Source organism: Zingiber officinale, chromosome 8B, assembly GCF_018446385.1.
Source record: "Zingiber officinale cultivar Zhangliang chromosome 8B, Zo_v1.1, whole genome shotgun sequence".
In the NCBI taxonomy this organism is placed as follows: domain Eukaryota; kingdom Viridiplantae; phylum Streptophyta; class Magnoliopsida; order Zingiberales; family Zingiberaceae; genus Zingiber; species Zingiber officinale.
Genome location: NC_056001.1, coordinates 41,467,519 through 41,609,172, shown reverse-complemented (window position 1 = coordinate 41,609,172; position 141,654 = coordinate 41,467,519). Strand labels below are relative to the sequence as shown.

General features: G+C 41.0%; 10 protein-coding genes across 16 annotated transcripts; 3 read left to right on the top strand and 7 right to left on the bottom strand.

Moving 5' to 3' along the window:
- The first annotated feature begins 21,356 nt into the window (after window positions 1–21,356).
- On the top strand, window positions 21,357–24,645 carry LOC122015009. The gene is made up of 3 exons (XM_042571614.1): window positions 21,357–21,967; window positions 22,964–23,151; window positions 24,049–24,645. The coding sequence occupies exons 1-3, from the start codon at window positions 21,406–21,408 to the stop codon at window positions 24,499–24,501; spliced, it is 1,203 nt and encodes a 400-aa protein (XP_042427548.1). The 5' UTR covers window positions 21,357–21,405; the 3' UTR covers window positions 24,502–24,645.
- A 411-nt stretch (window positions 24,646–25,056) lies between these two features.
- On the bottom strand, window positions 25,057–29,313 carry LOC122015011 (ribosomal RNA small subunit methyltransferase E-like). 4 transcript variants are annotated; one of them, XM_042571616.1, is made up of 8 exons: window positions 29,089–29,313; window positions 28,867–28,940; window positions 28,315–28,457; window positions 28,186–28,232; window positions 27,989–28,097; window positions 27,766–27,827; window positions 26,412–26,526; window positions 25,057–25,311 (listed from the first exon to the last, which is right to left on the bottom strand). In XM_042571616.1, exons 1-8 carry the CDS (start codon window positions 29,251–29,253, stop codon window positions 25,157–25,159), a joined length of 870 nt encoding a protein of 289 aa, XP_042427550.1. In that variant the 5' UTR covers window positions 29,254–29,313; the 3' UTR covers window positions 25,057–25,156. The 4 variants fall into 4 exon arrangements, with proteins under 4 accessions (XP_042427550.1, XP_042427551.1, XP_042427552.1 ...); XM_042571617.1 differs by having other exon boundaries at window positions 25,057–25,302; XM_042571618.1 differs by lacking the exon at window positions 25,057–25,311 and adding an exon at window positions 25,749–26,333.
- Window positions 29,314–35,374: 6,061 nt separating this feature from the next.
- LOC122015587 (CRAL-TRIO domain-containing protein C23B6.04c-like) lies at window positions 35,375–37,167 on the bottom strand. Its single transcript, XM_042572561.1, has 6 exons — window positions 37,016–37,167; window positions 36,698–36,775; window positions 36,446–36,622; window positions 36,264–36,362; window positions 35,926–36,171; window positions 35,375–35,842 (listed from the first exon to the last, which is right to left on the bottom strand). Exons 2-6 carry the CDS (start codon window positions 36,761–36,763, stop codon window positions 35,603–35,605), a joined length of 828 nt encoding a protein of 275 aa, XP_042428495.1. The 5' UTR covers window positions 36,764–36,775; window positions 37,016–37,167; the 3' UTR covers window positions 35,375–35,602.
- Window positions 37,168–42,201: 5,034 nt separating this feature from the next.
- Window positions 42,202–43,881, bottom strand: LOC122017980 (phosphatidylinositol transfer protein 3-like). Of its 2 annotated transcripts, XM_042575711.1 has the most exons (6): window positions 43,677–43,881; window positions 43,370–43,447; window positions 43,114–43,290; window positions 42,932–43,030; window positions 42,595–42,840; window positions 42,202–42,519 (listed from the first exon to the last, which is right to left on the bottom strand). In XM_042575711.1, the coding sequence occupies exons 2-6, from the start codon at window positions 43,433–43,435 to the stop codon at window positions 42,280–42,282; spliced, it is 828 nt and encodes a 275-aa protein (XP_042431645.1). In that variant the 5' UTR covers window positions 43,436–43,447; window positions 43,677–43,881; the 3' UTR covers window positions 42,202–42,279. The 2 variants fall into 2 exon arrangements, with proteins under 2 accessions (XP_042431645.1, XP_042431647.1); XM_042575713.1 differs by lacking the exon at window positions 43,677–43,881 and having other exon boundaries at window positions 43,370–43,670.
- An 8,110-nt stretch (window positions 43,882–51,991) lies between these two features.
- Window positions 51,992–56,011, top strand: LOC122017920 (glycine-rich RNA-binding protein 4, mitochondrial-like). The gene is made up of 5 exons (XM_042575641.1): window positions 51,992–52,063; window positions 53,594–53,714; window positions 53,805–53,873; window positions 53,954–54,060; window positions 55,430–56,011. Exons 2-5 carry the CDS (start codon window positions 53,609–53,611, stop codon window positions 55,826–55,828), a joined length of 681 nt encoding a protein of 226 aa, XP_042431575.1. The 5' UTR covers window positions 51,992–52,063; window positions 53,594–53,608; the 3' UTR covers window positions 55,829–56,011.
- A 611-nt stretch (window positions 56,012–56,622) lies between these two features.
- Window positions 56,623–79,323, bottom strand: LOC122017919 (histone deacetylase 5-like). Its single transcript, XM_042575639.1, has 13 exons — window positions 79,091–79,323; window positions 78,322–78,523; window positions 78,044–78,190; window positions 77,850–77,962; window positions 75,537–75,748; window positions 73,628–73,692; window positions 73,290–73,457; window positions 73,114–73,206; window positions 70,443–70,784; window positions 57,534–57,727; window positions 57,295–57,442; window positions 57,142–57,206; window positions 56,623–56,986 (listed from the first exon to the last, which is right to left on the bottom strand). The coding sequence occupies exons 1-13, from the start codon at window positions 79,249–79,251 to the stop codon at window positions 56,821–56,823; spliced, it is 2,076 nt and encodes a 691-aa protein (XP_042431573.1). The 5' UTR covers window positions 79,252–79,323; the 3' UTR covers window positions 56,623–56,820.
- Window positions 79,324–96,786: 17,463 nt separating this feature from the next.
- Window positions 96,787–99,641, bottom strand: LOC122017120 (PLASMODESMATA CALLOSE-BINDING PROTEIN 3-like). Its single transcript, XM_042574630.1, has 4 exons — window positions 99,459–99,641; window positions 99,128–99,367; window positions 99,011–99,044; window positions 96,787–97,361 (listed from the first exon to the last, which is right to left on the bottom strand). The coding sequence occupies exons 1-4, from the start codon at window positions 99,508–99,510 to the stop codon at window positions 97,118–97,120; spliced, it is 570 nt and encodes a 189-aa protein (XP_042430564.1). The 5' UTR covers window positions 99,511–99,641; the 3' UTR covers window positions 96,787–97,117.
- Window positions 99,642–99,955: 314 nt separating this feature from the next.
- On the bottom strand, window positions 99,956–103,830 carry LOC122017143 (BTB/POZ domain-containing protein NPY4-like). Of its 2 annotated transcripts, XM_042574676.1 has the most exons (5): window positions 103,417–103,830; window positions 103,120–103,341; window positions 102,008–102,077; window positions 100,698–101,813; window positions 99,956–100,619 (listed from the first exon to the last, which is right to left on the bottom strand). In XM_042574676.1, exons 2-5 carry the CDS (start codon window positions 103,179–103,181, stop codon window positions 100,176–100,178), a joined length of 1,692 nt encoding a protein of 563 aa, XP_042430610.1. In that variant the 5' UTR covers window positions 103,182–103,341; window positions 103,417–103,830; the 3' UTR covers window positions 99,956–100,175. The 2 variants fall into 2 exon arrangements, with proteins under 2 accessions (XP_042430610.1, XP_042430609.1); XM_042574675.1 differs by having other exon boundaries at window positions 103,120–103,830.
- A 4,292-nt stretch (window positions 103,831–108,122) lies between these two features.
- LOC122017144 lies at window positions 108,123–110,175 on the top strand. Of its 2 annotated transcripts, none has more exons than XM_042574678.1 (6): window positions 108,123–108,281; window positions 108,352–108,433; window positions 108,522–108,594; window positions 108,678–108,743; window positions 109,746–109,813; window positions 109,903–110,175. In XM_042574678.1, the coding sequence occupies exons 2-5, from the start codon at window positions 108,402–108,404 to the stop codon at window positions 109,797–109,799; spliced, it is 225 nt and encodes a 74-aa protein (XP_042430612.1). In that variant the 5' UTR covers window positions 108,123–108,281; window positions 108,352–108,401; the 3' UTR covers window positions 109,800–109,813; window positions 109,903–110,175. The 2 variants fall into 2 exon arrangements, with proteins under 2 accessions (XP_042430612.1, XP_042430611.1); XM_042574677.1 differs by having other exon boundaries at window positions 108,342–108,433.
- A 1,497-nt stretch (window positions 110,176–111,672) lies between these two features.
- Window positions 111,673–116,974, bottom strand: LOC122014277 (calcium-transporting ATPase 10, plasma membrane-type-like). The gene is made up of 7 exons (XM_042570465.1): window positions 116,529–116,974; window positions 115,250–115,304; window positions 113,168–115,119; window positions 112,943–113,101; window positions 112,655–112,826; window positions 112,275–112,573; window positions 111,673–112,174 (listed from the first exon to the last, which is right to left on the bottom strand). The coding sequence occupies exons 1-7, from the start codon at window positions 116,706–116,708 to the stop codon at window positions 111,935–111,937; spliced, it is 3,057 nt and encodes a 1,018-aa protein (XP_042426399.1). The 5' UTR covers window positions 116,709–116,974; the 3' UTR covers window positions 111,673–111,934.
- Between the last annotated feature and the right edge of the window lie 24,680 nt (window positions 116,975–141,654).

The following is a 141,654-nucleotide window of genomic DNA, read 5'->3' as shown; positions in this document are numbered from 1 at the left end:
CTGCGATTTCGCACGATAAGCCCTGGATCGATCAGCCGATCAATCAGCCGATCGATCCAGACAATTTCCCGAGAGCACAGAGGCGCTCTGGATTGATTAGCCGATCGATCCAAAGCCTCCCCGATCGATTGGGAGCAATCCAATCGATCGGGATCCGACCGTTAGCGCAGATAAAGGTCGTTGGCGTGCGTCTTCTTCGGCAGCTCTTCACCTATTGATCTCAGATCCTCGACAGCAACTCCATAGCTCTCTCTAAGCTCCAAATCGCCAGTTCTTGAAGGTTCTTGGAGGTTCTTCCAAGTCAAGAGGCGGATCAAAAGCAAGAAGAAGAAATCTAGGGTTAGGGTTTCTTGTATTCATTGTAAGCTTTGCTTATACTTTTGTTCCATTTCCTTTCTTTTTGTATTGAGAGTCTTGTAGGGCTTCTCCGCCTTCGGTAGTTACCAAAAAGGAGTGTTTATTAGTGGAGGTGTGTGTGTGTGTGCGTGGATCCTTGGACTAGTCACCTCTTGTGAGGTGGATACCAAGTAAAATCCATTTGTTAGCATTGTTGTAGTTGTTTCTTATATTTCCGCTGCACATCTTCGAAGAAACAAGCAACGCCGACCACTAGCACGCGACGAGCTATTCACCCCCCTCTAGCTACATTTTCGGTCCCAACAAGTGGTATCAGAGCGAGGCCGCTCTTCACCGGAATCATGGTCGGAAGGGGCAAACATAACAAGAAGAGCTAGAGGGTGAAGAAGTTGGAGCAAAATTATCAAAGTCAAAGAATTTAAGAAGCTCAACTTCAAGATGCAATTCCAAGATGGACTTAGATTTGACACAAGGGTGGCTCCACCGTACACATCTACAAGCTTCGATCTTTGGAAATCAAGGATCGAAAACTTCTTAATGGTGGAGATAGAGCAATGGTTTGCTCTTATGGAAGGCTTCGAAGCTCCAATGAATTCAAAGGGCAAAGTTCTCAAGAGGAGCAAATGGAGCCCGGAGCAAGTCCAAAGGTGCGAAGCAAATGACAAGGTAACCAAATTATTGGCTAATTTATTGCCTAGCACAATTCTATGCAAAATTGGACAATATGAAGATGCCAAAGAGCTTTGGAGCAAGTTGGCTAAGCTCCATGAAGAACCCTCCACTGTACCGATTCAAGAGGAATCCAAAGAGGGCGACTCATTGGAGCAAGACCAAGAGGAGGACTCCAAAGTTGAGAGATGCTCAACTTCCGAAGAAGAAGTCCAAGAAGAAGCTTCATCTTCGAGGGAATGCAATGAAGGGAACAAGGAGGGAGCATACTCCTTTTTCCATGTACAAGATGATGAAGCCTCCACCTCTAGGATTGAGGGGGAGCAATTTTTGGTGACACCGGATCAAGAAGAAGGAGAAGTCTCCACATCCGGGTCAAGAAGAGAAGAGGATGAAGAAGCTTCTACCTCCGGATCAAAAGGAGAAGATGACATCCCTACACATGAAGGTATAAACATTTCAATTAAAAATAAAAATCATATTATATGTTTTGAGTGTAGGGAGAATGGGCACTACAAGAGCAAGTGTCCCAACTTGGCCAAGAAGAAGGGCCAAGTGGCACCCAAGGGCAAGGAGAAGCCCAAGGAGACCATCCCCACAACGAAGAAGAGCAAGGAGCACATTGTGTGCTTCTTGTGTCAAAAAAGAGGGCATTATCGAAGTCAATGCCCTAAGGGGAAGAAGGTGGTCAAGGCTCAAGGAAGAAGCTCAATTCAAGGGGGAGCCTCCAAGGTAAAAAGAAAGGTAACTTTTATTGAGTCTACCCCTTTAAATTATGGTAAAAAGCATGCTAGTTCTAACTTATATCATTTCAATGCTATTTACCATGAAAATAGGAGGCATGATAGCATTAAGGAAAAATACATGTCTCTCTATGCTAAAACTACTACACCTAGGGCTAGGAATGTAGATAAAAATCTAGGCAAGAACACTAAGGACAATAACTATAAGCCTAAAAATAAAAATTCTCATGGACTTAATAATAAATCAAAAACTAAGGACTTATGGAAAGAAAATCAAGTCTTGAGGTCAAGACTTGATAAAATGGAAAAGACCCTGAAAAGGATAGAAAATATCCTAAAAGGGAAAACTGAGCAAAACCTAGGTCTAGGAGTACAACAAGGAATGGCCATAGAGGTTTGGGATACAAACCTAAAACTAAAAAGCATGTACCTACTTACCATAGAGTTCCATATAGTTATGGAACAAACCCTAAGTCTAGAGGTCAAGCCAAGGATACAAGGGAAGTTATCCCTAGAAGTATCTTTGCAACAACAAATGTGACTAAGACTTCTAAGAAGTCAAAGAAAGTCACTAAAAAGGTATCTAGGGAAGTTATCCCTAGTGAATACCTAGAGCATCCAAGGAGTACCAATAGGTTTTGGGTTCCTAGGAGCATTTTCTCTACCCCATAAATGGGTTAGAGAGTGTCAACTCTAAGAAGAATGGTAGTTAACCCAACTTTAAAGAAATTGGCACTCAAGGAGCATTTTCAAGGTTATTATTAACCTTTGAAAATGAAATGGATTTATCATTTACTCTTTGGAAGAGTAAAATGTGCCTAATTCCGGATATATTGATTTTAATCTTGATTGGCACAATTTGGGAAAACATAAGAAATACCAAGTTGGGATTTTTGGTATTTTTCTTAGTAATTTAAGGCAAATCTAAGCCTTAAGTTAAAGTGCTACTCTTGTGGAAGAACGAAATATGCCAACATTTGAGGAATAAGCTTAATTTCAATTGGCATAAGTTAATCAAGAGAACTAGAAATGTCAATTTAGGTTTTGACACTTTCTTGGAGCGTTTAAAGGGCAATATAGGTTTAATTTTTAATTTAGCTAAGGTTTAAGGACACTTAGATAGGTAATCTAGGTATTTTATCTATGCTAACTTGTCATGATTTACTTGCCCATCAAATGCCATGACCTCATATTTATTTATTTGTGTTTGCACTCATGCCTTATTATGAAAAACACAAAAATATCATATCATGACATATATACATCATGTAGTCATAGGAAATTTTCTTTTGAAAATTATTTCTTTTGATGTATGTCATAACATTATCATGCATTATGTTTATTTCCTTGAAATTAAGGACAAATGACATTTATCAACAGGTAGTATCAACAAGTGACATCCTAGGTGGATGTTCAATATTCACAAAATGCCTAGATAGATATGCATGATCCCTAGATTAGGGCAAAACCAAATTTTACATCTCACAATGATCAATAAGATGACTTGTATGTGTTTTGTGCACAGTAGATACAAGTGAGATGTTAGGATGATGAACAAAACTCAACATGCTGATTTAGTGCATTTCCTTGAGTTTTAAGTTCATCAAAACACATAGTTATGTGTTTTCCCATCATTGGGAAAGCTAATGTACAAGTCATGTGCATTAAGCCCAAGGAACATGCTGGGAGATTGGTTTTGAAAATCATTTTAAAATGCTTTTGGAAAACCTTGGTGAAGGCTATCTTTTGATAGTAATTACCATTGAATAGTTAGACACAAACTTGAAGAAAACACTAAAGCTTTTGTAAGTTTTCAAGTTTGTGTCAATCTTTGAAAATATGATGTATTTTCATAGAAAATTATTTTTCCATGATAAAGTATACCCTAAATAATGTCTACACGAATTTCTATGATTTTTAGAATTTTGTAGAATTTTCTAGGGGTTTCTGAAGTTGACTGAAATGAAATTTCAGCAACTATCAGACCTCAATCGATCACCCGATCGATTGAAGGGTCTCAATCGATCGGGCGATCGATTGAGGGCAAGCTTCTCACGAACAAAAGCTTCCTGGATCGATCCACCGATCGATCCAGCCCTCCTGAATCGATCAGTGGATCAATTCAAGCTGATTCAATCGATTGGGACTCAACTCCAATCGATTAAGGAAGCTGATTTTAGCTAGGAAAGCCTGATTTCAGCATTCCAAACCAAGTTTAGTCTAGGAAACCATTCCTAACCCCTCAAAATACATGTGTATACATGAAAAGGGTGTTTTCAGGTTGAAAACAAGGATGGATTGGTTAAAGGAGACTAAATTGAAGTTTAGGTTGAGGTTTGGTTTCAATATTGAATTTTTGAACCTCAAAACTTCTAAATTTGGGTTTCCTAAAGGTTTAGGGATTCCAAGTCATTGTTTGTGCAATGACAGAAGGTACGACCATGTCTTTATGGGGAGTTACTCTTTAAAGACATGAAAACTATATTTTTTCATGAACCTTGGAAGGTGGTTAACCTTCTTTTAAGAACATGCTCAAGGTTGAGCGTTTGAACTTTATTGGGGAGTGGATATCCTCATTGTTCAAGTGGTTCAAGTTGGTATATGCTCATGGATGAGCATTCAATACAAATGAAGGGTATGGGACCTTCATTTGGGTTATTTGACCTTATTAATGCTCAAGGGCGAGCATTGATGATAATGAAGGGTATGAGACCTTCATTATCATGTTGATCACAACGAGTAAAGTTGTGAACAACGATGAGCAACTCTTCAGGGGGAGAGTTTTCAATAAGTGAATTTGTTGATGTGTGCCAATAGGGGGAGAATGTAGGGTTTAAGTTAGGCCTTCATTATCTAAGAGAGAGTCTGCCTTCTTAGAGGGAGAATGTAGGTTGTAACTTACGCCCTCATTACCTAGTGGCATGAGAAAGAAGTTTGAGGCTATGGGACTAGCCTAACTTAAAGGTATTGTCAAACATCAAAAAGGAAGAGATTGTTGGAGCAATATCCCTTAGGTCAAGGTTGACCTAGTTGACCAAGCTTGAGTCTTGGTCATGGTTTCGATGTTTGACAATACATGCAGACAACACATGAACAATGCAGGTGTAGTTGTTCATGTGGGGAGATTGTTGGTGTAATTCTCCACTGATCAGGGCTTGATCAGTTTGGTTGTAGAAGAGTCAAGTAGGTCAAGGTTGACCGGATACTTGACTGGAAAAGTCCTAACTGGAATGTTAGGCAATTGGAAATTCTAATGAGTGAAGCCAGGTGAAAGTCCTAGTGAGTGAAGCTAGGCAGTTGGAAATCCTGGTGAGTGAAGCTAGGTGGAAGTCCTAGTGAGTGAAGCTAGGCAGTGAGAAAATCCTGGTGAGTAAAGTCAGGTGAAAGTCCTAGTGAGTGAAGCTAGGCAATTGGAAATCCTGGTGAGTGAAGCCAGGTGGAAGTCCTAGTGAGTGAAGCTAGGCAGAGGAAAATCCTGGTGAGTGAAGCCAAGTGAAAATCCTAGTGAGTAAAGCTAGGTGAAAGACCTAGTGAGTAAAGCTAGGTGAAATACCTGGTGAGTGAAGCCAGGCAGAAGAGAAGTCCTAGTGAGTGAAGCTAGGCAGAAGGGAAGTCCTAGTGAGTGAAGCCAGGCACGAGAAAATCCAGATGGGTCAAGGTTGACCAGACATCTGGTGAAAGTCCAAGTAGGTCAAAGGGATTGACCGGATACTTGGCAAAAAGAGAAAAGTCTAAGTGGGTCAAAGGGATTGACCGGACACTTGGTGAGCGAGTTCTAGCAGGTTAAGGGTGACGGGATGCTAAGCACGATAAACCAACAGGTCATGGTTGACCAGATGTTGGTTTAGGAGGCTTTAGACTTGATTTTAGGGAGAAATCATGAGTTGGATCGATCAGTCGATAGATTGGCTCATGCCCAATCGATCGGTCGATCGATTGGGCGAGTCTTCGCGACAACCTCCTCCCAATCGATCAGTGGATCGATTGGGACAAGTGCGCGATCGCACAGAACAGCGCTGGATCGATCGGTCGATCGATCCAGATCCCCCAATCGATCAGTGGATCGATTGGGAGCTGCGATTTCGCACGATAAGCCCTGGATCGATCAGCCGATCGATCCAAGCAATTTCCCGAGAGCACAGAGGCACTCTGGATCGATCATCCAATTGATCCAAAGCCTCCCCGATCGATTGGGAGCAATCCAATCGATCGGGATCCGACCGTTGGCGCAGATAAAGGCCGTTGGCGTGCGTCTTCTTCGGCAGCTCTTCACCGATTGATCTCAGATCCTCGACAGCAACTCCACAGCTCTCTCTAAGCTCCAGAGCGCCAGTTCTTGAAGGTTCTTGGAGGTTCTTCCAAGTCAAGAGGCGGATCAAAAGCAAGAAGAAGAAATCTAGGGTTAGGGTTTCTTGTATTCATTGTAAGATTTGCTTATACTTTTGTTCCCTTTCCTTTCTTTCTGTATTGAGAGTCTTGTAGGGCTTCTCCGCCTTCGGTAGTTACCAAAAAGGAGTGTTTATTAGTGGAGGTGTGTGTGTGTGTGTGCGTGGATCCTTGGACTAGTCACCTCTTGTGAGGTGGATACCAAGTAAAATCCATTTGTTAGCGTTATTGTAGTTGTTTCTTGTATTTCCGCTGCACATCTTCGAAGAAACAAGCAACGTCGACCACTAGCACGCGACGAGCTATTCCCCCCCCCCCCCCCCCCTCTAGCTACATTTTCGGTCCCAACAGCAGCCATAGAAGCTGAATGGCTCAGTAACCTCATGATGGACTTAGATGTGATTCCTGGTTTGCCCAAAATTATTTTGTGCAGTAGCAAACTCGAAGGAACCACAAGCCCATAAGGCAAGTAAACACAATAGAGCGCAAGTATCACCCAATATGAGACATCGTATAACGAGGAGAAGTTGTTGCTGCCTAGATTGCATCAGATAATAACCTGAGAGATCCTTTCACTAAGGTCCTTAAGGCAAGATCTTTTAATGGGCATGTTGAAGGGATGGGAACCAGATGTATGACAGGATATATGGCAGCATAGTCTTTTAGTATAAGTGGGAGATTATTGAACTATATACTAAAAGACTAACTTTTTTGTATAAACATTTACTTAGAAATAAGAATCATATTGGTCAAATATCTGCATTTATAAGTTAAGTGTAATTGTTCGATTAATTAATATTGTAGATAACATGGTGAATGGTGCCACACACAGAAGATCATGTTATCAATTCCTTATAAATTATAAACAGTAGCTCACGACTGAGATGGAAAGGAACAAACCATTGGAATAGTCGTAGTGTAATTAGCTATTAGTTTATCTTGACTGATAAATTACACTAGTACACTCTGAGTGTATTGAGCAGGACCATTTAAGGTAAGTTCTTTTTATACTGACTTAATAAAAGAACAAGACCTTAGTTATTATGGAAGTGTGTGCTCTTAATCCTAATATAATAACAAGCACATATATTTAGTATTTATTTCTTTGACTTATCAAAGGGTGAAATTTAGCTCGATAAATCAATAGACTCGATAAGTTGGGAAATGATATTACTTATAGTGTGTATTGTTGATTATAGAAGGAAATTGTGTCCTAGTAATCAGGTTGATAATGTCCCCAAGAGGAGCTCATAAGGATTTTCATGTTGAACCCTGTAGGTGGACTTAGTCTGACATGACGATAAGGTTGAGTTGTACTACTCTTGGACTAAGACATTAATTAAAATGAGTTGTCAGTAACTCAATTAATTAGTGGACATCCGAAATCTTAAACACAGGGAGACTAACATACTCATATAAGAAGGAGCCCAAAATGTAATTTAGGATTGGTGCGGTAGTTCAATAATAATTCTTTAGTGGTATGAATTATTATTGATGAAATTAAGTTGGGTGTTCGGGGCGAACACGGGAAGGTTAATTTCATTGGGAGACCAAAACCAATTCCTCCTCTCGGTCCCTATCGTAGCCTCTTATTTATAGAGAATTATACCCACCTTCCTACCCACTCTTTGGTGGTCGGCCAAGCTAGCTCGGAGCCTAAGCTAGGGCCGGCTAAGATCAAAAGATTGAGCCAAGTAGGGGGCCGGCCAATGCTTGGAGCCTAAGCATGGTGTGGCCGACCCTAAGTAAATTAAAAGGATTTTTATTTTAAAATTTTTCTTATGTGGATTCCATGGTTTTAAAAGAGAGTTTAAAATTTAAATCTTTCCTTTTATAACTTTCTACAAAAGATTTGATATCTTTTCTTATTTGTAGATTGAAAGGAAGATTTTAATTTTAATAAAACTTTCCTTTTTTGTAACCATGTTCATTATTAAAAAAGAGAGTTTTAAAATTAAATATTTCCTTTTATAAGTTTCTACAAAAGATTAAGAAAAGATATCTTTCCTTATTTGTTGATTGAAAGGAGATTTTAATTTTAAAGATAACTTTCCTTTTTGGAAATCATCCACATGTTTAAAAGAAATATTTTAATTTATAAAATTTCCTTTTATAACCAACCATGAAGGGAAAAATTATTAGAGAAATTTTAATTTTAAAATTTCAGGAAACAAATAAGGAAGTTTTAATCTTGTGTTTAAAACTTGCCTAATTTAGAGCTCTTAAGGTGGCCAACCATGATAGAGGTTAAAAGGAATTTTTATTAAATTTTCCTTATTAACCAATGGCAAGGAAAATAAAGGGAATTTTAATTATAATTAAATTTCCTTATTTTTCAAGACCAAGGATTATAAAAGAGGGGGTAGGGGTGCCTTCATGAGGGATAACTCTATTCTATTTTTTCCTTCCTCTCTTCCTGGGTGGTGGTCGGCCCTAGAGCTTTTTCTCCTCTTCTCTTCTTCTTTAGTGGCCGGTTTCATCCCTCTCTTGGATCTCTTGTTGGTGGCCGGTTCTAATTAGGAGAAGGAGAGAAAGGAGGTTTTGTTTCTTGCATCCCTTGGAGCTTGGTGGTGGTGGCCGAACCTCTACATCCTTGGAGGAGTCTTGGTGGCCGAAACTTGGTGAGGAAGAAGAAGGGCTTGGGTGGTTCTCATCTTGGTAGATCGCTGCCCACACAACGTCCGAGATAAGAAGAGGAATACGGTAGAAGATCAAGAGGTTGTTGCATACAAAGAAAGGTATAACTAGTAATTGTTTTCCGCATCATGCTAATTTTTCTTTGTATGAATTCCAAACACAAGAGGCATATGATTCTAAATTTTCGGATTAGATATTCGAAGTTGTTTTTTTTTTTGTTTTGTTTTTCGATCTTGTGATTCGATTGTTCCTTTTGGTTAAACCTAGAGTTATATAAGGAAATTAAATATTAAATTTCTTTAAAAGGCTTTGTCTAGGAAGTGATGGTTGCTCTCATATCCAAGAAGGCCTAGTGCCTCACCATGTTTAACTTGGAAGCCAATTTTAGAAATTAATATTTAATTAAATTTATAACATAGGTGGATTTGGGTCAATAATGTTAAGCATCGTTTGTGATCCAAGTCTAAACCATTAAGAACAGATAAATTAAATTTGGAATCAATAATGTTAAGTTCCGTTTGCGATTCCGAATTTAATTTCTAAAGAACACAATAGGTTATTAGGAAAGGTTCGACACTTGTACAAAATTTTTGTATAGTGGAACCGGTACGATCTTCCTAGGACCAACCAACACTTTTCTCGTTTGTTCATCCCTTTATCACCGTTCGGTGTTTTTTCTTTAATTCGACGTGTATCTAGTTCACGTGTCGATGTGCAAGCTTAGGTAGAACTATGAGTTAGACTCCTGAAGTGTGGCTTCGTGACCTTCCGATCAGCAACAGGCTATCCATTAATATAACCAATCGATCAATTTCGGATTGCTAAACGGCCACCTACCATTGTTTTCGACATGCAAGTCTCAGGTTTAAGGTCGTCACTCAACCGTTGGTGAAAACTGGGGTTTAAGGTCGCTGCTTGACTGCTGAGGATGATAGGAGTTTAAGGTCACCGCTCGACCATTGATGACGACAAGAGTTTAAGGTCGTCGCTTGACCGTTGATGACGACAAGAGTTTAAGGTCGTCGCTCGATCGCTGACAAAGACAAGGGTTTAAGGTTGTCACTCAACCGCTAACGAAGACAAGGGTTTAAGGTTGTCGCTCGACCGTTGACGAAGATAAGGGTTTAAGGTCGCCACTCGACCACTGATGAAAGCAAGGGTTTAAGGTCGCCGCTCGACTTTCAACTTGACTGATCAACTCAAAAGTCTGGAAAACTTTGGTTTTTACTCATGTCAGTCCTACATCTAGAAGACATATATACAAGTACATCTATATTTGCTCACGCACCTCTCACCCGACCCTATAGGGTTGGAGATAATTCGCACTCCATGGCCACTCGAGCCATCTTCTATCTTCATCCTCCAAGTAGTAGGCCCCCGAGCGGAGTTTCTGTATGACCTTGTAAGGTTCCACCCATGGCACCTTGAGCTTGGTGACATCCCCGACCGGCTTCATTCTCTTCCATACCAGATTGCTGACCTGGAAAGACTTCGAGATCAACCTTCGGTTGTAGTTCTGCCTTATCTACTGTCGATACGCCATTAGCCGAATGACAGCTATATCCCGTACTTTATCCACCAAGTCGAGTTCTATTAACCTTCATTCGACATTGCCCTTGTCGTAGAGTTACACCCGATCGGATTCTACCCCAACCTCCACAGGGATCACCGCTTCTCCTTTATACACCAGCTGGAATGGTATTACGCCAGTCACCTCCTTTAGAGTCGTGTGAAGTGCCCATAAGACACTCAAGAGCTCGTCAACCCAGCTGCCCCCGGCATGGTCGAGTCGAGCTCGTAAGCCTCTGAGGATCTCTCGATTTGTGACTTCCGCCTGGCCGTTGCTTTGGGAGTAGGCCACTGAGGTGAAGGCTTGCTGGATGCATGTCATAGCCTTCGTATCACTCCCTGAGCTTCTGACCCACGAACTGCCTCCCATTATCTGAGAAGAGTCGGTGAGGGATGCCAAACCAACACAAGATGTTATACTAGATGAATTTGATGACCATGTGTTCACTTATCTTTGCCAGTGGCTCAGCCTCCACCCACTTTGAGAAGTAGTCCACCGCGATGAGCAAGAACCTCTGCTGACCAGTTGCCATGGGAAACGGCCCTATGATGTCCATTCCCCATTAGTCGAGCGGGCAAGACGTCGTAGATATCTTCATCTCCTTAGTTGGTCGGTATGGGATATTGTGATACCTTTGGCAGGACAAGTATGTGGCTACTGTCCGAGCAGCATCCTCTTGGAGAGTTGGCCAAAAATATCTGGCCAAGAGAATCTTTCGAGCCAGCAAATGACCACTCAGATGGCTTTTGCAAGAGCCAAGATGTACTTCTTGGAGTATATACTTCATGTCCTCTGGCCCCACACATTTGAGCAACGACCTTGAGAAAGATCTCTTATAAAGCCGCTCTCCGATCTGGGTGAATCACTTGGCCCTCTTCTTTAATAGTCGTGTTGCGTCCTGGTCGACCGGCGTGCTACCCAATCGGAGAAATTCAATTAGCGGCGTTCTCCAATCACTCGAGAAGACCACTCCCTCCATCTGGTCGATGTGTGCCACCAACAAAACTTGTTTGATCGGTTGGCTGATCATGGTCGATGATAATGAACTAGCTAACTTAGCCAGTTTGTCCATTGCTTAATTGTCTGATCGGGGGATCTTCTGGACAGTGACCTCTTGAAAATTTGCCTTCAGCCTCTCAAAGGCTTTTGCATAAGACTTGAGTCGGGAGCTACTAATCTCGAACGTCTTTGATAGTTGTTGGGCATCCAACTGAGAGTTCGAGTGAACAAGGACTTCTGTGGCTCTGACATGTCGTGCTGCCTATAAGCCAGTTATCAAGGTTTCATACTCAGCTTCGTTATTAGTAGCCCGATAATCCAGTCGAACAAAAAGTTATATCCAGTCTTCTCATGGTGAGATGAGCAGAATGTCGATCTCGCTACCCTGTCGAGTGGATGAACCATCGACATATACTCTCCAAGTTGCTGCTGACTCGGCATTCTGGACCTCTGTGATGAAATTAGCTAAGGTCTGAGCTTTGATCGTCATTCGAGGTTGATATTGAATATCAAACTCACTTAGCTCGGTTGTCAATTTAATTAGTCGTCCGGACGCCTCTGGATTTAGGAGGACTCTTCCCAGGGCACTGTTGGCCATCACGATGATCGGATGAGCAAGGAAGTACGGGCAGAGTCTCCGAGCGGCCAACACCAGCGCATAAGCCAATTTTTCAAGATAGGTGTAGCGGGACTCTGCATCTTTCAATATATGGTGACTTAGAAAATACATGGGTTGTTGTTTAGGGTCGTTCTGCTTAACTAATGCTGAGTCGACCGCATACTTGATGACCGACAAATAGATCTAGAGCGGCTCCCCAACGCTTGGCTTAGCTAACACAAACAAGGAGTTAAGATACTCCTTGAGCTCTTCCAAAGCTCGGTTGCACTCTGCGTCCCACTGGAATTTTATCGCTCGGCGCAGCACCTTGAAAAACAGCAGGCTCCGATCGGAAGACTTGAATATGAATCTGGACAGTGCGGTAATCCATTCGGTCAGCCGTTGGACCTCCTTCAAGCTACGAGGCAAGAGCATGTCTTGTAGCGCCTTCGGTTTACTCAGATTTGCCTCGATACCCCGTTCAATGACGATATATCCGAGGAAGTGTCCACTCTTAGCGTCGAACAGATACTTACTCAGGTTCAGCTTCATCCCGTATGTCCTCAAGGTTCGGCATGTTTCCTAGATATCTGCACATAAATCAGCAGCTCAGCCTGACTTTATTAATATATCGTCGACGTATACCTCCAAGTTGCAACTGATCTGCTTTCGAAACACCTTGTTCATAAGCCTCTGGTAGGTGGCGCCGGCGTTCTTCAGTCCGAATGGCATGATATTGTAGCATAGCGTTCCATCGGTCGTGATAAAGCTAACATTTTCCTGATCTTTTTTGGAAAGCGTCACTTGGTGGTAGCCTTGATACGCGTCGAGCATGTAAATCAGCTAGCAGCCCGCTGTAGAGTCTACCATCTGGTCTATCTAAGGCAGCAAATAGAAATTCTTCGGGCACACCTTATTCAAGTCACGAAAATCGATGCAGACCCACCATTTGTTGCCGAGCTTGGAGAGCAAAACCACATTAACGAGCCAACTCGGGAATTTGACTTCCCATATATGATCGACCTCCAGCAGTTTCTCTATCTCCGTCCGGATGATCAAGTTTTTCTCTACACTAAAGTCCCTTTTCTTTTGCTTCACCGGTCGGGCGTTCGGTCGGACATGAAGCTCGTGCTGCGCCACACTCGGTGAGATTCCGGGGAGCTTGTGGATTAACTAAGCAAACACATCATGATTCCGCCTAAGGCAGACAGACATCTCTGCCTTTTTCTTGTTCTCCAAATCGGCGGCAATGAAGGTGGTCGCTTCCGGCTGGTTCAGGTGGATCTGGACCTCCTCCTTTTCGTCATAAACTAGCACAGGAGGCTTCTGTTGGAACCCCAAGGTTGTTTTGGTGTGATCAACAAGTTAAGTTAGGTCCTGTGTGTTTTTAACCTTTTGTCTAAGTGTGCATGAGCTTAGGAGCACGGGTAGTCGAGTGGAAGATGCAGCTAGCGAGAAGAATGACACGCGGTGCGTCCGAGGGATGAGGCGCTGTGGAAGAGTACACCGGCAGACGAGAAGGAAGCGTGCGGTGGTTTCGAGGGACGAGAAGCCGGAGTGGAAGACTACTCGAGGAGCAAGAGACACAGCTAGCGAGAAGGTCAGCACGGGGTACGACCGAGGGACAAAAACTGCGGATGAGTATGCTGGCGGATGAGAAGGAAGCACGTGGCGATTCCGAGGGACAAGAAGCCGAAGCAGAAGCCTGCTCGAGAAGACCAGAAGTTGGGTTCGGGTGAGCTCTATTCCGAATGGCAAAGATCACCCAAGCGAGCAAAAGACTCGGTATGAGGTGAACGGAGCCGGAGCAAAAGACCCGGGCTGAAAAAAGTCAACGGGTTGACTTTTCCAATCGGGCGCCCGAAACTGTCCGAGGCACCCGGACCCCTCCGGGGTGTCCGGAACCCTTTCGAGCGCTCAGAGTTGACTTTTTGACCAGATCGCATCAATCGCGATCAAAACGTTGGGAGATAAAGTTTTATCCCCCAGGGCGTCCCGACCAAGGCTATAAATACAGCCTTGGTCTAAAAGCTTTTAAACAACTCAAGGAATTCATTTCCAACACTTGTACTCTTCAATTCTAGATTAGCTTCTCTGTTTGTGCACTTCATTGTTGTAAGAGGCTTCTCCGCCTGAAGGAGTATTTTAGTACTACACTTTCCTTGGATTAACAACCTCCCCGGTTGTAACCAAGTAAATATCCGTGTGCCCCTTCTTTCTGTTCTATTTTAATTTATTACTTCTCTATTTTATGCAATTGTTCTGTTTAAAGTTTGAGAATGGTTTTTGTTTTTATTTTTGCAGGCTATTCAACCCCCCTTCTAGCCGGTTGCTGCGGTCCAACAAGTGGTATCAGAGCTGAGGCGCTTCAGGAGGACTAACCGCCGAACGAAGCAACGAGATGACCGGAGCTAACATCTACCCACCAACTTTCGAGGGGGAGTTCGCTTTTTGGAAGCGACGAATGCAGGTTTATTTTAAAACTGATTTTAGTATTTTATTAATTATGAAATATGGTTATGAGGCACCAAAGACAATAAATGGAGAAGATCTCAAGAAATATCTCTCGAACGAGAAGCAACGTAACGAGTCTATGGCAAATGCTCTGGCTGAATTTCATCTTCTAAGCGTAATACCAGATGAAAATCTCAATAGAATCGGAGAATACAAAAGCGCAAAAGAACTTTGGGAAAAGTTCTTGAAGATCTATGATGAAACAGCTGAAGTCGAACCCAACTCCTCGATGGACACCAAGTCACCATCAGAACAGTCCGAGTACGAGGAAACTACCGAGACAGCCGAATTCCATCCCAAGGACATAGAAAACTCATCCCAGATGAGCATCAATGGAGGGGGAGAATCTTCAGAAAAAAGTAATTCAACAGGGGGAGAATCAACAGCCGACAAGGTAAGTCAGGTATGGTTTCCACCGCCCGACCAGTTGATTTATCCAATCAAAACGTTGCCGCAAGAATTTTGTAAATTAGAAATTATTTTTCGAAAGAATGTTGCGAAATAAAACCTAAAAAAAATTATTAACTAATAGTGAGTTAAATGAAACTCAAGCAATAGATTGTCAACTAAAGAATCTTGACAAACTAATAATAGCAAATAACATGATACAATTTTTTGTATGTTTAATATTGTTTGCTTCAAATCTGAAAAATTATGATTTCAGAAATTATGATAAACTAAAATGAAAATTTAAATATCATAATGATATCAAAGAAATGGCAATAACTTGAGAACAAATTTTGTTTAAAGTAAAAAAAAATTACTTTTTGTCAAAGTTGAAAGTTTTTCTGAAATTGAAAATTTCTGCAAAGTTGCCTAAGTCAGATTGTTTTCATTTCTCTTACTTAAAGCTTTACTTAGTTTTTTTTTTTTTTTGGGAATGCTTCTGTGAAAATTATTGCAAAACTTTTAAAATTTTCAAAATTTAAGTTATAACCCTTAGTTTTTTTTTGGAACTCCATTTTTTTATGTGATCAAAGGGGGAGAAGGAAAAGTATAAATCTAGGGGGAGGTAGACCAATTTTTTCTACCTTTTTTCACTTAATTGCAAATTTAGTTAGTTTATATTTATGTCTAATTTTACCCTACCTTAACTTGGGTTGATCACATCAAAAAGGGGGAGATTGTTGGAACCCCAAAGTTGTTGTGGTGTGATCAACAAGTTAAGTTAGGCCCTGTGTGTTTTTAACCTTGTGTCTAAGTGTGCAGGAGCTTATGAGCACAGGTAGTCGAGTGGAAGACGCATCTAGCGAGAAGGACGGCACGCGGTGCATCCAAGGGACGAGGCGGTGCGAAAGAGTACACCGGCAGATGAGAATGAAGTGTGCAGTGGTTCCGAGGGACTAGAAGTCGGAGCAGAAGACTGCTCAAGGAGCAAGAGACGTAGCTAGCGAGAAGGTCGGCACGGGGTGCGACCGAGGGACAAAGACTGCGGATGAGTACGTTGGCGGACGAGAAGGAAGCACGCGACGATCCCGAGGGACAAGAAGCCGGAGCGGAAGCTTGCTCGAGAAGACCGGAAGTTGGGTTCGGGTGAGCCCTATTCCGGATGGCAGAGATCACCCAATAGAGCGGAAGACTCGGTCTGAGGTGAACGGAACCGGAGCAGAAGACCCGGGCTGAAAAAAGTCAATGGGGTTGACTTTTCCAGCCGGGGCGCCCGGAACCCTTTCGGGTGTCCGGAGTTGACTTTTTGACCAGATCGCGTCAATCGCGATCTGAACGTTGGGGGATAAAGTTTTATCCCCCCAGGGCACCCGGAACCCCTTCAGGGTGCCCCGACCAAGGCTATAAATACAGCCTTGGTCCAAAAGCTTTTAAACGACTCAAGGAATTCATTTCCAACACTTGTACGCTTCAATTCTAGATTAGCTTCTCTGTTTGTGCACTTCATTGCTGTAAGAGGCTTTTTCGCCTGAAGGAGTATTTTAGTACTACACTTTCCTTGGATTAACAACCTCCCCGGTTGTAACCAAGTAAATATCATTGTGCCTCTTCTTTCTGTTCTGTTTTAATTTATTGCTTCTCTATTTTATGCAAGTGTTCTGTTGAAAGTTCGAGAAGGGTTTTTGTTTTTATTTTTGCAGGCTATTCAACCCCCCTTCTAGCTGGCCGTCATGGTCCAACAGCTTCTCAATGATGGTGTTCACCTCTAGGCGAGGATTTTTCTGAGCGGTCCTTGCTTCTTATCTAACCATCTCAACGTAGTATCACTGAGTGGCTAATTGGTCACCTTTGACTTCTCCCACCTTGTCGTCCACTGGGAACTTAATCTTCTGGTAGAATGTGAACACTATCGCTCGGAACTCGTTCAGGGTCGGTCGGTCTAATATAACGTTGTAGGCTGATGGTGCGTCTACCACAATGAAGTTTGTGATCCTTGTCCTCTTCAGGGGCTCCTCGTCGAGTGAGATGGCCAACTTGGTCTGGCCAATCGGTAGCACTTCGTTGCCCATGAAACCGTAGAGCGGGGTCGTAATCGGCAGCAGTTTGCTCTAGTCGATTTGTAACTGATCAAATGCCTTCTTGTATATGATGTTCACCGAGCTCCCTGTATCAACAAAAGTTTGATGGATTGTATAATTGACGATTACCGCTTGGATGTTCAGTGCATCATCATAAGGGACCTCCACTCCCTCTAAATCTTTAGGGACGAAGCTGATTTCGGGTCCTTCAGCTCTCTCCTTGCTACAGCCAACAGCGTGGATCTCGAGTTGCCGAGCATGCGACTGCCTTGCTCAGTTAGAATCTCCGTCGGTCGGCCCTCCGGCGATCATTCCTATCTCTCCTCGAGTGGTGTTACTTCAGTTCTCTTCTTCCCGTGCCGACGGTTTGTTCCGCTCGGCAAAGACTCGGGCGGGACTTGGATTGTTCCCACTCTAAGGCCGATGGTGGCGTGGTTTGGCTATTCTTTCTTTCTCCCTTTGGATGGTTGATTGGCGCCTTTGTCACCGATCAAGTGATGGGGATCGACGACGATATCCCCGCGGGGCCTCCCTGCTAGCTGCCAAGTTATAGCAATCCCGGGTGTTGTGCGTTGCTAACTGGTGGAAGGAGCAGAACATCGGCTTCCACATATTGCTTTTGCCTCCTTTGGATGAGCGGTCGTCACATGTTTCACGACATGTGTCCTGGGCTCGTGTGGTGGGGCTCCTGATCGAGGCATCTTGGGGGGTTGATGACTGCTTATCTACCGCCATTCAGACACTCCTGCGGGCTCGGCGGTCGTCTCCTTCTTCCTTGTCGCCCGGGCTTCTTCCACGTTGATGTATTCGTTGTCCTTCTTTTGTAGGTGGCCAAAGTCCTTTAGCGACATCCGAATGAGTGACGGAAAGAACTCTCCTTCGGTGAGCCCTTAGGTGAAAGCGTTCACCAACACGTCCGAGGAGACCGCCGGGATGTCCATCGCCACCTGATTGAAGCACTGGATATAGGCCCTCAATGCCTCTCGAGGCCCCTGCTTCAGTGAGAATAGATTCACACTCGTCTTCTGGTGGCGGCAACTGCTAGCGAAGTGATGCAGAAAGGCCGCTCAAAAGTCTTGGAAGCTGTGGATCGAGCTGCTCGGCAACCGTTTGAACCAACATTGCGCCAATCCATATAGTGTTGTGAGGAAGACTCGGCATTTCACCTCATCCGTGTACTAGTGAAGTGTGGCCACGTTATTGAACTTGGCCAAGTGGTCATCGGGGTAGGTCACTCCATTATATTCCCCGATCGTTAGTGGGGTATAATGCTTCAGTAGAGGGTCATTTAGGATCCCTTCAAAAACTGCTGGTTGATCCGCTCGGGCGAATCATCCTCTCTGGGTGTTTTCCCTTTCCTTTTGTCTCGAGCTAGTGCCTCATCCGAGGATGACCCCCGATCTCTATCCGCTCGGTCCCTCTCTTCTGTTGGAGTCCATAACAGTGCTCGGTGGAATGGGACCAGCGCATTAGGGGCTTCCCTATAGGTGTCGATCAGCCTCTTGTTCGGTTCCTGAGTGGAGAGTTGTTCCACTCGGTCCCCTTGCTCAGCCTAGCGATCGGCCACTGAAGCTGCAGGCTCCTGTGCTTGTCGATCGGCCAGCGCCTGTTGTTGCTTTTGCTCCACTATCTTCGTCGCTTGGGCCTGTATCAGTATGTCAAGATCCTCTTGCGTCAGTGTCACCATTATGAATCGTCTAGCGTCTTCTATCTTCTCATTTGGATGCAGATTACGTTCCCACAAACGGCGCCAAAATGATCCTATCTGAAAGCGTGAAGCTGGAAAGTTGGGGATGTGGCGGCTCTGCTGACTGAATAAAGACCTCGTTCCTCTCTACAAAACAAAACCAAACCAAGGAAGGGGTTCCTGGTGTTGGTCCTCCGATGCTCAAGTTAGAAACAGAAGAAGAGAAAGTGAAAGTACTAAGGACAGAGATGAATCTTGCCTTTCTTCATACCTATCGTACTCTTTTATACCTTTCTTAGTGACCCTTCATATTTACCTGTTTAATTATATTAATTGCCGATAGAAGACATCTTTGTCTTGACTTCTTCGCATTCAATGATAGATGGAGTGTTCTCTTTTGTTTTCTCTTTCCCTTATTAAATATATGTCTTTTTCTCTTTTATTATATCGGTTCATTATTCACTGTCAATGTTATACCCCGAATCAGACGAATGGCTCGCTCAGCCCACTCTCCTGCTGATTGGGCTGACCGGACGTTGTTCATCCAAACGGTCGACCGGACGACGGCTCCTCCGATCAGCTTATGTAGCCCCCTCTCGCTCGAGCGAAGCGGTCGAGCCTCTTTGAGCCCTGACGTTAATAATGTTGACTTTAACTTCCATCATGGCTATTGACTCATGTCCGATAAACTCCTTTTTATCACCGCATCACATATTTTTTTTTTTTTACGTTTTTTTGTTATGTTTTAAAATTTTACGTTTTTTTTACTTTATGTTTTTCTCTTTGTTTTTTATTTTTGGTACTTTACGTTGTGTGCTTTTTTTAAACTTTACGTGTTTTTTTCTTTCTGTTTTGAACTTTATATTTTTTTTTAAGTATATTTTTAACTTTCCTATATGTATATTCAAAAATACAACTTTATTTTCTTAAATAAAATATCATATATTTTCATTTTTATTCAATTTTCATAATTTAAAATAAAACTTTAGTTATAAAAAACTTTATAGATATTTTTAGTTAAATTTCATTTTTTTCTGAAACTTTCTGATTCTGAGTTACTTATCACTTTTACTGACATTTTAGGGTTTATGGAATATGAATCATTATTTAAAAATTAACGATTATCTAAATTAATTAGGATTTTTATTGATAATATAATTAAAATTATCAAGATAACCCGAACTAAACACCATTAATCAACATCTAAAATATCATCCTATTTAATTTTTATTATTAATTCTGAATACTTTTATCATTGCATCAGACTTGTGGTACCTTACTAATAAATTTATCATATTATATGTCATTAGATTTAATAATAAGATTTAAATTTTTTAAAAAAAATGTTGCTAGTTAAAATTACTTTTTTATTAAAAAATCAGCAATTAGTTTTGATGCTTCTGTATCAAAATAATAAAATTTTATTTATTTTCATGTGCGAATTAATTATTTTCGTTGTGCGGGTATTTAAAGTAAGCCCATAGTTAAACTTTGTAGTCCCTACTGCATACTTCGAACTCTATGCGGTTTGTCTGCTGTAAAGAATAAGGGGGCGTTTGGTTCTTTCCTAGGAATAGAAATCAAAATGGGAATCATTGTATTATGGAATGAGAATGGGTATGAGCATGGATATCACTCTTAAAAGTAATGTTTGGTTAGTTGTATATCTTCTATCGGAATAAATCAAAGTTTCCTTTTTTACCCTTAAAGAAAAATAAGAGAAAAAATTAGATGTGAGAGAAAAAAATGAATGTGAGAGAATGATGAGAGAGAAAGTATTATGAGAGAGAAAGTGTGATAAGAAAGAATGAAGAGAGAGAAAGTGTGATGAGAGAAAATGAAAAAAGAGAATGTGATTGGAGAGAGCATGATGAGAGAAAATATGATGTGAGAGAAAGTATGATAGGAGAGGATGAAGAAAGAGAAAATATAGTGAGAAAAAATGAGGAGAGAGTGTGATGAGGGAGATTGAGGAGAGAGAAAGTATGGTGAGAGAAAAAAGAATAGTGAATATGATGGGAGAGACTGAGGAGAGAGAAAGTATGATGAGAGAGAAAGTGTGTTGAGGAAAAAAGGAGTAAGTGTGATAAGAGAGATTGAGGAAAGAGAAAATATGATGAGAGAGAAAGTGTGATGAGAGAAAAGTGTGTTGAGGAAAAAAGGAGGAAGTGTGATAAGAGAGATTGAGGAGAGAGAAAGTATGATGAGAGAGAAAGTGTGATGAGAGAGAAAAGAAGGAAGAGAGTGCGATGGAAGAGATTGAGGAGAGAGAAAGTATGATGAGAAAGAAAGTGTAATGAGAAAAAAAGAGGAAAGAGAGTGTGATAGAAGAGATTAAGGAGAGAGAAAGTGTGTGATAAAATGATGAGAGAGAAACTATGATGAGAAAGAAAATATAATGAGAGAGAATAAGGAGAGATAAGTGATATGAAAGAAAAAATAAATAAATATATTTTGATATTTGATATTAATGGAGAAAATTTTAGTTTTAAGTCAAGGGTATTTTTGGAATAAGAGAATATTTTGATTGATGAAAATAGGGTAATGACTCATTGAATGGGAGGTACATGGGAATGAGTCATTACCCAATTTCAAGGATTCATTCCCTTATTTGTATTCCTATTCTTATAATCCAAATATTAACAATGAGAATCAATGATTCTCATTCCCATTCCCCACTTCTATTATCCTAAATCAAACGCCCCCTAAGATCGCCCTCCTTATCTGTCGTCGCGATCTTGAAACGAACTCGGGACACGACAAGAGTAACGAGCAAACCGATGTCGTGGCTCGCGAGGTCTCTCGCCAACGCGCTGATCCCCGACCGCCACGCCGACGAAGTCGATCCCGCGGAGAGGGCGGACCCCGGCGGCAGCAGAGACGGCAGCGGAGAGGACGACTCTGGCGGCGGCGGCGTCAAGGAAGATTTCTTTGAGCTCACCCAAACCCTGTCCCGGCAGTTCCGCGGCGTCGCTGCGTTTCTCGCTCCTCCTCCCACCTCCTCCTCTGATGCTACCCCATCTGGACGCGATGTACCCGAAGAGTTCTCCGATTTCCCCTCTATCGCAGGACTTCAGAGTGACCTCGCTGAGATCGGAGGGAGATTCAGGTCCGGCATCTCCAGGCTCTCCGGATCCAAGGCAGTCACGGAGATCTCGAAGATCGCGTCCACGTTCATTCCTTTCGGGCCCGGGGACGAAGAGGATGAAGGATTGGAAGGGAAGTACGGGACGGAAGCCGTGGGCGTCACCGAGGAGGTCATGGCCTTCGTCAGGAACATCTCCATGCATCCGGAGACGTGGTTGGATTTCCCATTGTTGCCTGATGATGAAGAATCTGACGGTATTTCTTCTTTCCTGTTAAAATTTGACTTGCTTTCTCTTTGGGTTCTTCGCTTGTCTTGGAAGAAAAGGTGGTAACTTTGAACCAATCATTAGTTCCTTGCAAATGCTTACATTTCCAAAAAAAAAATTGGTTTGTTCATTCCTTTCCTTGGATAAGAGATACCAGAGATCCTATATCGAATATTAGTATCGTTACTCTGTGCCCATTGAATTTCGATAAAAACTTTTCTTCAGGTAATCTTAGAACTGTGAATTCGAGATTACTTCTTTTCCTGATTGATTGATGGAATAATGCATAACGTACTTACTAAGAAGTTTGGAATGTTGTGAAATTTTCAGAAACGTTGAAACTATTACTGAAGCGTTCTCGAGGTCACTAAGATAATGGGTAGTCCTTGGCTCCATTTTCAGGACATCTAAACAAGTTCAATCTTCATTTACTTTTAGCTAGATACTCTTTTACTTTGTGTTCTTAATGCTGTTAAGTAATGAAGGATTGGAGAAACCATTGCCTTAAACCTATTGAGAAAATGAATGTGTCACAGGTTTTAGTATGTTAAAGGATGTAACATAGTCCTAGTGAGGCTCATAAATAACATGGAAGACTCCAATTCCTAAACTCAGGTACTACCTACTTTCATGGGAGTGCGGGATCTTGGTTTCATAGCCCTTGGACAACCTAAAAATTGTCTTCTTTAGTTCAAATTTAATAACTATTATTTATCTTTGTTTTATTTGTCCAATTATTTTTCCCTTTTTATGGATATTAAAGAAATTTTGAGTACAATTTACTTTGTTCGTTAGCTTCACTTACAATTTTGTTGCTCGTATAATACATCATAGACATAGGGCATTAGGGTTCCTATTTGACTTGAGGAATAGAACATAAAGCTTCTCTCCCAGTATCTTTTTTTCTTTGAGATTGCGTAATTGGATTCAGCAAGTTACATTTCTTCCTACTTTAATGGGGTTTCTCCTATCTATCGTCTTTCAGATTTTGACATGTCTGATGCTCAGCAAGAACATGCCTTGACAGTAGAGCGCCTTGCACCGAGATTAGCCGCTTTGAGGCTTGAACTTTGCCCAAGTCATATGAGCGAAGGATGCTTTTGGAAAATCTATTTTGTGCTTTTGCACCCAAGGCTCGATAAGCATGATTCTGAACATCTCTCGACACCTCAGGTTCTTCTCTTCGTAGATGTTCTTTTTGTACTTTCTTCTTCTTACTATCACTGCCCACTCCTCCATTTATAACTTATAAGTAGATCCCTTAAGGTGTTGTATTGTAGGCCAGATTTAAGATTCGTATTAAAGTATATGGTTTGGTATTTAAAAGTGAAGTATATGAAATAAGTCATGTTTTTAGTATTGTTCATAATCTTTTTGAAGTCCACAAGTTTCAGCTACAATCATCATGCAAGGATAAATTACTGAGCCATACTGTAAAATTTTGGAAAGGTGATTCAGAGAAAAATAAGGATGGAACAAAAAAAATATTTCAGAATCTGTTTAGTTTCATGCTTAGAAAATCAAGATATTATTTATTTAATAAGATGGCTAATGAAAAAAAAATAGTGAGAAAACAATGTTTGGAAAAACAATTATGATGGTTTCTATATTATTGATGTGTTGGACTTCAAAAAATTAAAAGAATCTAGTAATTATATCAATATAATAAAGGATATGTATGAAAATGAAGCTGCTAGTGTTAAAGCTGTTAGGAATGTAAAAAATGATTTGCTATAATTATAAAGTTATTTTAAATTTCTATCTTTTACATCACTACTATATGAACTTAATGTTGCTGAAGATTCATTAATAGGATGAAGAGTGGAACGAAATAGAGGAACTTTTAAAGTCGTGTGAATCTTCATGTGCTTGTATATTTAAAAAGTTATAATCTTGATACCCTCAATCCTATTTAATTTGTCCAAGTGTGGGGCAGTTAACAAACAACACAAATAATTTGTTTAATTCTTACATCTGCTCGAGTTAATTAGAAACTCATGCCTAATTGGTTACCTGCCTAATTAGTTAGAAATTTTGCATTTTTAATTTTCATTTTCCTTTTTTGAACAGATCGTCGAAGCCAGAGCCTTGTTATTACAACAGTTGCAGCTTCCAGCAAAAACAGAGAAGCCTGAAGTAGATGTCTCCTACAGGAAAATGGACGACAGTCCACTTCAATCTAAGGAGCAGATTACAGAACAAAAGGATCTTTATGAAATCTCACCTTCCGAAACAAAGGAGGTAGTAACCGCTGTTCTCACAATCGATGTTATGACTGAAAAACTCCCAGTGCAAACAGATGAAGTAGAAATCATTGACAAAACTGTCATTGAAGAAGAACCGCCTCAGCAGACACCAAAGGGTCACAGTGATGCATCACAGGTTTCCGTTGAGCAGTTCAGTGAGGATGAGGAAGGGGACGATTGGTTAATAGAAGAAACAGAAGAAACGGGTGCCTCAAGAAGCACCAACATCCCTTTGGTGAATGATGAGGATGTCTCTTTCAGTGATCTTGAGGATTGATGCTGGTGACCAAAATGCAACACAAGCTTCCAAGAAAGTGACCTGCCCAGGAACATTAAGTTCTGACATTTCCCATTAATTTGTAAATATACATTAACAGTCGATAACAATTTCAGTTAAAAATTGGTTTTCTGAGGTCTCTTATATCCTTTTTGTTCAACCTTCTATGCTTCTTGGTATTAGCAGTTAGATTGGCACAGCTTGATATCATCCGTCAAATCCATAGTTACTGTAATAGGTCATCTCTTACTCTTAATCTGAGTTTAGACAACAATGTTATTTGTAAGTTCATATTACTGATTCTATTCATACTATATAACGCTAGATCTGTCCATGCATTACCACTATATACTTATCCATGACTCAACCAAGGAGATAGTTTAAGTCTCTGACTATCGAAAGCAATACAAGGATCAATTATTGTTCTTCGATATAGTTAATGAGTGTCTTAAAAAGGATACTGGAATGACTTAAAAGTTCCATATTCACCAAGTCCGAATGATAGTTTTTCAGAAATGTACAATTTTGCATAATTCATGTTTTGCGATCATAAGAACAATGAAATGTGCCGGCTAAACCTTGAGACAATAATACCATTCAGTAGATCTAGTTTCATAGACATGGCATTATCTTAATGGAAATTTTTTTCTCAACACTACAAATGTAACTGAATCTTTTGTACATCAGACCACAGCATTAGCGTTGATAGGAGAGCAATAGTCGCTGTCTCAACTCGCAATCTGCATGAGCCAAGCCCGACGGGAGTAGCACCTGCTTCTGCCAGTAGCTTCACTTCATCATCTGTGAAATCTGGAAATAGCTATTAGCAAATCTGTCATTCAATCATAGCGATTAACATATTCGTTATGGTGTCTAGATGATACACAATTTTGTAAATTTGTGTAAACTGGTTTAGCAACAAAGACATCACACAGTTCAAAGGTGATTTTAGATTTATTCTTACAGACATCAAAGAAACGCTAGCAAAGAAAGTACCTGATGAGATAAAGACAAATACTATCCAAATATATAGAAAAACTAAAAGAAGAGAAGTGAGTGTATTCTTAGAAGAAGAAAAAATAAAATAAAACAGTTATTCTAAAAGGCTTCCTGTAGGATCTGATGCAAATAAAAATACAAGGGTTTAAAAATAGGCTGAACTAATAAAACAACCCAATTCGAAGATCTGTAATACAATTTCATTTTACTTTTTACCTTGTTAAGAATACAGTCTATTTAGACTGTCCTAGAGCGACCAGATTATCGTAAAAGTATATTGAAAAAGCATTCCATCACATTGTTATGATAGTCAAATCTAATACAAGCTTTCTAATCTATCATTTAATCTCCTCTTTTGTGAGAACACGAAGGCTTTAGTGAGATTGCAAGTGTTGCACCCAGATTTCTCTAGTAATATACTATGGTATTTGAGCCGAATTTCGTTCCTTGTTTACCCTCCTCACCTTATCACAGTCCATTGTCATTGCACAGATCACCTCCCCCTTTCTTCTGCACGTTGCTTCCCTTGGCTCTTTCGTGAAAAAAATAAAGCAATTCTCTCTGCCCACAAACAACAAACTCCTCTCTTGCAATTGTATCATCCCTCCTCTCTCTCCTCCTATATGCAAGCTCAATTTTGTAATGCCACCTCCCCCGTCTACTTTCACTTCTTCCACCCCAATATGTAGTTGTCTCCTCCCCTGTAAATAGTTGATCGCCCCTTGGAGAAGTTTACGTTCCCAGTCGCTCCACCCTTTGTTCCCTTCCATTCCATACTATCCTTTGCAGTGAATTTATTTCAAGGGAATTGGAAACAGTGGGACTCCGAAGAACATGAAACACATTTAAATGCATCCAGTCAAAATCAGGGGGAAGCTATAACGGTATAGAAAAATGTTAGAACTACTAACCCCCTTCTGGTCCAACAATCAGAATTCCACTCTCTTGGGCTGTTGAATGATATAAGACATTCATAAGGGGAGTTTCTTCTGCTGAAGCAAGAAAGGCAAGCTTTGACTCTGAAACCTAGTGCAAAAAAATAGACAAACACATAAAAATCACAGATGTTGAAACCGAATGAAGAAACCTTTGGTGGAGAAACATGCATCAGTTGAATAGAAACATAGAGCGAGCTTAGCAAAGCATACCTAAACATGTTTAACCTATGATTACCACTGAACTAGGTTCTGGAAACTGATAATAAAATTACAAGATGAGAGTTCATATGGCATCAATCTGACATCACTTTACTGCCTGTATTACACAAGCAAACTCAAAAAAAAAAAATGATATATTTAACAAAACTACAAAGTCAATTGCTCACCTTTAGATGAATTCTTCAAAAAAAGTATTCATAATGAGGAAGATATGGTCTTACAATAAGCTCGATAACCAGGAAAGACCCATATAGTCAACGCCAACCATTGGGAATTAAGGAACATATGTTGTTTCTATTTACCAATACACGAATTCTATCTTGAGAAAACTAAGATCATCTAGGCAATTTTTCCATAAAGAGTTGCATGGATGGTCTTATTGAAAAACAAAAGGAGCTCATTTAGTAATAAAACATTAGACACTTAGCACACAGACTGAAACAAATGCTACAATGTATGGTACTAAAGTCGTCATCCTGTGTTTGTCCCAACTATTTAGGGTCAGTCACATGAACTTTATCCGCGCATTGAGCTTTATAGAAAGCAATCTCACTAGTAATATTCAAATTAACCAAATTATTTTATTTCATTAATTAATGTTTTGTTTGGTCTCCCTCTATCTCTTACACCTTCCACTTTAATAGAATCAACATTTTAACTACACAACCAATTAAAAATCCCTATATCTTGATTGAGAACTATTACTCATGAAACACACTTGTTATAAATAAGAAATAGCATGACAATCGGGTACTTGCAACCAACCAAACAAGTGGCAACCTAGAATAATTTGATCTGACAAACTATCAACATATTATTTTGCCAATCAATTGATATATCACCGAACTGAAATATTCTATTCATTGCTTAGTTTCTTCAGAAATAATATGATATTGTATAGGCCTAGGGCTCTCTAGATTTCTCCTGGAATCTAGTGTGTAATTAATCATTGATCGTGTCCAAAGCCATCTAAGTTAACTCCAATCAGAACCTAATACTTCGGGTATGAAGCAATTGGTATAACTAAGAGAATATAAGCATGAGGTACTCAGATAGGAGAATTACAACACAGGAGATCACATAGTTATGAATGACCAAAAGAACTTACAAGTGACAAAAGTTTTTGAAGCTTCAATGGAGGATTTAAAGTCATTTGGTGTAGTCTCTGACCTATGCACAAAAAAATAATGAGAATGCAATATAGGTATAGAAAAAACTACTAAGGTATTCTCTATGGAGTTCTAAGAAATTAATGCACTTAATTGGCATGTAAAGATATATAAAATGGCAAAGTTACTACAATCCTGTAAAAGAAGCCAAAAAATGATTACATTGCTTGGCAGCAGCTACTACAACACGCTCCAAACGTTCTACCCGATTTTCTGCAATGGTATGTGACCTCTCCGTTAAAATGGGGGTCACACTACTAGCTCCCAGTTCCTTAAGAGAACATGCAAAAGGAAATGAACCAATTATTCATGTGATACACATAGGAAGCTGAAATTATCCACAAATAGAGGTGGCATACAGTGCACTTCTCAACAAGCCAATCTGCACGACCACCTTTCAAGGTCCCTGAAACAATGGAGCTCGACACAAGTCCAAATAATAGAGATTATAGTATGGTTGTTTGAAAAGTAGGGATAGAAGGACTCACCAAAAGCAGCATATACATGCCATTGAATACCTTGCGGAGGAACAACTTGAGGCTCTTCTACAGCCATGATATCTAAACCAGCTCGACTGACACTCTGTATACAACCTTCAACTAAACCACCTTTCCCATCAAAAAGCTGCACCCTTGAGTGTTATACAGGAAGAAACACTATTGTAACATAAGAACCAAATGCGAGACAGATAAAAAAAGGTTGCTTTTTGAGTATGGAATCAAATGACCATAAACTATATATAACCTTCAAATGCCCACCTTTCTCATGACAAAAAAATAAACAGCACGAGAAAAAACAAAGCTAACTCCATGCATAGTTCCATAAAATGATCAAACAAACAAACAAACAAAAGGGGGAACAAGTGTCTTAGGGTAAAGGAAGGAAGAAGCCACCCCCACAATACGAGTCAAAATAGCAAGTATGAGAGTCAGATCAACAAAGAAGCCATATTTTTTAGTTCTGGTATGGAACTAAAGACCGTTCGGAAAGGCTACGAAGTTTATGCACTGCGCTGCATTTGATCCGAGTCCGCGGCATACCTATCGTTTGGTCCAAGGCGCAGCACCTTAGACATGTGCCAGAACTCGTCACCTTGGATCCGCACAACATTTCCCTGTCAAAAGTCAAAACCCCAGGAAAAAGAAACCCCCATCAAAATAACGATAAGCGAGCACCAGGAGCTCGACAAAATAGCTACAGAAAAAAAAAAAAAAAAAAAAAACAGCGGCATATTGAGAAAATAAGGTCAGAGATTTAGCCGCCTTAGAGGGAAGAAGCAAGGGGGAATGGAAGCGAGGGAGGCCGCCGCGGCTCTGGCTCCCTGCAGCATCAGATGGCACCACGCGGAGGCCGCCCGAGAACCCACGCCGCCATGTCCGGCAGAGGAGGCCGCCGCACAGTGGTAAACGCGGGGACACTCTCGGCATCGCCTCCTCGCCGCTCGATAAGCTGGTTGATCCGAAATGGGCCGAGATTTTTTCAGTACAATTCAGAGTTTTTTTTATTTTATGAATTATTTTAGATTGGGTAAAAAGTATTTATATTTATTTTATTATTTTTCAACTAATCAAATCCTTAATTACAAGGTGGTGTTTGGTTTAGAAGTTTGGGAATGAAGAAATGGATTCATTTTCAAACTTTATATTTGATTGATACGAATGGAATCAAAATTTTAGAATGAAACCAGAAATTTGGGTATGGATGAAACTCATCCCTCCCTTAGGTTTTAATGGAATGAAATAAAAATTAAGTTTTGGACGAAAATACATTTAATATATTTGTTCAATTTTTCTTTCATTTTACTCTCTCTCCTTGTTATCTATCATCATACTTTCTCTCTCCTCATTCTATCATCACATTTTCTCTCTCAATATACTTTCTCTCTACCATTTTCTCTCTGTGTTCTCTCTCATCACACACTATCTCTCATTATTCTCTCTCTTCATTCTCTCCTCATTTTTCATCCTACTTTCTCTCTCTTCATTCTCTCTTACCATACTCTCTCTCCATATTTTATCTAATCTTAATTTCTCTCTCTTCATTCTTTTTTAACACACTCTCTCTCCTCATTCTCTCCCATCACACATTCTCTAGACCCGACCCCGGGCCGGGTCTGGCCCGGACCCGGCCCGGGCCCGTAACCAGGTCAATGGGTCGGTTGCCCGTTGACCCGGTTCGTCGGTCGAACCGGAACCGGCCCGGCAAGTTGCCGGGCCGGTTCCGGTTCATTGGGTGTAAAAACCGGCGGGTTGAACCGGCGGTTCAGCCGCAAATTTTTATTTTTTTTTTTTAAACGGCTTGAACCGCCGGTTAACTGGCGGTTCATAGCCGGCGGTTCGTAGCCGTTGGGAGGGTTTTTTAGGTATTTTTTTCAACGGTTAGGATCATTTGACCGTTTTTTGATCAATGGCTATGATTTAGTGTCCATTACTATCAAAACTCTATAAATAGAGAGCTTATTTCATCATTTTTCACACACATCTTCTCTACTCTTAATCTCATTTTCGTATTCTCTAATCTCTACACGCTTTCGTTTTTAATTTTCAATTACAATGGAAGGAGGCCGCGGAGGTGCATCATCTCGAGCTCAGAAGGGAAAGCAAATAATGAATCCGCGGGAGGAGGACCCCAACATTCAATCTACCGATGATGAGATCGAGCATCTTCCGAATCCGACACGCAAGAAAGTACTGATGCAATTACTTCTAAGGTTCGGGAACTTCCTCCTCTAAAGTCTTCTATTTTTACTAAACATTTTGAGAAGGTCACTCTTCCGTCGGGAGAAATGCATGCAAAATGTAAGCACTGCAATGCTTCCTACAAATTCCAAGCCGGCGGCGGCTATGGGTCGTTGAAACGACATGTAGAAACGAAGCACCCGACGGAATATGGACTCGATCGTTCTCAAACACAATTATCAAGATTTTCTTCAACTAGCGGTAGTACCGATTCCGGTTTATTTTTATATTCGGATAATAAATTAAGAGAATCATTAGCTAAATTTGTTTCCGTAGAACATCTTTCTTTTAGTTTTGGATCTAAATGCACATTTGAAGATTTTTGTAAAGAATCTCTTAATCAATGTGCTAAACGTGTTCCTAGGACTACACTTACTCGTACAATTAAAAAATTAGTAAAACAAGGAAAAAAGAATTTAATTGATGAATTTAGTAAATTAGATAATAAAATTTCTTTATGTTCCGATATTTGGAGTGATCATTGGCAAACACATTCGTATATGGGTGTGGCTTGACATTGGATCGATAACTCTTGGAACCTCCAAAAAAGATTATTAGCTTATAGAGTTTTTGATTAATCACATAATGCTCATAATATCGCACAATTATTATGTTTAATTTTAGAAGAATATGGTTTAACTCATAAAATATTTTCAATATCATTAGATAATGCTAGTTCTAATACCGCTTGTATAGATGATCTAAAATTTGTTTGTCAACTTATTATTGGAGGTTTATTTTTTCATATTCGTTGTGTATGTCATGTTTTAAATTTATGTGTTCAAGATGGTTTAAAAATTTTAGAAAGTTATATTAAACCAATTAGAATTGCAATTTCTTATTTATGGTCTCATCCATCTATAATGAAACAATGGGGTAGGTTTTGTAAAATTAATGGAATGAAACCTAAAAAATTTCCACGTGATGTACCAACACGTTGGAATTCAACATACCAATTATTACAAGATTCATTTCAATATAAAGAATTATTATGTTCATTTTTTGCACAAAACACTAATACTAATATATATTTATTTTCACAACAATGGAATATTTGTAGTAGTATTTGTGAAATTTTAAAAGTATTTAATGATGCAACCGAACAACTTTCCGGTGTTTATTATCCCACTGCTCAATTAGTTTTAGAAAAATTTTCTAATATAGTATTAGCTTTAAATGAACATATTAATAATGAATCTTTATCTCCTTGCATCTTAGCTATGAAAACTAAATGGGAAAAATATTTTTATTTAATTCCTAAAATTTATTTAATTGCATTTGCTTTAGATCCTAGATTTAAATTAGAAGTTTTACAAGAAATGTTAACTTTATATTATGATGCTTTAATTCCAATTAAAGATTCTTCTTCCCCTGATCCAGCTAATATTATATATAATGTTAGAATTTATTTATATGATATTTATAATCAATATTATGCAAAATATGGAACACAAATTAATATTTCTGAAATCCACCAACCTACTAGTAGCAATTTAACACTTACCAAAGTACAACTTTTATTAAAAGAATGAATAAAACATCCACGAGGATCCTTAAGTTCCATACAGGAATTTGAGAATTATTTTACGAATTCTTTTGATTTTACTAATGCAGATAGCGAAAATTTTGATATCTTAAATTAGTTGTCACAAAATGCTCAAAATTTTCCTGTCCTCTCCGTGATCACCAAAGAAATTTTAACTTGTCTAGTGTCAACTGTTGCTGTGTAGCAGACGTTCAGTGCCGACGATAACATATTATATGAACGATGATCAACTTTATCTCTCGACTCATTGGAAGCCCAAGCATTACTGGACGATTGGACCAGAGCGGAGAAAAGAATCCAAGGAATGCAACTTTCAGATGACGAAGTTGAAGATTTTGATACTGAAGGAACAAATACGACAGGAACAGGAAATGGAAGTGAATGAAAATGTAAAAGGATAAAAATGTAAAAGAACTACGTGGGCTTTGATTCCCCTAAAGGGATACGTAGGCAACTTAAATAAGTGCAAGCCCTTTTTTTAATAAATTTTAATTTCTAATTTTTAATGTTTAATGTTTAATTTTTAATTTTTAATTTTTTTTAACATATTAATCTTGAACCGTGACGAACCGTGAACCGGCGGTTCTGAACCGTGAACCGTAACCGTCTTGGGCGGTTAAGGTTAAGGGTCGACCTGCCTGGAACCGTCGAACCGGCGGTTCCGAACCGTCGAACCGTCGGTTCTGAACCGTGGTCAGGTCTAACATTCTCTACCATTTTCTTTGTGTGTTCTCTCTCATCACACACTCTCTCATTATTCTCTCTCTTCATTCTCTCCTCATTTTTCTATCATACTTCTCTCTCCTCAATCTCTCTTATCATACTCCCTCTCCATATTTTATCTAATCATAATTTTCTCTCTTCATTCTCTTTCAATACACTCTCTCTCCTCATTCTCTCTCATCACACATTTACTACCATTTTCTCTCTGTATTATCTCTCATCACACACTCTCTCTCATTATTTTCTCTCTCCTCATTTTTTAATCATACTTCCTCTCTCATCATACTTTCTCTCTCCTCAATCTCTCTTACCATACTCTTTCTTCGTATTTTCTCTCATCATACTTTCTCTCTCTTCATTCCCTTCAATCACACTCTCTCTCCTCATTTTCTCTCATCACACTTTCCCTCTCTTCATTTTTTCCCATCATACTTTCTCTCTCATCACATTTTCTCATCATACTTTCTCTTCTCAATCTCTCATTTTTCTCTCATCAGACTTTCTCGCTCTTCATTTTTTCTCATTATTCTTTCTCTCTCATCATATTTTTTCTCTTCTCAATCTCTCCTATCACGCTCTCTCTCCTCATTTTCTCTCATCACACTTTCTCTCTCATCATATGTTTCTCTCACATTCAACTTTCTCTTCCATCTAATTTTTTTATCTTATTTTCCTCTAAGGGTAAAAAAGGAAATTTTGGTTCATTCCAATTGAAAAGATTCAACTAACCAAACATTATTTTTAAGAATGATACTCAAGCTCATGTTCATTCATATTCCATAATACTATAATACTCATTCTCATTTCGATTTCTAAAAGAGAACCAATAAAAATTAAAAAGAGAACATTAATTATTTACCTTTAAAAAATTAGCCAAGCAAAATTTGAACTTAATTATTTTTACTAATTGAGCTAAAACTTTTTTATACCAAACATGTTTATATCAAATATCTGATACCACCAAATATACGTAACAATGATCCTCAAAGAAAGCCTCCGGATTGCGAACAGCGGTTAGACTTTTTAATAGATTAATTAGACATCTAAAATTTAAATTCTTATAGGGATTTTTTTTCCGTAGAATGATAAATCTAAGAATGTGAATCGCTTAGATAGATCTTCACAAGTATTTTTCAGATTTATTTCTGATGATCATTAGAAAATTTTTGTAAAATCAAATAGATCATCTCTAAAATTAATTGATTTGGAAAATTAAATACTAAATACAGTAGGTATAATACTGAAGAAACTATATAACCAATGAATTATCATGCAGCCAAGTAAATCCAGTCGGGGCATCGCTCTATCTAGGTTATGTTTGTCAATCGACTTTCATTGCCCCATTAGGCACTGACCTCTCCTATCTATACGGCCACAGTGGTTTACTATCTTTGATGTGAAATTGACCTTACTGAGGATGGCTACTTGAAAAGCGTAGTTGGGCTAATTACTAGATAATATCAGGAGTATAATCCAACAGTCATTGTCCTGCTTGTGTGGTTAGACAAGAGGTGGGGCTTGCTAGCTAGTGTGGTCATCCTGCGGCTTACTTAATTTAGCTCCTACTCTGAGGTTATATAAGAGTCTACGAAGGTAGGTAAAGATATAATTTTCTTCTCTTCTCTCGTAATATAATGGTCAAACTTTTCTCTCTTCTTCCTTGAGCTCTTATGTTTTTTCGTGATGACAACACCTCATGTACTAGTCACTAGATCGTTTCAAGAGGACAACTCTTATGTTTTCTCACACACACTCTATGGGGTAAGCGAAGATTTATTAACGGAAGAAGAAGGGAGGGAGAGGGAGAAAAAGGGAGAGAAAGTAAAGTATTTATATTCTCCTTATTTGGGAGGGAGAGAAGGTTCATTAATGTAACATGGGTTATCGTATTAAAATTATAAGTAAAGGTAATAAAAGTTAAATATATAAAGTTCTAAAATTATCCTCACTTTTTTATTAAAAACTTACGCATTCAAGAAACTAATGCATCTTACGTATATTTATTGATTAAGACGTATGCGTTCAAACATTTGCAGCTCATTTGTGAATGTTAGGGTCGGCATTGAAGTCGGCATCGATATCAAAGTTGACGTCGGCATTGAAGTCGACGTCAACGTCAGCATTGACAGAGTGCAAGCATTGGGTGGTGTGAGTCGGGCAGTGCGAATCGAATAGTACGAGCCAAGTAGTGCGAGTATTTTTATCATGACGCAAAGAATATCTAAAATAATAATTTTTAGAATTAATATAATAAAATAAAGATAAAATTAAAACACAAATATTTTTAATTCACCTTACCTATTCTTGCACTTCAAATCAGGATGTAAGAGATTTTTTATTTCAGTAAAAGGTTAAAACTAACTTTTAACTCATTTCCTTCCCAATAAAATTTTAAATTTCTCCTCTTTACCTTCCCTCATCAATTCCCAAACAATGTTTTGTTGCGTGGTCCCGACGGATGCATTTGGATTCGCATGACACATGCAATGAGCGCATCAGAGGACATATCTCCACCTCAGTCTGCCAGTAAAAAGGAGAGGAGGACCCGAGAAAGCTAAGGTATTTAGATATCTCTTTGGATAATTGAAGACAGATCCTGGCTATGCCATTGCTGGGACGGACTCTGGATATGGATGTATTTGAGATTTTTCAATTAGAATTTAGTTCTTACTCTAACGCGACAGCTCATTCGATGGAAAAGAAACAAAACAAGAGAACGACATGAACAAGCAGTGTTCATTGAGCCTCCTTTACCATTAAACTAACAAGTCAAACTGCAGTCGAAGCCTGCTGCTGCAAATCCCAAAATCTGGCCGTCTTCACGTCGTCTTCTTCCATCATCTTGGAGAACGCCTCGTGCTCGTACTCCGCTTTGTTCCTCCCCCCGAACTCCACCGTCAGGACGTCTAGATCGAAGAACTCGCTCATCACTTCCATGCTCTCCCGGTTCTTGGGGTACACGAACTTCACCTTTTGGAAGGTCTTCGGATCCAGGAAGTACTTCACCACCTGCAGCCAACGAAACGGAGCATGCGATCATTCGTTCATTCGTTCATCCATTTAGATGGATCGGCGATCGATCGAGTTCGAACCTTCCAAAAGGCTTCAAAGATTCTCGGGGGATTGTACAAGAAGGCAAAGCCGAGGCGCTCAGGGTAATGGCTCTGGAGAATGTTTGCGATCTCCCTCGCCTGCTTGATCGGCACCGCGTTGCTCAGCGACCACCCCGTGAAGTCGATCAGCCACATCATCTGCTCCTGCTTCTCCGGCAAGTTGATGATGGCGTTCTCCAGGAGGTACACCAGGTGCCTCTGTTGATTCTCCTGCGAGCTCGTGTTCTGCAAACAAACAAACCGATCGAGAAACATGTTAAGAAAAAAATTTTAAAAAAAAAAAAAACATCAGAGAAGCTAACTAGCTAGCCGTTGACCTGCTTGGCTGGTCGCATGACGATGACGGTCCTCCCCTCGCGATCGCGGAAGTCGGCGCGGTAGACTTTGCCCGTTTCGCCTTCCTCTGCGACTTCACGCTGAATTCCGATGAACTAGCTAGTTAGTCAGTAATTGCGGCTAGCTAGCAGGGATAGCGCGCGATGAGAGTCAGCAATCTCACCCATCGGATTTCCTCCGGCTTGTAGTTGGATCTCCACTCGACAGTTTCTTCCAACATCTTCTTGGATTTGCCGACGTCCCATTTACGAGCCACCAGGTATCTTCTCAGGCATTCATCGGTGCAGTATTTCAAACTGCGGCCTTCCAGGGGGCCTATTTCAGCTCTCAGCTCTTCAATCTGCCCAGGGAAAAAAATTCTGATCTCAAACAATTATTCGCAGCATCACAAGGCTAAAGATTTCGAGTAGCTTACTTTTTCCTCTGGGTTCTCGGCGTCATGGTCCTGTTTACCATGAGAATTATGCTTCCTCCGGAACATGATTCTCAAGAACTATTCTCAAGAACATTATCTCATTAGAAAGAAAGAAAGAAAGAAAGAAAATATGAACATAATCCAAAAAAATTCAGTCTAAAACATAAATTGTGCTCGAATCATAAATATATTTAGATCGAGATGTGTTTATCCAATCCATAAACACGGTACTACATGAATCAAGCAAAATACTGCTTTCAGAACAACACGAAAACTGTCGAAAAGAGGAAGAAAGGAAGCAGAGGAAAAGACGCGAACCTTGTTGGCTTGTTGAAACTTCAGAGAGAGATGCAGATGGAAAGAGGAGCGGAGAGGAAGAAATGGAAGAGTCTTCTAGAAGAGAAGACTTTTGAGAAGAAAAAAATGATTCTTCATGTGTAATGCGAACGACTCTCTAGCTGTATCATGCGGCGGTGTGACTCTTCTGTTCTCCTCCTGTGGAACAAAAGAAATACTATTTTGACAAATTAAAAAAAATGAAGAAGAAATAGTTAAAGACTCTAGCTACCTGCCTTGAGCATGATCGCTACTAGAGAATATCGGATGTCAAAATATATCAAGGGAGGAAGGACATTTAGAGACCTTCCATTGGTCGGAGGAAGGTTTCACCTTCAGTGTGTTGTAGACCATTGAAATATTCCCTAACTGATAACAGTTATTTTCTGACAGAAGATTATGATTCTCTGACACTGTTATCACTTAGCATTATCCGTCCTGCATGGGTTCAGCCCCAGATAACTCGGGGTGACTGCTCATATGTGCTAAAAGGATTGAACCTTGATGAAAAGGATGAGCCGTGTCTACCCGGCCGGGGATTATCGGAGACGATGGCCCAGGATCCAACCTTCATGATCTGGCTATTGCAGAGCCGGTTAGGGATTGTCTCACTCCAGAGCTTAGACCCAGGGACCTGTCCTGCCTGTGACCGACTAGGAATTATATAACTAGTGATACGAAGCGGCCCTGGTTCCTATCTTCCCTTGACTGTTGACTGTCACGTCCTCTTAATTATTGACTATCACGTATATCCTCTTGACAAATTGACTGTCATATTCTCTTGACTATTGACTGTCACATCCTCTTGACTTTTGATTTCCTGGCCTTATCAGGCCCTTTCTTTACGCATCGTATCACACGCTACAGCTGAGTTTCGAACTTTAGATCCTTGATTAATTAATGAGAAAAAATTTCCAATAATATACGCAACTAAGTCTTGAAGTCTAGATCTATATTAATATATCTATAATTACTAATAACCCTTTAAATTTTTTTAATTGTAAAAAAAAGATATTAACATAATTTAATTTTAGAATTCACCAAATTAATTAAAAATTAGTTAGTAAAGGGTCTAAATTCTTAATAAAATACTAGGATCGCATGAGCTAAGCCCCTTATACCAGACGGGGAGAGATATGAGGTAAGAACTCTAGGGGTACTTACAAAAAATTGAAGTGGGATAACTGCCCCACCAATGTTATACCGCTCCTGGTTGTTTGTGTAATATAATACATGAATGCGTGCAGATAACAAACTCTCTTTCATGCCCATAAATTAGATAAGCACACACCAAACTCATGTAATAGTGCAATGCTCGAGAATTCCAACGGACTCCCCCTTATATAAAATTAATTTAATATCATACTTGATTTAGCTAAAGAGTTGAAAAAAATATATTTTTTAACATCACGTTCCAAGGTATTTATAGAATCTTTTCTGCTCGCGGTGTTACCCATTCTAAGATATGAGACTAAAGAAAACTCTAGATTTCTAATTGATTAATGAAAAAAAATCTCAATAATACACTACAACTGAATTTCAAACTTTAGATCCTGATTGATTAATGAGAAAAATTCCTAATAATAGGTCGTAGCTAAGTTTCGAACTCTAAATGATTGATTAATGAGAAAAATTCCTAATAATATACTGCAGCTAAGTCTTGAACTCTAGATTTATACATTTATGAAAATTACTAATAAATCTTAAAATTATTTTAAGTGTAAATAAAAGATATTAACATAATTTTATTTAGGGTTCATCAAAATTAGTTAGTAAAGGGGATAAATTTTTAATTATATATATATATATATATATATATATATATATATATATATGTTTAATAAATTGGATGTTTAATAAATTTTTAATTATGCTCTTGAACAAAGTTGTTACTGGGAGCATCATGTTTACGTACCGCCAGGCCGTGAGGGCCCAACCCGTTAAAACCTGGTTAGGTGTCATCCAACTGTCTACCCAGATGGTTTAGATCTAGAATCCTGGTCTGTTGGAACCCGATCGGGAATCAGGTTGCTAACATCATTCCCGACCTGTTGATTGGCACGTCCCCTTGACTTCTGACTGCCATGTCCCCTTGACTTCTGACTGCCACATCTTTATCGGACCCCATTATCATACACCGTATTAATAAGAAAGATTAAAACTTACTTTTTCTTTCTGTAACTCACTTCCTTCCCAATAAAAATTTTAAATTTCTCCTCTTTATTTTTTATCCTTCCCTCTCCTTCCGGCAATTTACCAAAGGGTGCATATAGAGATCTAAATTTACCAAAAGGCGTATGCTATTTTGATATTTATCAAAGAACGTACTTTTTTAAAGTGCATTTCCTATTTTATCCTCCTGACAATTTGACTTTTTCTACCGTTTTTCTTTTCTCCATTGTATTTCTCTCTCTTCTGTCTCTTCTCTTTTTTGTATCGACATGCAGAACTTATGAATAACATTAGTCAATTTTTAATAACATTTTAATACATTTGAAGAAGCAAAAATAAACAATGAATAACATATTTGAACTCCTTACAACATCAGAAATCCATAGGAACTGAAATGAGTGCAATCGGAGTTCTCTAGGTCCATTAGTGGATTTCGGTCAAAACTCACTGATGGACCTAGAGAGCTTCGATTGCACCCATTTCAGTTTCTATGGATTTTTGAAATTACAAGAAGTTCAAATATAGTGTTCATTATTTATTTTGGCTTTTCATAAATGTTAACATGCAAAATGATGATTTGTCAAAAATGCCCACGTTGGGCCTGATATGGAATCATATCAGCCCCAACGTGGATCTGATATCATTCCATATCAGGCCCAACGTGGACCTGATATATTCCAACATGAGTTTTTTTGTCGATTCTTTGATTTTATATATTAATATCTATGAAAAATTAAAATAAATAATGGGCATCATATTTGAACTCCTTGTAACATCAAAAATTCATAGGAACTGAAATGGTGCAATCGAGTTCTCTAGGTCCATCAGTGGATTTTGGTCAAAACCCACTAATGGACCTAGAGAACTCCGATTGCACTCATTTCAGTTCCTATGGATTTCTGATATTGCAAGGAGTTCAAATATGGTGTCCGTTATTTATTTCGACTTTTCATAAATGTTAATATATAAAATCAAAAAATCAACAAAAAAACCCACGTTGGGCCTGATATGATTTCATATCAGGCTCAACGTGGGTCTGATATGAAATGTTTCAAATGTATGTATCCAAGTCGTTCCTGGTAGTACCTCTAAGAGTATAGATATTGGGACACACAATCTTGGGATGAATAGTCGGGTATGAGTGGATTACTATTCGTCAGTTTGAATTTCAATACTATACTAACTAAATTTCTGGTTATGAAGAGTCAATGCAGCCATGATTCAAGATAAGCAAAATGTTACATTCTTAGCTATTATTATATTCTTTGGTGCAGTACAATGTCACATAATGATCTCCTCATACATTAATTGCTTCTGGAAATCTGTAATGTTATGATACAAGAACATTTGTTGTGGATTACCATCCTCAGTGCTATATTTTTAGGACATTTTTACTTTATGATAAAATAATGGCAGAATCTTATGTATTGTATTGAGATAACAAAACTATGATTGTGAATTTAGTTTTAAAAATAAGGGAATAGTGATCAAACTTTTTTACTTTTCTTCCAAGAAATATAGGAAAATTTGAAAAGTATAAATAATATAAAAATGAGTACTTACAAACTATACATTAGTCTGTTATATTTTTATGATAAAATCATTCAGCAGTCTTTTACCTTTCTTGTGTATTAAAACAACTGCTAGTGTTTATCTCAACTATGTATCGTTAAAGGTGCTATTAATCCTCATTGATAGAGAACCTAAATTTTTGTTTATATGTCAGTTGGGTCTGACATGATTTCATATCAGGCCCATGTTGGGCCTGATATGATTCTATATCAGGCCCATGTTGAGCTTTTTTTGCCGATTCTTTGATTTTATATATTAACATTTATAAAACGCCGAAATAAATAATGGGCATCATATTTGAACTCCTTACAACATCAAAAATCCATAGAAACTGAAATGGGTGTAATCAGAGCAATCTAGGTCTATCAGTGGGTTTTGAGCTCACACCCATTTCAGTTTCTATACATTTCTGATGTTGCAAGGAGTTCAAATATGATGTCCATTATTTATTTCGGCTTTTCATAGATGTTAATATATAAAATCAAATAATTGACAAAAAAGTCCATGTTAGACCTGATATGGACTAATATCAGGCCCAACGTGGGCCTGATATATTCCATATCATGCCCAACGTGGGCGTTTTTGACGAATCTTTCATTTTACATGTTAACATATATGAAAAGCCAAAATAAATAATGAACACCATATTTGAACTCCTTACAATTTTAGAAATCCATAGAAACTGAAATGGGTGCAATCGGAACTCTCTAGGTTCATCAGTGAATTTTGACCGAAACCCACTGATCGACCTAGAGAACTCCGATTATATTCATTTTAGTTCCAGTGATTTCTGAAATTACAAGGAGTTCAAATATGCTATTCATTGTTTATTTTTACTTCTCCAAATGTATTAAAATATTATTAAAAAATTAACTAATGTTATTCACGTGTTCTGCATATCAATAAAAGAAAGAGAGGAGAGAGAAATACAATGGAGAAAAGAAAAACGATAGAAAAAATTAAATTATCAAAAAATAAAATGATAAATGTATTTAAAAAAATACGTTATTTAATAAATATAAAAATAGTATAGACTTTTTGATAAATTTAAATCCTTACATGCACTTTTGATAAATTATCGCTCTCCTTCCCTTATCTCTTCCCAAACAGTATGTTGTCGCTGATTTGACCTTCAGAGGGAATGCGTGTTCCCGGACGGATGCATTTGGATTCGCATGACACAAGCAATGAGCGCATCATGGGACGCTTATCCACCTCAGTCTGCCAGTAAAAAGGAGAGGAGAACCCGAGAAAGGTATTTAGATATCTCTTTGGATAATCGAAGATAGATCCTGGCTATGCCATTGCTGGGACGGACTATGAATGTAATCATCTTTGTGCTATTGTAATCTATTAAAATTATTTGAGATTTTTCAATTAGAATTTAGTTCTTACTCTAACGCAACAGCTCATTCGATGAAAAACAAACAAAACAAGAGAAACCACATGAATTAACGAGCAGTGTTCATTGAGCCTCCTTTACCATTAAATTAATTAAGAAGTCAAACTGCAGTCGAAGCCTGCTGCTGCAAATCCCAAAACCTGGCCGTCTTCACGTCGTCTTCTTCCATCATCTTGGAGAACGCCTCGTGCTCGTACTCCGCTTTGTTCCTCCCCCCGAACTCCACCGTCAGGGCGTCTAGATCGAAGAACTCGCTCATCACTTCCATGCTCTCCTGGCTCTTGGGGTACACGAACTTCACCTTCTGGAAGGTCTTCGGATCCAGGAAGTACTTCACCACCTGCAGCCAACGAAACGGAGCATGCGATCATTCGTTCATCCATTTAGATGGATCGGCGATCGATCGAGTTCGAACCTTCCAAAAGGCTTCAAAGATTCTCGGGGGATTGTACAAGAAGGCAAAGCCGAGGCGCTCAGGGTAATGGTTCTGGAGAATGTTTGCGGTCTCCCTCGCCTGCTTGATCGGCACCGCGTTGCTCAGCGACCACCCCGTGAAGTCGATCAGCCATATCATCTGCTCCTGCTTCTCCGGCAAGTTGATGATGGCGTTCTCCAGGAGGTACACCAGGTGCCTCAGTTGATTCTCCTGCGAGTTCGTGTTCTGCAAACAAACAAACCGATCGAGAAACATGTTCAGAAAAATTTAAAAAAAAAAAAAAACCATCAGAGAAGCTAACTAGCTAGCCGTTGACCTGCTTGGCTGGTCGCATGACGATGACGGTCCTCCCCTCGCGATCGCGGAAGTCGGCGCGGTAGACTTTGCCCGTTTCGCCTTCCTCTGCGACTTCACGCTGAATTCCGATGAACTAGCTAGTTAGTCAGTAATTGCGGCTAGCTAGCAGGGATAGCGCGCGATGAGAGTCAGCAATCTCACCCATCGGATTTCCTCCGGCTTGTAGCTGGATCTCCACTCGACAGTTTCTTCCAACATCTTCTTGGATTTACCGACGTCCCATTTCCGAGCCACCAGGTATCTTCTCAGGCATTCATCGGTGCAGTATTTCAAACTGCGGCCTTCCAGGGGGCCTATTTCAGCTCTCAGCTCTTCAATCTGTCCAGGGGGAAAAAAAAAATCTGATCTCAAACAATTATTTGCAGCATCACAAGGCTAAAGATTTCGAGTAGCTTACTTTTTCCTCTTGGTTCTCGGCGTCATGGTCCTGTTTACCATGAGAATTATGCTTCCTCCGGAACATGATTCTCAAGAACTATTCTCAAGAACATTATCTCATTAGAAAGAAAGAAAATATGAACATGATCCAAAAAAACTTAGTCTAAAACATAAATTGTGCTCGAATCATAAATATATTTAGATCGAGATGCGTTTATCCAAATCCATAAACACGGTACTACATGAATCAAGCAAAATACTGCTTTCAGAACAACACGAAAACTGTCGAAAAGAGGAAGAAAGAAAGCAGAGGAAAAGACGCGCACCTTGTTGAAACTTCAGAGAGAGATGCAGATGGAAAGAGGAGCGGAGAGGAAGAAATGGAAGAGCTCGTCTTCTAGAAGAGAAGACTTTTGAGAAAAAAAAAATGATTCTTCATGTGGAATGCGAACGACTCTCTAGCTGTATCCTATGGCGGTATGACTCTTCTGTTCTCCTCCTGTGTGGAACAAAAGAAATACTACTTTGACAAATTAAAAAACAAATGAAGAAGAAACAATTAAAGGCGGAAACTGATGAAATGAATGTTGATGTTACAGAAAAAAGAGAAGGTGGAAGAAACGCAGATGTCATTCTCAAAAATAACTGAAGGGGACCTTAATCATGTCAATTTCTGGTCCATTGATTTTACGAAGCAGGAAGTTGACCTCGATCAGGCAAATTGTAATCCCTACTCACGGATGAGTGAAATTAAAAAAATAATAATAATTTTTATTTTTCGTTGGTTATGCTTCAGATAAATTTTTTTCTCATATTTGGTATAACACAAAAACACTCTTTGTGATCACTTTGCAAATTGTCTTCTCCAATGCTGTTGAATGTCTCCAAAAGCAGAGCAGTGTCTGTCTCTCCAAACTGATAATGGTGGTGGTCTAATGAACTGAATGATTGCTCTTGATCAGTTCTTGGTGAGCTGTTTGCAAACTGCATTCATTAATTATGTGTTTCGGATTTGTGGTTCAGGCTTCTTCAACGTGATCTTTCAGCGTTCTGCCATCCTTCCTGATTAATTTTATAAAATTAATACTTTCTATCAACTAATTAAACAAGATTATTATATGATAATATAATTTATTTTTTGAGTAGGGTAAAGATGCGTCAGATTCGTGTTATAATGTAATATAAAGATGACGCTCTAACAGTAGCTTGGACTCCTCTTTATAAAAAAAAATAATTTAATATTATATTTGATTTTAACTAAAAAGTCAAGTATATTTTCTAATGTCATCAATCCAAGAGAAAATGTCAAAGCTGAGTTTTAAACTCTAGATCCCTGATTAATTAATGAGAAAAATTCTCAATAATGCTGAACCTGTCAGGAATCTGAGTCAAACGAAGGTCGGTGAAGGTAGCGTCGAGGTTGACGGAGAGGTGACTTTGACGTACCCTGTGTATGTGTGTTGGAAAAACGAACTTACACATGGTACTAAGGGTTTATAGTAACGAAGCCGATGGTACTTAGGTCCCGCGTACACTCAGATAAGTACACGAAGCATTAGAGATAAAAAAATCAGGGAAAAAATCCCCTAGACAAGCCCTCCAATGCTTAAGTCAGGTCCTTTTTTCGGAAAAGTAGTGTACGAACGAAGAAAGGAAAAAAGAAATGTTGAAGAGGATGAGCCGTGTCGACCCGGCCGGGGATTATCGGAGACGATGACCCAAGATCCAACCTTCATGATCTGGCTACTGCAGAGCCGACTGGGGATTATCTCACTCTAAAGCTTAGACCCGGGGACCTGCCCTGCCTGTGACCGATTAGGAATTATGTAGGTGGTGATATGAAGCGGCCCTGGTTCCTGTCTTCCCTTGACTGTTAACTGCCACTCCTCTTGAATATTGACTGTCACGTACTCTTGACTATTGATTGCTACGCCCTCTTGACTATTGACTGTCACATCCTCTTGACTTTTGACTTCCTGGCCTTATCGGGCCCTTCCTTTATGCACCATATCACACGCTGCAGTTGAGTCTCGAACTTTAGATCCCTAATTAATTAATGAGAAAAAATTTCCAATAATATATAAGTATTGAAGTCTAGATCCCTATTGATATATATGTGGAAATTACTAATAAACCTTTAAATTATTTTAGTTGTGAAAAAAAAGATATTAACCTAATTTAATTTTAGAATTCACCAAATTAATTAAAAGTTAGTAAAGAATCTAAATTCTTAACAAAATACTAGGATCGCATGAGCTAAGCCTCTTATACCAGATGAGGGAGAGATATAAGGTAAGAACTCTAGGGGTACTTACAAAAAATTGAAGTGGGATAACTGCCCCACCAATGCTATACTGTCCCTGGTTGCTTGTGTAATATAATACATGAATGCGTGCGGATAACGGACTCTCTTTCATGCCCATAAATTAGATAAGGGTGCATCAAACCCATGCAATAGTGCAATGCTCGAGAATTCCAACGGACTCCCTCTTATATAAAATTAATTTAATATCATACTTGATCTTAGATAAAAAGCTGAGAAAAATATATTTTTTAACATCACGATCCAAGGTATTTATAAAATCTTTTATGCTCGTGGTGTTACCCATTCTAAGATATGAGACTAAAGAGAACTCTAGATTTCTAATTGATTAATGGAAAAATTCTCAATAATATACCACAGCTGAATTTCAAACTTTAGATCTCTAATTGATTAATGAGAAAAAATTCTAATAATACACCGTAACTGAGTTTCGATCTCTAGATCACTGATTGATTAATGAGAAAAATTTTCAATAATATACTGCAGCTGAGTCTTGAACTCTAGATCCATACGTTTATGAAAATTACTAATAAATTTTAAAATTATTTTAAGTGTAAAAAGAAAAAATAGATATTAATGTAATTTTATTTTAGGGTTTACTAAAATTAGTTAGTAAAGGGACAAATTCTTAACTATATATATGTTTAATAAAGTTGGTGTTATGGGATTTTGAAATATTAAATTATCTATAATGGAATCTATTCTATATTGTTAATTAAATATCGTTTTAAGCAATCTTCAAGAAAAAGGATTGTTGTTGGTAGGTTGGAAACAATAGAAGAAGGAGAGTCGGTGCCTTGACAGAGAAAAAGGAAAATAGAGTTGATGTTGGAGGAGGAAAAAAAGAGCCGAGTGATCGAGCAGAATGGTCGATCGGGTCGAGAGGCAGGCTAAGTGAAGCAGACAGGTCGGGCTGTCAGAGAGGTCGGTCGGGCGGACAATGACCGACCGGACGCCCAAGGAGCAAAGAGACTGGTCGTGCGAACTAGTGCCAATCGGGCAAACAGATAGACCAAGGAGCAAAGAGACTGGTAGTGCGAACTAGTGCCGATCGGGCAAACAGATAGACCAAGGAGCAAAGAGACTGGTCGGATGAGCTGGTGTCGATCGGGCAAACAGACAGGCAAGGCGAGTGAAGCAGACAGATCGAGCTGTCAGAGAGACTGGTCGAGCGAAGATTCCAAGCGAGCGAGTTAACCGAGGCCTGCGAGAGTCGCAGTTTCCTTGAAACAGATTCGCCCCACCTCCGACTGTGCTTCGAGGCTTACTAGGGTCGTCTGTTTCCCAGGATACCATAGCTGACCGTGAATCCCACCAAGCATTGGTGGTCACGGCGAACTGAGAGGCACCTGATTGCTATCACGGGCACTCTACTGAGCAATCGGGTGCCTCTCAACAGTAAGTTTCACTCATTATCACTCGATCATTTTGATTCTGCATTAATCTCAACTTTAATGCATCTATTTCACAGCAGCAAAATGTTGACTGTTCCACTTGGGCAAATTTTGCACCGACCGGTCCGACATTCGGCGCGCGCAGGTCATGCCCGCACACGAGTCAACATGGTTCAGTGCAATCCGAACCTTGAATTTACACCTCCCTCTGCGCACTCACGTGTGAGAGAGAGTCTCTTCCCATACATTTGTTCACATCCTCAATGCATGTGAATCAATATAAACCAACTAACATGCCATGAAACTCCCAAAGTGAGACTAAAGTTTCATTCACAATAGAGCTTCTATCCTTTTCCACCTCTTCTCCATTCACACATATTCAACAATCCCCCACATGAATGGAGATAGGGTATGTGATAACATTCAGTAGTCGAGTCAAGTATAAGATAGGTAGATTTTATCCTTTGAACATTCTCTTGTAAAGATTTGGTTGCTTACTGGCTGAGGAGCAAAAAGAGAAGCTATTCTATCTAATTCTGGGTAGTTTTTCTAAAAAAGGGAAAAGTTTTTATTAGTTTAAAAAATGAATGGTAAGTGATTGTGTGACAACTTTTTGAATCACTACATTACTTGATGAAAAGGCCGGTCTAAATGTAGGAGAGATTACCTATTAGTCCATAGGGACGTCGAGGTGGCTCTAGTGTTGACGGTGTGGAGACCGTGAGCTAGAGGTAGAACATGGCCGAGCTAACCTGGAGCTGGAATCCACAATAAAAATAGAATTTGAGAGAAGAAAGCGGTAGTCATCATGGCAAGGAAGGGCTCTAACGTAAGTACTCGGACCCTCAAGTCAAAACAATAACCAAGCGAAAAATGGAGAAGAGTAGAATAGTAGTATGGATGTATGCCCGCTTACACGTGAGCATTAGCCATTTTGCATAAGGATTCTCTTTTTATACCGTCTCTCGTAACCTTCATAATAATGAGGCGGCAAAAAATATTTGATGTAAGAATATGTTAGGTAGTGAAGACCGTATTGTTGGTTGCTATTCGGAAAGCCTAGAGGTTCCACTGTACAAAAATTTTGTACAAAGGTCTGAACCTTTTCCTAGTTACCATGTGTTCTTTTAAATTAAATTTTGGATCGCCTGCGGAACTTAACACGTTTGATCCAAAACTTAATCTATTTGTTCTTTTAGGTTTTGACTTGGATCTCCTGCGGAACTTAACACGTTCGACCCAAATCACCTTAAGTTATTAATTCCATTAAATATTAATTTCCATAATTTGTTCCCAGTACTGACGTGGCGAGGCACATGTCCTTCTTGGATATGGGAGCAACCACCACCGACTAGACAAAACCTTTTATAGAAATCTAATATTTAATTTCCTAAAATAACTTTAGGTTAACCGAAAAGAACAATCAAATCACAAGGAAAAATAAAACAAAAGAACACAACTTCGAAAAACATATTCGAAATACTAGAATCGTAAGCCTCTTGTATTTGGTATTATTTCCATAAATAACTAGCATGATGCGGAAAGAAAAATTACTAGTTATACCTTCTAGAAAGACTTCTTGATCTTCTACCGTATTCCTCTTCTAACCTCGGACGTTGTGTGAGCAACGATCTTCCGAGATGAGAAACCACCAAGCACCTTCTTCTCCTCCTAGCTAGGTTCGGCCAACACAAAGAAGCTTCACCAAGGACGAAGAACAAAACACCAACTAAGCTCCAAGGGATACAAGCTTTCTCTCCTTCTTCTTCTTCTTCTCCAAGTAGTATCCGGCCACCACAAAAGCTCCAAGCCAATAGAGAAGGTTCGGCCACCACCAAGAGGAAGAGAGGAAGAGAGGTTGGCCAGCCACAACACCAAGGAAAAGAGAAAGAAAAATAGAATAGAGTCGTTAGCTTTGAAGCCTCCTCTACCCCTCTTTTATAATCCTTGATCCTGGCGAATAAGGAAAATTTAATAAAAATTTTCTTAATTCTTTTTCCATTGAAAAGGAAAAATTATTTAATTAAAAACAATTTTCTTTCTCAATTCTATTTGGCCGGCCACACCAAAGCTACAAACAAGGAGAGTTTTAATTAATTAAAACTTCCTAATTTGTCTCCATAAATTTATAAAATTTCTCCAATAATTTAATCCCTTCATGATTGGTTTATAAAAAAGAAATTTAATAAATTAAAATCTTTCTTTTAAACATGTGGATAAAAAGAAAGTTATCTCTAAAAATTAAAATCTCTTTTAATCTACAAATAAGGAAAGATATCAAATCTTTTCTCAATCTTTTGTAGAAACTAATAAAAGAGAATTATTAATTTTTAAACTTTCTTTTAAATCATGAACATGGTTAAAAAGGAAAGTTTTCTTAAAATTTAAAATCCTCCTTTAATCAACAAATAAGGAAAGATTTCAAATTTTAAACTCTCTTTTAAACATGTAGATGATTTACAAATAAGGAAAGTTTTTATCAAAAATTAAAACTATCCTTTTAAACTACAAATAAGGAAAGAGATTAATTTATTCTCTTAATCTTTTGTAGAAAGCTATAAAAGGAAATTTTTAATTTTTAAACTCTCTTTTAAAATCATGATATCCACATAAGAAATAATTTTAATAAAAATCCTTTTAAATATTCTAGCGGTCGGCCACCTAAGCTTGGGACCCAAGCTTTGGCCGGCCACCTACATGGCTCATCCACTTGGTCTTGGCCGGCCCTAGCTTGGGTTCCAAGCTAGCTTGGCCGGCCCCATTGGATGGGTAAGAAAGTGGGTATGCGGTGGGTATAAATCTCTATATACTAGAGGCTATGATAGGGACCGAGAGAAGGAATTGGTTTTGGTCTCCCGATGAAATTAAGCATCCCGTGTTCGCCCCGAACACACAACTAAATTTCATCAATAATAATTCATTTCACTAAAGAACTATTATTGAACTACCGCACAAATCCCAAATTACATTTTGGGCTCCTTCTTATTATGAGTGTGTTAGTCTCCCTGTGTTTAAGATAACAAATGTCCACTAATTAAGTAAGTTACTGACAACTCACTTAATTAATATCTAGCTCCAAGAGTAGTACCACTCAACTTCATCGTCATGTCGGACTAAGTCCACCTGCAGTGTTTAACATGACAATCCTTATGAGCTCCTCTTGGGGACATTCTCAACCTAGATCACTAGGACACAGTTTCCTTCTATAGTCAACAACACACACTATAAGTGATATCATTTCCCAACTTATCGGGTTTATTGATTCATCGAACTAAATCTCACCCATTGATAAATTAAAGAAATAAATATCAAATATATGTGCTTGTTATTATATTAGGATTAAGAGCACACACTTCCATAATAACTGAGGTCTTTGTCCCTTTATAAAGTCAGTATAAAAGAAACGACCTCTAATGGTCCTACTCAATACACTCTAAGTGTACTAGTGTAATTATATAGTTAAGATAAACTAATACCTAATTACACTACGACCTTCCAATGGTTTGTTCCTTTCCATTATGGTCGTGAGCTACTGTTTATAATTTATAAGGTACTGATAACATGATCCTCTGTGTGTGACACCACACACCATGTTATCTACAATATAAATTAATTGAACAACTACATTTATCATAAATGTAGATATTTGACCAATGTGATTCTTATTTCTAGATAAATGTTTATACCAAAAGCTAGGCTTTTAGTATACACTCTAACACGTATATGTCAGAGCAGCGGAATATTTCCCGATGAGTAACTGTTACTCTTTGACAGGTTGTTATGATTCTATGATAATATTATTTTCTATAAGGAATCAGGCCGACACTTGGGCCGACTGGGAACATACTGAGAGGTGCACTCTTGAGAAATGGGGAGGTAGGCCCTGTAAGTAGCTCGACCGGTTGTAGACTGAGAGTCACGCTCATGAGAAGTGGGGAGCTGAACCCCGTAAGTCCAGCCGACTCTAGGTCTGATCGGGTGTTTTGAGAATCTTATTGGAGAAGTAGGGTGCTGGACTTTGTAAGTCCGATCGACTTTCGAACCGACCAACTGTAGACTAGGAGTCATGGTCATGAGAAGTGAGGAGCTGACCCCTATAGGTCCGACTGGGTTAATGTTGGGGATTCGATATTCGCTCGTGCGAACAAATTGTTGATAGCCCCTGAAAATTCATCCCTTCTTGACTTTGATCATCATATCAGTCGACCTTTTTGACATCGAACCTAACTTTGAGAGTCCCACCTTATTCTCCCCTGAGTCAGTTGTGCCCAAGGGATCGTTACGTTGGGGTGGGAGTGATGGCTTGGTCTTTTCTCCCTCCACCACCGGCTTCGACTGCTCAACAACATTTCTGAGAGACTCCAAAATAGAAGAAGCTCCATTGGGGTTTGCCTCATTGCATTGCAGCAAAAGATGAAATCCTCGCCCCCAGGGCCCCCCACCGATCGGATCCACGGTCAGTGTGAGGGAGGTAAATCGCAGCACCCAAGCTAACATGGGATAGACCGGGTGGGATATAGGGATAGGGGATTTATTCCCCCCGTTGCCACTGAGTTTTGACCCGGCGGCCTCATTGCAGCAACCTCCGCCCCATGCCATCTCGGATATGGATGTTCGCCTGAGTGATTCCGAGCGAAACGTTTCCAATTTTAGTAACGTTCACCGGGAGTGAACGCCAGATGCGGAGGTCGCCGGTGGCGCTGCTGCTGCAAGTAATCAAACGAGAAATTGTCTGAAGCCGCACGATCAAAAGTAAATTAATCTCTGTCGTTAAATCATAATCAAACGGTTGGAATTATATATGGACCTATTGACTTCCGTCGCGCTAGCGCAAGTCATGATCGATTCAACGGCTATCCGTCATCTTTCGCAGATTAATGGACAGGATTTGAGACGACAGCTATAAATAAGTCCCCGTCTGTTTACTCGTTAAACCCTGCCCCCTTCGAAACCAGTAGGGTTTTGGCTGCGCGTAGCTGTCAATCCTCGACGCAAGGTTATCTTCCGATTCTTTTAGTTTTCGGGAACTGATGCATGCAATCAATCGATGAACTGTTTTCCCTGTTCGAATCTTTTTTTAATTTGTCTTTCGTTTTATTAGTGTAATTTGGTTATTGTGATTTGGATCCTCGGGTTGTTACTTTGTCGAGATGTAAAGGTAGATTTTTGAGTCTGTTGGTTGTCACGGTTAGTCTGGTTTGGATGATAGATGTACCATTCGGTTGGGGAATGTAAAGTACAAGTAGGCTGAGGACTTTGTGCTCTCCCGGCAAAACATATTACCTGCATATACTTCGTTGTAGCATTTCATTCTGGGAGTGGCATTCAATCCGCCTGTCTGTATAATTCCTCTATTATATGATGTGTGATTAATCCTGTGCTACTATCTGATCTGATGATGTAGAATTGCCATATATTACTAAAGATTCATCTAAAATAAATCAAGAAATGATAGTAGAGTGACTAAGTTGGGCAGTTTGGATTTTGCATACAAGAAGGAATAGAAGAGAATACATGTCCTTAGAGTTTTGGGATTTTGATAAATACAACAGTATGTATGCAGCGATCTGGTGCTTAGGCACCTGCAAGACAAGGGCAAGAGGCACTAGTCATAGGCCTGATGTCAAGGGCAAGTGATGAATGTACAAGGGAAACCAGAATGCTAAAGCTTGAGGTTGTTACCTCGTCTAGGAGCATATTAACACCATATATAGTTACCATATAGATAAGGGGCGAGCTTGTCATGTGGTGCTAGAGGAATAGCATACTCACCTAAAAAAAATGCATTTTCTTTAATTAGATATTTGTTTTTTACTAACAATGGGAGCTCAATATGAGGGTTGATCAGTGTAAGTTCCACATTTAGTTTATTGAATGTGAGATCCACAGTTCAAAATGCCAAAGGACATTGATGACGCCTGGTTCTTCATTAGTGTCTTCCACTACCTATCCAAGTGTCTCTAACAAACAATCAGTGTTTGCTCATTATTATGACAGAATTGCCTAATCTCTTATGAAAAATGCAGTCTAGATGGGAAGTTTTCACTATGAGATGGTTTGCCAAGGTATTTCCTTTCGAACAATCAATTGTTTGATGGGTTGCCACCTTCTGTTTGTCTAGGAACCTAGCTCATCTCATTGTTGAAGTGACTGAATCAAATCAGATTAGGTTGGGGGGAGGACTAATCCGGATGAGTATTATATCTTATGATGAAACTGACCCTCAGTGTATGATAGTATTTTTCTTTGGTTAATCAAGAGCAAGGTGCAAAACTTGGCATACAAGTTGGTCAGTCATAAATTGATTGGTCCATTTCTAACCCTAGCATGGTTATTCTTGACTTGAACCTTCTTGTTTGCAAGTTGGATTATGTCATGTCTTTCCCCTGCTGTCCCTAGATATGTTCCAGCCATCATTCTTGTTTATAATCAGGATCTTATTTTTCAGTGCTTTTTAAAATAAACTTATGCATGGATATTTGTGTTTAAATGATTAACTCATAATGAACTTTTAACTTCATGTCAGTATTTGGTGTCAAGGATGGCTTTTGCAAATAGAATTGGTAATCTCTTGAAGAAATCTGTAACTTCCAGTTCATTATTTCAAGCAGCAAGGTGGATGTCATCCTCAAAAGTTTTCATTGGAGGTTTGACTCAATATCTCTGAATTCTTCAAAGTTTGTGAACTGTGAATAACCATTGTTTAGCGTCTAACCCATTCTCCTACTTGCTTATAGGACTTTCATATGGCACGGATGATCAAAGTCTGAGAGAAGCATTTACTAGTTTTGGTGAAGTGGTTGAAGGCAAGTGGTTATTTTATCACAATATTAATAATTCAATTTTACATGCTTATGATATAACTCATAGAGATTTTTATTTGCAGCTCGAGTTATCATGGACAGGGAAACTGGACGGTCCAGGGGGTTTGGATTTGTGACATTTACTTCTAGCGAAGAAGCCTCTGCTGCCATTAGTGGCATGGATGGAAAGGTACATATGTGTAATAGTTTGTCTCAGTTATTTTCTAGTTGTTTACCATATGTAACATGAGAATCTTGTGACTTGGCTTCTTTATTGAGAAAGCATTTCTTTGCATTATTCCTTTGCTTATAATCTTATCAGTTATTATCTTTCCACTTTGATTTAATTATAAAATAACTCGATATTTTCATTTTCACTTCCTACTAGTCATCATCTATGAGCATCAGTTGGATTTCTATTCTTTTATGGTCACTGATGACGAACTTGCACTGGAATCTATTAGCTATTGCTCTGGTATTCCAAAATACCCTAGTCTATTTGAATATCATGTGTTTTAGCTTTCTATGTACCAAGTAGTTTTTTACTTATTAAAATTGTTTCTTGGCTTCAGCCTGTAACTTATGTGATTCTTTGTTTATCAGAAAATAAGATCTAAATGTTGGATTCTTTAATAAACTTCCTATCAAACTGAAAAATTAGAGAAATGTTCTTTTGTACCATTGGAATTATTGCCTCCCTACTACTGTATCTGCATTTTCAATTCACCGAAGTTTACTCTTGTGCAATGAACACCACGTCTCAACTTTTGAATTTCTAGAGATACTAGAGGTGATTGTGAAACATGCTGAGTTGACTGTTTCAAAGGGACAAGACCAGAACTGAAAAAGGATTTGATTGGTGAAGTCTATAGGAAACATGTGTCAACCATGTTGAACCGTCATGCTAATATCTTATAAGCACAGCCTTTGTGCCTTTGCCTAGTAAAGTTCCTATTAATTAGCGGTGGTTAAACCTCGTTACTGATGGTCTCCCACTGCCTCTCAAACATGTGGTGTTTCATCGGCTTCTGATACATCAATACATCTGGACTTTTGCCTGCCCTTATTTCATCTGAGTTAGCATCTCCGATGCCTACCCCTGTCAAACTATGTCTAAGAGCAATATTATACACATATCCAGGGAATGCCATTTTGTTCTCAGCAATGGCCAATAATATTGTCATCGACCCTGAAAATGCCCCTAAATTAGACTCCAACTTGCTGCACTGTGTCCATTCATGCTCCCCTTCAAAACAAATCTAGGAATTTCTTTATTCTTCTCAATTGTTTCTATCACTGTATCTTCCCTTTGCTACTCCAATATTACTCCTCTCTTAACTGGTAGAATTCTTGTTTCTCACAACATTTTTTGTTTTATTTTTATTCTTTTCTTACTTGAAAATAAATTCCAAGGAGGTTCTTCCTGTTTACTCAGAAGGAAATAATAGAAAATTTCTATAGGGAAGAGGAAAACTGAGTCCGATATTTTTTTTCTTGGGCACTTGTCTACTTTTTCTGTTTGTATTCTGTTGTCATTTATGAATTTACTTTTTCATCAGGATGTTCATGGCCGGATGGTTAGAGTTAACTATGCTACTGATCGAACGGGTGGATTTCGTGATAATGGTGGTGGTTATGGAGGCGGCTATGGTGGTGGTGGTGGTTTTGGAGGCGGCTATGGTGGTGGTGCTGCTGGAGGTGGTTATGCTGGTGGAGACAGCTACAATGGTGGCGGCTATGGTGGCGGTGCTGCTGGAGGTGGCAGTTATGGTGGCGGTGCTGCTGGAGGTGGCTATGCTGGTGGAGGCAGCTACAATGGTGGCGGTGCAAATCCTTACGGAGGTGGCAATTTTGATGTTACCGGAGGTGAAAACAGATATGGTAGCGACAATGGCGGAGGATTTGGTGGTGCCTCCGATGATGAGCAGCGTAATGACTATGCCAACAGGGCTAATTAGATGAACTTGGTTTCGGATCCTCTAGATATATCAGAGATTAATTAGTAGGGTCTTCCTTATATGACTATCATTGTCGATTATCAAGCGTGGACTATGAACAGCATAAACCTTATTATTCTGGCAGTCAGGTTTAATGCGACTGTAATTGCATGTCTAAAAACGAAAAAAAAATCCCTTTTGTTATGACGAGCTTTTAAATAATTATAATAAAATTATTAAAAGAATTTTAAAATATAATAAAATCAAGGAATAAACTACACGTTTTTGTTCATATTCTGATATATTCTTTGTTTAACTTTCTCACCTTGCTACTTTTTGTGTTGGACCTCCTGTGATTATCTAAAATGTAATTCTCATGAAAAAAAAACTTTTAAAAAAATAAAAAAAAAGGCACCTCAAATTAGAGGCTTAATAAAAAAATAAAAAATAAAAAAAATCCATTCCATTAGTATTGTTGTAGGTATAGGATAGCTATTATAAATAGAAGTTATCAAATAGTTACAATAGGTAAAAGTTAGAACGTTTGTTTTTTATTTTCCATACTATTGCAATAAACACTATTGTAGATCAACGGTTAACATGTTGAAATTATTCTATAACTGTTACAAGGTGAATAATTCATTGATTAAATTGTAAACTCTAAATCTTAAACACATTTTAGCAGCTATAGCTTTAGCAGTTAAAGAGTACTAATAGCTATAAAAATGCTTAAATAAAGAGTATTCTAAGGATAAAACATGTTCTTTTGATTTATTTTTTTTTTTAAAATGGAGGTTCTTTTGCCGATTTGTATATACGCCCGCAGTAACCAATTCTCAGCAAAATAGTAAATAGACAGACTATTTAAGTAGCTAGTTTATCCAGAAGGATGGCGATAGACCATAGTCTACCTTTCAACCAGAATGAGTTGTATGAATTCTAGAAATCAGGCACTTGAGACTATGTTCTTGCTCAATGAAGCAATTCACAAAATGAGACAGGAACTTTAAACCTTATAATCTTCTCGACGCAGCATCATCGACGTATGCAGTGGCCGCCGCCTCGGTGAGTTGCTTCCCTTCCACGAGACCGTTCGCCAACGTGTTCATATAGTCTCTAGAAGGTGCAGATGTCGGAAACTCACCAGACTTGAAACGCTGTATATCTGACGCTGAGCAACTGCATAGAAGAATACAGTGACAAGGTTTCGAAATGGACCTTAAATTATAAGTGCAAGGAAGAACAGCAAATCATATGAATCATTAACGAGTATCCATTTAGAGCAAATCGACAAGGAAAAGAATAAAAATCTGGACCATAGTTAAGTAACATACGTCATTGTTAAGATTGGAACGTTATCCTCCTCCCCCAAATAAAGAACAGTGGAGTACCATCCATCCTGTAGTAGCTCCACAATGGTTAGATTCTCTACCGAAAAATATCATTCACATGACAAGCAACAATTTGAGAAATCTTAGGTGTAGTACCTTAATGGTTTCCAAGCGAGTAGACTTGTTCTTGGCGACATAATTAAGGATGTCTACATCCAACAATGGAGATACCATCCCCTGAATTGCTCCATCTTCTTGGTGCAGACTATTCTCTTGAGCCAATACATCATTAAACTGCTCGAGTCTATTAGGTAAGAAATGTGGAAAACAAGGAAAATATAAGTGGAATGTTAACAACCAAAATATGCAATTTTAGGACAAGGCAAATGACATACGTTATTCTATACATGCACAGGTGAGCTTTTTCGCTCGTGTCCCTTTCAGGATTAAGAAAAGCAACACCTCCCTTTCCCCATGTACGGGTATAAGATCTTCCAAACAATAATCTATGAGGCAAAACTTTCCAGATAATGCTTCTTGGTAAACTCTTATCAAGTGATCCACTGCATGGAACAGTCATACCTTGCACCTGCAAGAGTTAAAATGTTTATGTAGAAGCTCGGTACCCGGCTCAATTTATACATTTGAATATTTCTTTTCTCTAAAAAGAAAAAGAAAACGAGATTCAGCACTAGAGAGCTCGTGTCATTAAGGTTCATCAGCAAAACTTACAATTAATTCATTCATACTTTGGATAAAGTTTGATAATATTATTCACGTCTTTTTAGTTTCAATAGTCACATATTTAAAATATGGTGTATATCTTATAAATTTATACTTTTATATTGTTTATAATATACTCATATTAAGAAAATCATATGTTTCATTTATTAGATTAATGTTTGAACGAAAATGTAAATATAATGTTGAGCTCCATAAAAGGCCTATGTTTGACTTAATGACTTAAGCTCAATAACCAATTTTTTTTTTTTTTTTTTAATGATCTTACGGGTTTACGCTTCTTATAAGTTTTTAGACGTTGGTATCAATAGTACTCAGCAGTAAATCTTAGCACAGTAAATACCAGCAGTAGCACGTAAGAACAGCAGTATAAAGTCGGTAATGTTTATTATTATTATTTTTTTTTTATGTACAAGGTCTAGGGCTTGTTGCTTCCTTACTTCTTTCTAATGTCTTCTAGTGAGTCTAAGATCTACAAGAAGGCTAATGCCGCGGCTATGTAGAAATATGGCTATTTCGTTGCCGTCCTTTCTAAGCCAGCACAAGACTTACCTTAGCCTACTTATCTTTTACCGTTACCGTTCTCCACCATGTTACTTGGAAAAGGACTGAAGCAGATCTTAGAGGTAAGTAAGAAAAGAGGCTAATAATAGGTCAAACTCATCTTAAGAAGTAATATGTGGTAAACTTATGACAAAACTAATGCAGGATAATTTACACATAAATTACATAGAACTAGTGGTAGATAACAGATAATATACAGGGGATAATTTTACAGATAAAATAATTTACATAAATCTTACATACTGCTCTTACATAGATACTAAAAACTTATAGAACTATTGCTGGGAGAACACTTGAGCAGAGGAGAGTGATTGCTTTTATAGACAAAGAAAAGAGAGGTTATTTCAGAGAGAAGGAAAGTTTTCTTACAAGAGAAGGAAAGCATATGGAAAAGAGAGGGTCTACTGGAATGGCAGACAAGTGAGTAGATAAGGGAGGCCTTCGTTTCGGAATGGAAGACAGGTGGCAGAAAAGGACTGGTGGCAGGAAAAAGAGGAGGTCCTGCTTTTAGCTTATATGAATGAAAGACGGGTGGCAGATAAGGTGGATAGCTTTAGGATAGGAGGTACTATTAGTTGAGTGGAGTTACTGTAGAGTGGGTCGATCATGTTATCTATTTTATGTTCTCTTGTGGAATCCAAAGATGGATGAAAGTGCTGAACTTGCTAGCCGTTTGATAATGATGAAATAGAGTAATATGTTGGGTAGTAAAGTTGAACGGAAAGAATCTAGTACCCATTTCTTTTGGCTAGTAAATTTTCTCGGTGAAAGATTCTCCTACCAGAAAATAAGTGTCTAGGTTTTTAATTTTGTCCCAGTCCCAATGTGTTCCTTGGACAGAGGCACGCCAATGTTTGAGTTGATCAGCAAAAGGAGGAGCTTCCCAATCAAAGTCTGAGTAGGATGGGTAGTCTTCTAGTTATGCTTGGTAACCACCAACCTCATTAACGTCAATTTTGGCTAGATGTCGAGTGGGTTCGATTTTGAGTTCCAGCCATTCAGGTGGAGTACTATCAAATGTGCAGACCACAAATGTTTCTTCTTCTAATGCTGTAGAAATAACAGTGCCCAATTTCTTGGGAAAGTCTTTAACTAAATCAGAATCATGGATCCATAATTTATGCAAGAGACCATAGTCTAGTAAAGTAAAAGGAGTAATGATCCGGCCTTTGTAGGCAGTGTTTGTGTAAGTTTTATAATCCACATTGGTTCTACAAAAAGAGTAAATAAGTTGACATTGACCGTCATATTTGTCAGAGTCAATACAAGGTGGGTCTTTGTTTTGGCATTTGAGTTTGTGGCTGAACTCGGCCTCATAAACTATTGTCATACCTTCAGGAGGAGTTTTGTGAAAAGTTTTCAGGGCTTCACATAGCTCAGTCTCAAACTCAAATGCCAAAAGAAAGACCCACCTTGTATTGACTCTGATAAATATGGTTGTCAATGTCAACTTAATTACTCTTTTCACAGAGCCAATGTGGTTTATGAAACTTACACAAACACCGCCTACAAAGACCGATTCAGTTAAAGACTTTCCCAAGAAATTGGACACTGTTATTTCTACAACATTAGAAGAAGATGAAGAAATATTTGTGGTCTGCACATTTGATAGTACTCCACCTGAATGGTTGGAACTCAAAATCGAACCCACTCGACATCTAGTCAAAATTGACGTTAATGAAGTTGGTGGTTACCAAGCATAACTAGAAGACTACCCATCCGACCCAGACTTTGATTAAGAAGCTCCTCCCTCTTTGCTGATCAACTCAAACATTGACGTGCCTTTGTCCAAGGAATACATTAGGGCTGGGACAAAATTTAAGACCCGGACACTTATTTTCTGGTAGGAGAATCTTTCACAAAGAAAATTTACTAACCAAAGGAAATGGGTACTAGATTCTTTTCGTTCAACTTTACTACCTAGCATACTACTCTATTTCATCATTATAAAAAAAAAGACAGAAAGAATGAGTAACAAACGGCTAACAAGTTCAGCACTTTCATCCAGAGCCTACCGGGCTGCCCTGGCCAGGCACAGAGCACCAACCCAAGCGTCAAGCTCACAAGCCCCATCTTTGGATTCCACAGGAGAACAGAATATAGATAACATGATCGACCCCTAAAATTCGACCCACTTTATATTAACTCCACTCAACTAACAGTACCTCCTATCCTAAAGCTATCCTCCTTATCTACCACCCGTCTTCCATTCCTAAAAGCTAAAAGCAGGATCTCTTTTTCCCGCCACCAGTCCTCCTTTTTTGCCACATGTCTTCCATTCCGAAACGAAGGCCCTCCATTATCTCCTCACTTGTCTGTCATTCCAACAAGCCCTCTCTTTTCCAGATGCTTTCCTTCTCATGCAAGAAAACTTTCCTTCTCTCTGAAGTAACCTCTCTTTTCTTTGTCTATAAAAGCCCCTCCTCTTCCGCTTCCAAGGACACGAAGCAATCACTCTCCTTTGCTCAAGTGTTCTCCCAGCGATAGTTCTGTAAATTTTTAGTATCTATGTAAGAGAAGTATGTAAGATTTCTGTAAATTATTCTATCTGTAAAATTATCCTGTATATTATCTGTTATTTACCACTAGTTCTATGTAAAAGCAATATGTAAGATTTCTATGTAAATTATCCTGCACTAGTTCTGTCTATATAAGATTACCAGTCTGTATACAAGTACGTACTACTTCTTAAGATGAGTCTATCTAGTTATTAACCTCTTTTCTTACTTACCTCTAAGATCTTCTTCAGCCCTTTTCCAAGTAACATGGTGGTGAGCGGTAAAAGATAAGTAGGCTAAGGTGAGACTGGCTTAGAAAGGATGACAACAAAATAGCCATATTCCTACATAGCTGCGGCATTAGCCTTCTTGTAGATCTTTTATAGGTGAGGCTCACTAGAAGACATTAGAAAGAAGTAAGGAAGCAACAAGCCCTGGACCTAGTGTGTGTGTGTATATATATATATATATAGTATAAACATTACCGAGTGATCCTGTCCGAAGGCTGAATCAACGGACGCTGGGCACGTGGCTCTCCCCGGCTGCTGACGTGGATCTTCGACTGGTTGCACGAACCTCCGGCGAACCTGCACAGAAGTCGGACCGGGAAGGGGTTCCCGGCGGCGACCCTCCGACGCTCAAGTCAGGCAAGAAAGCAGCAAAAAAGAGTGGCTCCAAAGGTGTTGAACGCATACCTCCGGCGAAGGATGAGGGCTTTTATATAGGGCAGCGGAGAAGCGAGTGTACACATACCGAGGTGTACACGTGTCCGCGGCCCATACCCCAGTAAGGGCTTGTCAGTGAGCTTACCTGACCCATACTGCTACAGTCCAAGCGTGTCCTCGATGGGACAGCGGAACCCCCAGTCATAAGATTTGAAGTATGGCCTACACGTGGAGCATACCCGCTGTCAGAAAAAGATGTCACTTGTCCTTTTGCCCTTACTCCCCGGAGAGAGTCCGGCCGGCCGGCTTCCGCGACATCCGGCCGGACGCATGCGGTGGTTTACTTGGGGAGATTCTTACTCACGTGCTTTGTGGAGACTGTTAGCAGTGCTACCTGATGGCTTTGGCCGAGCGTGCAATCCGATCGGCCCCGCGATCTTGTCCGCTGAGCACCGAAACCCTGACTTTCGACGAGACACCTTCAACCCTCAACTAGACACCGTCGGGCCGCCCGGCCGGTCGAACCTGCCCCTATCCGCACGGCCATCTGCTACTTTGACTTCCACGTGGCGTTGACTCCTCCGGACGGGGGCCCCTGTTCCTACAACCGGATCACTTGCCTCCCCTTCAAGTCTAGTCGAAGAAGGCGATTAGTCCGACTGACTGGACTACTAGCCTAGCCGGGCGGCATCTTCAGGCACTCCTCCTCCGCTCGGCTTCCCGCAGGGATGGCCTTGTAAGGTTGGTCAACAGCAACCTTCCTCGGATCTCCTCGTAACTCGTGCCAATCTTCGACATTAAGGCTGAGCATGCGCTCATTAAATGCATCGAATGACCAAACGCCACGTGGCGAACTGTCGTCATCGTACGGCGGCGGCGGTGTGGTGCTTTGATGGGATCGAGGCGGTTCGAAATGGACGGCGCGATGTGCGCTTTGATTCCCGTGACTTGGATCCAACGGTGGAGGCCGCCCGGCCTCCACCCTATAAAATCTTCGTTTGCTCCGCCGTTGCCTCACTCCTTCTTGCGCGTGCCCCCTGTTATTCGCCTCGTTCTAGAGCTCCGGCGATCGTGTTCACATGCTTTCGTCGATCCTCGGTGTTCTTCCCTCGATCCTCTTTTTTTTTCCGTAAGATTCTCCCCTTTTCTCTCTCGTCTCCAGTACTTTCTTTGCATTTCTTTCCCCAGTTTTCGCTTCTAGGGTGTTCTTTTCACTTGATACCGTCTTTCTTCTACCTTTCTGCCTTTTTGATTTCTCCCGCTCGGATCATGGTTAGTTCTTCTCATCCTGAAGACCAGTCCCTCGGTCCATGGTACACTACCATGCAGTCCCGATTCGAACAGCGGGACTTCGATGTTCTGACAGACAATTTTGAAATCCCAGATGATTTCGAAATTCGTTTAGCCGGTCCTTCCGCTCGGCCGCACAGGCCGCCGCGCGGAGCTTTCTGTGTCTTCCGCGACCAGTTTACCGCCGGTCTGCGCTTCCCTGTACATCCGTTCATCATGGATGTTTGTAATTTTTTCGGTGTGCCGCTCGGTAGTCTAGTACCCAACACCTTTCGTCTCCTCTGTGGTGTTGTTGTTTTGTTCAAGATTCACAACATCCCCCTCCGACCGGAGGTCTTTTTTTATTTCTATTATCCCAAGCAAGCTGAGCCGGGCACCTTCATGTTCCAAGCTCAGCCCGGCTTAGTCTTCTTCAACAAACTACCCTCTTCCAATAAATATTGGAAGGATTATTTTTTCTACATCCGTATGCCCGATCGGGCCAACTTCCCGACCCAGTGGCAGGTTAGCCTACCCCCCACTCCCGAGCTGAAGAAATTCAAGACTCGCCCGGACTACCTCCATGCTGCAAATATGCTAGCCGGTCTGTGCCTTGACATCAATAAGCTTCTTCACGAAGGAGTGATGTACATCTTCGGCCTGAGTCCCATACGGACTCCTCTTCCGACCAGCTTCGGTAAGAATTTTACTTTGGCATTTGCTTTGATTGCTAACTGATTTCTTTTCTTTCCTTTGCAGCAGACATCGTCATGGATTCGGTGATGGCCGGCGTTTTGAAGAGAAAGGCGGCAGCTCTGGAAGCCGCCGCGGCCAAAGAAATGGAAGCGCTCGGTATCCAGCCGGTCGGATCCCATGAAGGAGAAAGCGGGACTCAGGCTGAGTCAACTGTTCCGGCTTCTCAACAGAACGTGGCGAGCGTGGCCACTCCCACTGGGGAACCAACTGTCCCCGAGGAAGGTTCCGCTCGGGAGGAAGAGCCACCTGTACAAAAGTGACGCCGAGTGGAGACTCCCCTTCGGTCGGCTACCTCCGCGGTCCAACCATCCGAGCGGGTCACTGCGACTGCTCGGGGCAAGGCGCCAGAGATCGAAGCCATTTCGTCCGACCGGACGCCTTCTGAATGGGACGAGCCGGCTGCTCCAATTGAGGCTACTCCGATGAGCACCCTTCCGCCCGCTCGTCATTCAGTCCAACGCTCAACCATTCATTCCCAGTTTTCTGCGCCGGCTTCTGATCCCCTTCCGACCGCCGGTCGGAAGAGCTGCTGCCCGAGGCCGACCGCCCGACCGTGCCCGAGCACACCATCACTTTGAAGGGCCCCCTAGCCGAGATGTGGGCCGACGCTCGGGAGCGCGTCGCGCTGATCCCCCTCCGCAACTTGGCCAATAGCCACATGCAGGAGGCCACGGGGGTAAAGTTCGTTTTCTCTGAAGTTTCGCCTGCATTTTTCCGATCGGCTACTACAATTTTTTTTTTTTCCTGCCAGAGAAGGGTGGAGGAGATCGCAGTCTCCAACCGCCTAACCATGGTGGACGAGGAGTTGAGGCAGCTGAAGGCGGCTAGCGGTCCGTCCGGCTCTCAAGGCCCTTCGTATGCCGAGCTGCAAAAGGAACTGAAGAAAGCTCAAGCTTTGTTGGCGGCCGAGCAAAAAAAGACGGCCGATTAGGCCCATGCTTTGGTCGAGTCCGAGCGACAAGTCAAGTCGCTCGACACAAAAATAACCTTGGCCACCACTCGGAAAAACACGGCTATCTCCGATCCGGAGAAAAAGAACGTGGAGGCTCGGGGCCTGGAGCTGAAGATAAAGGAGTTGACAGAGCAGCTCGACAGGGAGAAGGCGGGCCGCTCGGCCGACGCGGACAAGCTTCAGAGTCTGAATGAGGCCCTTACTAGCTCTCAGGCGGCTTTCAAAGAATATCAAGATGCCGAGCCGAGTCGAATCGCTGCCTTAAGACAGAGCTACATCCGCTCGCCTGAATTCTCGGAGAAAATATGCGAGCGGATGTACACAGCCTTCGACTTGGCTATGACCGCCACCACCACTTATTTGAAGTCTAAGGGTCTTCTTTCGGAGTCTACTACTATTCCGACCGGCGATCAAGTGGCGCTTCTGAGCAACATTCCCAGGGACCTCTATGATTTCATTGAGTAGACATCTGTAGGTGTAGTTGGGCCGCTAGGCCAAAAAGTGACCTTTTTTGTACTTAGGCCGCACGGCCTTAAGTTCTAATCTTAATGCAATGCTTTTCTTTCACGTAGTCTCTTTGCTAGTGAATATGTTGCCTACTCGCCCTTCCGCTCGGCTAAATATGTAACTTTTCGACTGCGTAATATTCCGCTCTGATTGTGGAAATCGTTCGCTAGATCCCGGTAAGTACCCTTGGGTGCTGGGCCGAGCGGACCATAGAGACGCGCTAACAATATTGAAGGCGAGTTTCTGGGGCAACTGCATCCCTTTTATGGGCATCTTCCGCTCGGATGATTTATAGACGCCGGCTCGTCTCTCGATATTTAACGTCGGAGCTCGACGGCCTTCCGCTCGGATGATTTATAGACGCCGGCTCGTCTCTCGATTTTTAACGTCGGAGTTCGACGGTCTTTCGCTCGGAGGGTTTATAGACGCTGGCTCGTCTCTCGATTTTTTAACGTCGGAGCTCGACGGTCTTCCGCTCGAAGGGTTTATAGACGCCGGCTCGTCTCTCGATTTTTAACGTCGGAGCTCGACGGTCTTCCGCTCGGCGGGTTTATAGACGCCGGCTCGTCTCTCGATTTTTAACGTCGGAGCTCGACGGTCTTCCGCTCGAAGGGTTTATAGACATCGGCTCGTCTCTCGATATTTAACGTCGGAGCTCGACGGTCTTCCGCTCGAATAATTTATAGACGCCGGCTCGTCTCTCGATATTTAACGTCGGAGCTCGACGGTCTTCCGCTCGGATGATTTATAGACGCCGGCTCGTCTCTCGATATTTAACGTCGGAGCTCGACGGTCTTCCGCTCGGATGATGACATTCTGCTCGTCGCTGAAGTCCCTTTTTCTTTGCTTCACGGGCCGAGCGTCCGGTCGGACGTGGAGCTCATGCTGTGCTATACTTGGTGAAATTCCGGGTAGTTCATGTGTCGACCAGACAAAGACATCATGGTTTCCTCGGAGACATTGGATCACCTTCTCTTTCTGATTCGCCTTCAGATCGGACGCGATGAAGGTCGTGGCCTCTGATCGGGTCGGGTGTATCTGCACTTCCTCTTTTTCTTCGTAAACTAAAGAGGGAGGCTTTTCAGTGACGGCGTTTACCTCGATCCGGGGCGTCTTCCGAGCGGAATTGGCTTCTGCTCGAACCATCTCGATGTAGCATCGCCGAGCTGCCAGTTGATCCCCTCGTACTTCTCCCACTTTGTCTTCGACGGGGAACTTGATCTTCTGGTGGAAGGTGGAGACGGCCGCTCGGAACTCGCTGAGCGCCGGTCGTCCCAAAATGACGTTATATGACGATGGAGAGTCGACCACCACGAAGTTTGCTGTCCGCGTCCTCCTGAGCGGCTCCTCTCCCAGTGATATAGGACGAATCTGTCCGACCGGCTGAACTTCATTGCCCGTAAACCCGTAAAAGGGGGGTTGTCATGGGCAGCAGCTCGGCTCGATCAATTTGCAGTTGATCGAATGCTTTCTTGAATATGATATTGACCGAGCTCCCTGTGTCAATAAAAACGCGGTGAATAGTGTAGTTGGCTATTACCGCTTTGATGAGAAGGGCGTCGTCATAGGGGACTTCCACTCTTTCCAAGTCCCGGGGTCCGAAACTAATTTCTGGTCCGCTCGCCCGTTCCTGGCTGCAGCCGACCGCATGGATCTGGAGCTACCGGACGCTTGCTTTCCTTGCTCGGTTGGAATCTCCTCCGGTCGGACCACCAGCTATGATGTTGATCTCGCCTCGGGAAGTATTACTTCTATTTTCTTCTTCCCGAGCGGATGGTCGAGACCGTTCCCTAGACATTCGCCGATTCTCCCGCCTCGGAGAGCGATGCCGATCGGGAGTCTGTTGTTATCGCCTGTCAGGTTGCGTCCGATCGGCTTCATGAGTTCTCTGTCGCCTATCGGACGAGGGAGATCGTCGACCATCATTCCGAGGAACGGGATGAACGATCAAGGGAAGACTTCGACAATCCCTTGTGTTGTGCGTATCCGTCCAGTGGAAGGAGCAGAACATCGGGGTACATTTCTTCTTTGGCTTGGGCCGGGCGACAGCTACCTCTTGCACGTGGGATCTTGCATGGGGGGAGCGGATTACTTCGGCCCTCGGTCCTCTGGGTGGATGGGCAACATGCGACTTCCGCTCGGCAATAGGAGCCCGCTCGGTTGGTGTTTCTTTTTTCCAGGCTGCTTGGGCTTCCTCTACGTTGATGTATTCGTTGGCCCGGTGTAGCATGTGGTCGTAGTCTCGGGGCGGCTTGCGAATGAGCGATCGGAAGAAATCCCCATCCACTAGGCCTTATGTGAAGGCATTCATCATTGTCTCCGAGGTGGCCGTTGGAATATCCATGGCCACTTGGTTGAACCGCTGGATATAGGCTCTGAGCGGCTCTCTTGGCTCTTGCTTGATTGCGAACAAGCTGACACTCGTCTTCTGATAACGCCGACTACTTGCAAAATGATGGAGGAAGGCCGTTCGGAAGTCCTCGAAGTTTGTGATGGACCCATCCGGCAATCTCGGAACCATCGTTGAGCCGATCCAGAGAGGGTGGTTAGAAAGACTCGACACTTCACCCCATCCGTATATTGGTGAAGGGTAGCGGTGTTGTCGAATTTACCAGATGATCATCCGGATTGGTGGTCCCATTGTATTCGCCGATTGTCGGGGGCACGTAGTGCTTGGCGGAGGATCCTTCAAGATGGCTTCGAGAATTGGCGATTAATCCGCTCAGGCGATGCGTCCGCTCGGGGGGCTTTCCCTTTTCTGTCTTCTCGTCTCGGCCTTTCATCAGAAGAAGATCCCGAATCTCTATGGGTTGCTGCAGCTTGGGGTGCGGAATAGGGCCCGATGAAATGCAACGGTGGCTGCGGTGCTTCCGCTCGGCCACCAGACGCAGACGTTGCTTGCTGTTCCGGCCGCTTTCTATTTTTGCTCCACAAGCTTGGCGGCCCTCAACTCGACCAGAGCGTCGAGTTCCTCCGTGAAGAGCGTCAGCGTGTGTTGTCGTCCGGTCTCGTCCATTGCTTCCGCTCGGATACAGGAGCGTTCCCAGACGGCGCCAAATCGATCCCGTCCGAATGTGAATCAACGGACGCACGTGGCTCTCCCGGCGTGGATCTTCGATCGTTGCACGAACCTCCGGGAAGGGGTTCCCTGCGGCGACCCTCCGACGCTCAAGTCAGGCAAGCAAGCAGCAAAAAAGAGTGGCTCCAAAGGTGTTGAACGCATACCTCCGGCGAAGGATGAGGGCCTTTATATAGGGCAGCGGAGAAGCGAGTGTACACATACCGAGGTGTACACGTGTCCGCGGCCCATACCCCAGTAAGGGCTTGTCAGTGAGCTTACCTGACCCATACTGCTACAGTCCAAGCGTGTCCTCGATGGGACAGCGGAACCCCCTGTCATAAGATTTGAAGTATGGCCTACAAGTGGAGCATACCCGCTGTCAGAAAAAGATGTCACTTGTCCTTTTGCCCTTACTCCCCGGAGAGAGTCCGGTCGGCCGGCTTCCGCGACATCCGGCCGGACGCATGCGGTGGTTTACTTGGGGAGATTCTTACTCACGTGCTTTGTGGAGACTGTTAGCAGTGCTACCTGATGGCTTTGGCCGAGCGTGCAATCCGATCGGCCCCGCGATCTTGTCCGCTGAGCGCCGGAACCCTGACTTTCGACGAGACACCTTCAACCCTCAACTAGACACCGCCGGGCCGCCCGGCCGGTCGAACCTGCCCCTATCCGCACGGCCATCTGCTACTTTGACTTCCACATGGCGTTGACTCCTCCGGACGGGGGCCCCTGTTCCTACAACCGGATCACCGAGTATAACTGCTATTCTTACCTCCTGCTGCTGGTATTTACTGTGCTAAGATTTACTACTGAGTACTATTGATACCAACGTCCAAAAACTTCTAAGAAGCACAAACCCATAAGATCATTAAAAAAACAAATATATATATATATATATATATATATATATATATATATATATATATATATATATATATCCCATGTCATTTTTCCATTGATCTTTATTCTTAGCTTGCATGAATTAAAATAAACAATATGAAGGATTAACATATGCTGGCTTACACCGCATGAGATTTGAAAGATTGTGCATGCATGTCTTTTCTAATTGCTAGAGACATAATTGATGTTTAAAATAGAATATTAGTATATTACACAGGGGGCTCAGCAAAAACTCAAACTTTCCTGGTGACTTCAATTTGTACACTAAGTGAAGAGGAATTTAGAAATAATATTGATGTGTCATAGCCTACAATTAGAAGATTCTTCAACTCAGTCAAATAACTGTTTCACTTATCTAACTATAGAAACTATCGGTCATCTTTACACATGTCCACATCGCCAACAAGTGATGCACACTAGTTTGCAGCAGTCAGTTTTTCTTACATAACTAGCATTTTCCCACCCAATCTCTCTTTCTCCCAGAGAAGAAATGTCATCAGCTACATGATCCATGATGTATATTAGGGCTGTTTATTTGGAAGGATAATAGGTAGGGCAAAGTGAAAGCAACACAAAATATACATGAGTGATTTATCATTCATGAAACATGAATTCCATGATCCTTTCTTTATCCCTCTCCTTTCCTTCCTATCTTTCCACCCAAGAAAACCTAGCCTAAGGGACTACATAGAAATGTGGGATTGTAGCAGATAATAGCTATCACGTATGTGACAACTTAACTTTAGTGATTAGCTTTCTTCTTCTTTTGTAGGTAGACGGAAAGAAAGGATGAAATGACTGATCCAAATGAAGTGAACTGCAAAGAAAGAGGAGTGAAGAGAATAATAGGGAAGAAAGTAGGAGTAAAAATGGAGTGAGGAGAGAGGGAAAGAAAGGGATTCAAAGAATAATGAATATTCATCAAAGCATAAACGCATTACAGTGCACATGAAACCTCGCATAAGAGAACTAAAAAACCGCCCACCAAACTATCTGCTAAATCCACTGAACAAGGATGTTATCTTCTTAGACCAATTATTGGGAGTGAAATTTGTACACTAAAGCATCCAAATGGTGAAGGAACCAAGAGAAAAGGCTTCAGACCTACATTGGAAGTGTAAATAGGCAGACCATACTACATATTGATCAGACAGCAAAGTGGATTTACTAAAAGAAGTATGGTATCAATTTGCAGGTAAAAGGATGCACCCCACTTTCTACTTGAGTCAATTGAGAAGAATGCAAAAAGTTAACTTTCTATACAATATAAGGTAAAGCATAATTGTGAAAACATAAAATAGAAATGCCTTCTTAACAGCTCAGAAAATAAACAGAGAAGTCTCATATCTAGAATATCAGTAATTATTTGCTGTGCAAAAATTTACAGATACCTTTCCACCTTCTATGTAGCACAAGAACCTTGGCTTCCACATATTTGACCCATAGCTTGCATACCAAACTTCAATTTTTGACAATGAAGATCTCCATGTGAAGCTACTAGCAATAATATCGCTTGGTATCAGTGTTTGTGGATCATGACATGATTCGCATTGAGATGAGTGTCCCTCTATTTGAAGTTTACTTGAAGCAATTATCCCATTGCAATCTTCATCTAGATCCAGTTTTGAAAGTGGTAGAATCAGATCTTCAGCAAATTTTCCATCCTCCACATTCTCTGCAGTGTTGATGCCCTTATCCATCTCCACCTCAGATTCAGAACTAGAGTAGGTTACCTGAAATTTATATTCAGATCCTTTTATGGCTAAAAACTGACAGATAAATGAGAAGCAACACGAGTTGTGCAGGATACTAAACATGCACAATTTGTGTTGCATTCAAAGAAGAAGAGCAAGTGTGGCGAAGTATCACAGATGTCAGACAGGTAAGGTGTGGATGAGATTGAACTACACAAAATGATAACCAAAACCTCTTAACTTGATTATGAACCACGGCTCATGAAGATGATCATATCACAGTTATGAGAATCCTCCACAATGGAGATCCTATTCAAACGAAGGGCTCCAAGCAAATCTCACATGAGAGGTGTGTAGTGAAGCACGAGCAAGGAGTTGGCTTTTATAGAAGAGAATCATCTTTTAATTTGAATGTAGAATAAGAACAAGCTACACAACAACCAGACTAATTCCATATTATTACTACTTTTTTGTAATGTGTCGTTTTAGTTATGTATCTGGTTATTGAGTATGAAGTTGTTCATTTATGTACTACTAATATACTATATATGTAGCATTCATAAGAGAGCAAGAAAATCATGAGACAACAAAAAATATACCATGATTTATAGGTATTAGCTCCCTCAAACAAATTCATCTCCTTTCTCCTCTCTCCCCATGTTAGTTCCCAACATATGTGACCATTAAATCAAAATTCACAACACATGAAAAAATAAAATAAAAGCAATCAATCAAAACATGGAATTCAATCAACTCATGTTGATGCTAGATACAACAACCTACCTAATGTGGTAGTGACAACAGGAGGAAGGAGAATCAAAACATGGTATTCAAGCAATTGAGATTTTAGAACTTATTATTTAATGAAAGGAATATAGTCCCATGTTCAAGAGAGTAGAACACTTTAATGCGTTTTAAAGCTCAAAGAGACTCCCACCTTACAATCTGTCTTTTGATAAAGGGCTAAACAGCAAGAATGTGCCTGACTTCCAAACCAAGTAAGAACTTGATGGACCCACAACCAAGTCAAAAATGCGCACAATATATGGCGCCACCCTGTGGAAATGAAACAAGCTTTCAACTGTCCCCAAGGGTTGAACTTTGTCTCACCTTTATAATGAGTGAGGAACTTCAATTCCCACTAAGGTTCTAAGAGATACCTACCTATTGAGCTCATTTGAGACTGGGTAAAACTATCTCGCTCCAAAACAACAAGACCTTGTCAAGCCAGGAGTCATGGTCAATCTACATAAAATAACCTCAGCAATGTGCATTTGGACATCACATCTAGAATTTCATGCTGATAATGAGTGGGGAACTTCGATGCCCACTAAGGTACTTCAATGCCCACAAAGGCACTTCGATGCCCACAAAGACTCAAAGGGATTACTACCTACCGAGATGCTCATTTGAGACTGGGCTAGATTGTCTCACTTCAAAGCTGATTAAACGTCAATAAGACAGAAGCTATGGCTGTAATAAATAGAACGTTCATAAACAAGCTTCGTGTTCGACTGGGTAAGAGTTTGTTTACGTTCGTTCAATATACACAAGATGTATTAAATGAACAAGCTTGAAATGACTCATTTAACTAAATGAACAAGCTTGAACATATATATGTTCAACTCGTTAACATTAGTGAAAATGTTCGTGAACAACGTTTGTGAGCAACGTTCGTGAGCAATATTCGTCAATAAAACTCTCATCAACTTGCTAAAATAAATAAACTTTCAAAATGAACCAACAAATTTATATTATCAAGTACAATAACTAATCAAACAAGCTTATAATGTAAAAATTTCAAACAATCAAACAAGTTTGAGTTAAGAGCTCGATAACATCTAAACGAACCAAGCTCAAGCCAAGCTCGAACCAAGCTCAAGCTCATAAAAAAGAAACTAAACCAAGCTTGAACAATTATTTTAATGGCTTGGTACATTTTAGGCTCGGCTTGGCTCGGTTTGGCTCGGCTATCTTATCAAACAAGCTTGAACAGCACAAAGCTTGGCTCGGCTTGTTTATAGCCCTACCAAAAGCCTTGGTCAATGTGCATAAAATATCCTACATTTGAGATTGAGCTAGTATTGTGCAGATATCACATCTAGAAAATATATGGCAAAGCATTAGTTTCCTTTAGCTCTTAAACCAGGATATTTAAGCAAACTCTTTCTCTCAACTATCAAGTAATATAGGAATATAGTCCAATCCTGGTTCAGCAACCTCAGATAAATGCCTGGAAAATAAATTAACCAAAAAAGTGGGGAGTAACTTCTTTGATTTGAGTTGCACAGGTTTCAAAGATTTATAGGAAGTACATATTATATGTTGTATGCAAAACAAAAATGCAATTTAAAGATACACTACTCACCTCAGGTGGGCGAGGTCTTCCACGGCTAGCTAGTAAGCTCTGAGGTAGCTTGATATTAAGAGCAGGCCAATATCCTTTTAGTTCATGTCGAACCTGAAGAAACCATCATGAACAGAAAAAATTGCCACAAGTGGAAATAGCCATCATGAGATGAAAATGGATGACAAATGTATTACCGCTTTTATGATATCCCATGTAGATTCAAAAGCAGGACTGCGTGAAGATCCAACAACTTCTTCATGCAACAGTATTTTTGCACAACTCAGAACAGAGTTAGCTATAGAATTGAGATTATATCCACCTTCCAGGGCCATTACTATCTTTCCTTGGGCAAATGGCATCAACTTTAACAGAAGACAAGCAATTACACAAAATTGTAAGTCTAAGTGTCGGAAAAATCTGTATTCAAAGAAAAGGTTGAAGCAATTTGGATAAATATGAATTACTAAGTTTGACAGTACAATTTCTAATAATCAGGTTGGGCAAACAAATCAGTGGTTTGGAGATTGTTTACCTTTTCTAATAGAAGTGAATAACCATAAGGTGTAACACAACAACCACCAAGAGGGTCATCAATGGCTGTTCAAGATAAATTAATTATAATGAAAACCAGAGAAATTGTTCTATAAAAATTATACAATTCAAACCAACAGTTAAGAGAAGCAGAAATTCACTCAAGTAGTGTATCTGTGCCATATAACAGCAAGGTACTTACTGCACATTGTGAAGCATGACTTGGCCATTCACAGACCAACAGAGTAAAAAAATAACAATTTCTTAGATTGACCAACAAGCAAGTTAACTCTCTGGACTGCCAAAACCAAAAATGTGTTGGCATGATTACTGAAGTAGATATTTTCTATTTATTACTATGAATGATTTTCTGTGGTAGCTTCCATTGTGTAACTTTCAGGACTAATTATTGTATAGAATATGGTTGGCAAACTCAGCCGATCCTGATACGCATTCGTGAGTTAGATCAGAATTGGTGTTTGCTGATCCAACTTTAGGTAATTTCTTGAACGCCCCACCAAGAACCTGTGCAATCTTGAAAAGTCAAGGAATAATTGATAAACTTTGATGATAATCCGAGAAAAAGTCTTTGAGAGGTGGTGCTCACTTTGTGGCTTCATTCTCAGGAACAAAGGAGCATGATATCTTTTTTGTTGTCTTATTTAGCAAACATTGTTATTTTAACGTTGTTACGTTTTTTAATTGATTTTTATTTATTAAATTTTTTATATCAGTCCTGATTTGATATCACTGATACTTAGCTTTTGAGAATTTCTAGTAATGATTCCAGTACCTAATGCAACCCTATGGTATAGAGCACAATTTTTCAAGGTCATTTCAAATCTAAGATTTCAATTTTTTAAAATTTAAACAAAAGGATTTTTAGTTTTATCTCAAATGTAACACACAGTAAAGAGAAGCATTATTGGTGTTTATATGGATATCACGTTTGGGGTACTTGTTTAGTTATTACATGAAGTTGCACGTCATACGTGGACTAAGATGTAGATATCAACTAGTTCATCCTGGATCAGACCAGTGAGCTTGATTAACTATATTTGCATAACTGACAACCAAATTCTAAGTCCGTCTCCTGTAGCAATCAATTAAAAGTCCCCTACAATTTATATCTGCTTCTAAAGCATTTCATTGCTTATTGCAATAAACTTGGAGTGTGAGGAATTCTCATCTCAATAAGACAAATGCTAGCAGTATCAGATTAATAGGGTATTATGTAGTAGGATAAGTCTCTAATGGGTAGGAATTTTTCCAATAAGGCTTCTCCCATCATTTGATCCTCTCTACTCATCTCTCTCTCATGCTTCCTATTCGTAAGCAGCGTTCTGCCCAATTCTACAAGTTCTTCAGTACAATCCCCTACCTCACCATGAGGAAACATATCTACAATAGCCAGAAGCAGCACTCACCTCCTCTCCATACATCAACGATCGCCGCACGCTTGTCTGTGCCCTAGTCACATGGGGGAGTTGGATCTACTCCAATCAATTCATCTCAATGTGTTTTGGAAGCACTCTGTCAACTGTCAGCTTTCACCAGCATTTGTATTATGCAAAAGGAACATCTATCGGTGAGAGTCATCTGTTGTAGCATTCACCTCTAACGTTAGGTCACTTCTACCTGATGGCACCTAATGTTGCCGATTGCAATTATCTACTTCCACACTTGCAAGCTCTACCTTTGTGAGCTTGAGTGTCATTGACCCTTTTCTCGCTGTGCCTCCGGGAGCCAGTTCACAAGTGTGGCTTTTACAAGTAGGCAACCCCTTCTTTACTCCTATGTGGATCGGCACTTTTCCCTACTCACTACAACAAATTTATAACAACAAAATCCACCAAGCTACTTTTTGGTTATGCATTAAAAAAAAAAAGTAACCGTAAAACAAAGGTAACCTGCATCAAAGCCGGCAGAAACCAAGATAATATCAGGATTGTATGCTTTGGCTACAGGAATCAATATATGGTCCCATGCAGCCACGTAGTCTGAATCACCACATTGACCATGCTCCCAGGGAATGTTAATGTTATACCCTGCCCCTGGTCCTTCCCCAATCATAAAATAAGCACCATCATCACCAGATGGATAGAAGCTTCCATAATCAAACCTAAAACCAAAAAATGTCATGTCCAAAAGAAAATAATAAAATTGAAATTCTTTGATAATTGCAGATTGTTATAGGATAATAATACAGAGAATAAAAAAAATCAATTTGGTGAATTTGTCATTTGGATGAGATTTTCATACAGAATTATAGAATGAATATTTAACACAAAGAACAAAAAAATCAATTTGGTGAATTTGTCACTTGGATGAGATTTTTAATACAGAATTATAGGATGAATATTTGGCTGTTCCCAAACTTCATAATGAACTAGTTAATTAAAGCAATGCGGTCGACTACACTATTCAATGAATCCAATGAAAGTGAAGTTAAACATTTCATAAATCATCTAGTAGAAATACATTATACATTGAAAGAAACATGTCAACAGCAGCTATTAAACACCATAGATCTTGATTGAAGGAAGAAAATGTTCTCAAACCTTAAAGTCAAATATTTCAATTCATACAATTATCATTTAGAGATGAATCAGCAAACTAACAAATTAACAACAAATATCAACAGCACTTCACTTCCAACTATTTAATAGAAAAACTATATCTGAGATGAAACATTGATAACTAAAGGAATCATTCCTACAATCATAATCAATAAATGAATCATGTCAATAAGCAAAGATACAATCAAGTAATTAGTATATTGAAAAAGGTAAATTGTCGGACCAACTCAAAATAGACCTCTTTAGGTTTAAAATTGCAGGTACGCCCTCCAACATGTCACTATGAAAAGACAAAAAATCTGTAAAAACTTAAAAGTGTTTGACCTAATTCAAGTGTTTGTTTTTCTCTGTTAATGTTCCTGCGGTGCTTGAGTGTCCGCAAATTTTCAACCTAATTCCAACAGTATGAACAATCCTTCTGTTCATTGCATTGCAAAGTTCCAGATAAAACTCTAGCAATGTTCTCTAACGACTCTTGATGTTGCCCCAGGATGATCATAGACACAATTCAAGCAAGCCAACTGCATTGCGTCCGAACGTCATATTTTTTTTATTTGTCAAGTGCATGAGGTATTGTTGAAATTTGAATCCACAGGGGTGTATCTGGAGTTACCACAAACAAAAAGGCATTGCTACGAGGTTTAGAATCTCAATCCGAGGCAGAGTTTTGATGATCTGCTAGAAAGAGGCATTTTCAATATTGTGTAAAAATACCAACACATGGCAAATTGGACATGGAGGAAGGAGGAAAATGAAAAATAAGAAAAGATAGCAACACATAAAGAGGAACTATTCCATGGTTTATTCCGCGATCAATGGAAAGTACTCAAGACTTTTGCCCTCTTGTGTGGTCCACATGGAGCTATTCGTGAGCTAAATTAACCCTATGGAGTTGTATCAAAAGTTATGCGATCTCGAAAGCTATTAACGAGTCATTGTGATCCTTGCAAAGCTATACCTAGTCATCACAGAGCTTGAAGAAGCTACTTTCGTTGCAAACGATGTTCATGAGTTGTGTAGAGTTGTTCTGAGTCATCACGAACGAGAAGATGGATCGAATCTTCTAGCTCACCAAAGATATTCATGGAACACTCGCATGTGGAAGAAAACCCACCATCCGTCTACCTTGACCTATTTAGTATATCAATCGACTGGTGAAATCGACCACACATACTGTAATGGAATAATATTCCAATTCATGATAACTACTATTTACGATACTTGAATATTAAAGTGCCTTTCTTGCAGAAATCAAATCATGAGATATCCTAATTAGTCTTAGAATCATGCTAAGAAGGTCTACAAAGCTGTAGATACTGAGACATTAATACATTCATATGCAAGACATTGTGCCATAGGAATCATGTGACACCTCAACCAACATATAGAAGTTATAATGAGGTGCAGCCCGAATTATCTATGACAACATCTGAGATAGAAAAGACTGGAGCAGGTTCAACTTCATGTATTCTATAAGATACCTATAGTCAAAGGAACCAATAAGATGCAAAAACTAAATAAATAAACACAGAAAGTAATGAATTTATGGTATAAAACATGTTACAAAATAAGTAGCTAAAACATTAGTTAGAAAATTCAATGATACAAAAGGTATTGAGTACAATACAATAAAAGGTGGTATACCTGTGAACCGAGAAAAATAACACACGAGGATCATCATAGAACATTTTTTGGGTGCCATTTCCATGATGAACATCCCAATCCACAATCAATATCTTCTTTATGCCCAACTCTGGCTGCAATAAAAAAAGGTAGCAATTACATAAGAACAACATGTCATATAGTAGTATAGTAAAAAATATGTGACATGAGTAAACCTTCTCGTTCAAAAGAAAATTAGCTGCAATTGCCACATTATTGAAGAGGCAGAAACCCATAGCTTCATCAGGTTCTGCATGATGTCCTGGAGGCCTAACAATAGCAATACCAGAATTGATATCACCTTTAGCAACCTTCTCAGAGACCTACTTGAAATTTATAAAAAGTGAAGATCAATTTTATCAGTAGAAACTCCATTTAGATTGCATGAACAAAATGTTTTAGCACAAATAAAATAGTCAACTGCAATTATACTCATTGACACATCACACATTACTTCAATAACTGATCCTGCTGCAAGGTAAGCAGCTTCAGATGAACCCTTGTTGAGATATATAGAGTTGAACTTTGAAGCAATTCTCTGACGTCGAGAATCAAATTCCTTAGAGCTGATACTCTTGATCAACTTGATGTGTTTTGCACTATGGACATATGCAATGTGCTTGTCCTCAGCCATCTTAGCATCCAGAATTATGCATCTGGAAAGCCATTTTAAAAAAATACAATAGGAAATGTATCAGTATAAAAATAATTTACTAACACCAACGGAAAAAAAAAAAAAGAGAAACAATTTCCATAACCGATATATATATTTTTCTAAAGAATCACTATGTTGTATTTCGTAAAAGGTATCCATATTTTGTAGGTTACAAAGCGAAGCGAAGCGAAGCTCAGAAACATGTCCTATAAGTGATAGGTCAATATGGTCAAGGAGCGAGTCTGCATTCATATTCGCCATCAAACAAAGTACCTCTTAGAATTCTAAAAACAAAGAAAATATCGGCATTTAGGATAGTTTATTCAACCACAACAATTTCAGCGTAACTTTGTAATTAAAAAGTCTCATCTTTGTAGTATTTTCAGATGGATGAATATCTCTTATCTAGTTCTTGCAGGTGCCTTCAACAAACTCTAAACAACACAAATACCCACAGAGAGATCTCCTTCGAGACATTCCGTAAAACAGTTGCGAACTAGGGTTCATAAGCCCACACCGAATATATTTCCCAAATCTGAACCAACAACCATCGAGAATACACATCTACCTCTGAGGGATCCCCTCGGACTCGAGCTTCTTCCATATGGATCGAATCCGCTCCGGACACTCTGGATGGATCTCGCCATCGGGCGTCGTGTGAGCGCACATCCGCTCGTCGTAGAGGAGGCCGACACGCGGCCGCTGGTTGTCGCCCGGTGGAGCTGCCATACCCCCGGCGACGGATCGGACGACTGGAAAGAACAAGTCTGAAAGAGGAGGAAATCTGACGACTGAAAGGAACGGATCACTCCTATTTGAGTACACTTTCAAATTAAAGTCAAAAAAGATCAGCCTTAGTTAACGATAAAATTATTACGATAGGATAAAAAAAATTACGGGTTCAAATCTTAAAAATATTTTTTTTAAAAAAAATAAGATAAAATTATGTACAATAGATTTTTTCCTAAAAGTTTATATGACTAATTTTTTTTTATATTAGGGAATATTAATATATTGATAGAATAAAAAAAAATTTAACGTCCAAAAATTCATTATGCTAATCGTACAGCTACTGCTGCAACAACAACGCAATCACCAAATTAAATATATTATCACTTTTAATTATATAGATAATTGATAATAATAGAAAAAGAAATATAAGAAATTTTTAAAAAAAAATCTTTTATCCTATTATTAAACAATATCTCTCATTTGAAAATTATTAAAATGCATCGCTCATAAATATCTGTTTACGTTAAAAAAGTATTTTATGAATACTTGTTTTTTACACTCCACCTATCTTAGGGTGCATTTGGTACGCGTGTTTTCTATTTTCATTTTCTGAAAAATACGCATTTTCTAAAAAATGGTGTTTGATTTGCATTTTTCGTGTTTGTTTTCTAAAAAAAATAGCTAGCGTTTTCTAGAAAAACAGAGAATGACAAAAAATCATTTTTTATTTTTTAGAAAACGCGCGTTTTCCAAAAATGAAAATGAAAAATACGCGTACCAAACGCATACCTTCCTGAAACACGGGACAAAATCGTCATCTTAACAGCTCATCATGACAGCCCTATAACTCCTGAAAGGAGATAAATCATAAAAAAAAATTTATTCTAATACAGAAACTCTTTGTACAAGAGATCAGATATCCAACAAATCCATTAAAAATTAACCTCAAAATATATTAAAACAACCATCCAAGTACAAACTGAGAAGTTTGGATCCTCTGCACCAAATTTCCCTGGACCATCCCTGGACCACAAAATCCATATAAAAAGTTATCACGTGCAAGGCGCGTGCACGCAAGAAATGTAACTCACGTGAAACGTGTGCCCAAACGCAAGAGGAGGCAGGGAACCCTAACCTCTCGCGATCCGCGACAGCCTCCATCGTCCCCGCGTCCGCAATAGCGTGAGGTTTCCCAGCCCAAACGCAGAGGAGGTTGGAGCCCTAACCTCACGCTGGCAACGAAAAACCCTCTCGCCCACAAATTTCCCGGCGACGGAAAACCCTCACACGACCACAAATTTCCCAGCCCTAACCCCTCGCATCCGCGACGGCCTCCAGCGTCCCTGACGACCTCTAGCGTCCCTGACAGCCTCCAGCGGCCGCGACTCACGCAGAAACTGACCTCCGACGACCTATTACAGCGTCTGCTCGGAATTCCAGCCGTTGGTGTGAAGTTTAAGCTTTCCTTTAATTGCTTCCTATTTAAAAGTTTAAGTTCCAGATTTGATGTTGAATTTTGTTGATTAAACTCCTATATGATACAACAAGAAAAAATTGCACTACTAAACTCTTTATATATTTCCTCTGAACTATTAAGAAAAAATTGCACTAATACACTAGAATATGCCTCGGAGTTTCCAATGCTGCATGCTTTGCAACTCGCAGGTGTTGCTCAGAATTCCAACTGTTGGTGTGAACAAGTTTGAGTCCCAAATTAAGGCTCACTTCCAAATATTTTTTAAATACAAGTTTGAGCTCACTTGAGAACAATTGTACTTAACTACTGCAACAACAAATTAAGGCTCACTTTATGAATTGATTTTGCATTTACCAGGGAATTCTGGTTCTTAGTTAATTACTGTTCTTGATAGTATCTGGAGCATTTGATAATTAAAGAGAAGTTGGACATGCAGTAATTTGACATAAAATTATTGTTTTTAGATGCTTGTTTTGTGACTGTTTTTTTTGCCCTAAATAGAATTTTTTTACAGGATCAAAGTAATTATCATGGAGGGTGAATCTACAAGTTGTCGTCGTTTGAATTTTGAAGGAAATGAAGATAGTCGGGAAGATGACTTTGATGTTATTGATGAAGTAATAAGAATGATATTGGGAATGTCTTGAGCTTTAGTATATCAAATTTCTCTTTTTAGTCATCTTGCTTTGTTTGTTTGATTGTATAGGCTTGAACATTGAAACAGATTTGGATATACCATAAATGGGATTGGAATTTGAGACAGAAGAAGATGCATATCAATTTTATTTGACATATGCTAAAAAGGTTGAATTTGGTGTAAGGAGAGGTAGAATCCACAAGGATGAATCGGGTAAATTACTTGATAGGATTTTTTATTGTTGTGCCCAAGGTAAAAGAGGAAAAGACAAACTAGATCTTTATGCCAAAGCAAGTCGTGATGAAATAAGGTTTAGTTGTGAGGCTAAAATGAAGATTTGTAATCGGAAAAAAGCAAGTTTACTGTGGTGCAGTTTGTTAAAGAGCATAATCATTATCTCTCAAGTCCAAACAAAACACACCTCTATAGAAGTCATAGAAATGTATCTTCTTCTGCAGCGATACAGATTAAGATGACAAGTGATGTGGAAATCCCCCCAAAGGCATCTCATGATCTTATGGTGAGGCAAGTAGGTGGGAGGGAGAATTTAAGATTTATTCCTGAGGAATATAAAAACTACTTGCGATCCAAAAGAACAATAAATATGAGAGTTAAGGATACAGGGTATTGGAATATCTGCAGAAAATGCAGTTCGATGATCCTATTTTTTTTATGCTATCCAAGTTGATAAAGATGATTTGATTACTAATATTTTTTGGTCTGATGCTAAAATGAGAGCTGATTATGCTAATTTTGGAGATGTTGTTTACTTTGACACAACCTTCAAAAAGAATAATGAAGGTCGACCAATTGCATTGTTTATAGGTATTAATCATCATAAATAATCCATACTTTTTGGTATCACTTTATTATATGATGAAATCAGTTTGACTTTTGAGTGGTTATTTGATACATTAATGAGAGCTATGGGTGAGAAAAAGTCAACTACTATTCTTACAGATCAAGATGCAATAATGGCAAAGGCATTAGCTTCCAAATGGCCTTAAACACATCATCGTTTGTGCATTTGGCATATTTATCAAAATGTTGTCATACATTTGAGTGGAGTTTTTTCTAAGTTTAGAGACTTTTCTAAAGATTTTGCCTTATGTATATATAATTTTGATGAAGAGGAAGATTTTATTTCAGCATGGAACATGATGTTAGCCAAGTATGCACTTGAAGACAATGATTGGTTGAGGCGCATGTACAACATTAAGAAAAAATGGGCTTTAATATATGGACGACAAATATTTTATGCAGATATGACCACAACACAAAGAAGTGAGAGTATGAATAGTATTGTAAAAAAGTATGTCACTTATAAACATAAGTTTTTAGACTTCTTCAGGCACTTCCAAAGACTCCTTGATGATCGTCGATATGAGGAATTAAAAGCTGATTTCAAATCAAGTACAACTGCTTCCTATTTAATATTTCCAATTGAGATTTTAAAGCATGCTAGTGAAATTTATACTCATGAGGTATACAAGTGTTTTCAACAAGAGTGGTGCTTATCTCATGACTCTAATCTAGAAATTTGTGAGGATGTTGATACATTTACAAAATATAAAGTTACTCCTCACAAAAAGAGAAATCATTATATAGTTACACTTGATAAGAAGTGTGAAAAAATTGAGTGTAGCTATAGAAAACATGAATTTGCTGGAATTTTGTGTTCTTATATTTTGAAAATATTTATGTGGAAAAATATCATGAAGATCCCAAGTGATTATGTATTGAAAAGGTGGACAAGAAAAGCAAAATTTGAAAATTTTGGAGTTAATGATTCAATGGCCAACAATGCTAGTTTGGATCCAAAAGTACTTCAAAACATGCGTTACAAAGAGTTGTGTGAGTTGAATGTTCAATTGGTTACCAATGCAGTAGAAAGGGATGACACTTATATGTTTGTTAAAGATGTTATGTTGAGCTTGTGTAAGATGGTGGATGATAAGTTACAAGGTAATGAATCAAATGTCCAACATTCAATGTGAGTCAAGCATCTTGGGAATTTGATTATGGTGAAGGGAACTTTCTTGGAGTGAAAGGGATTAAAATGAAGAAAAAAACGGTGTCAGGTAAGAGGTTGAAAGGTGGGTTAGAGAAGATTTCAAGGAAAAGAAAAACAGCGAGGAAAACAAACCAAGATTCAACAATTGTAATGGTTTCTGATCCTGTCCGAGCGCTGAGTCGACAGATGCTGGGGGCGTGGCGCTCTCCGCTGTCTCCGACTGGTGAAGTGGATCTCCGGTGCACCTGCAAAGAAGCCAAGCCGGGAAGGGGTTCTCGGCAACGACCCTCCGACGCTTAAGTCAGACAACGAAGAAGAAAGGAGGCAGAGTAACTGTGGCTACAGTGATAAGAATTCTGCATACCTCCGTCGAAGTTTGGGGTCCTTATATAGGACCCCGGGGAGGCGCGGGCACGCTTCTTGATGCGTGCACGTTTCCCCAAACATACCTCCAAAATGAGTGTGTCAGAAAAGCATGTCTGACACCCTTCCACAATCGTCCGAGCATATCCCTAACGTAACAGTAGAAACTTCCACCGAAAGATACTCTATCCGGTCCGGCCGCCGACCATGCTGCTTGTCGGCGGCAGACATCTCGAGGATGATGTTTACCAGCTATCCCTTTCGTCCTTTTGCGTCTCTTGTCTGTTCCAGGGCCAGGCGGTCTTGCTGCTCGGCGCTCCTATCCCTCGGGTACGTGTATGTATTGGACCGAGCGAGAAGATCCTCGGTCCTGTGCTCGGCTGGGATCGCACCTCAGTGATCTGTGTTTCGACTGAGCGGCCTGTCTGCTCGGCCCATAAGCTCCTTTACCTTAAGCGTCGGAAGCTCGACCTGTGGTCGAGCCATATTCCGATCGGCCAGGAGGACATCCGGCCGACCGGTCAGATGTTCTGTCTGCTCGATAGGACCTTGGGGCCGCCCCTATTGACCTTTGACCTCCACGTGTCGTTGACCGCCGCCGACGTGGGTGCTCCGTCCTTACCACCGGATCACATGCCTTCCCCTCAAGTCTAGTCGAAGGAGGCGCTAAGTCCGACTGACTGGACTATGAGTCTGGCTGGGTGGCATCATCCGCTCTACCGCTTTCTAAAATGCCCTTTCGCTCGGCCAGTATGATGCCAAGTGGGGCCGTTCGGTCTATTACTAATGATGGACCGGTCGGCCGGCAGCCTGTCACCGCTGACGTCTTCAGGATTCCCTTGGAATACGTGCAAATCCCCGTCATTATGGTTGAGCACGTGAGCTCTGCACCGTAATGAGGCTCATTAAATACACTCTTATGACCTGACGCCACGTGGCACCTCTGTCGTCATCGTACAACGACGACGTCACGTCCGATGGGACCATTGGCGGTTTGAAATGAGCGGCCAAATACGGGTCTCGGTCCCTGTGACCTGCATCCGACGGTTCGAGACGATCGGGCCCAACCTTATAAAGCCTTCGCCATCCCCTTCCGCCGCACCTTCACGTTCGTGCTTGCAGAGCTCTCGTTTGCGCTCAGTGCTCCGGCAAACCAGTTTTCTCGGCCTTCCGGCGATCTTTTGTCTTCTTCTTTCACCCACCCTACTTTCTGTAAGATCCTTTGCCTTTTGCTCCCTGGTTCCGCCTTTTCTTTGCACTCCTCGCCATAGTCGTGTTTTTCGGTTACTGTTCCGTTCATCTTTCTCCTCAAGCCCCTTGCCTTTTCTTTCGACCTTTGCCTTCTGTACTATTCCGGCGATGGCTAGCTCTTCCCAGCCCGCAGATCTCACTCCTGACCCATGGTATACTACCATGGAGTCACAGTTCGATCTGCGTGACACAGAGAGCTTAATTAACGCCTTCGATCTCCCTTCTGATTTTGAACTTATTTTACCCTTGCCTTTCGCTCGACCGCACAAATCGTCGCGCGACACTATTTGTTTTTTCCGCGATCAGTTTACAGCCGGTCTGCGATTTCCTCTTCATCCCTTTATCGTCGAAGTTTATAATTTCTTCGGTATTCCGCTCGGCCAGCTGGTGCCAAATTCCTTCCGCCTTTTGTGTGGAGTTGTTGTGTTGTTCAAAATCCACAGCATTCCCCTCCGTCCGTAGGTTTTTTACTACTTCTATTACCCCAAGCAATCCGAGCTGGGCACTTATCTGTTCCAATCTCGGATCGGCTTGGTCTTCTTCGATAAAATGGCTACCTCCAACAAACATTAGAAGGAATACTTTTTCTTCCTCCGTTTTCCCGGACGGTTCCCCTTCTTGACCAAGTGGCAGGTCGGACCGCCCACCTCCCCCGAACTGAAGAGGTATAAGACCCGACCAGACTACCTTCAAGCGGCGAATATGCTAGCCGGTCTGAAGTTCGACATCAACAAGCTCCTCCCTGAAGGAGTGATGTACATGTTCGGCTTGAGTCCGAGCCAAACCAAGCTCCCGAGCAGCTTTGGTAAGAAATTTACTTGTGTCTTTGCCTTGAGTTCTAACTGATTTCCTTCTCTTTTCTTTACAGCGAATATCGTAATGGAATCTGTACTGTTTGGGATTCTGAAGAAAAAGGCGGAGGCGATCGAGGCGGCAGCGGCCAAGGAAATGGAGCAGATGGGTATTGCTCCGGTCGGCTCTCACGAGGGTGAGAGTGAGACCAATGTGGGGGAGTCGGTCGCTCAGACTTCTCCCGTGGAGGTGATGGGTGGCGCAACCTCTAGTAGGGAACCGACCGTTCAGGAGGAAGGCTCCGATCCGGAGGATGAGCTCCCACTCAACAGGAAGAGACGGTGCGTTGAGATGCCACTTCGTTCGGCTACCTCCGCGGTGCAAGCGTCCGAGCGGACGGGCCCTCTGTCCCCTCGCGGCAAGGCTCCTTCCGTCGAGTCCCTGTCCTCCGATCGGACCCCGTCACAGCTAGAGCCCTCTCAAGAACCCATCGTCGCGCAGCCAGTTAGCTCCTTGCCTCCGGTGTCTCAGAGGCCTCGCCGCTCGGTCATACTTTCCAAGCCGTCCGCCCCCGCATCTGATCCCTCCGCGTCCGCTCAGATGACGCGGGGTGGGAGCCGCACCATTAAGGTCACTCTGCATCTTCCTACCGAGGATTACCTCGTGGAGTCGGATCAGCCCACAGATCGCCATCCGGGGGTCGCTCGCCGAGGTATGGGCGAATGCCCGAGCCCGTGTCTCCACAATGCCTCCCGGCCTGCTAGCAACAGTCACATGAGGCATGCCACCGGCGTAAGTCTTCTGTCCACTCAAACTTCTTTGCATCGCCTCCCCGTCCGGCACTAAAAAGCTCCTTTTTCTTTAGTGTTGGGTGGAAGACGTGCGGTTGCCGCTCGTCTGGCGATGTTGAAGGAAGAGCTGAAGCGTCTCAAAATTTTTGGCGGACCATCCTCTTCTCAGGGCCCTTCATATGCCGAGTTGCAAAAGAGCTGACCAAGACCAAGAAGCAGCTAGAGGCCGAGCGGAAGAAAACCGCCGACCAGGCCTACATGCTAGACCAGCTCGAAAAGTAGGTCAAAACCTATGATCGCAGATAGAACTCGCCACCACTCGGAAGAATACCATTATTGTCGATTTGGAAGCGAAGAATGTGAAGGCCCGAGCCCTGGAACAGCGGGTAAAGGAGTTGGCGGATCTACTGGACCGCGAAAAGAAGGGTCGTTCGGTCGAGGTGGCGGCTCTCAAGGACGAGCTGAAGACCTTGCAGGAGGCCCTCGAGGCCTCTCGCTCTGCTCTTAAGGAATATCAAGAGGCTGAGCCAAGACGGTTCGGCGTACTGAGACAGAAGTACATCCGCTCGGCTGAGTTTGTTCAGAAGATGTGCGATCGGCTCGTCCTTGCATTCGAGTTGGCCATCACTGCCACTGCGGACCACCTGAAGGCCTAAGGTCACTTGCAGGAGTCCTTTGTCATCCCCGCCCGGAAGCATGCAGCGCTTCTTACCACCATACCAAAGAGCGTTTTTGATTATCTCGAATGAAGTGCCTTTTGCATTTTTGTATTTCTGCCGCTCGGGCGGCCAACTTTTGTTTTAAATGCTACTTTTGAATGCAACTTTTGTTCTGTTAGCTTGTTTTCCCCTGGTTGTCATTAATAACCTTATGGCCCGAGCTGAGTCTATGCCAAAATGCTTCTATTCATTGGTCCCTTCTGGGATTTAGGATAACCGCTCGCCTGCCCTTAAGTGCCGGGCTTTAATGCGGCCGCACTACGTCCTTCCGAGCGGAGTGTTTAAGGTCGCCGCTTCGACCTTAGAGTTTAATGTCGCCGCTCGACGGTCTTCCGGTCGGGGGGTTTATAGTCGCTGGTTCGACTCTAGAGTTTAACGTCACCGCTCGACGGTCTTCGGGCCGGGGGGTTTATAGTCGCCGGTTCAACTCTAGAGTTTAACGTCGCCGCTCGACAGTCTTCGGGCCAGGGGATTTATAATCGCCGGTTCGACTCTAGAGTTTAACGTCGCTGCTCGACGGTCTTCCGATCGGGGGGTTTATAGTCGCGGTTTTGACTCTAAAGTTTAACGTCGCCGCTCGACGGTCTTCGAGCCGGGGGGTTTATAGTCGCCGGTTCGACTCTAGAGTTTAACGTCGCCGCTCGACGGTCCTCGGGCCGGGGGATTTATAGTCGCCGGTTCGACTCTAGAGTTTAACGTCGCCGCTCGACGGTCTTCGGACCGGGAGGGTTTATAGTTGCTGGTTCGACTCTAGAGTTTAACGTCGCTGCTAGACGGTCTTCCGACCGGGGGATTTATAGTCGCCGGTTCGACTCTAGAGTTTAACGTCGCCGCTCGACGGTCTTCCGGTCGGGGGGTTTATAGTCGCCGGTTCGACTCTAGAGTTTAACGTCGCCGCTCGACGGTCTTCCGGCCGGGGGGTTTATAGTCGCCGGTTCGACTCTAGAGTTTAACGTCGCCGCTCGACGGTCTTCCGGCCGAGGGGTTTATAGTGCCCGGTTCGACTCTAGAGTTTAACGTCGCTGCTCGACGGTCTTCTGACCGGGGGGTTTATAGTCGCTAGTTTGACTCTAGAGTTTAACGTCACCGCTCGACGATCTTCCGGCCGGGGGATTTATAGTCGCCGGTTCGACTCTAGAGTTTAACGTCGCCGCTCGGCGGTCTTCGGGTCGAAGGGTTTATAGTCGCCGGTTCGACTCCGCTCGACAGTCTTCGGGCCCGGGGGGTTTATAGTCGCCGGTTCGACTTTAGAGTTTAACGTCGCCGCTCGACGGTCTTCCAGCCGCTGGGTTTATAGTCGTCGATTCGACTCTAGAGTTTAACGTCGCCGCTCGATGGTCTTCCGGCCGGGGGGTTTATAGTCGCCGGTTCGACTCTAGAGTTTAACGTCGCCGCTCAACGGTCTTCGTGGAGTTTTGCCGTTCGGCACCAAATGCTCATATCCTTTGTCTTTTTTAATTTTTACTCCTACAGCCCAAGGATACAGAGGAACGGAGCATACATGAAATAAATTACACTGACACACCTTTTACCCCGCTCGGTACGGCTGGAGGTGGTTTGCGCTCCATGGTCGTTCTAGCCGCTGTCCGTCCTCATCTTCCAGGTAATATGCACCCGATCGGAGCTTCTCGACGACTCTGAAGGGCCCCGCCCAGGGAGCTTCCATCTTGCTCACATCGCCGACCGGCTTCACCTTCTTCCATACTAGATCGCCGACCTGGAATGCTCTGGGAATTACACGCCTGTTGTAATTCTGCTTCATTCTTTGCATGTACGCCATCAGCCGGACGACTGCTTTAGCTCGCGCCTCGTCCACTAGGTCCAACTCCAACTGTCTCCGCTCGGCATTGTCCCCATCGTAGTTCTGGATCCGATCGGACTCGACTCCGACCTCGACTGGGACGACCGCCTCGCCCCCGTATACCAAGTGGAACGGTGTTACTCCCGTTCCCTCCTTTGGGGTTGTGCGAATGACCCATAGCACGCCTGGCAGCTTGTCCACCCAGCTTCCTCCCATGTGATCGAGTCGAACCCGAAGCATTCGCAGGATCTCCCGGTTGGCTACTTCGGCTTGACCATTGCTCTGAGGATACGGCATGGAAGTGAAGTGTTGTTCGATGTCGTACCCCTTGCACCATTCTCCGAGCTGCTGACCAACGAACTGCCGCCTGTTATCCGAAATGAGCCGACAAGGAATGCCAAACCGACAGATTATATGTTGTCAGATGAACTTCTTGACCATCTGCTCGGTTATCTTGGTCAGTGGTTCGGCTTCGACCCACTTGGAGAAATAGTCGACCGCCACCTGTAAAAACCTCCACTGCCCAATCGCCATAGGGAAAGGTCCTACTATATCCATACCCCACTGGTCGAACGGGCAGGACATAGTAGACGCCTTCATCCTCTCCGTTGGCCTATGGGAGAAGCTGTGGTACTTCTGACAGGAAAGGCAGGTAGCGACGGTCCGAGCGGCGTCTTCCTGTAGGGTTGGCCAGAAGTATCCGGCCAGCAGGATCTTCCTAGCCAACGATCGCCCGCCCGGATGACCTCCGCAAGATCCTTGATGTACTTCATGGAGAATATATTCTGCGTCTTCCGAGCTGACACACTTCAGCAGCGGGCGGGAGAACGCCTTTTTGTAAAGTTGGTCCCCAATGAGTGTGAACCGGTCGACTCTTCTCCTCAATAGCTGGGCTTCCTCCCGATCGGACGGCGTGGCCTCCGAATGCAAAAATTCTATTATGGTTGTTCTCCAATCGCTCGGGAATGTGAGGTCTTCCATCAGGTCGATGTGCGCCACCAAGGACACCTGCTCCATTGGCTATTGGATGACGATCGGTGTTATTGAGCTAGCGAGCTTGGCTAGTTCGTCCGCCGGCTGTTTCTCGGCTTGGGGGATCTTCTGTATGACAACCTCAATGAAGTTAGTCTTGAGCTTTTCAAAGGCCTCCGCGTAGAGCCGGAGCCTTGCGTTGTTTATCTCGAAGGACCCCGAGAGTTGCTGAGCGGCCAATTGGGAGTCAGAGTATAGTATCACCTGGCGGGCTCCCACATGCCGCGCGGCCTGTAGGCCGACTATGAGGGCCTCATATTCCGCCTCATTATTTGTTGCCCGGTAATCCAAACGGATAGATAGATGCATCCGCTCTTCTTGAGGAGAAAGCAGCAAGATACCGATTCCGCTACCCAGCCTAGTGGATGACCCGTCCACAAATACTTTCCATAAAGCTTCGGGCTCGGGATTGTGTACTTCAGTTACAAAATCTGCCAAGGACTGCGCCTTAATCGCCGAACGGGCTTGATACTGGATGTCGAATTCACTAAGCCCCGTCGTCCATTTGATGAGTCACCCGGACGCCTATGGATTCAGGAGCACTCTTCCCAGTGGACTATTCGTCATAACGATGATCATATGCGCCAAGAAATAAGGGCGAAGTCTCCGAGCGACGAGGACTAAAGTGAAAGCAAGCTTCTCGAGACCAGTGTAGCGAGACTCAACATCTTTTAAAATGTGACTCAGGAAATACACGGGCTGCTCTTCTTCGCTTCCCCTCACCAATGCCGAGCCGACAGCATGCTCGGTGGAGGACAGGTACATACGAAGCGGTTCGCCTGCGTTCGGCTTAGCCAACACAGGTAAAGAATTCAGGTAGATCTTCAGCTCCTCGAACGCTTGATCGCACTCCCCGTCCCATTGGAACTTTGTAGCTCTTCGCAGGATCTTGAAGAAAGGGAGGCTCCAGTCGACCGTTCTAGAGATGAATCGCGATACAGCCGTTATTCGACCGATAAGACGTTGAACTTCCCTCAGATTTCTAGGGGGCGGCATATCTTGCAGTGCTTTAACCTTGCTAGGGTTTGCCTTAATACCCCGCTCGGTGACAATGTATCTCAGGAAACTCTCGCCTTTTGCTCCGAACAAATACTTTTGTGGGTTCAGCTTGACTCCATACTTCCTTAGTGTCTGGAAGGTTTCCTCTATATCCTTGTAAAGATCTACTGCTCGGAGTGATTTGATTAGTATATCGTCTACGTAGACCTCCAAGTTGCGCCCAATCTACCCCCGGAACACCTTGTTCATCAGCCGCTGGTATGTTGCGCCAGTATTCTTTAATCGAACGGCATCACGTTGTAACAGTAAGTGTCATCCACCGTGACGAAGCTGACCTTCTCTTGGTCTTCTCGGGCGAGCAACACCTGGTGGTAGCCCTGATAAGCATCCAACATGCATATCAGCTCGCACCCGGCGATAGAGTCTACTAGTTGGTCGATCCGGGGTAAAGGGTAGAAATCCTTCGGGCATGCCTTGTTCAGGTCCCGGAAGTCGATGCAGACCCTCCATTTGTTGCCCGGTTTGGAGACTAGTACCACATTTGCAAGCCAGCTCGGGAACTGTACCTCTCGTATGTGGCCGACCTCCAGGAGCTTCTCTACTTCTGCTCGGATGATGACATTCTGTTCAGCACTGAAATCCCTCTTCCTTTGCTTCACCAGCCGGGTGTCCGGTCGGACATGAAGCTCGTGCTGCGCTGTGCTCGATGAGACTCCCGGCAGCTCATGGGTCGACCAAGCAAAGAGGTCGTAGTTTTGTTGAAGACATTTGATCAGCTCCTCCTTCTGGCTTGCTTCCAGGTCGGACGCTATAAAAGTCGTGGCCCTCGGTCGGGCAGGGTGGATCTGTATCTCCTCTTTTTCTTCATAAACTAGAGAGGGTGGCTTTTCGGTTATAGCGTTTACCTCGACTCGTGGCACTTTCCGAGCACATCTAGCTTCGGCCAGGACCATTTCTATATAGCACCGCCGGACTGCCAGCTGGTCTCCTCGGACCTCCCCTACTTGGTCTTCCACTGAGAACTTGATTTTCTGGCAGAAGGTGGAGACGACCGCTCGGAACTCGTTGAGAGTCGGTCGCCCCAAGATCACATTGTACACGGAGGGAGCATTGACTACGATGAAGTTAGTTGTCTGCGTTCTTCTGAGTGACTCCTCTCCCAGCGAGATAGCCAGCCGGACCTGTCCGACCGGTAAAACTTCGTGGCTGGTGAACCCGTAGAGGGGGGTTGTCATCGGCAGCAACTCAGCTCGGTCGATTTGCAATTGGTCGAAGGCCTTCTGGAAGATTATGTTGACCGAGCTGCCTGTATCAATAAAGATGCGGTGAATAGTGTAGTTAGCTATTACCGCTCGGATGATGAGGCGTCATCATGCGGGACTTCGACTCCCTCGAGGTCCCTAGGCCCAAAGCTGATCTCAGGCCCGTTCACCCGCTCCTGACTGCAGCCAACCGCATGGATCGTGAGCTGCCTTGCATGCGCCTTCCTTGCCCTGTTGGAGTCACCTCCGGTTGGTCCACCCGCGATGATGTTGATTTCTCCTCGGGACGCGTTGCTTCTATTCTCTTCCTCCCGAGTGGATGGCCTGGGACGCTCGTGCGATGCCTGAGTTTGAGTCCTGGGCTACTGATGACGTTGTCGCTCGAGGGATTCTCTTTCTATACGCCGACCAGGGCTCTGGTGTCGATGTCGCCGGTCCTGCGAAGGTGATCGGCGACGATAGTTCCCCGGCGTAGGATGAGCGATTGGGGGGAGGCTCCGACAATCGCGCGTGTTGTGGGTTGCTGACTGATGGAGCGAACAAAACATGGGAGTCCATACCTTCCCTTTTGGCTTAGGCCGATCGGTCACTACTTGTTGAACGGCGTGCGACCTTGCTTGCTGATGAGGTCGGGTTGCTTCCGCCCGAGGTCCTCTAGGTGGATGGTAGCTAGTGGGAGGCTTCCGCTCGACTGAGGTCGGTGGCTCAGATGGTGCTTCCTTCCTTCTGGCCGTCTGGGCTTCCTCTATATTGATATATTCATTGGCCTTGTGCAGCATATGGTCGTAGTCGCGAGGCGGCTTTCTGATGAGCGAGCGGAAGAAATCACCGTCCACAAGTCCCTATGTGAATGCGTTCATCATAGTTTCTGAAGTGACCGTTGGGATGTCCATGATCATCTGGTTGAAGCGCTGGATGTAGGCTCGGAGTGGCTCCTTCGAACCTTGCTTGATGGCGAACAGATTGACGCTGGTCTTCTGGTAGCGCCTGCTGCTCGCGAAATGATGGAGGAAGGCCGTTCAGAAATATCTAAAGCTCTTAATTGATCCGTCCGGCAACCTCCGGAACCAGCATTGAGCCGAACCGAACAATGTAGTGAGGAAAACCCTGCATTTGACTCCGTCGGTGTATTGGTGAAGAGTGGCAGCGTTATCGAACTTACCGAGATGGTCGTCCGGATCAGTTACACCACTATACTCCCCGATCGATATTGGAGCATAATGTTTCGGGAGAGGGTCTTGCAAGATCACCTCCGAGAACTGACGATTAACCCACTCGAGGGATGACTCCGCGCGCGGTGCCTTCCCCTTTCTGGCGTCCCGTACGGGTGCTTCATCGGACGATCCTTGGTTGGCTAGGGCCAATTCCGACGGCGTCTGGAACAATGCTTGATGGAATGGAATAGGGTCGGCCGGCGCGTCCCCTAGCGTGCCGGTCTGCCCCTTGTTCTGAGCCCAGGTAGAATATTGTTCCGGTCGGTCCTCTATTGCCGCTAGGCCTTTAGAAACCGAGGCGGCCTGCTGCGCTATCCTCTCGGCTTGGGCCTTCTGCTATTGCTCCACCATCTTTGCGGCTCGTGCCTGAATGAGTGCCTTTAGTTCCTCGGGAGAGAGCGTTACCATGAGTTGGCGTCCAGCTTCTTCCATCTTCTCGGCTCGGATTCAGGTGCGTTCCCACAGACGGCGCTAATTTGATCCTGTCTGAGCGCTGAGTCGACAGATGCTGGGGGTGTGGCGCTTTCCGCTGTCTCCGACTGGTGATGTGGATCTCCGGCGAACCTGCAAAGAAGACGAGCCGGGAAGGGGTTCCCGGCGACGACCCTCCGACGCTTAAGTCAGACAACGAAGAAGAAAGGAGGCAGAGTAACTGTGGCTACAGTGATGAGAATTCTGCATACCTCCGTTGAAGTTTGGGGGTCCTTATATAGGACCCCGGAGAGGCGCGGGCACACTTCTCGATGCGTGCACGTTTCCCCAAACATACCTCCAAATGAGTGTGTCAGAAAAGCATGTCTGACACCCTTCCACAATCGTCCGAGCATATCCCTGACATAACAGTGGAAACTTCCACTGTACGATACTCTGTCCGGTCCGGCCGCCGACCATGCTGCTTGTCGGCGACAGGTGTCTCGAGGATGATGTTTAACAGCTGTCCCTTTCGTCCTTTTGCATCTCTTGTCTGTTCCAGGGCCAGGCGGTCTTGCCGCTCGGCGCTCCTATCCCTCGGGTACGTGTATGTATTGGACCGAGCGGGAAGATCCTCGGTCCTGTGCTCGGCTGGGATCGCACCTCGGTGATCTGTGCTTCGACCGAGCGGCCTGTCCGCTCGGCCCATAAGCTCCTTTACCTTAAGCGTCGGAAGCTCGACCTGTGGTCGAGCCATATTCCGATCGGCCTGGAGGACATCCGGCCGACCGGTCAGATGTTCTGTCTGCTCGATAGGACCTTGGGCCCGCCCCTATTGACCTTTGACCTCTACGTGTCGTTGACCGTCGCCGACGTGGGTGCTCCGTCCTTACCACCGGATTAGTTTCTATTCCATAACTTCACAAATTTTATTTATTTGGTATTATTTATTGTTAAATTCGAATAACTTAAATCATTCTATTTTTTTTATAACACAGGGTATAGATCAAACTATTTTCAGCGTGGCTAGCGTACAATGTAACCGAATCAATTATCAAGTTGGTATTTATTTTATTTATGTTAATCTAAGATAATTTATGTTATAACTATCAAAGATTGTATTTTATTTTTTTGTTTTAGTCTATAAATTTTGTGCCAACAATTGGTAGCTCTATTGGTAGTTTCAATATAACTGAGACTCAATTTCCACCATTATTGACATCACAACTTTCTCAGGTATATATACATCTTAGTTATCACAACTTTTTTTAATTTTGATTGAAATTTATAATAGATATCACTTTCTGTTACTACTTATTGATTGTTAGATTTTAGCTATATAACTTTGTAATTAGCAACAAAATGAAGAAGCATGGTCTCTTTTGAATAAAAGGTTATAATTTGTTTTGATCAGAAGTTGATGAGGTTTTATTGGTGATGTTGGTAAGCTTGTTTTGATAGCTTTGATATTTAATTAATCCAACATCTGTTTAGTGCAATTTCATTATTACCATGGAGTTTTGATTCTCAATTTCTGCTAGGTGGTAATTGATTGATGAGTGTATGTTTAAACTTGCAAAAAAGATGATGATTATTAATGCTATTGTTTATTTTTGGAATGGGGGAGGACTGCTATTATTCTAATTGATTTGGCAAAATTGTGGAGTTGCAATTTATTCAACGTGATTTTTCTCTTTGTGATGTTGTAAGGAGCTGCAATTCTATTAGTGGTCATCTCTATAATAAGCTTGTCTGGTGCTTGGATGTATATTCTATTGATTTGAGATGGTATCACAATTCTAAAATGTGTTTGGATGGTTTTGGTTTCAAGAAGTTGATGTAAGTCTTTTTGGTACCTCATTTTTATTGGTATTCCCATTGGTACAATCGTTTCGGCTTCCTTTATTGGTGATTTGGTGATGTCATAATCACTTGTAATTCTTGCTGAGGTGTGCAAGAATTGGAATGGAGTAAGTTTGTCTGGATATTATGGTATGGACTTATTTTTGTGAGTTTGGAGGTCGTCGGGGACGTTGGAGGCCGTCGGGAATGCTGGAGGCCGTCGCGGACACGAGGGTTTAGGCTGGAAAATTTGTGGGCGTGAGGGTTTTCCGCCGCTGGAAAATTTGTGGGCAAGAGGGTTTTCCATCGCCGACGTGAGGTTAGGGCTCTAGCCTCCTCTGCATTTGGGCTGAGAAACCTCACGCTGGGAAACCTCACGCTGTCGCGGACGCAGGGACGATGGATGCTGTCACGGATCGCGAGAGGTTAGGGCTCGCTGCCTCCTCTTGCGTTTGGGCACACGTTTCGCATGAGTTGTGTTTCTTGCATGCACGCGTCTTGCACGTGATAACTTTTTATATTGATTTTATGGCCCAAGGATGATCCAAGGAAGTTTGGTCTAGAGAATCCAAACTGCAAACTGAGTCAACCAGTGGGGACTCCGTCTATTCTACCTTAGATGGGTCAATCAGGCTAAGCAACCCAATTGAGCTGTTCAATTAATCCGACCGAGTTGAGCTAGTTAAGCAAGTTAATGGTAAGCAACATTGCTCAATCTAACTGGACTGTGCAGTACAATCAACCCACTCGACCTATTTTGCTCACCCAAATCAACCAGCCGCACCAATTGATCAAATCAAGCTAACTGAACTAACCGACTCGATCCAACCAGATCAACAGCACAACCAAACTAGACCGACCGACTCACCCGGTCTAGACTGGAGCACTATGTATACATCCATCCATTAATCCAAAAAAGTCCACAAGTTCAATGAAATATAGAACCTGGTTTAATGAAGAACAAGGGAAAACACTGTCTGGTCCAGTGATCAATCTACTACTTTGACAGAATAAGGATACCAGCAAGCAAACTAAAGATAAAGGTCCATGAGCAAAAGAGACATCCTTCCTACCAATCCATACCAACCAAACACGGAATCTTCACATCCTCTTCAGCCTTGCCATTACACAATGAATGCTAGTGGGTGATGTTCTTCCATTTATAATCACCATCCAAAGTTGTCATTACATGCATCTGGTACAACCTCAACCACTCTAAGTCTGTGATTGTTTTTAGCCTCAAAATCGCTTTCCCAAACTAGCATAGCTTCAGCATCAAAGCCAAGGTTGGAAGAAGAAGAATTTGAGTTGAGAGAGACCATCTCCCTGCCTTTCGAAGCGAACTCCCGTGGCTAGTGTCGATTCCGTTGCTTGTTCCCGTTGGGCCTATTCCTCCGAGAACTCCATTTGTAGTGTTGGTTGTCGTCGGGGTGAAGGTGCTTGGTGTTAGTGAACTTGGCGGAGAGATTGTAGTTGTCGGTGTGCTTGAGGTTCCTGCCGCACTGGTCCAAGGCAAAGAATTAGAGAAGAATATGGTTAAGCTCCACTCGAATTCCCTATAATAAAATCAGTCTGTGGCTAGATTATGATTGAAGTACAATAACATTGTATCGAGAACACAATCTACAGATGAGTAATAAGTTCAGAAAACTCAACAATTTGCGATGTGAGCAATTTTCATAACAGGATCACCTACTTCAACTCTTAGGAATCACCATTTTCTCCAAAGTCAATTTTAAGAAATTGCTATGATAGTTTTATATTGGTCGATAATTTAAATCGTCTTATGTGAAAACATCATCCATTATATACTTAATCTCATTTACCTCCAAGCTTCTCCAGAGTTAATTTTGCCAGTGTCCAATAACTACTAGTTCCTTTCATGTTTCACCATCCTCCATGTAAATGAAAGGGTAAAGCTAGATTGTCGGATATAACTCATTTTCTTTCATTTATCAAAGAACCAGACACACACCAAAAAAAGAAAAACAATTAATCATCTGCAATTGTATGCAAAAAATTTAGCATAATCTTAGTGTTCTATGAGCTGAAAGAGTTAAATCAACAGAGGTCATAGAAATTGTTGATTATTTCCCTTCCCCCGGGCTTTGACGATGAAGTTTGGGTAGTGTGCATCGCATTTGCATTTCCTATCTCTTATTTCCAGAGATTTCATTGCAAATAAAGCTCCAGTAACCATAAAGCCAGCCTCTAAAATTGAGGCCTATTTGTTATCACAAGATGTTTTGCACATAGAACATTCATTCCCTAGCTTCACCGTGATTTGTGTAAACATAAATTCTTTTCATAGATTTTATAAGTTGTGATATCTAGTTTCTAAGCTCTTTGTGCCTACTTGTAATGGCCCAAAGGTGGAGAACATGTGAATGATTAATCAAAGTAAGAAATACTTATCCTTACAGTTTGTCTCTTTCTGTAGACCACATAAAGCATTATGCTGATTAAGACACTTGTTTTGCCACCTGATTAAGACACTTGTTTAATCCTTACTTAATTTTATATGTAGGGATAGTGGAAGATAGATAAGAAAAGGTTTAGAACCTTAGATCTTAACTTGGACCAGTCAATTTGTGATTGCACTCTTCAAGTGCACTACATCGATCTTTCTGTACTCTCATTTCTAGTTCTAATGGAACTTTCATCCTTTTCTTTTTTGGTGTGACTGTCTTTTCCTTTCATTATTCAAGCAGGTGAACAACTCTCAAGTAAAATCTTGTGTTTAGCATGTATAAAGACTGAGACTCAATAGACTCAGCTAAAGAGTAAATTAGCGAGAAAAAAATAGGATTGGACAAATAAGATAGATAAGAACATCATACAAAATCTTGATCATAAAATAAGCTTACAACAGGCAGTCAGGCACTTGGCAGAATAGAGAGGAATGGTAGATTATATTCTCCTAATCTTTCAAAATACTAAAGGGGAACCAGGCAGAGGAGAATCAGAATATAAGAAAGGTGCTTTAAAAAGTTAGGTTGGATGCTTCTGTAAACTCGAAATTCTGTAAGCCTCTAAAGTTTTGACCTTGTTAAACATTTACCACAGTAGTTATGAACATCATAAATCAACATGACAATCTAAAGGTATAAAATTTTAACCTCTATAAGAGTTTCTCACAAGAAATGGTTACCTAGCAGTTGCAGGATAGACACAGCCACTTGCACCTGCAATACCAAAACCATAGATTAGCTTCCTGTTCTTCCATGGCTTTCAGTGATCTGATAAGCTAAGAGAAGGGACTGCTTACTTGGATCTGAGGAGGTGAGGGTGGCTGTTCCTGAGAAGTCACAGGCTGTCTGTGCCTGTCCATTCCTCTGGTAGTAGCTGTTGGTAGCATAAGAGCAATGGGCGAGCACTGTGTTAGGGTTGTAGCATGTCCCAACTTGCAAAATAGGGCTGCAGTCAGCCCCAGCTCCACAAGCATAGTCCAGTGTCTTTTGCAGTGCGGCTGAGCTCGCATCAGACCTGCAAACACACCAAGCAGCATCTGCCCAATTTTGACCAAAAAAAAAAAAAGAACACTTTGATCAGCAACTTTAGACACCATAAGCAAACAGGAAGAAACATAAGAATCACACCTGAAACACCAAGCATGGGCACAGTGAGCAAGAGAAGCAGGGCAGCGGCCATGGATGGAGAGGCAGAGAAAACTTGCGAGGTAAGAGAGAAGGAAAGGAAGGAAGAGAAAGGAGAGCAACTTTTTTGGGCTGCAATGTTCTGAAAAAGAGAACAAACTGAGGCTAAATTTCATTATTCTTGGCTGGTGAGATGGAATTTTCGGCTACCTCCTGTTTTTTTTTATACGTACTATTTTGGGATTCTCTAGATAGTGCTTTACACCGTAAAGAAAAAAAAACATGCAATTTACAGAGTCTGAGCACGGATGTGATTGCAGTTGACTGTGACGTTCCACATTTAAAAAAGTGGGCACAGCCTGACAAACATCAGAATTTGCTTCATCGAGACATTTTATTTTAGAAATGTTAGGTGAGGTTAGAAGGGAGAATCGTAGGGTGAACGACGGCAATAAACAAAGGATAAATCTTGTGAGTGAAAAGAAGGGGCAGGCAGTGACTAGTCTGGAGGAGTGTTGGTGAATGTGCCAAGGCTCGTTCATAAATATAATCAGAGAATTTATCAGTACACTGCGTTGATTTTATTTTATTTTTTTAAACAGAATTTTAGCCTCGAGAATTGGACAGCGCCTAGCTTGAGCTAGATCCGTCAAAACTTCAGAGAGGTGACAAAATTCTCTCGCAGTGTTTGCTTGGCTCATCAGCAATGGCGATGCTCAGCTAGGAGACCGAGTGCCTTGCCTTCCTCGGAGGCGTGAGCTTCTGCTTCTCCGGGTTGGCCAAGATCGGACTTCCTGAGGCATCCGAGGAGCCATTGTTCTCTCCTGATTGTCCTGTACTCGACAACAGCTTCTTGAGGATTTTCTTCGGTAGCACCATGCCTCTCGTCGTCTTGCCATTGTTGATACTTCGACCGTCATCGCCGCTTGAATCAACAGGTGCATCTTGAGTTACGGTCGCCATGGCTGACCTTGAGCATCCACCCTGGCAGCTGGCCATAGAAATCGACACGCGCATGTGCTCGACGTACATGATCTGCACCACCATCCGTAACGGCAGGCGCTCGTTCTGCAGAGCATGCGCGCAAGCGTCCACCGAGAGCTTCTTGCAGTTCAAGAGACCGCACAGCCGTTTCCTCTCTCTCTTGCCGAGCGCTGGATGCCCCTGCACACAACACGACATGAATGAAATCCGTCTAGATCCTAGTTGACACTCAAAACCATGATTTGGGAATCGACCTACCTCGAGATAAGCATCAATGGCATGATAAAGCTGATCGTGCAGAGGTCTTAGTTCATTTGGTACAAGCTCAGCAAGATCAACGAATTTGGAAAGAGGCAAATTGGGATCTTGTGCTACCTCAAGAAGATAGCCGTCCACTAGCTTTGCTACAACAGTTCTTGAATTCCCGGAAGCCAAAGCAGAGCAGTTGAATTCTTCTACTAAACTGAGAATCATGTCGATGTCATACATCGCACTCTCCGCGGACGCAGGGATTAGAAGATCACGAACTGAAGCATCTTCTAATTGGCGCCCTATTCGCTTTGTTAGTTCCTTCTTGCCAGTTTCGCCAATACTCAACAAATTTCCAACTTTCAGTAACCTCAGAAGGAATTTGCTTGAGACAGAACCCTTCTCTAAGGGCAGCAGTGAAATCACAGTCTCCACAAATGAAGTGGTCATGCTATCACCTCCCTTTCTCATTGGTTCTCTGCCTAAACTCGATAATCTATGACAGGTATAAGCTTCCAGTGCAGCTCCAATCACCTGAGAGGACATTCTGTCTCTAGCACTAATGGCCAATATTATCTTCTTAAAGAAGTGGACTTGGAGTTCGAACAGGTCCTCCACCCACCAGTCCTTTGGCACTTGGTTCTGTTTTCTAACTCCATTCCATTGTCGTGGATTAAGAACTTCAGATAGAAGCTGCTTTCTGTTGTAGGTGTATGACCATTCCACTTTAGAAGTATCAACACAAGCATTGGAGGCAATAGAATCTATGCAGTGAGTGATCAATTCCAAGTCCTCGGCCCAGGGTAGAAGAGACCTTGTTGTGTGAAGAACTATGATCGAATCTTTCCAACTACGAAATATGCTAGTCCGGAGGAAGACTTCAATTTTGTACGCAAGATTCCCTTTCTCAACTGTTTCATGCATCTCCAAGTACTCAGCTGCACATCGAGTGGCGGCTACATTGTGAGCATTGAGTGTTACAGTCATTCCATAGCAAAATTTTGCACAAGTTTCAAAAGCTGTAGCTCCACCAGGGATATCAGTAATGCAAATCTCATCGACCTTGTCATCATTGGAAGCCATTAGCAGCTTCTGCAGGAGATAACTCTTGGACAACAAGGGAAACTGCATGTATCGATCAGACCATTTTGAGTTAACAATTTGGTGAAGAGCTGAAGGAAAGGAATTCAGTCTTATCTAAGAACGGTTGCCCAGCATCACTGACTTGGATTGTGATATCAGCCAATTAATGGCAACAAGGATAACTAAAGTTAACAGTTCTTTACATCTATTACCATTATGATGGGTAGATACATTACCTTGTGCAAGTGGAATTTTACTTCGCCGACATGAACAATGATATCAGCAGCTAACTCAGAAGCTACAAACCTGCAAAGGTATGCAAGGCATGATGCTTAGCATTAGACATTGTAACAAAGGAAACCACAAATGAATTCTTAACTGCAGGCTACTACTTCAGAGTCAGCTCTTCCACAGAAACAATCTTAAGTAATGCTAGTTGTTAAAAAGAACACATGATCATGAAGGACTTCTCATCAAATAGTAAGTCCTAATTCACAAACCAAAGCTTAGGATCGTTCAAATAGACTGCCATACTGTTGCACAAATCTGTTAGATCGGAGACTCATTGGTATGCAAAGTAGCTAACATGACTTGTACATGAAAAGTGATAGCTGTTTTGGTAGCATTTTGGTCACAATCTGAGCCTGAAATGATGTTGGTCCCTGAAAATGCAGTGATTCATCTATTAAAGCCTAGATCCATTGCTGATCATAGATTTATTGATCAAATCAGGAAACCATGCTTGTTTACCTATTGAATTGTTAGCTTAGTTAGAAACAAGAAGCCCTTTGTTGTTCTAAGTTTAAATCGAGAGACTATTCTTCCTGCTCATGATTCCCTTGATCTCCGAAGCCTTTAGCTTATTTTTCTATCATTTTGGGTTCTTGTCCTACAGACACTTTTGGTTGAGATATTGAAAGTTCAACCAGTAGAGTTAAACAACAAGCTAACGAGGGTTAAAACCACAATCAGGTGGCACTTTTGCATCTCGGCAGAATGCGAAAAGAAATGAACTGTGAAAGTTCTATAACATACAACCAGCAGTGTCAACAGGGAAGCAGCTTCTTAGAAACATGGTAAGACAGAATTTAAGAACACTAAAGATAGGTAAATGATACAGTTATTACAGAAATTTTTTATCTCATAACAAAAGTCTAAGTAGAGCACTTGCATGCAATTTGATAGTAAGTCATGTCACAGTCATATTCACTGATAACGGGCCAATACTAGTTGCCAGGGGAAGTACATAATTAGTGTAATTGTATCAGAAGACAAACACAGTAGCAACAAGCAGAGTAAATCGTAAAAATTAGATTTTAATGGAAATATAAGGAGGAGTTCAATGTACCTTTGATCCTTCTCATCACCCTGAAAAGAATCAGGCTTTGATCCAAGCTTCATGAACTTCATAGCGAGACAAACAAAATCTGTGCACCTTCTCTTCACTTCTGTCTTCCGAGCACGCACTTCTTCACTTGTATTGACTATATTGAGAGAACACGAGCATTCGTATCAGCAATACCAACTCTTTGAAGCTAAACTGTCAGGCACACTTATAGAAGATGACTTCCTAAAGGAGGTTCAAGACGCAATCAGTTTCAGGACAGAGGATCAACAAAAATATTGGGTCATCTGCCTTCCCCACCACTTGTATGAGAAAATGACCAAGAGATGTAATCGGAAGGAGAGATCTTGTGTTTCCCAGCTTCGCAGCAAACTGACACCAGGCGACCTCCCTTAGTAGTTAATGGCGTCTGCCATATTTTCTAGTCGCAAGGTCGTTAAGATCTGGAGATTACTGCACATTCCTCAAATCGAAGTCCGCCTGTCAAAGGATCGAATCACCTGTGACGCCACAACAGCATCTCTGCGCGAGGAGAAGGAAATAAATAGAGGCACAGACAATGAGCATCTTTTCATTTCTTTATGCGATCACTGGGAGAGTTCGAGGATGCCACGAACAGCTCTAGGTAAAGGAATCCGGCCATGTTGCAGGAATCCACATGAAAAGCATATGCAACATTTGCATGAGAGCCAAGAGTGCAGCATGTGACCATGCATGAACTTAGTACTAAAGGTTGAAAATGGCGCTGAGGATTAAAGTTTATTATTCTTCTGGCGAAGTGAAAAAGAGAACAGATGAAAACAGAGAAAAATAGTTTGAATTGCTAATCTGTCATAGCCATTGCCGAAAGGAAGCCAAAAGCAAAAGGTAACACGCACCAGTGCCACAGATTGAACTACGAAGCAGGAAGGGAAGAAGGAGGAGGAGCAAAGAAAAGAAAACAAGCCCAAAATAAATAGCAGGATCAACACATGGACAGCGAGACACGTGGGAAGGAATCAAAGTGACAGTAACTGTGTCAGTGTTGCAGCAGAGGCGGGAGGGATCATGCCCCCTCCTATGCCATCACATTCTGCAACGGTGTCAGTCTTCGTTCAGTCATCACCCTCCGAAGAACACAAGAAGAGACAATGGCGGATTGAAATCTCACACTGTGCAGCTAGTGGCTCTGAAACTCGCAACTGCCCATGCACCATCACAGACATTGGGATCCAGACAAGCTTGACGTGGAAAGCAGGAAACGGGTCGATTGGATGGAGACAACCAAGGACAGATCAGCTTCTTTACGTGTCACACAACGAAAGGCACAACACGGAGTTATTTAGACTGGGTTAAGCACCTGTAATTTTAGGCTTAGATACGTGCCAAGTATAGTTATATTACTATATATGGTCGTATAACACACGCTATAGTTTTATAAGATGAACAAAAATAGAAAAGGCACTCCTACTTAATAAAATAAAGGATGAGAAATATAGTAGCGAATTATATTTTTGAGTTAAAATATTTTATTATTATAAATGGAGAAATCTTATATTCTTGGTTCATAATTGGGCTTGAAGATTGGATGCATTATGGGCTTGGGGTTATATCTAGGAGTGAGCAGTTAACCCGTCAAATTAATCAATCCGTTTATATTGATTCGAATCGAATCGAAAAAAAAAATCGCAGGATATAGGGTCGGATGTAGGGTCCTGATATTACATTATCTGATTTAGTAGAGTCGGATAATTTTTTATCCCAATAATCGAACCAACCCAATTCGCGATCACCCCTACTTGTAGCAACTATTATCAATAAGTTGCTACAAGTTGTAGTAGTTACTATCGATAAGTTGATACATATTATAGTAGTTACTGGCGATTAGCTGATACAACGTGTAATGAATAATGTCTATTATCATTTTAAAATATTTTATTTTTTTGTTGTTTTATATTTATATTTTATATTTCATTGGATATAGGGTCGGATATCTAAATGACTGACAATCTGTCGGATATCTAATACATAATAACCGCCGGATATAGGACCGGATGTAGGTCCTGATATTGTATTATCTGATCTAGTAGGACCAGATAGTTTTTTACCCTAATAATCAAACCAACCTGATCCGCGATCACCCCTAGTTATATCTAAACTCAATTAGAACATTCATAATGTAGAGAGTTCCTTGGTTACCATGTCTGCGCCACGTTAAAAGTAAAAAAAAAAAAAATTTACACATCTCTCCATTATAAAAAAATCTCTCAACAACTATTTTTATGAGTCCCTTATTTTTTATTATATATACTTCTTATATCTCTTTCATATTTTACGTTATATATAATTAAATTTTTATAAAATTTTAATCCATAAAATACTAAGATGAAATAACTTTAATAATTAAAAAAAATATATATAAATATTACGCACATCAAATAAAAAATATAAATTATAATAATATATAAAAATAACTTAAAGACATCTACATCATATCACGGTCTTTCTTTGATTTTTTAATTATTTTTTTTATGTATATGAAATTGTCCTATGTCATCTCATTAGTATCTTTCATAAAAATTTTATAATCCTTATGAAAGATCTCGGCTTCTCGTAAAGTCATTTTTTTGTATTTGATATTTTTTTAATAACTTGTCATTATTTTGTCAATGCTTTGTTCCATTATGTCGCTCTCTCTACCTTTGGATTTACCCTTCCTCATCGCTACCTTTTGCCCTATCAAACGAATGCAGACTTTAGAGTCATCTACATCAACAATCATATTTGGATTAGATGTTGAAGTGCTCCCCCTGATTCGAATGTTCTTACTTTCTTGCTAGAGTAATGAGCAACTGATTGTAGAACATATTTCTCATATTCTCTAAGAATTCTCTACACGTGCATATACTTAAAGTCCTTGTTATTGTTATTGTCTTTGGCGATAAGTATAAAAATTATTATAGATTGCTGATAGCTTCTTGTCAGAGATCCACAGTGGGTCGATGTTTGTTGTAGTAATCAGTTATACGTTTCTAAAAAGTTTGATCCTTATTGTGCCCAAAGGATGTTCACATATCTCCACAATGACATAATATTGTCCACTTTGGGGCTATGCCATCATGGCTTTGCTCTTGGACTCTTCCCAAAAGGTCTCATGCCAATGGAGATATCTACATCCTTTTAACCTCATGCCATTTCCCAAATCTTTCCAATGTGGCACTTTGATTGAATCCCAAAAATCTTTCTGGTCCTTACCAATGACTACATCAGTGCTAATAGTTGACCTTGACTTTGCAAGGATCACGTCCTCATCAAAAGACTAAAATCTTCGTTTCGAATCATCTTTCTCTGGTTCATTTTCACGCTCTTCTTGTAATGAGTGTAGTGATCACTGAGTTATTGGAACAAATGCTGGTGTTAGAGATTCTTTGTCGTTGATAATAGATGGGTTAATAGTAGCCATTCTTGCAAAAGCATGACTGATGGTTGAGTAAAAGAAAATACATAAGGAAAAGACATCCTAAATTGGTTGTCCATAGCTGACCAATCTTGGGGTGGATGAGTTTGAGGTTACTTGAATTCATCAAAAAAAATTTGAGAACTTTGGGAATTTGAAAATTTTTGAGAATATTATGAAACATATGAAATATTTTTAAAATTTAGAAGGTATTGTGTACGAGAGAAAAAAAATAGGATATTGGATATTTTGAGGAATATGAGTACTTTGAGAATATATATTTTCTTCTGTATATGAAGAATTCAAAAGATTTGTAAAAAATAAAGAATTAAAATTTTTATCAATCTTGAATATTGTTCCTGTCCGAAAGTCGATGAGATGGATGCTGGGGATGTGGCGCTCCCGCTGACCTCCTGTGGACTTTGCTCCGGTCCTACAGCACAAGCAGCGTCAATGTCGAGCCAGGGAAGGGGCCCCCCGCGATGACCCTCCGACGCTCAAGTCAGATTTCGACGAAGAAGAGGAAGCAACTAGCGGAGTAAAAAGGAAACTGTAGTGCAACAGTAGAAATCACATGCAACGCCTACCTCCGTCAATGCTTGGACCTCCCTTTATATAGAGCTCCTGTAGCACACGTGTATGCTTCCCAAAGTGGGCACGCGTCTCAAAGCTTTTCCTGAAAAGACGTATCAGTAAAGTGTCCCTGACACAGTACCTTAACGGGTCGAGCATATCTCTGAAGTGATAGTGGAAGCTTCTGTCATACGATTCTCTGTCTGACCATGCCGCATATTAGTGGCACTAGCTCCTAAAAGGATATCAAAAGATAGCCTGCTGTGTATGTTGCTTGGCTGAGCGGAATAGTCGCTCGGCCGAAATTCTGCTGTCCACGTGCTGTCTGCTGTCGGGCAGAGCGGGATAGTCACTCGGTTGACCATCCGCTATCCGAGTGTTGTCTATTGTCGGGTCGAGCGGGAAAGTCACTCGATCGGAAGTCCACTGCCGCATTCTTTGTTGTTGGGTCGAGCGGGATAGCCGCTCGGCCGGAAGTCCACTATTCGCGTGCTCATTGAACTCTGTCGAAGTTAGGCCTCGTTGTCTGGTCAAGCGGGATAGCTGCTCGGCTCGGCTTCTGCGTGTCGTTCTCCCTTGAGCGTTGGTTGTTTTGAATGCTTCCCGTGTCGAAAATGATGGGTTGGAGCATGATTCACCCGATCGATCGATATCACCAGTTGATCGTTTTGATTTTGACCTCCTTTAATCTTGTCATCATCGTATCAAATATAAATTGAGAATGAAAGAAAATAAACAAGAGTAGCAAATGAAAGATTGAAGTTATATTTATAGATTTTTTTTAAAAAATTAAATTTTGATCATTGGACGAGATGTTGTTTATTTTTATTATTTTTTTACAAATATTACAAAGAAGATAATATTTTAATATTAAAAAGAAAAAAAAATCGAATAAGCGGCTCCTTACTTACGTGGTAAACGATGATTCACCCGCCAATCCATCTATGGACTCGAACAAAAGGACCAAGGTGTTTGCTCCATTATGGATGGCTTCAGGGTCCAAAAAATGGAAATTGAACCGGCAATTGGCAGCGAACCTGAGCCGGTTCGGTGGGAGCCCTAAATCTCCATTAGTCGGTGTTCTTGCACAGCTATCGCACGCTCGCGACGGCGATTGGCTGCCTCCTTTCTCGACCGGCGAACGTCCTCCCTTCCGGTGAGACCTTGTTCGATCTGGGAATCCTCCCTCGACTATATCTCTGATATTGTTTTGTAGTTTCTTGCAGAGGTTGATTCCGACCTTTTCTTTTCTTTGGGATCCGATTCGCCCATCAGGATGGCTGCAGAGCATTCAGCAGACATGTTCAAGTGCGTCGGATGGGATACAGTTAACTGTTTCTTCCAGTTGTTTTTTTTTTCTAATTTTCAACTCAGTATCGAAATTGTTCGTTTTCAGGCTTTTGGAGAAGCAAGGTGAACTCCTCATGGAATCATATCGTTCAATGTCCCATGAGCTACATAAACTTCAGGTTTCTTGTAATTTTTTCTTCCGGATAATTGAAATTAAGAATTCTGTTACATTACCTGATGGTTGTGATCCTGTTCATATAAGGTAGAAGAAGAAATGCTTATGCAGAAACTCTACAAGATCATGACCATGGAAGGCTTGTTAAACAAGGTTTGTATTTTACCTCTTACTCATTGTCTTAGGATCATTCAAATGAACTTAATATGGTGCTTCCATTGGCAGAAGAGAGATTTTTTTGTTTTAGTTATTCTTATCAGTAATTTTGTCGTCTTTGTTCATGTATGTTCAATTGCCCTTTTTACAAACATCAACTGCACTTCTTTCCTCATCCTCTCAAATGTGATCAATGGCGCGTGTTTATAATCATAGTTGTCAAAATTGGCTTCACCGATTGAGTTGGATCTAATTGTCAAAGGTCTATCCAATCTTTCCTGACAGGCATCTCATGAAGCTTGCTAGAGAAGCATAGTAAACTAGGAATTGAATGAAATTAGCTAGAATTACATCTGATGGGAAAATGTATAAATTGGGTTGATTTAGGAAAATCAGTTGATCTATCATGCAAGGGAGAAAGTGAGTGGTGTTTGCTTGAATCTCAACCTAATTGCTAAGTCTTATTGCCTGAGATTCGCATGTCTGTTTCTACTTGCTCAGTCTTGTTGGTGCTCGTTTAACCTAACCCATTCATCTCTCTTTGTCATTCTCAATCTCTCTTCATCATTCTCTTATTGTTTTGCAGACGGCAATTAGGACCTTGATAGATAAAACTATACGCACCACTTGAACATTTGATTATTTCTGCCACAATTTCCATTTATGTTACCTAATTCTTTTACTGTGGAAAAAATTTTGTGGTTTTGGTCAATCATATAAGTAAATCAGTATTAATGCTTATATATGTGTCGTAAGTAAAGTGAATTACATTTCGCTTTCACCATAATTGAAATGTGTGTTCACAACTTAAAGGCAGTAGCTATTATGATTGCACCAACAACTATTATATTGGAATTCCTTCACCAGTATATTAAGCTTTTGCCCAAATTGAGTAGCATCCTTCAAATCACTTCGCAGCAGAGCCTCAAAGACATTCATTCCATTAGTAGCATTTTCAACATGTTACTAGCTCTTGAACAGCTCCAATCTCCTTTTCAGGAAAAGCAAGGAACCAACGATTCAAACGTAGATGCAAACAAATCGTTGCAGTAAAAGTGATGCTCAAAGTAAGCATATTAATTTTAAGATCTCAAGTTTTCTGTCAATTTTTGAATTGGTAGATGCTAATGTCAATTTCTGTTGCATGTTGTGGCAGTTTTGTAAACCAATCTTCATTTTTTTTCCTGGGCTGGATGAAGAGATTTGCAGTTCAAGATAAGCCATACCTTTAGGAAATTGATGGTTGACCTAAAGAAAAGTTCTTTCTTCCTTCTCTTACAAATTGATCCTATGTTTTTGCAAGCAAGGGATCTTATATATATTTTTTCTAGACTTTTCTATATAAAAAAACTCTGACCAGTCTCCATCCTTACAATGTGTTTTTTGAGACCATGCCCCCTTTTTTTATTGTTTGATTTCTGATTTTGTTTCAATTAAGAACTAGTGTCTTCTTCTATCTGTGGGTGTTGAGCACCCAAACAAATGCTCAAGCCAATTTTGAGCACTCAAACGAGCAACCATTACACATGTGAGTTCGCAACCTCTGTGCATGAGATTGCTAACGAGATCCCGGCTGTCTCGCGTGTGGTTGCAATTGCGTGTGGTTGTTGCATGAGGCCCTTTGTAGTTAAGGTCTACATTGACGATGAGTGCTTGGTGTTGGCTCACCCAAGTTTAACTTTTAAGAAGTGGCCCTGCGTATGAAGGAGGGGGTTGGTCACTGAGGCTGTAGATCGTCGACACTGAGAGGGATATCTTGGAGGATAAAAGTTTGAATTTTGAGACAACATTTTGAAAGTTGATTTCTAAATGTGCATAGGTTGCGAATGAGAAAAAAAAGGAGCACGGATCTTCTGGTATGTAAAATGTAGACCTACTCTCTATCATTGGGGGTTATCATCAGGGATGGTCCATTATTGTGGACCCTTGATTTGGATGGACCCTACCAATTTAAAGATGAATTTTATCCAAATCAATGATCCTCGTACAATGGACCATCCCCTGATCCGCAATTTGTGGACCAAAAGATCCAGCCCCGTTATCACTCTCTATCATTGTTAGAGAGTGGTCCATCTGCGGACCAGAGGATTTCAGTTGGAAAAAAAAAACGGTCTGCTTCTAGAATCAGTTAGCTAAAACTTAAATACTTGATTTGCCAAAGAAAAAGAGGGATAATTTGAAAACAGAGTGGTCATTTAATTAAAAAATAAAATGAGGAATATTCTTTTAATATTTTTTTTCTGAGTATTAGGACATTTAATAAAAGTATCATCTACTCATATTATCTCAATATATTCTATATAATAATCATCACGTTGTACAAGATAATAAAATGTATATTAAAAATATAGTGGAAGTACATACAATTTGATAATCTCCGAACATTTTTTTCTCTCTCTCTTTGATTATATTATCTAAATTATTATTAAGTATGCCCAAAGAATTTTAGTAAATTTCAAATAAACACAATCCATTTTTTTAGTTAATTGCAATATACTAATATAAAGTGATATAATTATAACACAACCAAATTAAAATTAAAATTATTAATAATGATTTTTGAATAACTTTTAGTTATATTCATATGCCAATATTTTCATAAAAAGTTATGCATCGATGTATTAATATATTTGTCTTTTGCATATGTTTTAAATTTTCTCTAAAACAATGGAAAGTCTGCAATGCATTTAGGGCTACTAATGCTAATATTTATTGAGTAATTTATTGCCTTCATTCTTTAGGCATTTGAGCTTGAGAATGTAACTTGAGTAAAATGATCATATTATTATTATTTTTTTACTTTCTATAAAATATAAAACATAGATTTTGTCCAATAGAAAAGAAAGTGATTTCAAAAAATTCACCGTGACAAAATCTATGGAAAAACCATTCACGCGTTTAAGTAAAATTTGTGCTCGAATACAAATTAAATTGAGAAAAAAAAAACAATATCCAATAGAAATTTGTCAAATATAAAAGAAACATAACAGGACTAGCTAACCTCGGCAAGAAGAAGACTTAAAGAAAGTTAGCATAAAAATTATAACGTTTTCATGCATCTCGTAGGATTATCTACTAAACTACTTAAACATCATTCAAAGTCGCATCTTATCACACAAAAAATGAAGCAATCAGCAATTAGGAGACTTTCAAAAGGTTTCCATTCTCTTTCTTTCTTTCTTTCTGAATCAGACTTGAATCATTTTGGTGATGGCGGCGATTGGCATTCCGAGAAACCCAATGAGCACACAGGAAAGCCATTGGCTCGAAGTCAATGGAGTGGTGCTCGCAAAATCGCCGAGGAACTGAATGATCATGAACTGGAAGATGACAGTCGAAGAAAGGACAGCAACAAACACATAGTTCTGCAATATGCCATGGAAGATGTTTATTTTCTCCATCTCTCTGCAGCTGACCTCGTTGAATACCTACACAAGAAGTCCCCGCCGCAATAACGAATCTTTCAGAGTTTGGAATGACGAAATGACAAAGGATAAAAAGAAAATTGAGATGTGAATTTGAACTCACCTGACAGAAGACGAACGAATTGAATATGAGAGTGTTGAGCACAAGATCAGAATTAGGGCCCTCGAGGCCAAATACTACTTTGCCTTGACTCTGAAGATACCATATCACAATGAACTGGTAAAAGGCTTGTCCTAAGATGTTCCTCCACATCGCATTGCTTATGAAATTTCCCTTTCTTCCGACTGGAGATTGTTTCATCAGTTCGTCATTAGGTGGCTCGGTGGCTAAAGCAAGTGCCCCAAGTGTATCCATGATCATGTTCACCCAGAGTAGCTGAACGGCAGTGAGAGGAGCTTGTCCTGAAGAAGAAATGGAAACTAGAATCAGAATTCATCTTGAGTTATGACAGATTTCAGTTTCATTGCGACAGTCGAGTTTACCTGTTAAGCAGGCCGAGGAGAAGTTAACAATTAAAGCAACAATGTTAACAGTAAGTTGAAACTGCACAAACTTCTGAATGTTTATGTATACCGAACGGCCCCACTTTGCCACGGTAACAATTGTTGAGAAGTTGTCGTCGAGAATGATAACATCAGCACTTTCTTTAGCCACCTGTGCCATAAAATTTTCAGAACAAATTCCTAATGATATTCTGTGGTCAATTGCGTGAAGACAGAAAAAAGAACAATTGTACAAAATGTAAAATTGTGTGCGGCATAAAATATTACCTCAGTTCCTGCAATACCCATTGCAAGGCCAATATCTGCTTCATGGAGTGCCGGCGCATCATTTGTACCATCGCCAGTCACAGCGACAACTTCATCACATGTGGTGCGCAGGTGCTTCACCAAGGTATGTTTATCCATTGGAGAAGATCTAGCCATCACCTGGAATTTTCATAGATAAGCAAGCCAATAAGGACGGATTTGAATGAACCAGCAAACAATCAATACCTGGAGTTTGGGAACTAAATCCATCATTTCCGCTAGACTCTTATTCCTGAACTCAGGACCTTCAATGGCCACCCCATTATCGGTGAGGATACCACATTCTCGAGCAATGGCCTTTGCGGTGTTTATGTTATCCCCAGTAACCATTCTCACAGTGATCCCTGCAGACCTACAAATTGCAACTGACTCTTTAACACCGGGACGGACAGGATCTTTGATACCAACAATTCCAATACAAGTGAACCCTTCAACAGGAATATGTTCGGCAGCTGAAAAACTATTCCCAACGTCCATGTAAGCAAGGCACAGAGTGCGCAGAGCTTCATTGGCAAAGCTATCAATGGTAGTCCTCATTTGGATCGCTGTTGCTTGATCGAGCTGAACAGCATTCCCTTCTGCATCTAGTACTTTGCTACACGCAGCCAATACGATTTCTGAAGCACCTTTTGAGTGGGCCCGGAATCCTCCTTGAGGAAGCTCAAGAACCACTCCCATTCTTTTCTTTTCTGAATTAAAAGGTTCTACTTTGACAATCTTAGTTTCTTGGCGCAGAGCCTGGAAATCGCCTCCTAATGACAAGCCAAATTCTAGAAGAGCGGTCTCAGTTGGTGTTCCGAGGATTTCACGCTTTCCAGATTGGTTGATGACAACTTCTCCACCGGTGTTGTTAAAGATAGATTGTTTAAGTACTTTTAGAACAACATCTGGTATCTCAGAGAATATGGTTTTCAAGTTTCCATGATCATTGACATCCTTAACATTTCCACATAAACAAGCCTTCACTACGGTCATGTGATTGGTGGTCAATGTACCTGTTTTATCACTGCAAATTGATGTAGCAGAGCCCATAGTTTCACAAGCAGCGAGATGCCTGACCAGTGCCCTATCATTCATCATTTTCTTCATGGCAAAGGCAAGACTCAAGGTCACAGCTAAGGGAAGTCCTTCAGGAACTGCAACCACTACAATAGTGACTCCGACAGCAAAATACTCAAGCAACTCCAATGCATCTTCAGCTGACCAGCTCAAGTATGAACCCTGTTGGAATTTCCGGATGATTAAACCTTGAGCTAGCACTGCAAATGTCACGATTGCAAAGACCAATCCAATTTTTCCTATGATAGTTGCAACTCCATTCAACTTGACCTGCAATGGAGTTTCATCGTCTCCTCCTTCACTGAGGGTAGCCATCAGTTTACCCCATTGTGATCTCATGCCAACAGTAGCCACCAGCATTTTACCAGTTCCATCTTGGACCTTTGTGCCAGATAAAAGAAAAGGATTCTCAGCATTCACGGCAACTGGTTCACTCTCACCTGTTAGACTGGATTCATTGATCAACAAGGAAAAACCAGACACGAACAAGCCATCTGCAGGAACTTGATCCCCAATTGCAAGATGTACCAAATCACCGGGAAGAACATCATAGATTGAGATTTTCTGCCTGAAACCATTCCGTGTAACTTGTACAAATATCTTCTTCTTCTCCTTGTCCAAGTCTTTGAATTGTAAAGATTGCCGATAATCGCTAGTTGCAGTAACAAAGACAACCAAAAGTATACTTGCCACAATTCCAAGGCCATCATGTGCACCTTTAGGCCATCCTTCTGTGGCAACGCCGACAATTAGTGAGATAAAGGCACATGCAGCAAGAATGATGAGAGTCATGTCTTGAAGTGCTTCCCAAACAAATACCCAAAAACTTCGGACTGGGCTTTCAGTGAACTTATTCACGCCATAGATAGTTCTTCTGCGCTTTAAATCTTCCTCAGTAGCAGTTAATCCATCTGTTAGTGATGTAGAAAGTTTGTTCGCGATACCATTAACACCACCATGAAACTTCAACTTCTTCACATCATGGCCTTCGACACATGAACCCAATTCATCAGCACAAATTTGGAAGCCTGCTTGCTTCACTTCCTCAGGTACATTATATGCACCTTGCATAGCGATACCTGAACAAGGGTTGACCTTGTAAGAAAATGAACATGATATTTGATGCAAAATTGAAAGAAAAGAATCAGCAAAATTCTTGCAACCTAAGAGAGGTAATGAAGTTACTGAATTATGAGAAAAATAGGTTACCTTGAATAAATTGCAGTGCAGCTTTTGAAACCAAAACAGCAACTCGCAACTTCTCCTGAAGAATGTGGCATATCAAATCAGTATATTGATAGAGAACAACATTAGTGTACATGTAATATGTGGAGAACTTGTACAAAATAGGAAACATTATGACTAAATAATTGTGGTTAATTCATAAAACAGAGCCAAAGACAGAGGATTGCAACTCATGAGATTCCTATGATTGAAGAATAGAATATAAGCATTCATTGATTTTTGCAGTATGCCATTGTCAAACAAATGTATTATTAGAGGATCAAGTTAAAAACGAAAAGTATAATACTAGAACGAAGCCTACAAATATTACCACTAATCTAACCAATTCACTCATGCACTACTCATGTCTCAGTTACAAGCTTAATTAAACCATCTTTGTATGTAATAGGATTGACACTATATATGATTTAAGCTAAAACTATTTTGAGACAAGCTTGAAGTTAGCAGAGCTAAGTCAGGCTTGGATTGTGCATTACTTGGTCCAAACATATAAGATATATACAAGGCAGTATATTCATCACCATACATCTCTAACATCAAATCACATTTTTAGTGCAACTGATGGTTAGTGTAGTTGGTTTTGCATTCATTGTGCTTTTTCAAATCTGTTATCTTTGCCAGTCTTACCTAAAAATATACGATTTGTGTAAATAGATTATAGTCATTGTGAGTATTGGAAAACAAAAATATAGCTAATATCTTCTCCATTATTATTTAGTAGAAGCGTGTTTCTACCATTAGATACTTAACTTACACTGAAAGATTCCTAAACTAGTTTCTACAGCATCAAGCTCTAGATGAGGCAGACTTATCTGAAGAGGCATCATATTTACTATTGAAGTTATTGATACAGGCTTGAGATGAGCTCGGTTATTTTTCAGCTTTTGCTTATTGTATTTCAGAAATAAATTCTTTAATATTGTTTCAGAACTGCAATACATGCTTATTAAGGTTATAATTGCTCCAGCTTGGATCACGAGTTCTTTTCAAGCCTAAAGAAAATTCTATCTGTAAAAATAGCTTTAGCCATACTATTTCCTAAATATGTGTCTAGGTTTTCCATGGCAGCCATAGTTCGATAAAGCCGACCCACTCCAAGATCAGCTAAATGGACAGGTTTGAGAGTATAAACTTTACCATTTCTAGCAGATCGATTACAATTTTGAGTAGATCTAAGTAAATCCCTAAAATGCGTGCAGCAGCACGACAATGCGGAAGGAACAAAAGGGAAAAAGAGGCTCACATGATTGGAGCGCTTCATGGCGGCAACCTCGGAGCGCTTGGAGAGGTTGGCGGTGAAGCGGAACCGGCGCTTAGGATTCTTCACCACGCCGACGAGGTCCCTCCATCGCTGGAGCGCCTCGTCCGGCGAGTTCTTGGACCTCACACCGCCAACAAATTTCTCGTTCAGGTAGGTCTCCATACTTGCCGTTCCTCAATTCCCAGGGCTGATGTGCGCCGCTCCTTAAACAACGAATCGGTCGCTGGATGGTAACTTTGAGGTTCCTGCAGGGAAATTGCGAGGAGAAGAAGGCGAACGAGCTAGTTCATGGCGGAGAAATGGGCAGTTGAGGAAGAGCGGAGAGATTAAAATAGGGCTCCGAGAAATGAGATCGAAGAGAAATTGAAGAACGGTGAGGAGGAAATTCCATTTCGACTGCAGGGAAATGACCCGGAAATGGAGGAGTCAAAAGACTGAACTTGTTGAATCACACGGCGAGAAAACGAGATGGCATTATTGTCATTTTTCAAAATTTGTTTGACTTTTTTAGAAGAAAAGGACAATTTGTCAAGTGGCCCCCTACCTTTAAATTAATTATTCTGACGGAGTCTTCTAGAGGACCGCCGACCACACACGTTTAAATTATTATCTTATCTGACACTTTATTTTATGTTTTTGACAAGCCGAGTGTTGGAGTAGGAAGGGCCGGTGAACCCGGACTGATTTAGAATCTGAGAATCTTTTGCAGCGCGTGAACCCGGTCGACTCATAAATAAATAAATAATAATAATATTATTAATTAATTAGTTAGTTTTTTTTACTGTTCGTAAATCGAGAGGTCAAAGTAAAACTTGCCGCCTTTAGATATAAAAATTTAACGCGTCTCTGTCTTGTTTAGACCAGAAAAACCAAGAAGTTTCCGTGTGCTTGCACAGAAATTTCTAACTTTCTATTTGGATATAAATTCCATTTTTATCTTTATTTTTATTGTTTATTGTCAGGGTTTAACTCAGTCCAATTAACTTCGAAAATATTTTAAAACATACTTAACTTTTATATTTAATCCTATCCAAAATGGGAGAGGGAGCAGGTGACCATGTTGACCGTACGAAGATTTTAAATGAGAGAAAAGGATTTCTTTCTTTCTATATACACACACCAAAGAGAGCAACATAATATCAGTGCTAAAAAATCATAAAGGAATTCTGGCAAAGGTTCTTCAATATTTAATTAGTATAATCTTTGAACAGATAAATGGGGAGAAGAATAATAAAATATGTGTACATAAATAAAATTATCATAAGATGTGTACATTATAATCGGAAATGATCCCCTTTATATATCACATCCTATAACCTCTGCAATCATAATGTGATAGAGAATGTCAGAAGTTGAGTAAGGGAAGACATACAGTCTGGTCAATGTAAAATAATCATTCGAGAAATCTTCCGTTACCCATATGTGCACCTCTTTTGTCTCTTATAATTTGCGTAATTAATAAGATGGTTGAAGGAATATGCTATCACAATATAAATTATCGGTTGATAGGAAATGTAATCACATTCGAGGAAGGTTCTAACTAGTAAATGTTCATATTACAATAGAGAAATGTTCTTTGACAAAATATTATTATTCTAACAAATTGTTATGATTCTCTGATTATATTCTGCTGAATGTGTCTCAATTAGATCTTTAAATCGACTGACTATGTAGTCGTTCTTCCTTTAAATCGTTTGGTTATGCACTAGATGATGCTGAAGATTTACTCTGAAAGTAATCTGAAGCTAAGCCTCCTAGGTCTAGTCGATTTTATGACCGATCGACCATATACCAGAATACTTACTTCTGAGAAATAGGGAACCAAGTTCCAAGAAATTCAATCAGTACTTTAGGATAATCGTCTATATGAGAGAAGACTTGCTAAAGCAGTGAGAACCTGAGATCAGGAAATCCGGCCAAGTTTATAAGGAGAATTGCTTTTCGACTTCCTCATGCTAAAGGTCTTAGCGCTAGACGAAGAGTAAAATCTTATGGAAAATGACACGCTTACTACTATCTCTCTTTGACTATCACGTTATATCCGGGTTCGTCCATAATATCCATTATCAATATTTATCAATCTAAAATTATTTCTTAAAAATATATTAAATTATTTTTTTTTTAAAAAAACACCTCGTCTTCGAGCTACAGGGAAATCGCAACTCGCCGTGCTCATGGCCACGTGACAAAATTATGTGACTAGAGATGCTAGGAGGTTACAATTGATAACCATGATCGGATCTACCAAGTGACAAAACTCGTTGTCTACTGATCTAGTTGATTGCGGCCTACATCAAGTCGTAATTTCACGACTACCAATCGTGCTGATCATGGCCAATTGTAATCACTTGAGGGGAGGCCTCCATCACATGCCCAACTATTTAGGGACTTATAAAAATATTATAGATTATTTATAGATTAACAAATTAATTTTAATTTTTTAATCCTATGTAATTTAATTATCGAAGCATACATAGCATCTATAAAAAAAATTAGACTCATTTTAGATCACAAGCTGTAAAATAAAATAAGTTAAAAAAACTTACGATAATGCACGATGATGGCCACTGATGTGATGATTATATATTATCACATTTTAGACTCATTTTTTATTAATTATATATTATAATCCATCTATAGTTAATTTCTTTCCATTTTAGTCTATATATAACACAATTCTATACACATACTCTTTAACTTTGTATCTATATTTATCTTCCTCCATATCTATGGAACCGACTCTAAGACGATCACTATGTGATGATTCAACATTTTGTGTATAAACACATTGATGATCAATTAGTAGATGAGATGTTAATTATTGATATTGACTATATGAGAGATCATCATACCACATAATCTCGCAAGACCTTTCTAAAGAGTTTGGATGAAAAACATACCCAGAGGAGCGGGTTAGAATGACGCACATGGAATTTCCTGGAGCAGTCACTCCGACGCTCAAGTAAGACTTTCGAAATGGAGAAATTGTCACAGAAATTAGAAGTTGATGTGTTATATGCGTGTACCTTTGCTCATGAAGGTCGACTACCTTTTATAGGATCAGAACTCTTCACTACGTTCTCCCTGTACCTCCTAATTTTTTGCATTCGTGGTTACGTTCCTAGAAATAAATGACCATTACGACGTATTATATTAGGATAAATAGTTGTTTTTTCCACCTTTCTCACGATAACGACTACATTATCCACATCCTCAAAGTATAACATTCGTTATTTTAATTCTTGATAACTGGGTCATTTCAGTTTAGTTTGAGGAAACCTGAAACGTGAGTTGATAGTCGGGAATTGGTAGCATGGAGCTAAGAGTTGAGAGCGAGGTAGCTTAATTAGAGCTGGAAGTCGATAGACTAGAACCAAGAGTTAGGAGTCGATAGCCTAGAGTCGAGAGTTAATAGTCAAGAGCTGGCAGTCGGGAGTCAGTAGCATGACTTCCTTGACTTTGATTATTATCATGGCAAAACTTTTAATATTTTTAATCATGTGACCTTCTTTGATTATCTCGTATCACACGAGCAGAGAACCTTTGATCCACTTTTAACGGATCAGACCCTGGTCCATTATATTGATTGGAGGGATTCAATGGTCCTCACTTATTAAACAGATGGGGATTATTAAATCCTTTCAATTACTATTCCTAATCTAGGGGCGGACCAGGGTAGATGGGACCAGAGAATCCCGCTTGGTATCACACATTTTTTAAAAAAATTAAAGAAAAAAGTAATCATAAAATTTAATTATATTTTACTAATTTTATGTATTTCAAATATTTTAATGGTTTCGTTTGGTCCAAGTATAAGCATTTTTTACTCACATATTTATGTGTAGCATGTTGATATTTTTAAAATTGGATTTAAAATATTTGAAATAATTATTTACAAAATAATTTATGTGCGCTAATATGTTTTTAATACTTTACTAGATATAATAGTAAAAAATTGACTCTAAACATTTACAGAGAAGTAGTATTAATTTAAAATAGGTGATATTATTTAAGGGACTCTATTTCCAAAATAATTTACCTAGGGAACGGATTGAGAGTTTTAGATGGGCACAAACATAAAAATAATTATTATATATTATATATGTTGGATCAAAACAATCGGCCATAAATATTTAAGAATTTAAATCACATAAAATTAAATTCAATTAAATTCAATTTATACAGTAGAGATGACTTGAATTAATAATCTTAAATTACTATAGTAGAGATTGATTTCTATTAATTATTAAGTATAGATCGAGCTCCGAATCCGAGTAGTAAAGTTTGAGTGGACTGAAGGGTCAGGCGGACAAGTAGTAGATTGGTCAATTGAGCAGACAGGTTGAGCGAGCAGTTAGACCAAGCGAGCAGTTAGACCGTGCAAGCAGTTAGCCTTACAGTGGAAGGCAGGGCGGCCTAAAGACAGAGAAATCGAGCGGTCGGGCGAGTAGACTGAGCGAGTTGCGATCGGACAGGCGGAACAGCCGAATGAACAAAGGGTTGAGCGATCGAACCACCAGCGAGTTACGACCGGACGAGCGGAACAGCCGAGTGAACAAAGGGTCGAGCAGTCGAACCACCGAGCGAGTGAACAGCCGGACTGGCGTGCAGCCGACCGGACGAACAGGCCGACCGTGTTGGAGGCTAAGCAGTCGAACAACTGAGCAAACTGGGTGAGCAGTCGAGCAAATTGCATCCCGAGCGGATGAAGTGACCGACCAAGCAGGAGAAGTGAACGTCCGGGCATGAGACCTTCCGGGCGAGTGAGTGTTCAGCCGAGCAAACTGAACGAGCGACCGAGCAAGAGGACTTACAGCCAAGCGAACCGAGGTCTGCGATGAATGCAGTTTCCTTGAAACAAATTCGCCCCACCTCCGGTTACGCTTCAAGGTTTCCTCGGGTCATCTGTTTCCTAAGGTATAACGGTGACCCATGATTCCCACCAAGCACTGATGGTCATGGCGAACCGAGAGGAACCCGACTGCTATCACGGGCACTTCGCCGAGCAAGATATGCACAACATAGAAGAAGGGGAAAGTAGTTGGAGAGCTTCAACTTTTTGAGCATGTAACTTTTTACCTGTGGACGCAACCTCCTTATATTAGCCAATGGGTAGTGTTATGATCGTTTAATGATCATTATTCGCCAGCTATGAAACGCCAGCATTTTACTCAGCTGCATTAATAAGCAGCAAAAAATTTATCTAGCAAAATATTGATTATTCCACTTGGACAAATTTAGTTACAATTAATTTTGCATTCAACATATGATAAAGAGTCTCCCCTATGCATTTATTTACATCATCAATGCATATGAATTAATATAAACCAACCAATATGTTTTGAAACTCTCAATGTGGAACTAAAGTAGTTTCATTCACAATGAAACTTCATGCCTCTTACATCTCTTCTCCATTCACATTGATCCGGATATGAATGTGGCATGGGAGGAATTAAGGGGAGGTCAAAGGGCATTTGGGTAAAAGGGGGGGATGTTGAGGGTTAAGGGGGATGGGGGAGCCGGTTCGTGGGGGAGGGGGGGCGCCGCCAGGGAGGAAGGGGGCTTCATCTCCCATCTTTCGCCGCCATCCTCGAGCATCGCGTGCATAGCCCGCCACTGGTAGCTTCCTCACGAGCTGCGCCGCCGCTTCACGCACGCAGCCGCTCCGGGCGTCGCCTTCCTTCTCCTCTCCCTCCGGCCGCAAGCACCTCCTCTTCTCCTCCTCGTGGTGCCGCCACCGGACGGGCACGACGCCGCCTCTCGCGGCTATCGTCGCCTCCAGCGGCCGGCGCCGCCTCCAACGGCCGGCGCCGCCTCCTGCGGCCTTCGCCTCCTTTCCCAGCCGCTGTCACCTTCTCTCCCAGCCACTGCCGCTGCCTCCGGCAGGCGCTACTACCTCCGGCGGGTGCTACCGCCCCCGGCGGCCATCACCGCTGCCTCACGCCGCCTCCGGCGGCTACGGATGCCACTGCCGAGGCCCCCAGTGGTCAACGACATTTCTTCCAGCAGCGCCACAGTGCCTCCGGCGTCCAGCGCCGTCACCTCCGGCAGCCTGATGTGGATCCGGCTATCGGGCCGTGGTATTTCATTCGTCACACCATTACCATGTTTGTGAGTCATCTGCACTATCTGGCTTGCGCGCTATACGCCGCCCTATGAGCCGTTGTGATATTCCCGCCGAGGTGTTGTTACCATTGCCGGCCTACGAGCCGTCTCCTTGGACCCCTGCCGCATCAGAGCACATGCTGCCGCACGATGGCTCGATCAGCACCACGACCAGATCATCCATCCATCCGAGGGCGCCCCCTGGGCCAGGGTACGTCATTGCACTCGTTTCATACTTATTTTATTATTATCAGGTTATTATGTGGTTACTTATATGTCTGTGGGGTTCGCCTCGAGCACCGAGGTACCAGAGACCGGGGGAACCCGGTCGCTGGATACAGGTACAGTTGACCGGAGGAGGACTTCTGACGATCTGGTCAACACAGCGGACAGCTCATCGACCGGGTCATGGGGATGCGGTCAACCTTCCAGACACGTCATACCGGCAGGTTCGTCTTCTTAGCTTCCAGACAGGATCACACATATATCTAACAATATATGACTTTTAATAATAAAAATATAATAATTAAAAAAATATAATTCTCAAAGTTAACATTAATATATTACTTAAGGAAAAAAAAATAAAAGTTCCATAAAAGATATATTCGGTACCAAATACAATTCTCTAATTAAAAGAAAATTAAATATTTTTTTAAAATGTTGCACTTTTAAATGACAACACCTTCATGCTCATATTTTTAGTAATTTCTCTCTCAAAACATATCATTATACTCGTAATCTTGAATTCCATCTCCAATTATTCTTTTTCATCTCTTATAATTTGTAAAGTTTGGGACACGAAACTTTTCAACTAATTTATATATATCCATAATTCTAAAAGACTTCATCATATTTTGTAAATTTAAAGCATTATTAAAAATGAATAATTTCATATCATCATTATTAAAATAATAATGCTTATTATTTTTTTTGCAAATCTATTAAAGCGGAAAAAGGCCTACTTGATACGATAAATACCAATTATTAATATTAAAAAGTCACACAAATCAAGCCAAAAATTTACTCTTTCTCAGATAACTTCCTAATTCTCAATTTAGGGCAGAAATCAAGTTTAAAACTTTCTAAAAATCATCGTGAACCCTTAGATTTCATGGTGGTCAATGATGAATAAGGTCACGCCCAACTTCGATGAGAAATAGGAGCCAATGGCTCATCTAAAGGTCACAATATTACTTTGAAATTTTGATATCAAACTACCAATAAAAAATTTAGATGACGGACTTTCCAAATATATAATCAATTTTGAATTTCGTCAATTGACCGTGGCATATTCGATGGTAATATGCTAAAAATACTAACAAGAGTTTTTAGATGAATTAGGGAAGATTTGATAGGGAAAAGTGAATGTACATGAAAAAGATTCACTCAGCCTCATCCATCACGTTATCTTGAGAAGTGCTGATTGTTAGTACTGTTGATACTAATAATTGAACTTTGATTTTGATAAATGACAAATTGTTAAAGTTAGATTTTGTGTAATCTAATATTTTTATAGAGTGTATAAGAATTGACGGGTCTAGAGGACCTGACACTAAGTTGAAGCCTAATTAGGTATGAGGACATGATAACTGACACGAAATTCAGATAGGTCAAGATGTGACCCGATATTTGGCAGAAAGTTCAGCTGGGGTCTGCGAGACCTGACAGCTAGCTGAAGTCTAGTTGGGTCTGCGAACTTGACAACTGGCAGGAAGACCTAGTGGGTTAAGAGGCAAGTCAAGTGACTGCAAATGGTAAGTGAAGGTAAGTTATTGTAGGAGAGAGATCCAGTGTGGTCGAGCCCAGTTGGGTTGTAGGCGTTGGTCTAGCTTAAATCTATTTCGAAAGTCTAAGCTGAAACCATAACTAGATCTTAATCTTGGTAAGACAAGATCTAATTAATAATCATCTTATTTTTAATGTGCTAACTCTGTTTTGCAGATTATCTTTTGTTATTTGGACTAATGTATTTTGTAGGAGTGAAGTGCAAAAATTAAGTCTCAAATAAACAGTGCTTGAGGCATCTCAGAGCTGACTGGAGGCGTCTCAGAGCTAGGTGGAGGTGCCCTCACAGAGATAAAATTTACAGATAAACTTTTGAGGCGCGGAGGCACCTTGGAGCACAACGGAGGCGTCTTGGAGCACATCGGAGGCGTCTCGAAGCGGATGAAGGCACCTTAGAGATGATAAGAACCAAAGACTTCAAATTCGATAAGTGTAATTAGAGGTGCCTTGAACCATTGGAGGCGCCTCCAATGGTATATAAAACAAGGTCTTCGACCAGTATTACATAAGTACTTCTCAATGCTTATTCTCGATCATTCTGCCACTTCATTCTCCAACTACTATGACTCTACTATGCCGGACCATTGTCGGTAAAATGACACCAACACACGAGCTCGATCAAATTCCATTCTTCTAAGTGTTGGAAACGATTTCATTTATTGCATATCTCTTATATTTGCAAAAGGAAAGTGTAGGGTTGTTACACTTTCCTATTTCTCTATTTTGTACTCAATTACTCTACCAAGAGTTTACCGATAGAGGATATTAGTGGATTGTCCAACGATAAGTCTAAGAAACCTGGGTTTTGGAGTAGGAGTTGTCAAAGATTTTGAACCAAGTAAAAACTTTTGTGTTTTTATGTTTCTTATTTTATTGTTTATTCTGCTACACACTCGTATTTCTTAAAATTGAAAAAGAAAATTTTTAAAATATACATGGTTCATCCTTCTTTCTTTCATGTACACCGATCCTACACTGACTCCTCCATCCTCATTCCACCTACATCACATAGAATCAGTTGGGATTAAACCAGATTGGTTCACTAAATGAAACAAAATTATAAGGAGTCGTGGCCCCCGGGTCACTATATAAATATGTCTCTGTTGTTGAGTTTTGAGTTTAATTCAAAATATTTTTCTTGGTTTTAGTTGTTATGGTAATGCATATGTGTATGCATTTAGTCCCACATTGCTAAGCCAAGAAGGTTGGAAGAGCTTATATATGGATCCCTTCCATCCTTGCTTAGCAAAGTTAAGGGGACCTACACGCATGTGCGGGCCGAGCCCAAATCAGGTGGTTTCGGGGGGTTCGAGCCCGAAATCCATAAACCGGGCGCGACACACGTGATCATTGTTAGGACCAAAAGTAGCTAGAGGGGGTGAATAGCTCGTCGCGTTCGCTCGGTGCGCTTCGTTGCTTGGCGTTGCTTGTTTCTTCTTGGATGTGCAGCGGAAAATACAGAAACAAACACAAAACGCTAACACTAGGATTTTACTTGGTATCCACCTCACAAGAGGTGACTAATCCAAGGATCCACACCAACGCACACACCCTCCACTATGAATAACACTCCTTTATGGTAACTACCAAAGGCGGAGAAGCCCTACAACACTCTCAATACAAGAAGAAGAAAGGGAAATACAAGTTAAGCAAAAGCTTACAAGATGTGCAGTAAAAACCCTAACCCTAACTTCTTCCTCTTGCAATAGATCCGCCTCTTGACTTGGAAAGCCTCCAAGAACCTTCAAGAACTGGCGATCATGTGCTTGTAGAGAGCTGTGGAGGAGCTGGAATGAATCTGAGAAGAGCTTGTAAAAGGATTGCGAAGACCACGCTGCTTAAACCGACGCCGACGGTCGGATCCCGATCGATTCGAATGTTCGAATCGATCGGAGGCTGGATCGATCCACGGATCGATCCGAGCGCCTGTGCGAGAAGCGCTGGATCGATCCACGGATCGATCCGGCGCTTATCGCGGGACGATCGTCCGATCGATCGGTGATCGATCGGGCCTCGATCGATCCACGGATCGATCCGAGCTTCTGACCCCGAAGAATCCGGATCGATCCACCGATCGATCCACGGCTGAATCGATCCACGGATCGATCCAAGAGCGCATTTTGCCCAAACCAAGTCCCAAACCTCCCTAACCAACATCCGGTCAACCTTGACCTGTTGGTACATCATGCCTCGCATCTGGTCACTCCCTTGACCTGCTAGGACTCCCTACCAAGTGTCCGGTCAATCCCTTTGACCCACTTGGACTTTTACTCGTCGTGCCAAGTATCCGGTCACTCCATTGACCTACTTGGACTTTTACTACCTACTTGGACTTTTACTCGTCGTGCCAAGTATCCGGTCACTCCATTGACCTACTTGGACTTCCACCAGATGTCTGGTCAACCTTGACCCATCTGGACTTCCTTCCTTGCCAAGTATCCAGTCAATCCTTTGACCTACTTGGACTTCCCAACACCAGATGTCCGATCCTTGATCCATCTGGATTTCCTTCCTTGCCAAGTATCCAGTCAATCCTTTGACCTACTTGGACTTCCCCAACACCAGATGTCCGATCATCCTTGATCCATCTGGATTTCCTTCCTTGCCTGGCTTCACTCACCAGGACGTTCACCTAGCTTCACTCACTAGGGTTTTCCATCTGCCTAGCTTCACTCACTAGGACTTTCACCTGGCTTCACTCACCAGGACTTTCTTTCTGCCTAGCTTCACTCACTAGGACTTCCTTCTGCCTAGCTTCACTCACTAGGACTTCCTTCTGCCTAGCTTCACTCACTAGGACTTTCACCTGGCTTCACTCACCAGGATTTCCACCTAGCTTCACTCACTAGGATTTCCTTCTGCCTAGCTTCACTCACTAGGACTTCCTAGTCAAGTATCCGGTCAACCTTGACCTACTTGACTCTTCTTCGATCAATATCTTATTGTCAAACATCTAAACCCAAACCAAGACTCAGCTTGGTTAACCAGGTCAACCTTGACCTGAGGGATTTTGCACCAACAATCTCCCCCTTTTTGATGTTTGACAATACCACAATAACACTTACAATCCCACATGTAAGTTAGGCTAATCCTATAGCCTTCTTCTTCATGCCACTAGGTAATGAACACATAAGTTAAGCACCAACAATCATCGCGCGCAGGGGGGGGTGCAAATCCCCAGCTCGTGGGCCTCACGCTTGCAGGCGGCTTGCGAACCAGTGCTTCAGAATGTATAAATACACTGCCTCTTTTCTCGGTTCAACACACTCTTAAGCAATCTGCTTTCTCTCCTTCCCTCTCTCTGTCTTCTTCTTTACCGAGAGTTTGTCCTGAGGCTTAGTTTCCGTGATCTGACGTTGAGTCCGAATGCGACGTTCGTCTTGGAGTGCACCTATAGACGACGCGAGTGGTTGTCGGATCTTGGGAGAATTTTGCCGGAAAGCCTCTGCACCGTGGGCGGCAATAAATTCTCTAAAGACAGTCAGCACGCCGACGCTTCAACCGGAAGATACCAATTTCTGACTCTTACTCTTTTATTTACCTGTTTATTGCATGCTTGCTATTTTGGTGCAATTTACTATTGTTTAGTACTTCCTACAATAACAATTTTAGAGAATTTATTGTATGCATCAATAGACATAATGAATGATAGGGTAACGGGGTCTGATGAGGCTAGCGCCAGACCCGAGAGATTTTTCAGGCAAAACTTCAGACGTTGGCAACAACGAATGAAATTTTGGCTTACTACACTAGGACTATTCTCCGTTATAGAAACAGATCCTCCTTCACCTGATGAAGAGGAACCTGCCTATAGTGCTGCCTTACAGAGGTTTAAGCAAAGGGAGTATCTCTGCCATGGGAGGATCCTGTCTGCCCTCTTAGACGCACTATTTGATGTATACTGCTCAACATCTTCGGCTAAATAGCTGTGGAAATCTTTGGATAAAAAATACAACTCCGAAGATTCTGGTTTAGAAAAGTATACTGTGGCAAAATTTCTAAACTTCAAAATGGTTGAAGGCAAATCTATGGTTGAGCAGACACCTGAATTCCAAGTTCAAATTCATGGTCTTACTGAAGGAGATATGCCATTACCCGAAAAATTTCAGGTCTTGTCTATCATCAAAAAATTGCCTCTGAGTTGGGAAGCTTTTGGCATGACTCTTAAACATAGGAGAGGTAAAATCTCTCTAGAAGATTTGATGATTGCCTTAAATATCGAAGAAGAACATTGGAAGCAATATAAAGATGATGATAAAAGAATGCCTATGGATTTTATTCCAAAGGCAAATGGAGTAGTCTCATCTGACAAGAAAAAATTCAAAAATCAGAAAATGAAGAACAAGATGAAACCCAAACCAAAGATTCAAAAGAAAAATGGAACCAAGCTGTGCTGGGCATGTGGACAAGTTGGACATTATGCCAAATTCTGCCCTAAGAAGAAAAACCAGAGTAATATGTCCAACACCAAGGCACAAGCAAATGTTGTGACTGCTAGTGACGGCACCAACAATAGGTTTGTTACCTTCAAACCCGAACTAAACTTGATCTATCAACCCAATGAATGGTTGGTTGATACAGGTGCTAATGTGCACTGTTGTGCTGATCGCTCTGCCTTCTTTACTTATCAGGTAATTGAAGGCACTTCCGTGACCATGGGGAACCATTCTGCAGCCAGGGTGTTTGGGATAGGACAAGTTGACCTGAGGTTCACCTCTGGAAAAGTTCTGTCACTGCATGAGGTGCATCATGTTCCAGCGGTTCGTCGGAATTTGATTAGCGGGTCAAAGTTAGTCCGCGCTAGTTATGAGTTGAACTTTAAATGTAATAAAGTTGTAATATTACATTTAGGAACCTTTATTGGAAAAGGTTACCTTAATGAAGGTTTATTTAAACTCAATGTAGAAAATGCTATCTTAAATAAATCTATTGATATTGATTGTTCATATAACATTGAGTCTTATGATATATGGCATGACAGATTAGGACATGTCAATTTTAATATCGTAAAAGGAATGATAAATCTAGACATGATTCCTAAGCATGCTATAAATGATAAGAAAAAATGTGAAGTTTGTGTGTAATATAAACAACCACGTAAACCCTTCAAATCAGTTGATAGAAATTCTGATATTTTAGAATTGATTCATACTGACTCTTGTGAGTTTAACGGTGTAATAACGAGAGACCATAAACGGTATTTCATTACCTTCATTGATGATCACTCTCGTTATTGTTATGTTTATTTGCTGAAAACTAAGGATGAAGCTTTAGATAAATTTATGATTTTTAAATCTGAAGCTGAGAATCAAACAAATAAATCTATTAAAAGGTTAAGGTCTGATAGGGGTGGAGAGTTTACCTCGAACCTGTTTCAAAAATTTTGTCAAGATGCAGGTATAATTCACGAGGTAACTGCTCCATATAGTCCTCAATCCAACGGTATAGCAGAACGAAAAAATCAAACTCTTGAAGATATGATTAATTTCATGTTAGGCAGTTCTGGGTTACCCAACTTCATGTGGGGGGAGACTCTATATACGGCATGTCATGTGTTAAATAGAGTTCCCATGAAGTCTAGGGATAAAAGCCCATATGAGCTTTGGAAAGGCCGGAAGATAAGTTTGAAATACCTTAAAGTGTGGGGGTGCCTTGCAAAGGTACTAGTACCTGGACACAGAAGGGAAAAACTTGGTCCAAAGACCGTAGATGGTATCTTCTTGGGTTATGCTCAAAATAGTATTGCATATAGGTTTTTGATTATTAAATCTGAAATTTCTAGAAAAGATGCAAATACTATTGTAGAACTTCGTGATGCTACATTTTTTGAGGATATATTTCCTATGAAGATGAGAACACCTTAGTCTATATCTGGTATTCCTACTAGAGATATGTTTGCTTCCATAGAGGCCCCATTATCCATAGAAGGTACACCTTCCTCAAGTCACTCTAGACTAGATGAATCTAGTGAACATACAGAACTGAGAAGGAGCAAGAGGCAACGTGTGTCTACGGATTTAGGTCAGGACTTTATCACCTATAATATAGAAGGTGACCCTGTGACATATAGAGATGCTATGACTTCTCCTAAAGCTAAGCGCTGGAAAGAGGCCATTAAAAGTGAAATGAACTCTATTATCTCTAATGCCACTTGGGAGTTGGTAGATTTACCTCCTGGGTGTACCACTATAGGATGTAAATGGGTGTTTAAGAGAAAACTAAAACCTGATGGGTCAGTAGATAAATTCAAAGTCCGCCTAGTTGCTAAGAGATTCAAACAGAAAGAAGGGATTGACTATTTTGACACTTATTCTCTTGTTACCAGAATTACTACAATCCGAGTGTTAATAGCATTGACATCCATATATCATCTTGAGGTCCATCAAATGGATGTCAAAACGACATTCCTTAATGGAGATCTTGAAGAAGAGATATATATGGATCAGCCTGAGGGATATGTAGTTTCTGGAAATGAGAATAAAGTTTGTAGGTTAATTAAATCTCTTTATGGTTTGAAGCAAGCCCCAAAGCAGTGACACGAAAAATTTGATAGAGCTATGATATCGTTTGACTTTGAAATGAATGACTTTGATAAATGTGTGTATGCTAAAATGAAATGTGATAATTGTATTATCTTATGTTTATATGTAGATGATATTCTACTTTTTGGTTCTAACCTTTCTATTATTAATGAGACTAAGGCCCTCTTAAGTGGTAAGTTTGATATGAAGGATATGGGTTGTGCTGACATGATTTTAGGGCTGAAGTTGATTCGTTCAACTGAAGGAATAGCAATTTCTCAGTCACTCTATGTTGAGAGAGTATTAGAGAAATATGGCTATAACCAAGTTAAATCTGTCGTCACACCCTATTATCCTTCAAAAACTCTCCACAAGAATAAGAGTGGTGTGACAACATCCCAATTAAGATTCTCACAAATAATAGGTAGTCTAATGTATTTAGCAAATTGTTCTAGACCTAATATTTCTTTTGTTATAACGAAATTGAGCAGGTTTACCAGCTGTCCGGACAGAACGCATTGGGATGTATTAGACATAGTACTAAGATACCTAAAAGACACTATATCCTTGGGCTTGTGGTATGGGAGATTCCCTGCAGTCCTGGAGGGATATAGTGATGCTAGTTGGATAGCTGACACTGCTGAGTGTAAAGGCGTTACTAGTTATGTCTTTACACTTGGAGGCGGTGCAGTTGCTTGGAGGTCTGCTAAACAAACGATTATAACCCGTTCTACATCTGAGGTAAAATTGTATGCTTTGGATACCACAGTAACTGAAGCTGATTGGCTTAAGGGTCTTCTTTCTGAAATTCCCTTGATGATAAAGCCAATACCTTCTATTTCAGTATACTGTGATAATCAAACAACAATAGCTCAGATTAGAAGCTCCAAGTATAACTAGAAACAGAAGAGACATGTACGAATAAGATTAAAGTCTATTCGTGAGTTAGTGTCTCTTGGAGCGGTGTCATTGGACTTTGTAAGTTCAAAAGATAATATTGCTGATCCACTCACTAAAGAACTTGATTCTGAGAAAATCAAGAGATCTAGTAAGGGAATGGGACTGAGGCCTATCCTGGTTTCACCTATAGCAGCAAACCAACCTATCTGATTGGAGATCCCAAGAAGTAGGTTCAATGTGGTATAAACAAGTTATAAGGGTGAATCGTAAGCATCAAATTGATTGAGATTCAATGTGTCTCTTGGAGTGGTGTCATTGGACTTTGTAAGTTCAAAAGACAATATTGCTGATCCACTCACTAAAGGACTTGATTCTGAGAAAATCAAGAGATCTAGTAAGGGAATGGGACTGAGGCCTATCCTGGTTTCACCTATAGCAGCAAACCAACCTATCTGATTGGAGATCCCAAGAAGTAGGTTCAATGTGGTATAAACAAGTTATAAGGGTGAACCGTAAGCATCAAATTGATTGAGATGTAATCTCATAGTCTCTTCCCTGGATAGATGTTTGACTGCTAGTAAGGATGAGCTTAGGAGCTCTTAATGAGTTCAAGGTCTTAATGACAGGATGCTCGCAGTACATCCTTGGAGAACTCACCTATGTAAGTGTAACTGTGTGGTCGCAGTGTGGGGGGTCTAGGCAACTCTCCTTAGCACTTATGAAACAAGATTGGGTGGCATGGCCGCAATGCACCAACCTAGAAGGATTCAACCGTCGCCCGTGATGAGTTGTTACCAATTGATTTTCACATATAAAAGGTTTAAGTTTAAAACTGAGTTCACTTCAAACCTATGTGAATAAGATTGATGTACTTAGGTGAAAATTCAAACCGGAAGGTATTTTCACTAAAAGCTTATTGCAACCAAGCCTTAGGACAAGTCTCTGTTTTTCGACCAAAATAATTTGAATTAGTGGGAGATTGTTGAGTTTTGAGTTTAATTCAAAGTATTTTTCTTGATTTTAGTTGTTATGGTAATGCATATGTGTATGCATTTAGTCCCACATTGCTAAGCCAAGAAGGTTGGAAGAGCTTATATATGGATCCCTTCCATCCTTGCTTAGCAAAGTTAAGGGGACCTACACGCATGCGCGGGCCGAGCCCAAATCAGGTGGTTTCGGGGGGTTCGAGCCGAAATCCATAAACCGGGTGCGACGCACGTGATCATCGCGCGCAGGGGGGTGCAAATCCCCAGCTCATGGGCCTCACGCTTGCAGGCGGCCTGGTTTGTTTTTGCCAGTCCTTGGGTTTGGTTTGGTTCTGTCCTGCGTGAACCACCGACGCACCTAGTGAGGCGCGTGAGGAAGTGACGCACTTCGAACCGGCGCACGCTTTGGTTCGCTTGCGAACCAGTGCTTCAGAGTGTATAAATACACTGCCTCTTTTCCTGGTTCAACACACTCTTAAGCAATCTGCTTTCTCTCCTTCCCTCTCTCTGTCTTCTTCTTTACCGAGAGTTTGTCTTGAGGCTTGGTTTCCGCGATCTGAGGTTGAGTCCGAGTGCGACGTTCATCTTGGAGTGCACCTACGGACGACGCGAGTGGTTATCAGATCTTGGGAGAATTTTGCCGGAAAGCCTCTGCACCGTGGGCGGTAATAAATTCTCTAAAGACAGTCGGCACGCCGACGCTTCAACCGGAAGATACCAATTTCTGACTCTTACTCTTTTATTTACCTGTTTATTGCATGCTTACTATTTTGGTGCAATTTACTACTGTTTAGTACTCTCCTACAACAACACCTGCTTGTACCTAATACATATCAGGTACAACCCTGCAACTAAGTCATAATTTTACAAAGGTCACGATCACAGCTAGGGATGAGCAATCAGTTAAAATCGAACCGACTAAATTGATTAAATCGATAACCGAACAAACCAAATTAATAACCGACCAAACTTTTTAAAAAAATCTAAACCGATCGAACTGATAAAACATCGATTAATTTAATTTTTGATTGAAATAACCAAATTTTTTCATCTGGAATCGATTAGGTACTCAATTCTGCCTTCACCAATCGATTGTGAATGGATTTATTGGGAAGGAATCACGAAAGAACTAGCTTTAATCAATTGGGGAAATGCCCCTAATCGATTGGGGGAATGTCTCAATCAATTGGGTTTGTCGTAATACTCGGCGAAGGAACTAGCACAAATCAATTGATTGGATATCAGTTCCATTGAATTTTGATTTACAAAAACAAAATCGATCTGATTAAATCGATATAGCCGATATTTTAAGGAAAAAAAACCAAATAATCGAACTTTTAATTTCGATTGGTTCGATCAGTTTATTTAGTTTAATCAAACTTTTATTCACTCCTAATCACGGTTACCTCATTGCTCCGCTTAAATAGTTGTAAAATTGAAGAATTTTAAATACTTTAATAATAAATTTATATTTTTTTAGAAAAGAGAATATTTTAAGAAAAAATATATAATCTTTAATAAATATATAAATTAAGGAAAAGTGATATGCATAAGAAAAAAATTTCAAAGAAAAGCTCACTGATAGATATATAAAGTGATGAAGTCCACAAAAATAAAAATGATGGACGATAAATCTACGTATATATTTTTAAATTTTTACTTAAGATTTTCCCTCGCTGAAAATATTAAAAATATTACACATAAAATTATTACTATGTGATCCGGCAGTACGGACACGGGACCCCCTTTGAGGGGAGTCAACGCCACGTGGAGGACAAAAGTCAAGGGCAATGTGAGGTTCAGCTGACCGGAAAAGGGAGGACCGACCGGCCGAACGGGGTTTAAGCGGAAGCAAAGACAACCCGACTGGGAGTCGGGTCTCCGACGCTCATGGTGAATAGTGTCGCCGGGCCGAGCGAGTAGCCCGCTCGGCCGAGGCGTAAAGCAGTAATGCTGTGAACAGTTTCATCCGAGCACACGACCTGAAATCTCCCGAGCAGATTAGTACCTACGTCCGGTCGGACGTGATGGGACTGCCTAGCGGCCAGACGCTCGGCGCGGGAACAGAAGAGACAAAAGGACAAGGGAGACATCGAGAAACATCTTCTGACAACAGGCGTATCCAATGACTAAGTCATACGCTGACTTGAACCTTACGACAGAAGATTATGTTGTCCCATCATATAGATGCTCGGACTGTAGCAGTATGGTGTCAGACAAGCTCCTCTGACAAACCCATACTGAGGTATGGTTAGAGGACACGTATTCGCCTCGGTATGTGTGCATGAATCTCTTCACAGCTCTATATAAGGGTCCTCACACTTCGCTGGAGGTATGCATTCTCTGATATTCGAAGCCACCTCTGTATTATCCTCTTGCCTGACTTGAGCGTTGGAGGGTCGTCGCCGGGAACCCGTTCCCGGCTCGACTTCTTTGCAGGTTCGCCGGAGCTCCATACGGCCAGTCAGAGATCCACATCATCAATTCGGAGAGCGTCACGTGCCCAGCGTCCATCGATTCAGTGTTCGAATAGGATCACTATGTAAGAGATCAATTTATTATATTTTTAACCTTAAGTTTGACTCCACTTGTTAGTTTAATCCGAATAATTTTAAAATCAGTTTGATCCTATAAATTTTTTTTATCAATTATAAAAATAAATCAAGAAGCCTAGTAATGAATGATCCTTCCGTCTAATATTTTTAGGTTAATTATTTATTATAAAAACTTAATTCGTTAATTTACAAAAATTAAAACTCGATCGTAACTTGGGAAATTGAAAAGATGCTATTATGGTACCATGACCTGGTACATAGGAAAAAACGGAATCACCATGTTAACGGTCTCCCTACGACGATGTTACGTCAGAAAAATTAAACACATGTGAGAAGCGCACGACGAGATGTCTAATGGTGATAAAAACTTTAGAATTCGATCCTTATCCCATCCAAAAATAGCATAAGTTTACTATCTTTGTCAAGCCCAGGGCACCATGACCCGGTACATGGAATGACCCTATCGGGTGGAGCCGTGGAGAGGCAAGTGGGCCCTTCCATAGAGGACGTGCCGTTCTGTCATGATAAACCAAGGTCGGCAAGTGCATTAATAAGTTTGGTGATGGAACGACGTGCAGTTGCTTCGTGCGAGGATGCTCTCCGACATAACAATCAACGGCCCATGACTTGTTAGCTCAGAACCTGTTGCCTATCCCAACTAATTAAAGATTTATTATTCGACAATTTACTAAAAAGGGCTACTTACGAATCCACATCAGATATTGGAAAATAAGAGGGTGAAAAGTTAGAGATATAATTGCTATGCTGATTAGTTGTAAATGGTGTCCGGCTCTATAAAATAAATAACATTGATGTCGAATCAAGAAAGATATTCTTGATGTTGATCCTTCGATGTTTAAATCAATTACTAGAAGTGTAGAAAGAAGCAGAGCAATAGTAATACAAGTGCAAATAATAATAATATGTATCTCCGTCGGTGATGGATCCCTCTTTATATAAAGCTTTGATGGGTGATGTGTACGCTCCACGAGACGTGGACACGTTCTCTAATATGTCCCATGAAGGGACCTGTCAAGAAAGTACCTCTGACACCATACCTTAACAGGACATGTATATCTCTTACAAAATAGTAGAATCTTCTATTGTACGATCCGCTTGTCGACTATGCCTCGTGTCGGCGACACTATCTCCCAAAAGGATATCGAGAGATACGACAATGATCCCGCTGTTTGGTTGAGTGGGGTACCGCTCGGCCGGGACTCCTCCAATCCATTATGGCCAAGTCCCGCTGCTTGGCCGAGCAAGGTAGCCGCTCGGCCGGAACTCCTCTGCTATGTCGACCTCAGCTGCTCTTCCCTGCGATGACTAAGTGTAGTAGCATACTCCTCCCCGTTCGGGCAAGCTCTCCGGTCTCCTTAGTGTCCTGCTGCTCTACACTGAGCGTCTGACAATCTTACAATATTATCTGACCTAAACGGTTGGCCCGCCCGGACACTTATTGCCCAACCGGCCTTTGTAGCCTCTTGCCGATCGGACCCTGATTGTCCGTCCAGCCGCTGTAGTTGTTCTCCACTCTGTTGGACCCTGTGGTAATTTTGATGTGATCAACCAAGTTGGTTAGGTCCTGCTGTGTTTGATCCCTGTGTCTGAGTGTGCAGGAGCTTAGGAGCGCAGGAAGTCGAGCGGAAGACGCAGCTAATGAGAAGGACGGCACGGGAAGGGAGCCGACGGGCTCGGTGCGTCTGAAGGACGAGAGAGCTGCGGAAGAGTACTCCGGTCGAGCAAGAAGAACGTGCGCGGCGTTCGAGGGACGAGAAGCCGGACGGAAGCCTGCTCGAGGAGAAGGCCGGGAATTGGGTTCGGGTGAGCCCTATTCCGGTTGGCCGGAATCACCCAAAAGAACGGAGCATCGGAAGCCCACGCAAAGGAGCTGGAAAAGGAGCTGTGCTGGAAAATCCAGCTCAAGGCGCCTTCAACAGTCTTGAAGGCGCCTTCAACTTGAAGGCGCCTTCAAGGCTTGCTCAAGGCGCCTTAAACCCAGTCAATTCGACCGTTTGCCTTCGGATAGAGTTCTATCCGATCACTCGCTTAGAGGCGCCTTGGACCCTCGTTGGAGGCACCTTGGAGCTACGAGATCAGATTTTCAGAGGCTATTTAAAGGCCCCTGGAGCTAGGAATTCAACAACAACTCAAGCAATCATTGTGTAGTCATTCCTAACAATAGTTCTAAGCTTTCCAAGTGTAAAAGGCTTCTCCGCCTTTAGCAAAGAAGAATTTTCTTAGTGTGCTTTCTTACTGCCCTGGATTAACAACCCTCTTGGTTGTAACTAGGTTAAATTATGTTTCTGCTTTTATTTCTGCCTTTATTTTATTTACTATTGCATTAATTGAGTTGAAATCCGAGGAGGGTAGTTTTATTTTTGTTTACAGCAATTCACCCCCCCTCTTGACGGCCTCCGCTGCACCTACAAGTGGTATCAGAGTCTGATCGCCTCAGAAGGACTAACCGCCAACTGAAGCACTACGATCAAGATGATGGCCGGAGCGAACATCCATCCCCCGAAGTTCGACGGAGACTTCGCCACATGAAAGCGCAAAATAGAGGTATTTTTTAAAACGGATTTTGATATTCTTATTACAATGAAATATAATTCTGCAGCGCCGAAAGATAAGGAAGAAAACACATGGAGCAAGAAGGAGCAAGCTGATTTCGTCGCCAACGGAAAGGCTGAGTTCCATCTACTCAGTGTACTGCCACCTCAGGAGGTAAATTGGATCGGAAGCTACGACTCCGCGAAAAATCTCTGGGAGAAATTCCTGGAGCTTCACGAAGGTACCTCCGAAGCAAAACTGGCACGACGCGACATCCTCTGGACACAACTAACAAATCTCCGGATGAACAACGGCGAGAAGGTAGCACAACTCCAACGAACCTTGGAGAAGAAGTAACCAACCGGGACTCAATTCGATACGCGCTCAACGCCTTCCCGAGAACTCCCGAGTGGGCCTCCTTAGTAGATGCTTACTACATCTCTAAGGATTTCGAGGTAAGTACATTGGAACAATTGTTTTCAACCTTCGAACTGCACGAATCTCGACTTGCAAAAAATCTAGTAGAGAAGTCGAACCTCAACATTGCCCTACGAGCCGAAAAGGACGATCCTGACTCCGAAGCGACAATCGACGAAAACGAAGCTGCATTAATGGTAAGACGTTTTAATAAGTTTTTTAAATCTAACAAATTTAGATCGCAGTCAAGTAAACATTGTCAAAAGAGAAGGACTGTCCGTTGCTACAACTGCAATGAAGAAGGGCACATCAAGGAGGACTGCCCAAAATTGAAGTGCAAACAGAAGGATAAGGAAAGGAGTAAGAAGCCAGCTCGAACGAAACACAACCTAAAGGTCATGTGGGATGATTCGTCATCCTCCGAATCGGAAGTCGAAGAATTCTCGGGACTAGCACTGATGGCCAACCATCAGCTAGAAGAAACGTCTAGCTCAGAGATGAGCATTGATGAAGGGGGAGGAACGTCAGAAGAGGAAAGCTGCAGTGAAGGGGGAGCATCACCGAGTCAGGTAAGTAAGGTACGCAATCTAACCCCGACTCAGTCCTTTAAATTTATAAAAGCACTTTCTAAAGAGTTAGATAAATTTGAAAAGGAAAATGAAAATTTGAAATTAGAAAATACAAAATTAAAAAATGATATTGAAAAATTGAAAAATGATGCATGCTTAAAGAAGTTTCCAAATTCAAAAATTAGAATTTATGGTAAATTAAATTGGTACATTAGAAACCATCAGGGTCAACTTAGAAAAGTACCAAAAAACTATGTACCCCCTAATTTTTTAAATAACCCTGTAGGAAGGAACTTCTATTGGGTTCCAAAATCTCTGTTAGTTTAAATTTCTCTATTAGTTAAAAAGCTTACAGTGAAAAAATTAAACATTGAAATTCTTTATGGAAACTTTGTCTAAGGAAGTGGTTGTTGCTCCAATAACTAAGAAGGCCTAGTACCTCGCCACGACCTGGAAGCTAAAATATTGAAAGAAAATGTTTAATTAACTTTATGAAAAAACATTAAAAATAAGAATTAAATAATGCTTTAAAAGTTTATCAAATATTTTTTTTTACTTAGAAATTTTTCTTGAAAATTCTAACTTATAAATTTTTTTATTTTAGTTAAGAAATTTTTTTTCCTGGAAAAATTCTAAACAACTTCATTTGACTTAGAAATTTTTTTTATCTTAGAAAATTTTTCTGAAAATTCAATTTAACTTAGAAACTTTTTAATATTCATTTTTGCTACCTTAATAATTTGCTTAATATTCTCTTATTTGTATCCCATTTTTGCTGTGATCAAAGGGGGAGAGAAAGGTACAAGTTTAGGGGGAGTTAGGAATTATTTTTTTTTTTTACTAAAGTGTGTTGCAATTTTATTTATTGCAAATTTATGCTTAAATATGTTAGTTTAGTAATTTCCTTTAAAATTACTATTTTTGTCTATATTTACCCTAACTTGAACTTGGGTTGATGTACATCAAAAAGGGAGAGATTATTGGACCCCGTGGTAGTTTTGATGTGATCAACCAAGTTGGTTAGGTCCTGTTGTGTTTGATCCCTGTGTCTGAGTGTGCAGGAGTTTAGGACCGCAGGAAGTCGAGTGAAAGACGCAGCTAGCGAGAAGGACGGCACGGGAAGGGAGCCGACGGGCTCGGTGCGTCCGAAGGACGAGAGAGCTGCGGAAGAGTACTCCGGTGGAGCGAGAAGAACGTGCGCGGCGTTCGAGGGACGAGAAGCCGGACGGAAGCCTGCTCGAGGAGAAGGCCGGGAATTGGGTTCGGGCGAGCCCTAAGAGCTGAAAAAGGAGCTGTGCTGGAAAATCCAGCTCAAGGCGCCTTCAACAGTCTTGAAGGCGCCTTCAACTTGAAGGCGCCTTCAAGGCTTGTTCAAGGCGCCTTGAACTCAGTCAATTCGACCGTTTGCCTTCGGATAGAGTTCTATCCGATCACTCGCTTAGAGGCGCCTTGGACCCTCGTTGGAGGCGCCTTGGAGCTACGAGATCATATTTCAGAGGCTATTTAAAGGCCCCTGGAGCTAGGAATTCAATAACAACTCAAGCAATCATTGTGTAGTCATTCCTAGCAATAGTTCTAAGCTTCCCAAGTGTAAAAGGCTTCTCCGCCTTTAGCAAAGGAGAATTTTCTTAGTGTGCTTTCTTACTGCCCTAGATTAACAGCCTCTTGGTTGTAACCAGGTTAAATTCTGTTTCTGCTTTTATTTCTGCCTTTATTTTATTTACTATTGCATTAATTGAGTTGAAATCCGAAGAGGGTAGTTTTATTTTTGTTTACAGCAATTCACCCCCTCTTGCCGGCCTCCGCTGCACCTACACACTCAGCCACCGTAAGCGAGCCTTTTGACACCTTGACGTTGACCATCTTGACTTTGACCTCCATCTTGACAGTTGACCCATGCCGGGTGGGCCCCCCTCAATCGTCGCATTAGTAGCTAAAAAATATTTGCATTAGTTATCCTATCAATTATATAAATTATACATTTATGAACAATACTTGTTTAAATTGAGGGAATGAATTTCATTCTCTACATATTATAGAGGAGAAAGAAGAAATAGAGAAATGATATATGGTGTATTGAAAAGTAGATATTTAAATTAATAAAGTAACTTTTTTTACACTAAATTATGTATTTTGGATAGAAAAGCTGATGTGGACGCTCTTAGATTTTTGAATTTACCAAAAGACACATGCTACTTTGATATTTACCAAAGGGAGCATCTTTTTATAATGCTCTTCTCATTCTACCCTCTTGACAAATTTAATAATTTTTTATTATTTTCTCTGTCATTTCTCTCTTTCTTCTCTTTTCTCCTATTCATGCAACATCTCCTCTTTCGTCTCCTCTTTTCTCTTTCCTCTTTTGCATATATAATAACGTGAACTTCAAAAGTTTCCCGAGAAGTCGATTATTTAGTCAATTATTCTAAAAATATTTTAACAACTTTGAGAAACCAAAATAAGCAATGAATAACATCGTTTCACTTCTTGTAACCTCAAAAATCCATAGGACCTGAAATGAGTCAAATTAGACATGTCTAGGTGTATCAGTGAGTTTTGATTGAAATTCACTGCAGGACCTATACAGGTCCGATTTGATCCATTTCAGATCCTATGAATTTTTGAGGTTGTAAGGAGTTAGATGATGCTATCCATTACTTATTTTGACTTCCCAGTGGTATTAAAATATTTTTAGAAGAATCAGCTAAAAAATTCCA

Coding starts and splice junctions, on each gene's coding strand:
- LOC122015009 (XM_042571614.1), top strand. CDS start 21,406: ATGTCGTGGCTCGCGAGGTCTCTCGCCAACGCGCTGATCCCCGACCGC. Junction 21,968..22,963: donor TGATGATGAAGAATCTGACG/GTATTTCTTCTT, acceptor ATCGTCTTTCAG/ATTTTGACATGTCTGATGCT. Junction 23,152..24,048: donor AACATCTCTCGACACCTCAG/GTTCTTCTCTTC, acceptor TTTTTTGAACAG/ATCGTCGAAGCCAGAGCCTT.
- LOC122015011 (XM_042571616.1), bottom strand. CDS start 29,253: ATGCCGAGAGTGTCCCCGCGTTTACCACTGTGCGGCGGCCTCCTCTGC. Junction 28,458..28,866: donor CGCCTTGGACCAAACGATAG/GTATGCCGCGGA, acceptor ATAACACTCAAG/GGTGCAGCTTTTTGATGGGA. Junction 26,527..27,765: donor TTCAAAAACTTTTGTCACTT/GTAAGTTCTTTT, acceptor TTTTTGCACTAG/GTTTCAGAGTCAAAGCTTGC.
- LOC122015587 (XM_042572561.1), bottom strand. CDS start 36,763: ATGTTCCGGAGGAAGCATAATTCTCATGGTAAACAGGACCATGACGCC. Junction 36,623..36,697: donor CCGAGAACCCAGAGGAAAAA/GTAAGCTACTCG, acceptor TTCCCTGGGCAG/ATTGAAGAGCTGAGAGCTGA. Junction 36,172..36,263: donor TCATGCGACCAGCCAAGCAG/GTCAACGGCTAG, acceptor GTTTGTTTGCAG/AACACGAGCTCGCAGGAGAA.
- LOC122017980 (XM_042575711.1), bottom strand. CDS start 43,435: ATGTTCCGGAGGAAGCATAATTCTCATGGTAAACAGGACCATGACGCC. Junction 43,291..43,369: donor CCGAGAACCAAGAGGAAAAA/GTAAGCTACTCG, acceptor CCCCCTGGACAG/ATTGAAGAGCTGAGAGCTGA. Junction 42,841..42,931: donor TCATGCGACCAGCCAAGCAG/GTCAACGGCTAG, acceptor GTTTGTTTGCAG/AACACGAACTCGCAGGAGAA.
- LOC122017920 (XM_042575641.1), top strand. CDS start 53,609: ATGGCTTTTGCAAATAGAATTGGTAATCTCTTGAAGAAATCTGTAACT. Junction 53,715..53,804: donor CTCAAAAGTTTTCATTGGAG/GTTTGACTCAAT, acceptor ACTTGCTTATAG/GACTTTCATATGGCACGGAT. Junction 53,874..53,953: donor TTTTGGTGAAGTGGTTGAAG/GCAAGTGGTTAT, acceptor TTTTATTTGCAG/CTCGAGTTATCATGGACAGG.
- LOC122017919 (XM_042575639.1), bottom strand. CDS start 79,251: ATGGCAGCTCCACCGGGCGACAACCAGCGGCCGCGTGTCGGCCTCCTC. Junction 77,963..78,043: donor ATTTTCTTTTGAACGAGAAG/GTTTACTCATGT, acceptor TTTTTATTGCAG/CCAGAGTTGGGCATAAAGAA. Junction 75,749..77,849: donor TTATTTTTCTCGGTTCACAG/GTATACCACCTT, acceptor TTTTGGTTTTAG/GTTTGATTATGGAAGCTTCT.
- LOC122017120 (XM_042574630.1), bottom strand. CDS start 99,510: ATGGCCGCTGCCCTGCTTCTCTTGCTCACTGTGCCCATGCTTGGTGTT. Junction 99,368..99,458: donor GCCCATGCTTGGTGTTTCAG/GTGTGATTCTTA, acceptor AAAATTGGGCAG/ATGCTGCTTGGTGTGTTTGC. Junction 97,362..99,010: donor GTCTATCCTGCAACTGCTAG/GTAACCATTTCT, acceptor GCCTTGGACCAG/TGCGGCAGGAACCTCAAGCA.
- LOC122017143 (XM_042574675.1), bottom strand. CDS start 103,181: ATGAAGTTCATGAAGCTTGGATCAAAGCCTGATTCTTTTCAGGGTGAT. Junction 101,814..102,007: donor TAAAATTCCACTTGCACAAG/GTAATGTATCTA, acceptor CGATACATGCAG/TTTCCCTTGTTGTCCAAGAG. Junction 100,620..100,697: donor CCATTGATGCTTATCTCGAG/GTAGGTCGATTC, acceptor TGTTGTGTGCAG/GGGCATCCAGCGCTCGGCAA.
- LOC122017144 (XM_042574678.1), top strand. CDS start 108,402: ATGGCTGCAGAGCATTCAGCAGACATGTTCAA. Junction 108,434..108,521: donor CATTCAGCAGACATGTTCAA/GTGCGTCGGATG, acceptor GTTCGTTTTCAG/GCTTTTGGAGAAGCAAGGTG. Junction 108,595..108,677: donor ATGAGCTACATAAACTTCAG/GTTTCTTGTAAT, acceptor TGTTCATATAAG/GTAGAAGAAGAAATGCTTAT.
- LOC122014277 (XM_042570465.1), bottom strand. CDS start 116,708: ATGGAGACCTACCTGAACGAGAAATTTGTTGGCGGTGTGAGGTCCAAG. Junction 115,305..116,528: donor CCATGAAGCGCTCCAATCAT/GTGAGCCTCTTT, acceptor CACATTCTTCAG/GAGAAGTTGCGAGTTGCTGT. Junction 112,175..112,274: donor ATTCGTTCGTCTTCTGTCAG/GTGAGTTCAAAT, acceptor CTTCTTGTGTAG/GTATTCAACGAGGTCAGCTG.